Source organism: Peromyscus leucopus, chromosome 2 (genome assembly GCF_004664715.2).
Source record: "Peromyscus leucopus breed LL Stock chromosome 2, UCI_PerLeu_2.1, whole genome shotgun sequence".
NCBI lineage: Eukaryota > Metazoa > Chordata > Mammalia > Rodentia > Cricetidae > Peromyscus > Peromyscus leucopus.
Window position 1 is genome coordinate 110,189,652 of NC_051064.1, and position 111,710 is coordinate 110,301,361.

A 111,710-nucleotide genomic window follows, 5' to 3' on the forward strand; every position below is an offset into this window, starting at 1 on the left:
GAAGGGCAGCAGGCACTTGGTCAAGAAGAGTCTTGATTTCTGGGCCTGAGGTTAGATTCGAGCTACTGGAGGAAGGTGAGGAAGAGGAGGGCTAAATCCTACTCAGAGGGTGGAAGAACGGGGGAGGCAGACTAGCTGGGGTTGTAAAACGGGAAATAAATGTTCTTGGATATTCTCTGGGACTAGTAGCTCTGAGGTAATTTTTCCAGCATAAATAAGGAAGATAGCCATTAAAGACGTAAGGCCTCTCACAGGCAATGAAATGCCCAGACACTTAGGAACACACAAATATCAGCCCCTTCTTTAACTCTAGAACATTTCATGAAATTACCTCTTCAGTGGGGGAATGGAGGCCTGAGAGCTGAAATGGCTTGTGTGAGGTTGCTGTGAGCCAGTGAGTGGTCTTCTCAAAGGGCGTCACAGGAGCTGGGGAGAGGACTGCACAGAACACATGCTGCATGAGCTGGCGAACTTAACCTCACTGTGAGGAACAAGTAGACTGGATTACATCCAGTGTGCAAAATAAATAACTATGAGTCCATGCTGATGTAAATAGATAAACGGGGGAAAGGAACAGGTCTTCTTCAAAGGAGACTCAGACATAACGAGCAAATGCTGAGTGCTCCAGGAGGTGGGGCTGCACTGGCCTCCATCCTCCAGCTCGGGATGGCAGGATGACTTGCCTCTAAGTCAGAGAGGAGAACAGTCACCCAGGGGGACTCTCTTCAGTTCCCACCACCAGGGATGTTGTGTGATACTGTGTGTCCCTGACGGGCTGTGACAAAAGGGGACTTTATTGTGGTGGCATTCTTGCCCCCAAACAATTCCAACCCAGAGAGGAGCAAATCCTCATACAAATCCAAACTGTGGAGCAGTCTGCAAAGTGCCCAGCTAATTAATGCTGCTCGAGCCTGTGAGGGCTGTGGGAACAAGAAGAAATGGAAACCGCCCCAGAGCAAAGGAGGCTGTAGAGACACGAAGACTGAGTGCAGGGGACCCTGGTCCCAGTCCTGGGTTAGAGAAGAAACATCAGCAGCAAAGTGATGGCTTCCGTTAACTGTAATGTGCCAACAGCGGGCTTTTCGTCTTGACAAATGCCCACATGTAGGATGCTGACCCGGAGACGCTCTGTGGGTGAAGGTGCTTGCCACCGAGCCCAGGGCCCTGAGCCGATCCCTAGGTTCCACGTGGTGGAAGGAGAGGACTGAGTACTGAAAATTGCTCTCTGATCTAAACGCCCACACACTGTAATTTCATTCGTTCATTCATTCATTGTGCACATTGCTGTTTCGCTTGCATGTATGTCTTTGTGAGGGTGTTGGATCCCCTGTGACTGGAGTTACAGACAGTTGTGTGTGGTGGTATTGTGTTCCCCAAAGTATTGTGTACCTTAATAAACTTATCTGGGGTCAGAGAACAGAAAAGCCACTAGATAGGCAGTGATAGCACACGCCTTTAATCCTAGCATTCCAGAGGCAGAAATCCATCTGGGATCTCTGTGAGTTCAAGGCCACATTGGAAACAGCCAGGCATGGTGACTCATGCCTTTAATCCCAGGAAGCAAGCCTTTAATCCTAGGGAGTGATGGTAGAAAGCAGAAAGATATATAAGGCATGAGGACCAGAAACTAGAAGCATGTGTCTGGTTTAGCATTTGGTTGGTTAAGCATTTGGCTGGTTAAGCTTTCAGGCTTTGGAGCAACACAGTTCAGCTGGGATTCATTCTGGATGAGGACTCAGAGGCTTCCAGTCTGAGGAAACAGGACCAGCTGAGGAACTGGCAAGGTGAGATAGCTGTGGCTTGTTCTGTCTCTCTGACCTTCCAGTATTCACCCCAATAACTGGCCTCGGGTTTGATTTTATTAATAAGAACTTTTAAGATTCCTGCTACAGTTGTGAGCTGCCATGTGGGTTCGGGAATTGAACCCAGGTCCCCTGGAAGAACAGCTAGTTCTCTTAATCACTGAGCCATCTCTCCAGCTTATACGGCCCACTCAGCATGGCGGCTTGCAGGATAGTCTGCACCTGCTTCTACGCTCTTTTCTGTTCTAGACCCTATAGCAGCTGGTAGCTTTGTGTCAGCCGAACCTAGACAGGCCTACTGGCCTGGCGTTGCTTTCGTGATAGCAGGGTGACTGGTGGCTGAGTCGGCCGCTGAACCATCACAGAGCTCCCTGTTCTCTGCAGTGCATGCTTCTGATGCATTTGTGTTTCGCTCATCTGGCCCAGTTTGCTGACGTCTTCCATCGACTAGGTCAGCATGTTGTCTAGGTGGAACAGGTCATGAGAGGGCTGGGACAGGCAAATGTATCCTCTTAACTGCTGAGAGCGGATGTGAACCGATTCGGATCTTCCTTTCCAACAGAGAAGTGGAAACGGGCTCCATGGCTGCACACCCAGGACCCGAGAACACGGTGATGTGCACATCTGGCCCAGGTGCAGTCAGACAGAACCACTTCTCAGGGGGTTTGGCTATTGCCAGCTGGGTTGGGCAGGGGCTAGAGGTGTGGATTAAACAGTGGTGTGGCGACCTCCAGCCCTTAGGCCTCTAAGGATGGCACCCATCACTGCCATCCTGATCAATGGCCAGGCTGAGCATCTCCTAAAACTTTTGTTGGCTGGGTCACGTGAAATGGTTCAACAGGTAAAGGTGCTTGCTGCCAAGCCTGATGACCCGAGTTCAAGCCCCAGAGTGGGCAGAAGGAGAGAGCCAATTCCCCTGGGTTGTTCCCTGACTTCCACATGAGTGTCACGGCAAGCAACCTCCCACCTGATAAAATCAATATAAACATATTGCTGCGCAGTGGTGGTGCACGCCTTTAATCCCAGATCTCTGTGAGTTTGATGCCAGCCTGGTCTCTAGAGTGAATTCCAGGAAAGGCACAAAGCTACACAGAGAAACCCTGTCTCGAAAAACTAAACAAAACAAAAACAAAAACAAAAAAAACAAAACAAAACAAAACAAAAAAAAACCCCAAATTTTTTCAGTTGGCTATTTTATTGCTTTTTCTTTGAATTTCCATACACCATAGTCATTTGTCCTTGAAGGAAGTGGTCTGTTCAGGCCACTGAGATGGCTGAGAGGATGGTGAGGGCGCTTGTCTCCAAGCTTGATGACCTGTTCCATCACTGGTACCAACACAGCGGGAGAGAACTGACTCTTGCCAGTTGTCTCTGGTCTCCACACACAAACCACAGCACGCACCACCTACACCTCACCTACACCCACCCCACCTATACCTCATCTACACCCACCTACACCTCACCTACACCCACCTACACCTCACCTACACCTCACCTACACCCACCTACACCTCACCTACACCCATCCCACCTACACCTCATCTACACCCACACCACCTACACCCCACCTATACCTTATCTATACCCACCTACACCTCATCTACACCCACCTACACCCACCTACACCCCACCTACACCCACCTACACCCACCCCACCTATACCCACCTACACCCCACCTATACCTCATCTACACCTACACTCACCTACACCCCACCTACACCCACCCTACCTACACCCCATCTACACCCACCCCACCTACACCCACCCCACCTACACCCACCTACACCCCACCTACACCTACCTACACACCACCTGCACCCACCTACACCTCACCTACACCCACCTACACCTCACCTACATCCACCTACACCTCACCTACACCCACCTACATCCACCCCACCTACATCCACCTACACCTCACCTATCCCCATCTACAACCCAAAGCAGTGCGATTTAAACAACTTTTAAAAGGTCTGTTTATCATTTATCTTCTCCATCAGACCCTGAGTCTGAGGCTAGAGACTGTCGTATTTATCCCGTGACCTCTGCACCTGGCTCCTAAGAACTCAGCAGCTGTACACCAAATGAGTGACTTTGGATAGGATGGGAAAAAAAGCATCGCTTGGACATCATGGTCCTCTTGCATCTGAAGATCAACCTACCAACCCAGACAGCAACTACATGGTTTGGGGGAATTTAAAAGGAAACACCATGCCATCCAATCAAACTAGCTCTCCTCTGAAACCCAGGCTGCGTCCCCCGCCCCCGTGGAAGCTCCCCAGCCTCGTTCTCCTGGATGGACTGATGCTTTCTGATGGCCATAATGAGCAGTAACAGACTGAGCCCTCATCCCACGTGGCTGCAATAAACGCATCGGAAACACATTGCCCATCTCAGAGTGAAGTTTGGAGGCCCGAGGCAGCCACAGAAGAAAACCAAGGCTGACAGCTCCCAGTTTAAGAACCTGATAGTCTATAAATGGAAAAAGGCCAGCCGCCTGTCCCGTCACCACTGAACTCGGTAAATGAGTTATCCCGGCCTTCTGTTATTTTTCAAACCGGGAACTCCTAATGATATCCGTTTGGGCAACTCTAAACTTCATTTGTCCAAAAAAAAAAAAAAAAAAAAAAAAAAAAAATCTCCAATTTGCTGAATCTGAAGTTGTTGGTTTTTATTTCCTCTCTAGGCCTTAAATTGTTGAGCGTTTTTCAAAGTTTCTTTCTCTTTATCTATTTCCATCAGGGCCGTTTTATCTTGACTAGCTCCTTAAAACCTTCTCAAGTCGCCGGGCAGCGGTGGCGCAAACCTTTAATCCCAGCACTGGAGAGGCAGAGCCAGGCAAATCTCTGAGTTCGAGGCCAGCCTGAGTCTACAGAGCGAGCTCCAGGACAGGAACCCAAACTAAAAACTACACAGAGGACCCCAAGGGCATGTTTGTATGGTTTTCTGTGAACCCGATGAGCCGATGCTGCACGTGCCCTCGTCTCTGCCTGCACCGAAACCGGCCATACACTTCACGCCGCTCATGGGCTTTCACACCAGCCTGGCGGAGATGAACTCTTCTGGGACCCTTTCCTCCTCCGAGTAGCTAATCACTCCTTTGCCGCCTCCTCAGTATTTCAAATGTCTACGGTGAACACCCGATGTGCCACATTGTAACTATTTACCTATGTGTCCTCAGGGGACTAAGGACCCCTCAAGTGGAAATCACATTTGGTTCATAGCTGTGCCACACTCTAGTCCTTGGCATACAGAAGACACACATTTGTTTGTTGAATGAATGAATGAAAATAAGGAGACTTGGTCCCTCCTCAAAGGACCAGGACTTAAAACTTTGATTTGACCACTGGAAAAGGATCAATACACCTCTGGAGTGGATTCTAATGGTATGGTTCCTCTAGCAACTGAACACATGTATCAGACAGAGAACACCAGACTTATAGGTAACTCAGAGGGCCGGGAACTCCCCCGTCCATTCCCGGAGCAACCTTTTCAGTTGGTGCTTCTCAGCGCGCGGGTAAGCACCAGGCCAGAGCTGGTTGCAGCCTCCTCCCCTCCCACACATCCACAACAGCAGCTCCATTAGTGTCCGTGGACATTCTGCTCATGCCTCAAGGAGAAAACAGCCACCAATAACACAGCTGCTCCCCCAATCTCTGAGGCACATCTCTAGAATCATTTTCCTCTCTCCAGCCATCACCGCTGAAGCCTTTCAGGCAGAAAGCAATTGGTTCTCAACTTACTCTGGGCTCCTAAGTTAGCAGAACTCTTGGGTTGTTTACAAATGAGGCATCCACCTTCATACTCTCCTTCCCCACGTCTCCACCGGCCAGTTACCACCAACCTGACGGATCCAAATGCTCTAGCCCGGCCCTTGCCTCCTTCTCCCCAGCATGGCGTCTCCAGGTCAGCCAGATACCTGCCGCTTGCCCATCACCTCTACTTCCGGGGCTTTCCATACTCCGCTCTCTCTGCAGGGTTTGCACCTCAAACACCCAGTTAATGACTCTGTCCTGTGCAGCTATCTCTTCCTCCAGGAAGTATTCCCTGATTTGACTATAGACGCTGCTCCTGCATGCCCACAATTAGTCATTCAACTATACAACCAGCAGCATGGACTCCTAGCTTGCATCCGCCTCTGCTCCTGGTGCCGGAGACTCAGCAGGAAGGAAAACAGAAACAGTACTTGCAGGAACCGGAAGTGCTCTAAGTGGGGAGAAACAACAAATAAACAAATCGGCAGGTAAGGTTCAGTTAAAGAGCCTCCCAGCATTTAAGGGGCGGAGGCAGGAGGAGCTCAAGCTTGCCGCGTGTGGGGCTGCGTGGCAAGGCCGTCTCACAACAAACACACGAAATAACTACCAAGTGAGCACGAAGGAACCACGGCAGAGACGCTGCTTTGCGGCACTCGGGATCAAACCAACTCAGAGCCGTGTCCAAGCTGGGCAAGCACTCTTACCCCCCCTCCCCCCAGCTACGTCCTCGGACCTAGGCCAGGTTAAAGTATTACAAAATATTTGAAGGAAAGAGTCATTGTACCTATGGGCATCGGTGAAGGCATTTCTAAAGGAGAAATGGAGACTTGAGTCCACCCAGGGTAGGAACACTGAGGGTCAGAACCGGAGGTGCAAAGGCCCTGAGGCAGAGGCAGACTTGGTATGTGTGTAGACAGTGGGACTGAGCAGTGGGACTGGGTACGTGGTAAGTGCCTGTCTGTTGTTCTAGCCAGGGAAGCCTGAGAAAGGGATGTGGGAGCCGAGGCCAAAGAGTCATCCGGGAGCACGGCCCTGTAACACACGGAAGGGGGTTTGGATTTTACACCAAATAAAATGGAAGCCACTGGGTTTTGAGCACAGAAGGGAAATGATTTGCTTTACATCTTTAAAGGCCTGTTCCGGCTACTGGGGGATAACAGACTATAGGCAGACCATGAAGGACAGACATCCAAACATACATCTATTCCACAAATATTGACTGGCCAGACTGTGGACAAGTCTTATTCTAGGCACTGAAGACACCCACTAAAACAGGATCTCTAGCAGCAAGGAAGACTCAGTGTAGTGGGAGACAGAAGTCTAAGCTGAACCACAGAACGCATACCCAGTCTAGAACAGAGCACAAAATGGGGGCCAGGAAAGGAGCCAGGCAGAGTAGCATTCCAGAATGGCAAAGAGCCTGTGAGGACCTCAGTTGCTTCAAGAAACCTGGCAGGCTGAAGACTAGCAGCCTCCAGCCTGATGTGGGAGAGCAGAGGAGCTCAAGAATGGACCAGAGCCAGCCCCAGCAACAGCACCGAGATGCTTGGGGTTTATCCTGCAGGTGACAGCGATCCTGACGGGCTTCACTGGGGGACGGATGCTGGGATCCCCAGCTTTGATATATCCGTTTGTTTACAGCAGAGGCAGATTTGGAGAAGGTGGGACAGGAGGCAATATAGTCATCTGGGCAAAAAGAGGACAAGTCCTGAAGAGTAAGCCAAGGAGACAGAGGAGTCTAAATATATTCAGGAGGAAGTAAAAACCATCAGGACTGCAGGAAGGAGCTGTGGGGCCAGGCTGGTCCCCAGCTTTGTGGCTGGGATGGGTGGCTTGTCACAGTGCCAACTGAGAGAAGGCATGTTGTATCACAGATGTCCGTGGGGCATTGAGGAGGTATCTAAAACTTGGGGGACAGTTCAAGGCCAGACTGGTCTACATAGCAAGTGGCTGAAGGTATGATCTAGAAATGGCACCAGCAGCTAGGTGATGGTGGAAATGACCGGATGTAATCAAGTCACGTGCCGGCCGGCAGGTGTGGGTTCCGACTGATCCTGAGTAAGCTGCTGCACTTCTCTGAGGCTTGTTTTCTCGCCTTGAGTTGGCTATCTTCTTTTTGTAAAATGTTGCCAGAGCTCTGGTGGGCACATGGTATGTGCTCGGCTATTAACCAGCATGTGCGGAAGCTGAGCGAGGCGCCTCCACCGTGTGAGCCCAGGTCTCACCCGGAGCCAGTGCTGGGTGTCTACTGGACCCATGGCTTGGTGCTTAGTAAACGGCTATCACCGTGACTAAGTCTGGACCACCGAGAGAACAACCCTTAAGAGAACAGGCAAGAGAAGTAACAGGACTGGAGGACTAAGGCCCCGTCAATCATCTCAGACTGAGGAACACCGCAAGGCGGACGCCATCAGCCCTCGCCTTCCCCCCTCCCCCTTCCCTTGGAACATTTCCTCTCCCTTCCTCTGGTCCTCCCCTTTGTTCCCAGCTCCCCTTGGGTCTGGCTACCTCCCTCAGATTCTGCATATATGTGTGTATGTGTGTATTTTGAGACAGGATCTTCCTGTGTAGCCCTGGCTGAACTCACTGTCTAGACCAGGATGGACTGAACTCACAGAGATCCACCTGCCTCTGCTTCCAGAGTGCTGGAATAAAAGGTGGTCGCCACCACGCCTAGCTTGTCCCCCCATTAACTACCCTTTTCAACCCAGACGTTTCCTTTGCCTACCCTCTCTTCTTTTTTTGCTCCAAGCTCCTCTTTTCTCCTCTTCTGGTTTTGTTTTTTTTTTTTTTTTTTTGAGACAGTCTTGCTATGTAGGTCTGGCTGGCTTGGTACTCACCACATACCCCAAACTGGCCTCCCGAGGACTGGGATTACAGGCACCAGCCACCACACTCAGCTCTCTAGAACTCCTCCATGAGGAAACTATACTTGTTTTAGTACGTCTGTTTATTATCACTTTTTAAAGAGCAAGTACAATTTACATAATCACCCAAGCAGGCTTGTGTAGACATATTTCATTGAAAATCTTCACGCATGCATCTTTTCCTACTGCAGTAAGTCACTGCAAGAGAAATTTCATTATGCATCTTCAACAGAGCCTGTATTCAAATAAACCCCGAGGTGCATGAAGCTTCAGGCCAGCTCCTCATTAGAAGCCTCAGCATGGGGGCTCAGGAGCCCATCCCTAAGGTCTTCCAGGGAGAGCTGAAAGGCTCAGATAAGTGAGCGCTGGCAAGCAGGGCTGGTCTCAGGCTCCGGTGGGCTCACCCCTGGGGTTGAGCAAAGAGAACAGACAGGGGAGTTCTGAGAGGCCTCGGAGCTGTCTAAACTCAGGGGGATGGAACCGAGGGAGCAGCAGCGGTAATTGAGTTTCAGTTACCTGCAGGGTGGCGAAATAAAGTGGTAATTTCATCTGCCTGACATGGGGGAGTTTAGAGGTGTCCTTGGCAAGCTCACAGTGAAACCTGTCACCCTTCCATTGTGTTGGGTGATGGCAGCTGGATGGCGCTTCCCAGTGACAGCCCTGTGCATCCCGTCAGGCAGCGCCGGCGCAAGGCAGCTAATGAAGCCGCTCCCACCGGCCCGTCTCTCAGGGCTCCCCACATTCTGTCTGAAGGAACGGCACCATGGGAATATCCAGCTCAGCCGACACCCGCATCACCCAAACTCAAAAGAGTCTTTGAGTGGCGAAGCGTGGCCCGGCGCTGGGCCCGCCCTCGGGTCACTTTTTGTGGGTCTGTACAAACGTGCCGACCGGCAGCGCCCCGCTCTTCACCTGCTCCCGGATCTCGGCTCGGTGCTTTAATGTGAAGACCAGAGCTCGCACCGTCCTCCGGTACGGCCCGTTAATGAGCAGGGAGCAGAGATGAAACGTTTCCCGCTCAATATTTTCAACCAGTAGGTGATCCATCTGAAAAACAGCAAAATTATCAAATTAGGGCCTTGCGATGCATAAGGATTAAAAGCAAGAGAGGCTGGCGCACTCTGCTCTGGGGCCTCCATTAATCAACTGAAATTCAAGGACATCTACTTCCTGTCACAAGAGAAACAGGAAGAGCAAATTAATTCCACCCTGGCAATTAAGGAACAAGGCCATGTGCTTTGTGACAGGGACCTCATTCACAACCCCTGCCGGGTGGTAATATTTGCCATTATAACAGGAAACCGGCCTGAACTAAGCAACCGGCACCAGACCGTGCGCTTTACCGACCAGGAAGCCGGGTCCAAGGACAATAAATCAGAGTAACGGCGCATACTTCTTTGTTTTAAAAGTGCCTTTTAACTTTGTGTAACGTTTTAGAAATGCTGGTCTGGACCCTGAGACGCATCCAGCGCAGTTTATAAGTCACATTCACATTACATATTCATAACTGACTAGCACGTTTTACATCTGAGGAGGAGGTTCCAAGGTAAAGGGGGGGTCAAGGTCTCACAACTGAAGAGGCAGGGCTGGAAGCAGACCCGATTCCAGAGTTCATGCGCCTTCCCTTCCGGTCAGAGACACTCCCAGGTGGCTGAGTCTGGAAGCTGGAGAGAGTCCATAGCAGTGCTGGGGTGATCTGCCTCAGGTCTAAAAGCCAGCCTGAGGTCCCAGACCTAATCAAAAACAGGACCTGTGTCCACACGTGGATCCAGGACAGGCTGAGTGGCTGGTCGGGAACTTCCAGGCATACCCACTTTTTCAGGCCCACCTCCTAGTAGCAAGAACTGCTTTTCCCTAGGAATCACACTGCGGGCTGGTTTATGTGAACTTGACACAAGCTAGTCACCTGAGAAGAGGGAACTTCTATTGAGAAAAACGCCTCCATAAGATCAGGCTGCAGGCAAGCCTGTAGAGAATTTTCTCTTTCTTTCTTTCTTTCTTTCTTTCTTTCTTTCTTTCTTTCTTTCTTTCTTTCTTTCTTTCTTTCTTTCTTTCTTTCTCTCTCTCTCTCTCTCTCTCTCTCTCTCTCTCTCTCTCTCTCTCTCTCTCTTTTTGTGTATTTTATTATTTAATTTAATTTTACATATCAGCCACGGATTCCCTTGTTCTCCCCCCCTCCGCCCCCTCCCCTTCCCCCAGCCAATCCCCCATTCCTACCTCCTCCAGGGCAAAGACTCCCCCGAGGACTGAGATCAACCTGGTAGACTCAGTCCAGGCAGGTCCAGTCCCCTCCTCCCAGGCTGAGCCAAGTGTCCCTGCATAAGCCCCAGGTTTCAAACAGCCAACTCATGCACTGAGGACAGGACCTGGTCCCACTGCCTGGATGCCTTTTTTTTTTTTTTTTTTAGGTTTTCCAAAACAGGGTTTCTCTGTGTAGTCCTGGCTGGCCTCAAACTCAGAAATCCACCTGCTTCTGCCTCCTGAGTGCTGGGATTAAAGGCATACGCCGCCACACCTGACTGTAGGGCATTTTTTTGATTTTGTGATTAATGTGGGAGGGCTCCGTCCACTGTGGGTGGTGCCATCCCTGAGCTGGTGGTCCTGGGTTCTATAAGAAAGCAGGCTGAGCAAGCCACAAGGAGCAAGCCAGTAAGCAGCACCCCTCCATGGCCTCTGCATCAGCTCCGGCCTCCAGGTTCCTGCCCAGTTTAGGTTCCTGTCTTGGCGTCCCCCAGTGGACTGTGAGTCAGGATGCATAAGCCAAACAAAGCCTTTCCTCCCCAAGTTGCTTTGGGTCACGGTGTTTCATCACAGCAGCAGTGGCCTAACTGAGACACACTGCTAGGCTGGTATGTCAAGCTTAAGCACTCCTCACCCCACCCCCATATATGGAAAGAAAACCTTAGTGTAAAGGACTGAGAGTTGTTCGCTGCAACAATGTCCTCAGGGTCCCTTGGTCACTGTCATAATATATTACAGCTCCCTTGGTAATAAGTTCTTTAAAATAGGAATACTTTTCATTTAATCAATCATCTATCTATCTATCTATCTATCTATTTTTTTTTTTTTTTTTTGGTGTTGGGACCTCACACATAGGCTCTAGCACCGAGCTATGTTCACAGTCCACATTTTTATTTCTCACTTCCTCTTTCCTCTTCAGTCCCTCCCAGGCACTGAGTGTGGCCACTGTGCCTAGATTGGTTAGGGCTTCTACTGCTGTGATAAACACCACGACCAAAGCAACTTGAGGGGACGAAAGGGCTTATTTGGCTTACACTTCCCTAACACCGTTCATCATGGAAGGAATCAGGAACCTGGAGGCAGAAGCTGAGGCAGAGGCCATGGAGGAGGGCTGCTTACTGGTCGCTCGACCAGCTTTCTCATGTCACCCGGGACCACAAGCCGAGCGCTGGCACCACCTGTAGTGGACCAGACTCTCCCACATCAATTGCTAATTAAGAAAAATGGCCTACAGGCTTGTCCACAGGTCAATCTGATGGGGCCATTTGAGCCAGCACAGGTATGTTCTGTACCATGCACACACAAAGATCAAGCAGGGAATGGAGGTCGCGTCCTGAATCTCTGCACGTTGGAGGCTGAGGCAGGACTGTAAGGTAAGGAGGTTGTGTTGGGAAAACTGCAAACTCAAAGTCAGCTCGGGTGGCATAGAACCTACCTGTCTGAAAACAAAATCAACCAGCTAACTAACCAACCAGCCAACCAGCCAACCAAGCTCGGGTGGCATAGAACCTACCTGTCTAAAAACAAATCAACCAGCTAACTAACCAACTAGTCAACCAGCCAACCAAGCTCGGGTGGCATAGAACCTACCTGTCTAAAAACAAATCAACCAGCTAACCAGCCAACCAGCCAACCAGCCAACCAAACTCGGGTAACATAGAACCTACCTGTCTAAAAACAAATCAACCAGCTAACCAGCCAACCAGCCAACCAAGCTCGGGTAACATAGAACCTACTTGTCTAAAAACAAAATCAACCAGCCAACCAGCCAACCAAGCTCGGGTAACATAGAATCTATTTGTCTAAAAACAAAATCAACCAGCTAACCAACCAACCAACCAAACAAACAAACAAAACTCAATAAAAACATAAATACATAAGGTCAGGCCCATATGGTGGTGCACATCTTGGATCCCAGCACTTAGGAGGCAGAGGCAGGCAGATCTCTGTGAGTTTGAGGCTAGCCTGGTCTACATAACAAATTCTAAGCTAGCCAAGGCTACATAATGGCATCTTGTCTCAAAAATAAAATAAAAATAAATAAATAAATAAATAAATAAATAAATAAATAAATAAAAGGACACTATGGGGCTGGAAAGGTGGCTCAACAGTTAAGAACACTTGCTGCTCTTGGAGAGTACCTGGGTTTGGTTCCCAGCACCCACATGGCACCTGTAACCTTGGTTCCAGGGAATCCGATGTCCTCTTCTAGCCTCAGTAGGTACCCGAACTTACATGGCACATGTGCATGCACTCAGGCACTCACATATACAGATAAACTAACAAATCTTTAAAAAAGGAAAGAAAAAGTATACCAAAATGTAGAAAGGGTCATCTGACATTTGATAGAACGGCCTAACATGGGAAAGACAGGCAGGCCCAAACCAAAGAAAATGGAAACAGAAACTTCCTTAAGGATGCTGAGAAGGAGCAGAATACAGAGAGAGAGGAGGAGGAAGAGCCGAGAGCGGCCGCCTGTGCAGCCGGCCTACAGATGCTTGGGAAACTATGTCCCTGGCTTCGAGCCTCCCGGGCCAGGGCTGGAGGGTGTGCTCTGTGTGCCACAGTTCTTTGGAACTCAACTTCCTCAGGTTCTTCAGGGCTTCCTGGGCAAGCACTAAACCTGTTCTGAGGAAGCCCTGGGTCCAAACTGCTTAGCCAGGCTGTAATGGCAGTCACTTCCTAGCATGGGGGCCCACAGTATTTGCCAGAGAGGTTCTCACCTGAGATGAGGTGGGCTGCTCACCAAATTTACTTAGCCTAATGTGCAAGAAGCCTTTTTTCCCCTTAAAGAGGATAGTTACCAAAGGAAGAGGGTATCTTTGTGTTCACAAAACAAGTCACAGCCATTCCATGGGAATAAAGTTAGAGACACTAGAAAAAACCCTCCAGGAACCTTGACGGTCACACAGCTGAATACTCATACACATCATTCGGCAGCCACTGCTCAGGCCTGGTCTGGGGGCACAGCACATAAGACCTGACTCTTCCTCTCTGGAAACTCACAGCCTAGAAAGAGATGGCTTGTTGCCAGGTGGAATGGCACACACCTTTAATCTCAGCTCTTGGGAGGCAGAGGCAGGAGGATCTCTGAGTTCAAGGCCAGCCTGGTCTACAGAGTTCAAGGACAGCCAAGCCTACACAGAGAAACCCTGTCTCGAAAAACCAGAGAGAGGGAAAGGGGGAGAGAGGGAGAGAGAGAGAGAAAGGGGGAGAGAGGGAGAGGGAGAGAGAGGGAGAGAGAGAGAGGGCATGGGGCAACAAGAGCCGGGTACCGTGGTACATAGTCCAACACTTAGGAGGCTGAGGCAGGAGGCGCTCATGTTCAATTGTAGCCAGCGCTTCACGGAAAGATCATGTCAAAATATAAGCACACGACAAAACCAACCCCAGACCTGGGGCAGTGTGATGAGTGCTATGCCGGGGTGTGATGGAAAGCAGGGAGCAGCTAGTCATCTTGCTACACTCAGGCTAATCAGAGAAGAGGAATCAAGAAGAATGCTCATGCCATTTATAAAGCACATCATGCACTTCTCTGCACAGGTTTCCTGCACAAAACAAAGGATACTCCTGACTGACTCAGACCCCCTCCATGCTGACCCTATTCCAGTGGGTCCTGACTGGTGTGTTAGGTGAACGATTCAGTCTCTCTGGGACCTGATCTTGCTGTGAGGTGTATCTGCTGAATGGAACAGGAACAAGAGCCCCAAACACAACGAGGCAGTGACTGTGTGTGGCCATCAGATCTTGTCTCTGTATTGTTCACGGTCTTTGTGCTAGCTGGGGTTTCCTCAACTTGGCACAAGCTAGAGTCTAGGAAGAATAACCTCAGTTGAGGGAACACCTTCATCAAATTGGCCTACAGGCAAGTCTGGGGCATTTCTTGATTTTTGTTTTTGTTTTTTTGAGATAGGGTTTCTCTGTGTCGTTTTGGAGCCTGTCCTGGATCTCGCTCTGTAGACCGGGCTGGCCTCGAACTCACAGAGATCTGCCTGGCTCTGCCTCCTGAGTGCGGAATCCTGGCACATTTTCTTGATTAATGATTATGTGGGCAGGGCCACTCCTGGGCAGGTGGTCCTGGGTTGTGTAAGAAAGCAGGTAGAGCAAGCCAATAAGCAGGGTTCCTCCAAGGTCTCTGCTTCAGTTTCTGTCTTCGGGTTCCTGTCCTGCTTCCTTTGGTACTATGCCTGGGACATGTAAGCCAAATAAACCCTTGGCGAGTTGCTTTTCATCATGGTGTTTATCACAGCAACAGAAGGCAAACTCAGTCTCCTTCCCACTGGACTCCGTCCCTCCCTGCACCGCGCCCACTCCCAACTCCTACTGCCCGGTTCTCTTCCGGTTCCACACATCTGTCTCCCCACAACCTGTGCTTCTAACACCCCAACAACCCAATCACCGTCTGGGAGGCAGATGGCGCCGAGCACAGAGAGCCAAGGGGCAACACGGCCCGGTGTGGCGGTCACCAGGTAACCACCCCTCCTGTTTAACACTGGTGCTGTCGTCTTGGTATTCCTGAGTTCCTGTTCTCAGTGACAGAGAATCTGATTCGCTGCCCTTATCTAGTTGTGCCCATGGGTGGAGTGTGTGTTATTCAATTATTCAATCTCCAGAGCTGTTCAATTCTGGAGGAACTGGCTGTAGCTGGGGGAAGATATAAAACAGCCAAGCCATGCTCTAGAGGAACGGGCTTGGCACGACATGGCACCCTAATCAAGTGCCATGTCTGTAAACTCTTTGATTCAAGGTCCTGTTCCTGAGTTTACCCTCAGTGCAGAACCTCCCCATGCTACTGTAACTGTGGTTGGGGGCACCTCTGGGGCCGACCCCTCCACAGGATCCATTTCCTAATTTCCTGTGCCCAGCTCAGGTGTAGGCATTCAGGAAGTGCTCAACAGATACCTGTCGAGTGACCCTCCTTTCTCCCCACACATCCCTCCCCCGTCTCCTGCTCTTTTAATAGCATCATTACCATAACAGATAAAATATCAGTTCGAGTTCCATTTTGTGCTTTCTAGTTCATAAAATTCAACCTCTCTTACAACAGCGAGCTCACCTGCCATTTCTTCCATGAAACCTTCTCGAATTCCCAGTTGTGTGTGCATCCATCTGCTCCCAAGAATCACTATCTCTGTCTGTCTTACAGTTCTCTTAGTAACTCACATGCACTTAGCTAGGGGAGTGAGCTTTTTAGGTGAGGAGGCAACTGTTTAGCTTGTGTTCTCCCTGTCCCTAGCAGATCCCACAATGAACTGACTATTCACTGGAGAAAAACCATGCGAGGGTTTTCCTTAGCACAACTGGATTTGTACACAGTTTGCCACACTTCTTTTTGACCACTGGATACATTTATGAGAGAGCTGGTCAAAGCCAGGGGTACAGTCTGAATCCATGAATCCATTAAACAAAGAAGAAAAAAACCCCACCACCACCCTAACGGTCCGGTGTGAGAACATACCCCTGAGCTGGACCTCATTAGCAACATCTGACGACCAACTGGGCCACCAGCCAGTGTCCCAACTCTTAATGATACGGGCTCCCTTTAGAATCAGGTTCATTTTTTAATGATAATAGGGAAATGATCACAGGCCGTGAGGTAGGAAGGAGAGTGGATAATGAGGAGGGGAAGTGAGAGAGACTCGATGGGGGACACTCGTGAGGAAAGATCTAAGGGACAGAAGAAGAAAGACCTGGAAGGAAGGAAGGGAGGCAATGGGACCCGGGCTTCACCAACAGCCGTTTGATTCATCTGGTCCATTATTGCAGGAACAAGGAAGCAATCCACGAACACGGAAAGCAAATTCTGCAGCGTGATAAAGGGGAACCTTTAGTGGTGCGCATTTGTCACACGGGACTCTCACTGTTAAAGCACGAACTGAAACAGAAACTCGGGAGAGTCGGGATTTGCAAAAACACACCCTAGGATACATGAAAGTTTCAGTCGTCGGGCTGGGAACTTAGGTTGACCACAGCGTGATAAAGCACACTTGTGGAGTCCTGACGTCTGATTCGGATGCAACCAACGCTGGCTACTGTCACAGATCAGGATTAGGTGGGCCACGGATTCACCTCACTAAGGAAATGGCAGGTGCAAGGATTAACCTATGTAATGGGTAAAAGGATTTGTATTCATTTACAAGAATACCATCTGAGGCTGTTTATGCAAGGCAGACAGGGTGTTTGGTTTTCTCTTTTTGGGCAAGGAAGAGAGTAAGATACATACTTTACATTTTTAAAATTTGGGAACTCTTGGCTGGAGAGATGGCTCAGAGGTTAAGAGTACCAACTGCTCTTCCAGAGGTCCTGAGTTCAATTCCCAGCACCCACATGGTGGCTCACAACCATCTGTAATGAGATCTGGTGCCCTCTTCTGTATACATAATAAATAAATAAATCTTTAAAAAAAAAAAAAAAGGGAACTCTTTGGGAACAAAACCATTTGGCTATACTGAATCTGATATTTTTCCCAATTACACTGGAAAGCACTAACGAATGTATCACTTTTTCAACTTCGTTCTGTAACACTTGAGTGCTTACCACTTGATGTGCCATTTAAAGGATAATTAATGGATAAACTAAAAGGATAATTATTATGGAGTTTAATATAGCAGGCAAACTGCTCATTAATCCTTACAAGCATGGCTTCGTTATTATCATTTACTTAAAAAGATACCACAGGGAACTGGTATTTACCACCACATTAACTGCGTATTATAGACCACACTGTATGTTTCGGCAGTAATCCTGGTTTATTTCAAAAATAAGCTTTATTTAAAATAGTGAATCTGCTGGCTAATCGATACTCTGGAAAATTAGTTACAACTTCTACATTTGCTCTCTTCATTATTCATACGGAAGCTGCCTTTAGGAAAAGCTGAGCTATCTTACAGCACAGCGAGCCTCTGTACTACCAGACAGTAAGAGTCAGACGTGAGAATAAAGATGCATAGGACGGGAGATACAGGATGACACTAATTGAGATTGAGCAAGGTTCAAGAGACAACACAAATGTAAATAATTATGTCAATTTTCTGGAATGTTATTTAAATAATCAATAAAAATATCTTATGGGACATTTGGCAAATAATTTGCCCTAAATAAATCTTGGCTAACCATAGCTTGTCTGAAATTTCTTTCAAAAACTGTAATAATTCACCATAAAAGGAAATGCACCAAAATGTTAACAATATTACATCTAGGAGGCAGGTTCAACGGTGACTTTTTTCTATATCCTTATATCTATCTATCTATCTATCTATCTATCTATCTATTTACTTATAGCTATATATAAAATGTATACTTTTATATAAATAAAACATATTTTTCTATTTATCTATAGATATTTTTCCTGAATATATGTTCTGTATCTTTTTCATTTGAAATTTTAAGTTTGCATTTTAAAAACCCAAGTCTTTCTTTTAAAAGTGTAAATAACACAGCGCAAGTCCATTTGCTTTCTGGATAAATAACTGAGATAGAAAGGAAACTGAGGACAGGCCTAGCACTTAAGTCTCGCTCCTCAGTCTTCCTTTAAAGGTCTTTTGCTGCCATTTGCCTGCAGGAGGGGTGGTCGTGATGTGTGGACACACACAGCAAGGCACACACGCGAGGTCAGGAACAACTTCATGGAGTCAGTTCTCTCCTTCCCCTTTAAACACACGTCAGGGATCCAATTCAAGGTGCCAGGCCTGTGCTGCCTTTACCCAGGGAACCATCTTGCCAGCCCCAAACTTCTGTGTCTGTCAATTTAATCTTGAAGGATATTTCAGTACGGAGAAATTATAGTAGGAAAATATGGATGCTGTATATCTGTTTTCTCATAACATTAAGTTCTTTTCTATATTTCAAGACAGAGTTTTACTCTGTAGCCCAGGCTGGCCTTAAGCCTACAGATCTGCCTGCCTCTACCTCCCCAGTGCTGAGATTACAGGTGTGCTGGCTTTAACCATGCTTGGCTCATGATTAATATTATTATTAATGATCAAAGTTTTTTCCAGCATGGATACCTCAAACAACCACTATCAGCCGGGCTTCTGGCTGTGATGGAATACGCCCATCGAGTTGATTTTATGCCACGGATCTGAAAGTACAGGTCTTAACAAACAATGAGGGAGCAGAGTTTCCTCTTTATTGTCACTGATAATTTCCAACATTTCAAATTTTTTATTTCAGTGGAAGAGAAAGAATTGAAATTCGAAGAAACCAACATTTATTACATGACTTCTAACCAGCAGGCATCACAGACTACTCCTTCATCTCAGTGGTTCATTTAGCCTTCCCAAGAACGCAGGTGGTGGGATTCAGTTCTCCTTTCACAGGTGAGCACAAGCCTCAGCAACACTGAGAAATGTGCCTCAGGTACACAACAAGGACCCGAACTGGGGCCAGGTCTTGGCAGTTCCAAAGCTAACATACAACACTCTTCCCAAACGCTCATAGATGTAGAATCCTTGAAGAATAACCTATCAGTTTAATTTAATTTATTTAATATCTAAAAAATGTTTATGTATGTGTATGCATGTGTGTGCATGTGTGTGCCTGAGCAAAAAGGCCAGAAAAGGGAGTCAGATTCCCTGGAGCAGGTTATGGAGGCGGTTGTAAGCCACCCAGTGGGATGCTGGGAACCAAACCTGAGTCCTGTGCAAGGCATCAAGGGGTGCTCCTAACTGCTGACTGTCTCCATCCCCAAGAATAACTTTGCAGGACAGGCCTGCACAGAGATGGGGAGAGCTCATTGTGGGAACACAGGCTCATTTAACTAGGAACCCCCACAATCACACTCAAAACCTTACCTCTAATTCCAAGGCTTCTGAGAGTAATTTCTGGGCATTTTTTCGAAATGACTCAGTTTTTGGATCACTTCGGACTTCAATAGAAGGTCTATCCAAATGTTTTTCAAAGAAGGTTTTCCACTCGGTGCGAATGTCTTTGGCAAGACATGCCACCTCTGCATCTGAGTGCCTGCGCATCTTGTTCACAGTGTGACCTAGAACAGAGAATCAGAAGGAAATGCATTCTGTCTTCTGGAAAGCACTGAGGGGCACTCACATACTGGAGGATGCAAAGACTTCTGTGCAAGCATCCGTCTGTACGCATGAAATGCATGTATGCGGGTAAAATGAGACCCTCTCTGGGAAGAACTGAACTGGCCAATGTGACGAGTCATCAAGAAGATTCGGAAAGAACAAGGCCAAGTGCAGTAGAACACACTGTTAATCCCAGCACTCAGGAGGCAGAGACAGAGGCAGCAGAGCTTGATGAGTTCAAGGCCAGCATGGTCTCTAGAGTGAGTTTCAGGCCAGCCAAGGCTACTTAGTGAGACCCTGTCTCAAACAATAACAACAAAAGTAGAAGTTTCCAAACTCACAATGAAAAAGACTGAATTAAGATTTATCTTTTTTGGAACCTTACTATATTTTAAGTTAAAAAATTAACTGTATTTATTGAAAGAATATTCTTGAGTGGGTGTGGGTGTTGTGTGCACACGTGTATATTTGTGTAGGTGCTCAATTGCATGGAGGCTAGAAGTTGACATCAGGATGTCTTTCTCAATTGCTGCTCATCGTATCCATTTATTTATATTATGTGTATGAATGTTTTACCTGCATATGTGTATATGTGTACCATGTGTGTATCTGGTGCCTGTGAAGGTCAGGAGAAGGAGTCAGAACCTTTGGAACTGGAGTTACAGATGGCTGTGAGCAGCCATGGGGGTGCTGGGAACCAAACCGGGTTCCCTGCAAGAGCAAGTGTTCTTAGCCACTGAACCATCTCTCCACCTTCTGCTTTGGGTCTGTTACTAAACCTGAGGCTGACTGCTTTCCACTAGACTGACTGCCCAGTAAGCCCTGGGGTCCTGTCGGTGTCCTCCAGCGGCCATATCTGGGGGTTCAGGCGTAGGTCTTCATGCTTGCACAGCAAACACTTTACCCACAGCTGTCTCCCCAGACCCTAAAAGGACACTTCTTATTTAACTAATATGAAAAGATTGACAGGAAACATTCTGTGGGCCCTGATAAGTGACGCAGTCAGAAGACAATACCAGTGTATGAGCTATGCAGGGAAAAGCTAATGGGACTTCATGAGGGTGGGGGATGGACTGCCATCGTCGGTATCCTGACCCTATGAGAGACACCAGGCAGGCAGGGTCTCTTCGAGCCAATGGCACTGTTCACCAAGGTTGGCTTCAGATTCTGAGTCCTGATTACCAACTGGATGTGTGATCTAAATCCTGGCCAGAAACACATAAAGGGTATTTTGAAATAAACAAGAAATATGGATTTGCACTAGATATGAAATTATACTGGGGAGTTATTGTTAATTTGGTTAAGCAGGAAAACCGCATTAGGATTAGGTAGAAAATTACCTAGATGTTGTGGAGATGCTCACTGAAGTTTGGAGCTGTGGTGTCTGCTGAGTTCAGGAACCCTTAGCGTCATCTATCACAGTAACTAGAGTGGCTCTGTCTCACCTTTGTATGTCTTTTGTGAGACCAACACACTACCCACAGTGCCAAGTCTTCTTCTCTTGTATTTTTAATGTTTTGGCATTTATTTATTGATTGTGTTTAGTGTATCTATTAGTGTATCTAGTCAGTGTATCTATTCAGTGTATCTATTAGTTTATCTATTAGTGTATCTATTAGTGTATCTATTCAGTGTATCTATTCAGTGTATCCGTCTGTGTGGGGGTCTTGCATTTGTGTACCATGCTGCACACAGGTGGAGGTCAGAGAACAACCTATAGGAGTTGGTCCTCTCCCTCCACCACCTGGGTCCCTGAGACCAAACTCAGATGGTCAGTCAGGCTTGGTGAAAAGTACCTTTAATTGCTATGCCATCTCTCTACCCTGTATTTTCCCTTTTAAATAATTTATTTTCCTGCAACATAAATTTGATTATTTCACTCTGCTATTTAAACCCTTAAATCCTCCAGCCAAACTCTTCCAGGGGTCCCTTCACAACCTGCCACCTTCCCCTGCTTCCTAGCTTCATTTCCAGCTACCCCCTTCCTGTCACCCCACACCAGCTGCCTGTAGCTCCTAAAATGTTTGAATATTTTTTCTTGTCTCTTTACTTCTACATCCTTATAAGCATTCTGCCCACCTGAAATACTCTCCTCCCTCTTGAGCTGGCTTAGCTTTCAGCTTCGAAGACTCATCCAGTCCCACCTCCTCCAGGAAGTCTTCCTCAGCTACGACAGCTTTGCTGGTACCCTGCCCTGCCCCTTGTGCTCACCACCAGGATCAGCAGTGTACACTGTACCTATCTGGCAGTCACCTCTTGCTCACCAAGTGAGTTTCTTTTTTTTTTTCTTTTTTTTTTTTTTAACATTTATTTATTTATTTAGGATGTATACAGTGAGTGTTTGGCCTGCAGATCTCATTGTAGATGGCTGTGAGCCATCATGTGGTTGCTGGGAATTGAACTCAGGACCTCTGGAAGAACAGCCAGTGCTCTTAACCTCTGAGCCATCTCTCCAGCCCCAGAAGTGTTCTTTTTTTTTTTTTTTTTTTTTTTTGGTTTTTCGAGACAGGGTTTCTCTGTGTAGCTTTGCGCCTTTCCTGGAGCTCACTTGGTAGCCCAGGCTGGCCTCGAACTCACAGAGATCCGCCTGGCTCTGCCTCCCGAGTGCTGGGATTAAAGGCGTGCGCCACCAACGCCTGGCCCAAGTGAGTTTCTTGAGGAGTACATTCTTCTGTGGGTCTCACAGCGAGCACAGGCTGGCAGAGACCCACAGGAATAGCTGACTGAAGTACTTAACAGAACACCTGAATAAAGGGGACTACATCCCAGGACATGATGGAGACACCATCAGGTACACACAAAAACACCAGTAAAGAAGCTGACTTGTAAACTGAGGTAGCAGTACAAGCTTGTGATAGTAACACTCAGGATTGGTGGCAGGACACTGGATGTTAAGGCATCCTTGGTTACATCTCAAGTTTGAGACCAGCCTGTGCTACAGGAGCCCTTATCTAAAACAACAACAACAAACAACAATAAACAAATAAACATTAAAAAAACCCAAAACCAAAAAGAAGAGCCTATAGATTTAACAGGATCTCAATTTTAAAAAAATCTCAGTAGATAGTTCTTATTAGAAGACAACCAAATATTTCTAGACTTCACTTAGGAACTATGCTGCACAAGAATATAAACAGAGGGGTTAACCTGCTACAATAGCCTTCTAAGGTATCAGAACACATTATAAAGCAACATTACTTAAAATTACACAGACCAACACTAAAATGAATGGATGAATTTATGAAATAAAAAAGGCCCAGAAACATATATTTAAGAATCTAATATAAAGTTGGGTGCAGTGGCACATGCCTGTAGTACTAGCTACTCAGGAAGTTGAGGCAGGAGGATGATCACTTAAGCCTACTGAGTTTGAAGTCAGCTTAGGTAACACAGTCAGATTCCATCTGCAAGAGAGAGAGGGAAGGATGGACTTAACATGTAATAAAAGAGTTATCACTGAACAATGGGAAACAGAGATTTAAGTTAGGTAACAGTCAAACCACTTCCCCAATAATGCCAAATGTACAGCTCAACACAGCTTGAGTCACTGTTCTCCACACATTTGCCAAAGGTCACGTGTACAAGGTTCTGCACCAGGCACTAGTATTTCAGGGATCGAAATATACTACCCTCACTTAAAAGGTTCTGTGAGCAGAATCCTAGAGATGAAAATAAAGTCATGCTAGGAGATGATAACAGCAATGTAACAGTAAGTGTAACTTCCCACTCCAACCAGTTAGTTACAGAGTTCTTATCTGTCTTCCTGCCGACCAGGGACAAGAAAACAGACTCATCACCCACACAGGAGAAGAACATAGCACTCATTAGCCATGTCTGGAGGTGTTTTCCAGCTAACGAACGCTCAGGAAAGTGCTTTTGAAACACATCACTTAAAAGCGGAGCTCACTCCTGGACACTCTCCTTTCTAAAGGCAGAATCTCCGTGTCCTTGAGATTATTCACTCAGCAGACCTTTATGCTGCTGGTCAGTGTTGTGAATGCTGCAGACACAAAGGTGTGGCTGAGGGCGTGACTAAGTGGGAGTGCATGTGTTTAGAAGATTCGAGGCCATAGCTGTCATTTCTAGCACCAAATTGGGAAATATTTAAAAAGACGAAGAGAAAGAAGACATTGCAGGACTCAGGCACCTTCACTGAAGACACCGACAGAGCATCACTTGATGCCAGCCCTGAGACAGCTGAACAGGTGATGACAGTCCTCAGAGGTTGGCCTATACCCGCCCTGTCAAAGCGAACAGAAACATTCACCTTAGTGCTGTTTGAAGTCAGGAAAAGCCAGGAACAGCCTATGAGCTCATCATCACGGGTCCAACTTATTAAAAATCATAGTACATTCCAGCAGTAACTGGAATAAGTAAGCTGCGCATGCCCGTACACATCTGCAACCCAGCACTCAGGAGGCAGAGGCAGGCCTGGGCTACACAGTAAGACCCTGTCTCAAAAAAACCCACACTGCAAAAGCCCTAGACAAACACACACAAAAGTAAACAGGCAGGTAGCTCTACATGTAGGGCCATGCAGGATGATCAATTCTCAGTCATGTGGAAACAGCAGAAGAGAACGTTCGGTGGGAGCCAATATTTACTCTAAAAATTACATATGTAGATACATATAAACACCATATTTGTTTATACGCAGAGAAAAAAGTCTTAAAAATTTTACAAAAAAATTATTAACAGAGGTTTCTTCTGAGTGGCAGGCCTCTGTCTGTGCAGTTCGACTCACACACCACAAGGCTGCTGCACATAATGCCCCTAATAGCAGCAGTGTGTGTGGGGACGGGTCCTTCCCACCTCCTGGTCCTCACCGTATCCTCTGCTCTCCTAGAAAAAGTGCCCTCTCCAGCCATGAGAGAGAAAACGCAGTCCTGTGCCAAATCCAGGGGCCATCTCTGTCCTGGCACTGCACAGCCTCTCTGTGGCACCCGAGACTGAGGCCTTCATAGCCTCTCTGTGGCACCCGAGACTGAGGCCTTCATAGCCTCTCTGTGGCACCCGAGACTGAGGCCTTCTTCCTTCTGAACTATCTTCTCCAATCCTTCTTAGACACTCCTGTCTTGTACGGGGGACGTGCCCACTGCAGACTAACCTGTACTTACTTGAGGACCCCAGTCTGGGCACTGTCCCCGGCTTCTTTCTCTACCTGACTGTCCCAGGTAATCCACCTGCTCCTGTGTTCCAACCTCCACCTGAAGCAGACGTCTTACTGGACACCTCGTTCTAAAGTACTCCAGACTCAACATTTCTGCTCACACAATAGCAACACATGCTCCCCTGTCCTCTCACTCCAAGACACAGGTCCACTGCTTTTTAAAAAAAATTATTTATTTTTGTAATTTATTTATTTTTGTCTTATGTGCATTAGTATTTTACTATGGGTGTGGGGTCTCCTGAAACTGGAGTCACAGGCAGCTGTGAGCTGCCATGTGGGTGCTGGGAACTGAACCCAGACCCTCTGGAAGAGCAGTCAGTGCTCTTAGCCTCTGAACCATCTCTCTAGTCCACACAGGTGCACCGCTCTAACACTTCCCCCTCCTCCGTCCCCCCTCCACTCCTGTGGTCCGGACTCACATTCTCCTCACCACTCCTGGGTCTAATGAGACGGTTCAAATTAACATGGTTACAATTAGGGGAGAAAGCTGGTATTTAAGTATTCTAGGCAGGGCCAGCGATGTGACTTAGTGGTAGAGCATTTGCTCAGCATATGCAAGAACTAGGCAACTTCTGTCCTTTCCAATTCATCTTCTACCCTGAAGCCATAATACTGTTTTATGGTTACTTGATGGGGATAGGGTAGAGCTCAGTGGTAAAACACTTGCCTAATAAGAAGGAGAGAAAGACACAGAGAAAAAGGGGGAGAGGAAGGGGAAAAATTGAGGGAGAATATGAATCACAAAATGCACTCAAGTGAGCTTCTAAATACAGTACTAAAGCTCTGGCTAGCTGGGGACCACTCTGGCTGTACATCTCCTCTGTATCACTCTCCTCTCCCTCCATCCCCAGCTCTTCCACAGAAATTAAAATTGCATGTCTGCTCTGGGGTCACACTGTCTGGCCTTGTCACATTTCTGAGTCTTAGCTCACATGGTTCCTTCTGCCTGAAATATTTATTCTTTTTATTTATTATTATTGTGACTTCTATTATTATTTGGTAGTGCTAGATATCAAACTCAAGTCCTTACACTTGCTGGACAAACATTTTACCACAGACCCACACCCCCAGCTCTGCCTAGAATAATTGAAGACCTGCTTTCTCCTCTAACTTGTAAACATCTTAAGGGCAGAACCTATACCTTGCTCTACTAATATTCCAAGTCCTCAGCACAGGGCTATCACAAAAGAGTCAGCAAGTGTTTGCTGAACTGAATCAAACCATGGCCACTTCTGTTTGTTATGTTTGTTGTTGTTTGAGACAAGGTCTCTCTCTCTCTCTCTCTCCCTCTCCCTCCCTCTCTCTCTCTCTCCCTCTCTCCCCATCTCTCCCTCTCCCTCTCTTCCTCTCTGTAGCTCTGGCTATCTTGGAACTCACTATGTAGACCAGGCTGGTCTCGAACTCACACTCCACCTGCCCCTGCCTCCTGAGCGCTAGGATTAATGGTGTGTGCCACCATGCCTGGCTCAAACAATTATGTTTGGTTTCCTAATTAGTTTTGCACTACCACTTACACATGGATGCAGTTGATTGAGACAAGCACACAACTGTAAATAAAAGCTCTGCTGTAACAAAGTGAATGAGAAGATGAAGTTTTTGATTCTGTTCTTGCCCCTGCTCAGAATTTCTGCTGCCCATCATCCCAGGCTTAGTGTGGATTAGTCCACTTACTTAACAATAACTCAAACCTCTCTACTGTATCCTTTTATAAATGGTAAACTGAAGCTCAGTAGAATAATTTGTCAAGGTATCCCAGCTCGGAGATCCTGAGGCCAGGATTTGAACTGTGTGACTCTGGGACCACTCCCTGAACTTCCAACATCCTGGACGGCTCCATCATTAGGGCCCGACACAGTGTGCATCAAGGCTGTACTGAGATACTGCAAGGCACCTTCTTCGTATTCTCCAACAACAAGAAGACAGACCCTGAGAAATAACTAGAGGGCAGAAGCTTGGGAATCATGCCAAGGCAATGACAGCGTCACTGCCTCTAGCCTTCAGGGGCCAGTATATCCGTGAGTTCCCAAAAAGGCCACGTTCAGAGCGGCAGGGAGGAGCTGCGGGTATCACGGAAAACAACCTAGAAGTGCAGGGCTAAAGGGAGTTAGAGGGACGGCACAGCACTGCTGTGGGATGTCCTGTACGCTGGGAATATATGCTGCTATGATTGAGTGATAAATAAAATGCTGATTGGCCAGTAGCCAGGCAGGAAGGATAATGTAGGCGGGACAAGGAGAGAGGAGAATTCTGGGTGGAAGAAGGCAGAGGGAGGAGACGCTGTGAGCCGCCACGAGGAGAAGCATGATATAAGACACCAGTAAGCCACGAGCCACATGGCAACTTATAGACTAATAGAAATGGGTTAATTTAAGATTTAAGAACAGTTGGCAAGAAGCCTGCCACGGCCATACAGTTTGTAAGTAATATAAGTCTCTGTGTGTTTACTTGCGAGATGCGAGTGGGAGAGATTTGTCCTGACTGCCAGCAGGCCGGGACACAGGAAAACTTCAGCTACACAACACTGTCCACAAGAGGCAAGAATCTCATCTCAAGAGCAAGGTGGAGAAGGGAAGGAAGAGTGAGCCGGAGTGACTCCTTCCTAGAAAAACAGAGACAGAACCATACATTTTAAAACACAACAGGCATGTTAGGGTTACATTTCTGAGCTAGTTTCTTAGCACTGTACAAGTCTGTTGTGGGGAAGCCAAATGTTTCCCATGGCTCACACACTGGAGGTCAGGTCTCCAGCTGCTGGCACTTCTGGGAAATGGTGGCAACTTTGGGAGGTGGGGCTAATTGGAAGCTCACTGGTGACGCAACTCTGAAGGAGGTGTGTTCCTCCTTGTCTGCTTTCCCACATGAGGTGAGCAGCTCTGTTTCACCTCGATGCTCCACCATGATGCCCCGCTGCACCATGGATTGGGAACAACAGGGACAAGGGAACGTGGCTGAGACTGACCATGGTCAGCATCGGTCTTTCCTCCTTTGAATTGACATTCTTGGGTATTGTCATGGCAGTCGAGTATCTAACAGTATCTAACTTAACTCCTGCAAGCCCCAGAACAACCTAGTTGATGCTGCGACAGTTCCCTATCTTACAGGTAAAGAGCCCGAGGTACTGAGGGCTAAGTATTTTAGGAAGCCAGGTGGAAATCCGGGCTGGTCGTCAAGAGCATACATAAGCAGCCCAGCTTCTGCCCTAAGTCTCTCACCTCTGGTGATCAAACAGTCCTACCTTCTCTGATTTCAACGGAAAAAGAGAGAGAGGTTCCATGACCTTTCTCCAAGGTTACAAGTTGGTCAGTAGCTACATCAAGGAAGTTAATGATCTGCAAAAAGTCATTATTTGCTCTATGAAGTTTATGTTTTAAAGTAAGCAATGTCACTGCTGGTCTTATGACCTCGGTCAGGTCCCCTGGGTTTAAGGTTAAGGGTTTCTGCATCCTAACACATTGTTAAAACAAATTCCCCACAGGAAGCAGCTGTTCGGTCATTCAGAAAACATTACCAAATACTAGGGATATCCCAGGCCCAGGCTGGGCACTGGCCAGCATGCTGGGCAAGACACAGCTCTGCACTAAGAATCTCCAGGCAGGACTAACACACCAAACACACTGATGCATGATGCTATTACAGGCCCTAGGACATCACTGAAGTGGGTCCCCAAGGGTCCTAAAGAACGACTGAGTCAATTCAACTAACCAGGGCAAACCACAACAGGCAGCGCTTCCCCAGTCTCTAAAGTTACTCAAGGAGCGTAAGAAGAGAGCGAGAACGTGGAGGCCTGAAACAGTCTGCCTAAGTAAGGACGCTGGTCAACACGACGTCCCGAGAGATGCCCGCATTACCTCTGTGACTACATTACCTTACATGGCAAATGAGACTTCACAGGTGTGACTAAGGTTAAGGACCCTGAGATGAGATTAGCCTTGATTTTCCAAAGTGGGTCCCTTGAACTGGGACAAGGTGGGGGTGTGGGGAAGAGGCAGAAGGGTGGGTCAGAGAGATGGGCTGTGAGGAGAGCTCTACTTCACATTGCCAGTTTTGAAGATGGAGAAGAGCAGGTAGCTTTAAAAAGGAACTGAACTGCCCTTCCAGCCTTCAGAAGGAATGTGACCCTGTGACCCTGCCAGCATCTTCGCTTCAGCTTTGCCCGAGTTCAGGAGTCGGGAAGTGGCGGGACGCGTCAGTGTAAGAACCTCTTAGAACTGTGGCTCGTCACTTGGCTGTCTGACTTGGAGCAAGTTACTTTAAACTCACGAAGCTTCGATCTTCCCATTTTCAAAAATAGAAAATAATTACAATGACTGTGTAGGATTGTTACCTGGGTCAAATGGGTCATGGATGTGGCAGCACTTTATACATGTGAGTAGCGATGTATTGTAGCTGACCAAGCACAAGTTACAGCAGTGAGCCACCTCTGAGATCAGGTCAACATAACTGACCGAAACCTCCCCCTGGACTCTCGTGTGCAGAACTACAGTGAGTGGGGCCTGCCTGCTTGCCAGCCCTCACCATGGCCTGTCTTCTGTTTGCTCGATGCCCCGGCCCACTGGTCTGTAATAAAGGAATCCACTCACAGAGGCCCACTAACTGCAAGGTTCCTTTTCATCTGTGGCCCTCAGCTTCCCTGAGCACTCGAGAGTCTTGGGACCACTCATTTCCAATGTCTCCCGAGACACTTGTCCCTGGCCCACGTGCACTTACTGCGCGGCCTTTCTCCTGCCCTCTACATCCCCTTAGCCTCTCCACAGGCGCTGTGCTCCCTCTCTCCACAGGCGCTGTGCTCCCTCTCTCCACAGCCGCTGTGCTCCCTCTCTCCACAGCCGCTGTGCTCCCTCTCTTCCCATTTCTTACCATGCATTTTCTTCCAGGTTCAATCCTTGGCCTTTTTTGTATTCCTTTAACTCAGAGAATCATTCACTTTTGTGATTCTAAACAGACATTTCCTAAAAAAAAATTACTTCCAAATATGTATTTCTAGTCTAACAGTGTCACTTGAGATGGACATTTCCATTAAAAAGAGTTTATGTAAGAATTCAAAATGGGGTTGGCGAGATGGCTCAGAGGTTAAGAGCACTGGCTGCTCTTCCAGAGGTCCTGAGTTCAATTCTCAGCAACCACACGGTGGCTCTCAACCATCAATAATGAGATCTGGTGCCTTCTTCTGGCCTGAAGGGATATATGCAAGCAGAATAAATAAATAAATCTTTAAAATTAAAAAAAAAATTCAAAATGCAACTGGGTATGGTGGCGCACGCCTTTAATCCCAGCACTCAGGAGGCAGAGGCAGGCGGATCTGAGCTCAAGGCCAGCCTGGTCTACAAAGCAAGATCCAGGACAGGCAGGGCTGTTACACAGAGAAATCCTGTCTTGAAAAACCAAACCAACCAAACAAACAAAAAATTCAAAATGCTAGGGAAACTGACTAAATAGAAATACCAGCAGGAAACTCACACATGAGGCACAAAAGAAAACTCTATATTCTTATTTAAAAGACGTAAAGTTTCGGAAGCTGGCAGACCCCACAGAGAAAGGCCATGTGGCTAGTGACCAGGGCACAGTGCCGCGAGCTAACCAGGAAGAATGCTGGCTTCTCTGGTACCTTTCTGAGCTTAACTCACTCTGTGACCTTGGACAAGTCAAGTTAGCTCTGTAGGTTTCCTTGTTCACAAACTGAAGCAGCTAAGAAGATTTCATGCAAATCAGGAAAAAAAATATGGGCTGGCAAGATAGCTTAGTGGATAAAATGGGCACTTGCCACCAAGGCTGCCAACCTGAATTTGCTCCCCAGGACCCCTATAGTAGAAAGAGAACAGACTTCCAAAGCTGTCCTCTGCTCTACACACACACACACACACACACGCACGCACGCACGCACGCACGCACGCACGCACGCACGCACGCACGCACACACACACACACACACACTTTGGAATGTATGTACCCTCACAGATAAGCACACATAATTAATAAAGAAATACATATTTTAAAAGGAAAATGATACTATTACCAGTAAATGAATACAGGGCAGTCTAGATTAAGGATCAAGACAAGAGGTACACAGGGCAGTCTAGAGGAAGGCCTTGGGTAAGCTGGAGCCACGAGCACTGACTAAATGAGCTAGGGGTTGAGCTGCCCTTCCTAAAGAAGCATCCTTGCTTGTTGGGGAACGACAGAGTGAATCAAGAAACAGAGACGGAGGAAGAGCAGAGTCGTGGAGAACCCCGGTCCGATCCTGTCCTTTCCCACTCATGAACAAGAGTATTCTGCACTCATGAACAAGAGTATTCTGCACTCCTGTTCTGTAGAGCAAGGCTTGAGACACACTGTACACACTACAGCACGGGTCTGCTGGCATGGAGTTACTGCCCAGCAAACAGAAAATAAAGAAGTAACTAATTAAATAAGTAAATTACAAACCGAGATAAGAGCGTGCAGGGAAACCGTTGACAAATAGAGAAATAGCAGCCAGATCGGTGTCACTAATGCCAAGAGAAAGGAAAACAATCAATGGTTTCAAATCACAGCTCTGGGAAGATGAGAACTGAGACAAGAGCACTGGATCGGAGCAGAACAAAAATCACTGTGTCCTGAGAGGGAAGGGTGACTGTGAGAGGAGCCCGCCGCCGCCGCCGCCGCCGCCGCCGCCGCCGCCGGGAGAGCGAGAAGGGCGGAGAAGAGCACTGTGAGAGGAGCCCGCCGCCGCCGCCAGGAGAGCGAGAAGGGCGGAGAAGAGCACTGTGAGAGGAGCCCGCCGCCGCCGCCGCCGCCGCCGCCGCCGCCGCCGCCGCCGCCGCCGGGAGAGCGAGAAGGGCGGAGAAGAGCACTGTGAGAGGAGCCCGCCGCCGCCGCCAGGAGAGCGAGAAGGGCGGAGAAGAGCACTGTGAGAGGAGCCCGCCGCCGCCGCCGCCGCCGCCGCCGCCGCCGCCGGGAGAGCGAGAAGGGCGGAGAAGAGCACTGTGAGAGGAGCCCGCCGCCGCCGCCAGGAGAGCGAGAAGGGCGGAGAAGAGCACTGTGAGAGGAGCCCGCCGCCGCCGCCGCCGCCAGGAGAGCGAGAAGGGCGGAGAAGAGCACTGTGAGAGGAGCCCGCCGCCGCCGCCAGGAGAGCGAGAAGGGCGGAGAAGAGCACTGTGAGAGGAGCCCGCCGCCGCCGCCGCCGGGAGAGCAAGACAGGCGGAGAAGAGCACTGTGAGCAGGGATCACTTTGAAAGAAATTTGGGTCTAAAGGGAAAAGAGGAACAACGTGTCTGGGAAAGACGCAAAGACAGCCAACAGGAAGACTGGTGCCCGTGGGCAGGCCGCAGGGCCAGTAAGGAGGTAGCTCTGGCGACAGGAGAGGCGATGGGCTATCACACTGCCCCACTCCCACAGCTGGTCCGTGTGAAGTCCAGCTAAGGGCTCTCCGCTCCATTCTCTCAGTCCTTCATGCTTTCATCATGTCTCACCCCAGTGACCAGAGTCACGCTCTGTCCCCATGCCTCACGCCCGCACAGCTTGTATGTGTTTGCTCAGATGGCATTCTCCATGACACTCCTGTCTGCATCAACACACCATTGTCGGGGTCTTCGTACCTGCCCTGCTTTTCCATGACCTGCCATCATCTACCACCGCACAAATGATTTCTGTTTCTTCTCTGGGCTTTGCTTCCTTTTGCTATTAATTGTTATTTTGAGACAAGGTCTCTGTAGCCAGGAACTCACTATGTAGTCCAGGATAGCCTCACACCCATGGCAATCCTCCTGCCTTAGCCTCCTGAGCACTAGGATTATAGGTATGATCCACCATGCCCTGCTAGGGTAGAGCTCTTGGTCGGTGTCGATCACAGGCATCCATTACAGTGCCTGGCACATGGCAGGTGTTCTAGTTTCATTTCTTGATGTAATAAAACACTGTGGCAAAAGGAAGCTTAGGGAAGAAGGTCTGACATGGCTGACAGTCCCAGGTTAGCTCATTACTGCCAAGAAGTCAAGAAGGAACTCAAAGCCTCACAGCCACAGTCACGAGCGGAGAGCAGAAATGCCAGAACCCTTACGTGCACTCAGCTAGCTTTCTCCACTATCATATATCCTGGGCCGCAAGCCAGGGAGTAGAGCTTCCCTCCCACAGGAGGCTGGGTCTTCCTCTACCAATTATCAGTTAAGATAATCTCCCAAAGAACTGCCCGCAAGACAACCGGATCGAGATAACTGGATCCTCCTCAAGGCTCTCTTTCCGTGATTCTAGGCTGGGTTGATGGTTTACATGTAAGCAGCAGAGCAGGCCTTGTATGACTATTAGCTGAACAAATGCCTCCTGGCCACCTCTGCGGTCTCCCTTCCCCCAGTATCCCTCACCTTTACCTTTTTCCCTGTCTATCGGAAACTCCAGTCATACGTCCCGTAGCTTAAGAGCATCAAAAGCATCAAAGGGTTACAACAGTGTATTTTTTAAGCTAGCAGGTTTCTAATAAGATATTCTACTAAACGCTTTCATTAGCAACCCTGAGTTAAAAACAAAACCAACAAGCTTGATTGTTTGTCTGTCATATGGTGGTGCTGGGGACTGGCCCTAGGGCCTTGTGAAAACCAGACGGATGCTCTACCACCAAACTACATTTCCAGCCCAGTTTCTCATAATTACGTGAGAAATTATGCTGACAATCTCCAAAGGAGGAGACAGTAAGGCAGCATTTTCTAAGCTTACCTGAACCCAGCACCCTTTCTTCACGAGATACCTTACCGGACCAGAGTTCTGGAAACACACACTAGAAAACACAGCACTGGGGATCAAGTCCAGAGCCAGCAGGCTGTCCGGCTGTCCGGCTGTCCAGCTTCTTCCCAGGCAGGCCCATCTCGCGCGCTACTCTCCTCGTGTATCCACATCCTAATGTGTCTTTTCAGAACTTCAGCCTTTCCTTTCTTCCCTTCCTCATGCCTCTGCCTGCCACAAACAGGAGCTCATTCTGACCAACAAAGCCACATTTCTATGAAACCCTTCCCAGTTCACTGAGAGGAGCGAGCCACTGCACCTTCACAGACCCTGGTACATGCCCTGACTCTTGCATTTTCAAGTCAATCTCAACTGTATACTTACATGCTTCTTTTCTAAGCAAGAACTATGGGGATCATACAAACACAGACCAGGCATCATTCTCGGGCACTTAACGTAAGGTGCGGTATAGCAAGGTCCTTGATATGTGTCAGGTGAATGAATTATTTCAGACTGAGAATAAAATGCAGCTCCAATGATGCAAGGCTCTTGCTGATCTTCACATTGCTCATCAGTTTGAACACGGAGACCTCACCCTGTAAGCTTCTGCAATGCTAACTCCTCACTCTACTGGATCCTTCTCATCAGCGTTCAATGTTATGATTCTCTCCTGCCTTAAAACCCTGTACTTTCTCACCCACCCCCCAATCCCGTCACCTCTCTCTCACCAACTCCATTTCCGCACCCCCTCTTCGCTCCTCTAGCTCCTGCCCCAACCTTGACTCTGAGCCTGTCCTAAAGCTACTAATGACTTTATTTTATAAGCCAGTGCCATTTTTAGACTAAGCTTATTTGGTCCAGTGATAACCATGGGTACAGCTGACCATGCCTCCCTCTGAACCCCGACTCTTCCATTTAAATGACAACATTCTCTTCTGTCCCTCTGGCCAACTTTCTCAGTGTGGTCCTAAACATCCCTTAAATATTCCTGTGCTTCAGGATTTTGGACGTGGCTCTTTGCTTTCCTTACTGTCTCCCTGCAAAGGCTTATCTATTTTTGTCTCCTCAGTTCCTCGCTATATGCTGATGATAAATTATTCCCACTGAAATAGTTACAATCTTTCTTTAGTTTCAGCTTTATGCATCCAACATCTTGTTTTTTTTTTTTGTTTCGATTTGTTCTTTTGTTATTCAAGACTGGATTTCTCTGTGTAGCCCTGGCTGTCCTTGAACTCGCTCTGTAGACCAGGCTGGCCTCGGACTCAGAGATCCACCTGCCTCTGCCTCCTGACTGTTAGAATTAAAGGCTGCATCCAATATCTTTTTAGACATTTCCTCTGAGATGTTCTATGATTCTAGAGAAAATAGGAAACATGAACAAATGAAAACAGTTTTGAAATGAAGAACTCAGGAATGAGTCAAGAGTCAGCAGAAGAGAGAATCAGTAGTTTGGAAGACATATATCTGAAGAAATTATCTGGACTGCTGAGAGGGATAAGGGGACAAAGGATATGACAGATACAAATATGAAGAACAGGCATAACACAGTTTTACTTGTAGCATCTCAGGAAGGAACAGAGAAAGTAAAAACACATTTGAAAAGAGAATGGTTGTAACTGCTCAACAAATAAGCATGAACTTTTGGTCTGGGAAATATATGTGGGATAAATAAAAAGGAATACATGCTGTAGTAGCCAGCACACAGGACAGCCCTCACTGAGTCTCATCTGGGAACCACACCTTGTGTATTCAAAACATACCAAGGCTGGTCAAATGCAGCCACTGGCAGAAGACAATGAAAATGATAGTGTGTTACTTCTGAGATCAAGCTACAAAAGAAACTATGGAAACCAGGCATGACAGCTTATGCCTGTAATCCCATCACTTGAGAGCCTGAGGCAAGATAATCACAAATTGAGGCTAGTTTGGGTAAACAATGAGTTTCAGGCCAACCTGGTCTATATAATGAAACTCTGTTTCAAAAAACCAACCAAAGAAACAAACAGCAAATTGTGGCTTCTGAGTTGACGTTGTTTCGATTCCTGTCCTTTCTGGGATCGTTGGCTCTGGGGAAGGCAGCTGCTGTGAGGAGCAGCCATGAGGACAGTCTATGTGATGAGGAACTAAGGGCCTTCTAGAGCAGTCCTCTAACACGTGTGAACTTGGAAGCCCGTCCCACCAAAGACTGCAGCTCTAACCAACAGCCCAATGACAAGCTTTTCAAAGACAATGAATGCCAGGAGGAGTGGTATCACCTCTAATCACAGTATTTAGGTGATGGAGATAAGAGAATCAGCCAGCCAGGTTGTAAGAACCCCTATCAAACCAAACCAAAATAAACCAAAATAAACACACTGTGAGCCAGAACCACTCAGATAAGCTGGATCCTGGTTTGCTGACCCTCAGAGAAACTATGTGAAATAATACTTTCTTAAGCAGCTAAATTTTAGGACAATTTTATACAGTAATAGATAACTAATATATTGGGAAAAAAAAAAAAAACCCAGTTCTGAATTGCTTACAAAAAGCCTTCTCCATCTGGTCCAGACTGTCTCTCAGCCTCATTTCTTGCCATACTCTCTCTGGCATATTACATTTTAAATACACCTAACAACTCGACGCTTTTGGAATACGACCATGTTCTCTCTCCCACCTCCACGCTCTCTGCAGCTTCCATGATGCATCCTCTGCCTGACACATTCTTCAACACCTTCTCTCCTCCTTCCATACACTCGGCTAACTAACTTCTCCCCATCATCAGAGCGCTGTACTACACTGCAGACAAAACTCTTATTAAACTGCCCCTCTTTCCATCAGATCTAAAGCTCCAAAGAGGGGCACAGTTCCTGTCTCCTTTATACCCCACAGTTCCAAGCACACAGGAGATATTCTGCAGATATTTATTGCTTACACTCTACAAGGTAGAGCCAGGCAGGAAGGCTAAAAGTTGAAGCATAAACATTCTCAGGAAATGATCCAAGTAAGAATTTCACCTGATATAACTGTAAAGGAACCAAGAACTCCTGCATTCCATGCAATTTCAAGTTCAAGGAAGGCTTGAGTAAGGTCAGGATTCAAAAGCTGGATGATTCCAGTTCCTGGCAAGTCAAACCTCGTGGCAGTTCTATTATGGCTCTTGAGCTGTAATCTCTGGACATCCGACACACCCATTCTGGAAAGCACTCACAATTGTACTCAAAGGTCAGACAGAAATGGTTTTTAAAATGATCACCTGTCCTGCCTTTTAGGCCATTCTGAGCTTATTATGTTGAGATTTAAGATCTGATCATGAATGGTATCTGTGGCGTTTGTCTAAACAGGATCATATACATACATATGTGCATAAATAAACAGGTCATAAAATATTAAACACTAGTACCCTCTACTGGTGGAAAGGCCTCACAGGCTTACTGTGAGGAATGGTCTTACTGCCCTCTAGTGACCACAACCTATAAAGACAGCCAATCCTGCCGCAGATGGGAGACTCGCCTTGGCTATAATGATAGGGTTTTATGTTCTTTAAGCATCTCATTTCCTCAGATGCTGGTTTACATTACAGGGGTGCAACTCTAAGACTCTTGGGGGCTCCCTGGGGACTCTGCACAGCTCTCCCCAGCTGTTAGTGACAGTGTGACGCTGCTCTCTCCTGCTTCTCAGGAACCAGAGGTCAAGGGGAGGCAGAGAAGGCACCAGTGAGGGCGGCGGCAGCAGCAGCTGTGAAAGACTACCCTGGACTCTCTGGGGAGCAGGGAGCAGCTTGAGGAACACATGTTGTTCCTCCCTGCATATTACCCACAGTTGTGTGCTGTACTAAAACGGCAATTCCACGTGGTCGGCACTTACCTTTGAAACATCTCCAAAGCTATAATAAATGACACAGCAGCTAACGTCGCTGTCGCTGTGGTTTATAAACCAGGCTTTGCCAGTTATTGCCACTGATGACAGATGAAGCTGAGTTTCCCTCAAGATGGAACTGAGATGCCACCCACCTCCCGTATGAAGTCTTTCTGAGTCCCCGATTGGGGCAGCTGCTCTGTCTCTGGCCGGACAGACTCTCCAGATCGGAGAGTGGACAGTGTCCTGTCGCACGTGCTTATTTACAGCCGCAGCGGGCGCTGCTCCTGTTCGTCTGCCCATCACTGCTCCACCAAACCCTCAGCTCCTCGAGGGCACCAGCAAGTCGCAATCATTTCTGTACAATGGGCGTCGGGCACACTCAGAATGTTTCCCATATGTCACTGTCTCTTACCAGTCTATATGGTAAGTACAGAAATTGAACCCGGTCTTTAAAAACCTTATATAATAACTGAACAGAGTAACTTGGTTCATTCTGATCCAAGGTGGGGGGAGGGGTGGCCAGATGGCTCAGTGGGTAAAGGTGCTTGCCACCAAACCTTGCCACATGTTGGAGAGAGCGAACGAATGTCCACTAAGTTGTCCCCTGACCTCCATATGTGCACTGTGGCAAAGAGACACCCTCCCAACACACAATAAAATGAAAACAAAAAATTGAAAAGATTGAGGACTGTGTTCTGTCTATTTTCACTTCATTTTTTTTTTCTTGAATTTTTACTATATATTATAAAAGTATTAGTCTGAGGCTAGTAAGATGTTCTAAACCATGGTCCCCTCCAGGGACAGTGTGGAGAGTTCAGATGGGCCCAACAACTCACGAAGTACAGGAGGAAGGGGAGACACACTGGAAGCACTCTTCACAGGGCTCAGGACATACCTATCCTCGTCGACAGCAACACCTCCCTGGAGGGTATCTTCTTCTTTAATTCTTGTAAGGCTAAAACTAGGTTTTCTTTGGTTTGATCAGGAAGCTCCAACATAGTTTTCCATCTTTTTATGTCTTCTACAACCACAACTCTCTGTGAAAAAGAAAAGTCATTTGGAAAATGGAACATTTTCATTAGAAAGACATCTGCCTTCACCTGAGCTAATGGCTCTCCTATTGACATATGAATTATTGATTATGACCTGAACCAAAGCACAGTGTCTGACGGCCCCAAACGATGGGTAATTGCTTAAAAGCAGGTCCTGCTTACTGCAAATCAGGAGGAGAGTTGCATCTATTAGGAAAGTGCAACTTCGAATCTCACCAAGCCAGACACCACTGGGCACTTAGCAGGGAGAAGCAGGTACTAAGGAAGAGGGGAAGGAAAATGATGCTAAGGTGAATCAACCTCATAGCTCGCTTAAGTGTCTTAATTTATATGCACGGAACGGAGAAGTCATAAAACTGTGTTTACTTCAACAATAAAAATCACACAATCAGTTCCCTATTTCCCAGAGGAGAAAACCCAAATTTTCTTTCTGAAATTTTTTTTAAAAACTTCAAACACACAGAAAGGAAGAGGGAGCAACTCACTACTTTAAAAGGTTGTTATTTTGCCATTCCCCATAAAATCAAGCATTATAAATCCTTTTACACCCTTCACCAAACTCATTTCCCATCTTCCTTTCCCGAAGAAGCTAGCACCTTACGGCTCATCCTCAGGCTTCCATTAGGACTAAAATTTAGGAATATGGGGGGAAGGGGACAGGAAAGCTTTTGTACTGTCATGTGATTTTTCTCTAGTTTTGAAATCATTTAAATTAAGAACTTTTAGTTTTTAGTAAACAAAAGTGGCAGACAAAAAGTAGCTTTTATAATTGAAAATTAAATATCTTATCTTGGATCACTATTGCCATGAGCAGGTAGGCAGTTAGGGGTCAAGAAGGGCCTTAGGAGGCTTCAGAGTTCTGGTAGTGTTTACCTTGATGTGTTCACATCATGGAAGTTCCTCATGGTACTTAGCATGTGTGTACTTTTCTACCTGAAATTTCAATAGAACCATGACATACATACATACGTACGTACGTACGTACGTACGTGTGTGTGTGTGTGTGTGTGTGTGTGTGTGTGTGTGTCTTACATCCTTCCCTTGGAGGGAGAACATGGGGTCTGCTTCCAGCCTAGAAGCCAAGGGTGAAAGGAAGGAACATCCGTCTCCCTATTTCCCAGCTCCCAGCCTGCTTGCTTTGGTTTTGCCTTTTAGGTTCACAGCTAGGAGGAGAGCAAGAAGAGACGTGGCACTGGTCAGGTTTTGGTACTCTCTGCACTGGCAGGCATTTAAAGATGACTCTTCCCTGACAGGATGACTTCTGCAGTTCCTGGGAGAGCTCCCTACCGAGAAACCACCTGAAGCACCCACTGTACTGATAATGATTCTCACCGCTGTCACACACGGAGGGCTGAAGGAGGAGCTCTACAGGGAGGGGACGCGACAGAGTGACGGAACATGTGACATGAAGGAGAGGGGACTGTTTGGGGGGGCTGGGGACCAGTCGGGGGAAAGGCAGTGGGAAGTAAGAACACAGAATGAAACATGTATGAAAATGTCATAATAAGAGCTGCTAAGACGGCTCAGAGGACACAGGGACTGTCACACTGAAGACCTGAGTTCGGTCCCCAGAACCCTCAGGTTAGAACCGCAAGTTGTCCTCTGACCGCCACACACCCACAATAAATAAATGGAAGAAGAAGAAAAAGGTCATAATGAAACCCATTATTTTGTACACTTTCTAAATACAGCCTTTCTCTGTAGGTGCCCCAGAGTCCTTCTAAGGAGCCTGCGAACCCGGGCCAGCCAGCATTCTCTATGATCGCCCACATCCTTGCCCTAAAAAACTCCCAAAGGTAACAGCCTGGCAAGGTATCCTCTTCTCCCTGGGGCATCAGCCAGCAACTGTCTCTGGACTTTCTCAAGCACAGGTCGAGTTCTCCAAAGAAAACGGCCACATGCAGCTCTCACTTCACACAGACGGACACACTCTCCTCTCTTCCTCCAACTGGAACCTGCTTTATGGCCTGCGGTAGGTGGTGGGTTCAGGATTCTGACACTGGTCTTCATGTATTGCCTGCATAAGTTCCAGAGAGATGACTAGATTCTCACTTGAGAATGTCATTTATATCTACCCCTTGTTCTCAGCCCCCCAAGACTCAATCAAAACCAAGAGAAAGAGCTTTTCTATGTGCTGTTGTAGTATGAATAGTATGAAGGGTTAACTGGTTCAAAAAACAAACAGAGCCTGAGCCACACAGGAGCTTCTTCCTGCTGAAAGGTATAAACATCAAGTTTTCCTTATCCAGTGTATCTTCTTGAGGTATTTACATTAATACATACAGTTAGAGCTGACCCACGCTAGTGGTATTGAATAGTAATCCTATTATTCTAAACACACATCTGAGAGGGGGTTTCTTTCTGTATGTTTTCACTGTTACAGACACGGCTTCAATGAACTCCTGACTTTTTGTATGCTGTCTCCCACAGTTCACTCCCCACTGCTCTTCATCTTCACACTCTTAAGTAGTGAGTGCTGCTGTTTCGATCTCCTGTCCCTCTGTCCAGTGTAATGTAAGGATCTACTTTTCCAATACCCTATTAGTCCATCTGTATTTGTTACTCTCTAGAAATATTTTTCCTTTTTGTCTCCTTTTCAAAAAAAATATTTATTTATTTATTTATTTATTTATTTATTTATTTATTTATTATGTATACAGTTGTGGTGATATTTTGTTTGTGCTCTGACAAATAAAGCTTGCCTGGAGATCAGAGTGTGGAGCTAGCCACTAGATAACCATACAGGCCAGGCAGTGGTGCACACACCTTTAATCCCAGCACTTGGGATCTCATGCCTTTGATCTTAGTACTTGGGAGGCCATTAATCCCAGCACTAGGGAGGAGGAAACAGGAAGTGATATGGCTGGGCAGAGAGAGGAATATAAGGCAGGTGGAGACATGAGCTAGGCCCCTTTTTGGTCTGAGGATTCAGTTAGAGGTAAGAAGTCTCTCTAGTGACTGCTCCTTTACTTCTCTGATCTTTCAGCATTTACCCCAATATCTGGCTCCGGGTTTTTATTATTAAAACCAATTAGGATTTGTGCTACATACAGTGTTTTGTCTGTATGTATGCCTAAATGCCAGAAGAGGGCATCAGATCTCATTACAGACAGTTGTGAGCCACCATGTGGTTGCTGGGAATTGAACTCAGGACCTCTGGAAGAGTAGCCAGTGCTCTTAACCTCTGAGCCATTTCTCCAGCCCTTGTCTCCTTTTTTATCTTCTGTTAAACAGACTAAATTTGGCCAGGCGGTGGTGGTGCACGCCTTTAATTCCAGCACTCGGGAGGCAGAGGCAGGCGGATCTTTATGAGTTCGAGGCCAGCCTGGTCTACAGAGGGAGATCCAGGAAAGACGCAAAAGCTACACAGAGAAACCCTGTCTCAAAAAAAAAAAAAAAAAAAACCAGACTAAATTTGTTTTGTTTTGAGACAGGTTCTGCATACCCCAGTCTGGCGTCAAGTTCTCAATCGTCTTGTTTTAACTATGAATGCTAGGACTACTAGTATGCACCATCACTAACTTTCCTTTAACCTTGTTTTTCTTCATAGTTTAAGAGTAATTGTATTTCTTTCACTTAAATGCTGCTTTTTTTTTAAGATTTTTTTTTTCTTTTTTAAACTTTTTTTTAAAAGATTTATTTATTATGTGTACAGTATTCTGCCTGCATGTGTCCCTGCAGGCCAGAAGAGGGCACCAGATCTCATTACAGGTGGTTGTGAGCCACCATGTGGGTGCTGGAAATTGAACTCAGGACCTCTGGAAGAGCAGTCACTGCTCTTAACCTCTGAGCCAACTCTCCAGCCCAAATGCTGTCATTTTTTAGGACACACATTCAAAGAAATATTTGTGGCCGGGCCGTGGTGGCGCATGCCTTTGATCCCAGCACTCGGGAGGCAGAGTCAGGCGAATCTCTGTGAGTTTGAGGCCAGCCTGGTCTACAAAGTGAGTTCCAGGAAAGGCGCAAAACTACACAGAGAAACCCTGTCTCGAAAAACCAAAAAAAAAAAAAAAAAAGTTTGTGCCAATCTTCTTACAAGTCTCTTTCAAAAACTCCTATTGTTTTTTTTCATTTTCTTTTATTTCTGTGATGTATTCTAAATGATTTCCTCATTATCAAGCTTCCAGTTCACCACTTTTCTCTTTAGCTACATCTTGTCTACTTTTAACATGTTCAATGTTTCTGCTCAACAAACATGTATTTTTCATTGATCAAGTCGTTTCTTTGCTCATTCTTATTTTTATTCCTTTCATTTTTAAAATCTTTGTGAACATTCAAAACATGTTTAAGATTTCAGATTGTTCTCCTATTCCCATTTCTTGGGATAGAGAATTTATTATATCTACCTGTTCAGTCACTCCCCCTGTGGCTTATTTTCTCATGGGGTTTTGTTGTTGTCTGTCTTTTACTCTTTTTAGGGGGACCCGCCCCCCAGCTACCAAATAAATCACACATAGAGGCTTATTATTACTTATGAATGCCCAGACTTAGCTTGGCTTAGTTTGTAGTCAGCTTTCCTTATCTTAAATTATCCCATCTACTTTTTGCCTCTGGGCTCTTCCCATTCTCTTACTTCTGTAAATCTTACTCTTACTCCATAGCTTGCTGTGTAGCTGGGTGGCTGGCCCCTGGAGTCCTCCTCCTTCTCTGGCTCCTAGATCTTAGTTCTCTCCTCCCACTTTTCTCCTTCTATATATTCTCTCTGCCTGCCAGCCCCACCTGTCCTTTCTCCTGCCTTGCTATTGGCCAGTTCTTTATTAAACCACCAGGTGTTTCACACAGGTACAGTAACACAGCTTCACAGAGTTAAACAAATTCAATATAAACAAAAGTAACACACCTTAAAATATTCTATTACAGGTTTGTTTGAATTATGAATTCTTCTTTAAAGAGGATTGCTTTCCTTGGGAGTCTTGTGTATTCTAGGATGTAAAGGGTTTTTATCAGGAAACCCACATTGGCCTCTGCACACTTAGGGGTTTCCTGGTTTTACACTAGACTTCATGCTAACTTTCTAGTTTGTATGCATAGCCACAGGCATGTGGTTCTAATGTACTACAGTCAACTCTTTTTTCATATAAGACCCCAAGAAGATGGCAATCTTCACACTGTTTTCTTCAACTGGTAAGCAGAACTGTTCTAGCTTACTCTTCATAAACATGGTAGATTATTTTAGTACCAAATTCCACTGAGGGCGTGGGTGCCAGCTCCAGCTCCCAAAAGATGAGGCTCCGAGGCCTGTCCCCTACTGCCCTTAAGGTCTAGCCTCTAAGCAGTCCAGCTGCTTTCAATATCCCCAAACAATTCAGCTTCATCTTCTACTTATGCTCCAGGTTTCCATTCCCTGTCTCTTCCTGGTATCTTAGGATTTCCCTCCTTGTAGTCCTGGCTGGCCTGGAACCCACTATGGAGACTAGGCTAGCCTTGAACTCGCAGAAATCTGCCTAGCTCTGACTCCCCAGTGCTGGGACTAAAGGTGTGTGCCAACACTGCCTGGCTTAAGTTCAAATTCTTAAGCTTGATATAAAAGGTCTTCCATGACTTAAGATCTTTTCAGTGTCATTATATGCTCTAGATACTATCAGCAGCTGCCAAAACAGTATTTCACTCCCACTTCCAGGGATGGTCTTCCTTTGCCTGATAACCATTTCTCTTTAGAGACTCTCTTGAGTCTTCTACAAAGCCTCCCTTCTAAATGCACTCTTTAACAAGACTCTTTCCCACCAGACTAGAACTTGAGGGTCAAAACAATTTGTTCTTAATTTATCTCCCTATCCTCAATGTACAGGGGATGGCTGCAATGCCACAGGTTGACAAAAGTGACCACAGAAGACATCACTCATAAACAGTAATGTGTGCGCCATTCCACTGGCTGGGGCAAGAGACGATCCACTGGCTGGTCAATCCTACAAGGGAAAGGTTCATAAAGCATTCCGAAGTGCTAAACCTCACATATTCTGTATCTTTTAATAATAGTTAAAAAAAAAAAAGTGTTCTTGGAACTAATCACTTCCTAAAGGAGTAAGATGAGATTAACCAAATTAACCTTTACCATTTAAATGTGAACTACATGAGTTCTACCGAGTATCCCTTTTATTGAATGAGATAAGACTATGGCGAAATTACTTGTAATATGCTGATAACAGAAGTAAAATGGTCCTAAGATTTTTATACCTCCCAGCTTGGCATTCAGAAACTTTCATTTCTTTTTAGTTTTAGTGGGCAGACTATATGGACTCAGATTGCCTAGTTCAAATCCCAGCTCTGCCACTCAGTGCGACACTGGCCTTAGGCAAACCACTCCATCTCTCTATGCACTGGTTTCTTTCTTTTTTTTATGTGTATGGATTTTTGCCTACATGCATGTCTGTTCACCAAGTATATGCCTGGCACTCTCAGAGGCCAAAAGAGGGCATCAGATCTCCTGGGACTAGAGTTATAGATAGTTTTGAGCTGTCATGAATGTTGGGAATAAAATCCAGGTCCTCTGGAAGAACAGCCAGTAAGCCATGTCTCTGGATTCTTCATCTGTAAATGATAAAACCATACCTTTCATAGCTGTTACTAAGACTTAAGTTAATATCTGTAAAGCATTAGTATAATGTCTGAACTATAAAAACAGGCTCTCCCAGCACTCACAAGTGGAGGCAGGAGTACTAGGAGTTTGAGGCCAGCCTTTGCTGCTTGGTGAGTTTGAAGTTAGCATGGAATACATGTGACCCTGTCTCAGAGCAAAAACAAAAGTACCTGTTTGATGACTTTTTGTATCAAAACCAACCTGAGGGCAAAGAGAGCCCCACCAGGAGGAAAATGCTTTAAAGCAGAGTGATTTTGTGAGTCAGTGTTGGGAGCCATAAAAGAGATGCATATCCGAAAATGCCAGGAGAGATTCCAGGAAATGCCTGTCCAGGAGTCTGGAGAGATGGCTCAGCCATTAAAAGCACTGGTTTCTCTTCCAAAGAACCCAGGTTCAAGTCCCAGGACCTGGATTCAAGTCCCAGCAGCCACAAGGAAGTTCACAATTGTCGGGAACTCCAGTCCCAGGGGATCTGATGCCCTCTTCTGGCATCTTCAGGCACTGCATGCACATGGTGCCTAGACAGACATGCAGGGAGAACCATACATAAATAAAAATAAAGATGAAAAAAAAAAAAGTCAGAAAAATAAATAAATAAATAAATAAAAACAGGCTCAACAAATGCCATCATTATCATCACCACAATAACCTTATCTGGAGCTTTAGTCTTACTATACAAGCCTTTAAATGATTATTTTTACATTTTTATTCATGTGCATCTATAGGTTATAGTGCATATGTGTTGGTTGTAAGTTGGTTCTCTCCTTCCACCATTTAGGTGCTGGGCCATCAAACCCAGGTCCTTAGTTAGGCTTGGCAGCAAGTGCCTTTAGCCACTGAGTTATCCTGCTGATGCCTTTTTCTTTGATACAGGAGAAAAAACAAAACAAAAACAAACTATGGATCTTTACTACATGTCAGGCATAAAGCTCAGTCAGCCCTCTCACCAAGCATTTACCTGTGAGTTCTATGACAATTCTGCAGGTTGAGTTATCTTGATACTGATGAGGAAAACAAGGCTTCAACCTTCAGCAGATTCTTGCATTAAACCAGAATGCAAGTCAGCCACAGTGGCACATGCTGTTGTGGAATAACCTTTGTACACTGTGAGGATGTGTCACTCAGATTGGTTTAATAAAAAGCTGACTGGATAATACCTAGGCAGGATTTTCGGGGCAGAGAGAACGCTAGGAAGGGGAGAAGCCAACCAGATGTGGAATGAGTCAGACACACAAAACACAGATTAATAAAAATATGGGTTAATTTAAGTTATAAGAGCTAGTTAGAAACAAGCCTAAGCTACTGGCTGAGCTTTTATAATTAATAATAAGTCTCTGTGTTATGATTCAGAAGCTGGCTGTCAGGACAGAAAAATCCACCTACAAATGGCGTCCAACATGGGGACACATATTTCCACATAAGATCTGAGAAAGCAGCCGGGCAGCACGCCTTTAATCCCAGCACTCAGGAGGCACAGCCAGGCAGATCTCTGTGAGTTAAAGGCCAGTCTAATCTACAGAGAAAGGCACCGAAACTACACACAGAAACCTTGTCTCTACCCCCCCCCCCCAAAAAAAGGGTTCCAAACACAAAAATGGAGTCAAACACAGCTTCCTAGTTCTGCAGTCTCTCACGCAGGCCATGGTACAGAGACACATATCTCCTGGTCACTGTCTGGGGCAGTGTGCCATGAACTAGACTGCTCAGCAGTTTAAGATTTTGTTCATGCAGACAGTCCATGCAGACAGAAAGGGTTATAGATACACAGTAAAGCAGATTCAGATGGAATAAACCTCTAAACAGGTTATAGTGTGTTTAGTAATGTGCATTGGCTTAAGGAAAATAAAAGGATATAGAGTGGCTGGAGAGATGGCTCAGAGGTTAAGAGCACTGGCTGAACTTTTAGAGGACTCCGGTTCAATTCCCAGCACCCACTTGGCAGCTCACAACTGTCTTTGACTCCAGTTCCAGAGGATCTGACACCCTCACAAATGCACATAAAATAAAATTAAATAAATTATTAAAAAAAGATTTAGATAGTAATAAAATTAGTTTAAAATAATAAAATCTTTAAAGAGAGAGGTAAAGTAACTAAAAAAAGAAGAAGAAGAAACCACATAAAGATGGGAAATAGACAGAAGTCTGGATCCTGTATGGTGTTGTATTGACTTTAAATTTTTTGATTGTTGATGAGCAAACAATAGCTGCTGAGAGACAATGGATTATAAAAACTACTAAATTAAACCAACTTATACATTTTTAAAATGTCTTAACTTGGAAGTAAAAAAATGTTACACTGGGGAAGAGATTATGCTTTTGTTCCCACAGAAAATGAAAGGCTGTGGATTCATTTAAGGTTGATAGAGAGCAGATTTGATTGGGAAGACCCCCTGAAAATCCTGGCTACAGACATAAGGAAATAAACCTTAAAAAACTACAAGAAAAGTAACGTATATTTTACTTGCTTAAACATAAAACAAAAAAATCATCTTTAACTGACTTGTGCACATTGCACATTCCATACTTGGGTTAATGCAGATATATATGTTACCTTTGAAAGTTTATGTATTTTCAGAGCAAGGAGACCAGACAGCAAAGAAAACCAGTGGCCTAGATGATCCAGTCTCTCAAAATGCCTCTGTTGTAGTTTCCTCAGAGTTCTGCATCCAGAACAGCTTCAAGGCTGCTGGCTGAGATGCTCCAGCCTCACAGACTGCTCCAGCCAGAACTTTAGAGCCCGCATTATCCCATCACACTGAGACTGGACAACAGCGAGCTCTCCCAGGATTTGACCATTATCTTAATTTTTTCAGGGCCCCTTAAAGATGCCAGTGCCCTCAGACAACAGGAAGCAGTCTAGAAATACTATGCCCACATTCCCAAGAGATGGGGTGGGTGGTTTTTGGTCATTCGGTAGGTTATGGATGTTTGTCATTGTTTAAGGAGGTTGGTTACAAATTGTTATTGGTCATGGCCAGAAAAAAAAAAAAAAAAACTAAACAAAAGAGATTAGATTCAGGAATCTCTTTCTAAAGAGAAAAAGGCGATTATAATATAGAAATGATGAGATAAAAGTGTGGATTATTGGGTATACTTTTGAACAACCCTAGTTGAAAACATATTAGGTATGTTTTGCAAGATTAAACAGATATATTTTGGGAAGATAGATGGTGTTCAAACACTTCAAAGACGTACAGAATATGGCATTTAAAATGTTTTGCTAACACAGAGCTTTTCATGACAGTGAGACATGTCTGCTCCTGGCAGCACCAATCTACTTCATAAAAGAATGATGGGCATTGAAGAACCTTCATATGGAGTTTGCTTTCAATGTGGCAAGGCTAGCCATTTGGGCAAGAAAGTGCCCTTGCCTCAACTGCTGACAGTGTGCTGTCCAAACTGGACAAGCAGGACACAAAGGAAAAAGACCACCAAACTTTGCCAAAACAAAGCAAGACAGTCCTTCAATATTCCTGCCTCATAGAAAAGTCTGCTAGATATTCTAGACCTGTAGGTCAAAGATGGATGCCCCGACTTGCAGAAGAACCTTGGGTGAATGTCCAGGCAGCCAGATGTCTCTGTCATTTCTATAGTTTTGGAAGTGGCTTGCACTACACTTCCTGTTTAGTATTCCTCAGGTAGTATTATATCCTTCCGGGTCTTTAATGGAGTTGGAGACTAGGGAGGTATAGTTGCAGTTTTCCTTAGTTATGATAGAAGGTAAATTAGGTACAGAGCTTTGGACTCATCAAGATAGAATACATAATGGAGTATTTTACCCAAATATGCCAAATACAAATAGACTGGACTTTTTTTTTGTGTGTGTGTGTGTGTGTGTGTGTGTGTGTAAATGTAATTCTTACCTGATAATTGTTCTTATTATATACAGTTTTACTATGACAGAGTTAAAACCTTTCCTTGTATTTAGACAAAAAGCAGGAAATGTTGTGGAATAATATTTTTGTGCCAGGCAGTGGTGGTGCACGCCTGTAATCCCAGCACTCAGGAGGCAGAGGCAGGTGGATCTCTGAGTTCGAGGCCAGCCTGGTCTACAGAGCTAGTCCAGGATAGGCTCCAAAGCTACAGAGAAACCCTGTCTCAAAAAACCAAAAAAATATATATATATTTTTGTATACCATGAAGAAGTGTCACTTGGATTGGTTTAATAAAAAGCTAAATGGACAATAGTTAGGCAGGATTTTCGGGGCAGAGAGAATGCTGGGAAGAAGGGGAAAAGCCAGCCAGACATGGAATGAGTAGGACACTGTAGCAAGAGTGTTCCTGCCTTGCCCACAGTCAGGACAAATCTTTGTCACCCACCAGTCCCACAGCCGCTTAGACCCAACCAAGTAAACAGAGACTTATATTGCTTCAAACTGTATGGCCATGGCAGGCTTCTTACTATCTGTTCTTATAGCTTAAGTTAATCCATTTCCTTAAATCTCTACCTTGCCACGTGGCTGGTGGCTTACCGGCGTCTTCACATGCTGCTTGTCATGGTGGCAGCTGGCACTGTCTCTCCCCCTCAGCCTTCCGCTTCTCAGAATTCTCCTCTCTCCTTGTCCCACCTACTTCCTGCCTGGCCACCGGCCAATCAGTGTTTTATTTATTGACCAATCAGAGCAATTTGACATACAGACCATCCCAGAGCAGGACACACAAATGGGATAAAGGCAAAAGCCACATGGTAGATGTAAATTAATAAAAATATGAGTTAATTTAAGTTATAAGAGCTAGTTAGAAATAAGCCCAAGCTATCGGCCAAGCTTTTATAATTAATACTAAGTCTCTGTATTGTGATTTGGGAGCTGGCCGGCAGGTCAGAGAAAGATCAGCTACAACATGCCTCTAATCTCAACACATGGTGACCAGGCAGGAAGATCACAAGTCAGTTTGGGCTATACTGTGATGCTCATGACAAATAAAAACCAAAGCTAAAACATGATGCTGGTGTGTGGGGATAAGTGACTTGGTGGAGAATGGACCTAGCAAATTCTCTAAATCACACACAGTTTAAGACAGCATGATTTTATATTGTTATTATGCTCTCACTCCCTTACTGGGAGTTTCATCAGGGCTTATATTTTGATCTCAGATTTCTCTTATGCTCCCTGCAGTACCCGGCAGAGTGCTGGGCATAAAGTTGCTTTTTCCTATCAAACCCATATATATATATCATATATATATATATATATATATATATATATATATATATATATATATCAGAGCACTGTCTGCTCTTCTGGAGGACCCATGTTTAGTTTCCAGCACCCACAGGGCAGCTGACAATGGTCCATAACTCTAGACCCAAGATGATCTGATGCTCTCTTCTAGCTTCCACAGGTACTGGATGCAAATGGTGTATATATATACATAATATATATATATATATATATATATATATATATATATTTTATGTATATATATACATACATACATGCAGGCAAAACACCCATACACATTTTTAAAAATGAATAAAATTTTAAAGAGAGATAGAACTGAAAACAGGAGGATTAACTCTCTTGAAGGAGGCAAAAATATTTCAACATTCAATTTTAACAAATTTTTAATGACTCCTTAATATATACCGGATACTAATATATTCCAAGGGCACAGAGGTGTAATATTTCAGAGTCCCTATATTCATGTAACTGATGAGCTAAGTTTCACAAGGAAAGTAGTTCTTGATTGAGTAGATAAACAAGTAGAAATCAACTCTATAGGAACAAAGGAAGATTTTACAGGAAGAAGGACCAGCATCAAGTCAAAAGAAAGCACTAACAGCTTAAAGGAGACAGACACAAAAGAAAGAAGGAAACAAGGAAGAAAGGGACGGTGGCTGGACTGTCTTCACATAAATGGAGCCACAGCGTAAGTCATGCTGGAGCCAAAGAGGAAAGGTCTTGTGTCCTGCCAGAAGTTTTAGAGTTCTAGATGACTTGGTTGTTTAGGAAAATAAACCATATGTCAAGTCCTGGGCCAGCAGGAGAGACACAGAACCATTAGGACACAGGTTCAAGAAGCTCAGTGTATAGCAGGAAGGAGACATGCAAAGAAGCAATTTTGATAAAGCATAAACAAAAGCAGCAAGAGGAACTTACTTAGATACAGCTTGGTGGTAGCGTCCTTACTCTGCAATCAAGAGGCCTGGAGTTTGATCCCCAGCACTGACCCGACTCCCCAAATCATTCTGGTAGCCCCTCTTCACTGCTTTCTAATACAGGTCTGGTAAGCCTATGGGAGCACCCAGGAAAAGAATACAACTACGATCTAAATCCAGCACTCAGAACGCTGCCGTACCACCAGTTTCTAGTCCCAGATCCCTCCCACCTTTAGAAGTCTAGACTGGAGGTGCAGGTGTATCAGTTACATACAGAGAGCCTTGGGATGGATATGGTCACCCTGGATAAACATTCAAACCAAGGCAGAACTCTAGGGAGCACAAACTTGGGATACTCGTGTATAGGGAAACCAACTAGGAAAACTAAAAATAAATCAGAAATGCAGAAGAGGCACAAGATGACCAGAGACTCATTGCAAGTTGTTTTTAGTACAAACATAATTAATTTAGCATTTATATAATTATTACTTTAAAATTTTTTTTTGAGGCCGAGCGGTGGTGCACACCTTTAATCCCAGCACTCAGGAGGCAGAGCCAGGCGGATCTCTGTGAGTTCGAGGCCAGCTTGGGCTATAGAGTGAGTTTCAGGAAAGGCACAAAGCTACACAGAGAAACCCTGTCTCGAAGAATCAAAAAAAAAAAAAAAAAATGGGGAGTGTGGTGATGGAGACTGACTGGAGGGCTTCACACATGGCAGGCAAGCACTCTACCATGGAGCTATACCCCTAATACATTTCTTTTCTTTTCTTGAGAGTTTTGCTATGTGACGCTTTATGTTCTTGACCATCTTCCTGCATTAGCCTTCAACGTGCAAGGTCTACCAGCGCGCACCAGCACACCTAGCCTCACTGCTTGTTTGTAAACACTCCTTGCCTCTCCCTAACCAGTCGGAACCAAACTTAGTTCTCGGGAGCAAAGAGGACATTTAAGTCTCTGTGGTCCTAGGTGGGGCTGTGGAGCCCTGTACTACAATTCTGGACAATAAGACGCCAAAGCATCATTACATGCTCTTCACTAAGTTTTTCTGTGGAACATACAGAATCCTACTTGAAACTTTAATATTCCTGACAAAAGTCTTTGGGCTGGAGAGACGATGGTTCAGGGGTGGTGAGAGCACATACTTGAAAAGGACCCCACTCAGTTTCCAGCAACCACTTCCGGGAGCTCACAATTACTGTTACTCTAGCTCCAAAGAGATCCAAGGCCTCTGGTGAACATACCCACACATAGACACAGATACACATTATAAGAGTGAATCTTAGCCAGGTGTGATGGCACAGTGCAGGGGCGGCAGAGGCAGGTGGATCTCTGAGTTTGAGACTAGCCTGGTCTAAGCCCTGTCTTGAAAAACAAAACAAAGAAAAATCCTTTCAATCAAGGCCGGTGGTGGTGGTGATCCTAAAGCCAGACTAACTGAATTAATACAGAGTAGCAGAGGTGTGATAAAGTTTGTACAGGTTATGTGAGAAAGAGGTTAAAAATGTGCTTAGTAAGATATCTTCATGACGCAAGGCGGTGGTGGCGCACGCCTTTAATCCCAGCACTCGGGAGGCAGAGGCAGGCGGATCTTTGTGAGTTCGAGGCCAGCCTGGTCTACAGAGCGAGATCCAGGAAAAGCGCAAAGCTACACAGAGAAACCCTGTCTCGAAAAAGACCAGAAAAAAAGAAAAGAAAAAGATATTTTCATGATCTCTCACAATAGAACCCTTTGGCATTTTCTCATTATTATAGTCCTTTGCACATTTTCTGTGGTCCCAGATCCCTTCTCACCTTCAAAGATTCAATCGTGGCTTGCTTGTAAACCTTTCCTCCGAGCTGTTTCTTCTGCGGGCTATTCTGGGTCCTAGGCATTCGAATGACAAATTTATCCATTGTTGGGGGCTCCGACTACCTTCAGGTAATTGAGGTATATTCTGATCAAGAAACAGGGAGAAACTTCATTAAGACTGAGTATTCCCAGAAGTGACACGACTGGATTTTCTAGAATCACTCCTGAATGATGGGGACTGTCGGGTGGTATTTACAGGAAGTAAGATTTCCTCCCGAGAGAGGAACTCTCTTCTCAAAAACTGAAACCACACAAGTTTACTTCCTGGGTTAGGCTCCTAGCTTTCAGAAGAGCACGCTAATGAAGGGAAGAGGACTCTAATTAATGCCCAGGGTAGTGCAGGGACTTGAGTTGTGCCGGAGTTAGGGTTCTACAGGGCTCAGTGAAGCCCTCTTTACAACCGCTCCGCGGCAGCTCCAGTCCCAAGAGTTACTCTATGACCCACCGCAACCATCTCCAGACCTCGGCACAATTACAGCAGCAGCAGCAGCTCCAGGAACCACTGCTCGGCGATCAGAGGACCCCAACCAGGTCCGTGAGCAAGAACCCCATCCTTCCCTTACCCCCAGCACTCGGAGGCTTGGAAAGGGGTTATCAAATCACACCTCGACGTGAGACCCACCGGGAAAACCAGCCTGCCTACAGCTTGGCCTCTTGACCCCTGAGACCCCGAGTGCAGCCACGCTTCGGAATTATTTGTACCCTTCTTCCCGGGCCCAGTTCCTCGGTGGTGACTCACGAGAACTACACTTCCCAGAACGCACTGCGAGGCGCGCGGCGGCCGGGGCTGCCGCGAATTACAGGCCCCAGTTGGCCTGGCACGGAGGCGGAGGAGGAGGAGGCGTGCGCCTCTCCCAGCCACAGGCGAGTGGGTGGGCCGGGTCCTCAAGCCCGCCCAGGAGAGGTTCTCCGTCCCGGAGGCGGGCCGGGAGGCCGCAGCCTGGGCGGGCCTGGGCGGAGCCGAGGTGCTCGCCGAGTCGGAAGCTCTGGCCGGAGGGGCGGGGAAAGGGGCTGGCCCGGAAGGAGGCGAAGCCCTGGAAAGAAAACAGCAACAAGCCGAGCCGCTGTGACAGAGGGGGACAAGATGGCGGCGCCAAAGGGGAAGCTTTGGGTCCAGGCCCAGCTCGGGCTCCCGCCGCTGCTGCTGCTGACCATGGCGCTGGCCGGAGGCTCGGGGACTGCAGCGGCCGAAGCGTTTGACTCGGTCCTGGGGGACACGGCATCCTGTCACCGGGCCTGTCAGCTGACCTACCCCTTGCACACCTACCCCAAGGTAGGTAGGGCCCCCTCGATCCCGGGCTTCCCTCCTCCCTCACTGCCCATCTCTCGGCTTCCCACACCAGTGTCAGCTCGGGGACCCTGGTGGGGGATCCGCGCTCCAGCTCCTCCCCCGACCCCCTCGGTGTAGCTGCAGTTTTCCTCCCGGGTCCTGCCTGCACCCCGCTCCAGCAGTAATTGCCGGAAGTTTGTGCTGCAAGACTCGGTGATAGGCTAGGGGGAGCACAAAGCTGAGCAAAAGGCGAGCCCTTGGGAGCCTGCGAGGCCACCAGGGAGAGAGTGTATCACTTGCTGGGGGTAGAATGAAGATGAATGCGAGGTCCTGACCTACTAGCGGCGCGGGGGTGGGGAGGACGGCGCGAGTGCACGCGTGCACAAAATGTTGGCTTCCCGTGTTTACCGCGCGCCTTTCTGGGTCGGGAGCGCTTTGTGTCCCGGGAGTCGGACAGGCTGACAATTCTCTGCGGTCTCAAGTGTGAAGTCAGCCCCGGGAGTTGTGAGACGCACTTGGAAAGGGAGGATTTCCTGTCTGTGTTGAGTGACTGTGTGTGAGACGCTGCCTCGGGGGACTGGATGTCTTCGTGAGGCAGCAGTTCAAGTTCTGCCTTCAAAAGAAATATAAAGTAAAATGAACCTCGTCACTCGAGTGCAGAAAATAAGGAATCCATGGAATGGATCCAGAAATGCGGCTGTCCTGTGGAAGACTACCCCGTAGCTGGAGGAGGGACCGATTCCTACCCCTGGCCCCTCCCCGTAGCCGCTGGCTGGCCTTTAATTCTGCCTCCTTAAAGTTGTTTTTCAGCTTCTTATGAATTCTGTTTACTCAACATTCTAAATTGCTTGGTGACTCTCCCCACCCCTTTCCCGTATATAATTAGGGTATGTACCCCTCTCCCCTCCACGCTCTGAAAGCGCTTTCGTTGATGCTGGTGTTTTTTATTCTTGTTTTCTTTCCTCTTCTGTGTGCTATTTGCTTAACCATTGTGGCTAGCCCTCTTTGCTTCCTTTGGCTACAAAGTGGCCAGGATGACAGTTCCAGTGACTTGATGTCCGATATTGACGAGTGCTTTCGGGTTTTTGATATGAAAAATTGTAAATTCTGTACCTTCCCCCATTTTGTTTACCTTACAAACCTGAGGGTTATCAGTTACAAACAAAACAAAAAAGACCCCACAAAATTGTAGGAGATGGGATTAGCCTTAAATTTACTGTCAGAAATTAATAAACACTTGAGAGAAACTAAGAGTGGGGCATGGTAATGGACACCTGTAATTATAACCTGCAGGGGGCTGAGGTCAGAGGGTCATGAGTTCAAGGCCTGCCATGGGCCAACCTTGGGGAGTTGAGAAGGATTTTGACTTTCAGACTTCAGTCAGTAAACCTCACTTCATTAAAAAGGCTTCTACAAGAAAGTTCATCAATGCTGATTGGCCTAGAATTAGGTTGAAATTTATTCTATACTGTGTTGGTGTGTGGTTCCCTCTTTTAAGATTTTCCTAGGGAATTTGTAGTGTAAGTCAGAGTGCTGGGAACATAAATAATTTGACAAACATGTATGCCAAGAATCTCTGGATAATTCTTGGATGTGTTTGTTTTGAGGCAGGATTGTCCCATGTGGTCCAGATTGGTCTCAGTCTTCCTGCCTCAGGCTCCCTGGTGCTGCTGGGATTACAGATAGGCATCACCATATGCATACCAATGCCTTAGGTATTGTTATAGCATTCTGTAATTTCTAAGAGTTGATGTGATATCAATAAGTCATTTTCTCCTATTTATTAATGTTGGGGTTTTTTATTTTGTTTTGTTTGTTTTTATTTTGAGACAGGCTTTCTCTGTGTAACAGCCCTGGCTGTCCTGGAACTCGCTCTGTAGTCCAGGCTGGCCTTGAACCCAGAGATCCACCTGCCTCTGCCTCCTGAGCACTGGGATTAAAGGCGTGCGCCACCACACCCAGCTATTAACGCTGTTCTTAACCAGAACTTCAAATTATTAGTTCCTTGTCTGTCCTGGACTTAAATTTATTATTTATTATTTTTACTTTTTTTGAGACAGCTCTCCTGGAACTCATGATGGTCCTCCTGCCTTACCCTCAGAATTCTAAAATTAGATACATATTTTGGAGTGTTTGTTTGAGACAGCGCCAAGATGGCCTCCAACTAACCCCTGTTCTCTTGCCTTCATCTCTTAAGTGCCAAGGCTGAGATCATAGGCTTGTCCACTGCACCCACCTCAAAACGGGCTCTCTTACTGGGCATGGTGGTGGCACACCTTTAATCCCAGCACTTGGGAGGCAGAGAAAAGTGGATCTCTGAGTTCAAGGGTAGCCTGGTCTATAGAGTGAGTTCCAGGACCATCAAGGCTACCCAGAAACCCTGTCTCAAAAAAAAAAAAAAAAAAAAAAAGGGAAATAAAAAGTTAAGCACCTTGGCCAGAGTCCTCTAACTAAGAAGTAGTGGGGTAGAACTTGAGTCTTCAAGATGGCTACTGTATGCTGCTGCCATCTCATAATGAAGTTGCATTACGAATACTTCTGAGTTACTGTGCATTGCATACAGGGAAGAGGAGTGTGATATAAAAAAGGAAATGAGGGGGCTGGAGAGATGGCTCAGAGGTTAAGAGCACTGACTGCTCTTCCAGAGGTCCTGAGTTCAATTCCCAGCAACCACATGGTGGCTCACAACCATCCGTAGTGAGATCTGGTGCCCTCTTCTAGCCTGCAGTCTTATATGCTGTATACTAAATAAATAAATCTTTAAAAAAAAAAAAAAAAAAGGAAATGAATTCAAAATCTCAGATTGCCTCTATTGATCTGATACTGTAACTGGACGATAGAAATCTCATTTTAATGACTTTATAATTATTTATTGTAATGGCATACAGTTTGTAAGTAGATATTTTAAAATTAATATTTTGCCCTTTGTTCTCAAAGATTTAGTTGTATGATGTCTGAGTTCAAATGTAAGGAACATAAGACATGTTGATAACAAAACTAATTAGAGTCAGTGTGGTCAGTTTTTTACAGGGTAAAAATGATCCTGCTGATCATTTAATTTTTTAGAATTTCATTGTGTAAAGTGTAGGGAAACCATGTTTGCAGAGCCAGTGTGAAGACTGAAGCTATTCTGATTCTTTTAGAACAATGCCTAGCACAACCATAGGTAGCTATTTCTTCTCATACTGTGCAGTCAGGTTTGTGCACATTTGCATTTGTAGTACTGATTAAGAGGATACTTACAACCAAGCAGGTAGCTCATGCTGAAAAGCCAGCACTTGGGAGGCTGAAGTAGGAGGATTGCTGTGTGTTTTAGGTGAGCCTGGGCTTCCGAGCAAGACCAGTCACAAAGTAAGCCAAAAGCACGGGAGAATAGGTAGCTTGGCTTAGCTAAGTTAACTAAGGGTGAGAAAATGTGTATGAAAATTATCCGGGTAGCTTAATGACCTTTAATTACTTAGCTGATATTCATTATGATGGGAAGCATTCTTTCCTTGTGATCTATATTAAGAGATTCTATTTTCTATAACCTTGTCAGTCACTTGGGATACATAGAGCATGAAATATTTACCATATTTGGGTTATAGAGCATGAAATATTTACCATATTTGGGTTTGTATTCTGTAGAATATAAATATTTGAAATAAAGAAATGATTCTTGCTTTTTTAAAAGATTATTTTTATTTTATGTGTTTGAGTGTTAGCCTGCATGTCTGTTTGTACACTGTGTGAATGAGATTCTGGTACGCACCAGAAGAGGCTATGGATGCCTTGGATTCAGTTACAGACGTTGTGAGCTGCCATGTGGGTGCTGGGAGCTGAGCCTGGATCCTCCTCCCAGCTGAGCCATCTCCCCAGCCTACTCTTCATGGGTGTTGTGTAATACATTGTGTTAACATAGTGCCTGCCACATTGTGGTGTTATTATTAATGTTATATGATGTACCAGTGCAAGGTAATATGAATATATAATCCCCCTAGTGTGCAAGATTAATGTGAGAGTATCCTCATTCTCAACCTGGAGGACACTGGGAATCAGAGAGGTTACTAACTTGCCCAAGGTTGTACGGAGTAAGTGGTGAGGCCGAGCTTTCGGGCCGATTCCCCACCCACTAGACTCCAGCATGCCATATGGTTTTCTGATGTTGGATCTGGATGACTTTGGGGGTTGGTTTAACAAAAGAAAGACCGTCTGAGCGACGCATATTGTCACGTGAGAGCAATCTCAATACTCAAGAGCTGAGTGAGACAGGGGATTAAGAGTTCCAGGCAAGTTTGGGAATCAGAGCAAGCATATCAGGGAGTAAAATGTCATCTGGTATGGTTCATGGTAAGAGCTTTTTCTTCCTGCTTCCTGTGTGCAATATAAGGAAATATGTGGTGCTCTAAAAACAGAATTCTTTTTCTGTTTACAAAGCCTGTAAACTGTAAATGCTGATCATATATGAAGTGTAGTTTTTAACTTAGCAGTAAATGCAGTTAGAACCAGGGTCATAAAATGTGCCACCTCCAAAATTGTATATATAATAAAACTTACTTCATGTTAGGCTTGCAGCCATCTCTTCATATGGGTTGTTGCTGCTACATTAGCTTTCCTAATTCTGCTGGAATACAGACTGCTGTATTCCTCGGTTGCTAATTGGAATATGCATGTTTCCTCATTAGGTAGGTGCCTGCCAGTTTGTACACAGTGGTTCACTCAGAAAGTTGCAAGGGCTCCCTCATATACACTAGTTTGTTTAAAATACTTTATTCATCAAAGGAAAGAAAAGCTTGTTGATCTCGTTGTTTATAGTCTCATGATGCAGTTACTGTTTTCTAAACATAAAGGACCATCCTAAAAGGGGGGAAAAAGAACCATCTTTTTTTAATTTTTCACATAATTCTCAATGCTTATAATTGTTATTTTCTACCTTTAAAACATTATAAAAATTTAAAAATTATGATTAATGTTACTAATATTTATTAAGCACCTCATGTCTCATACTCTTTGGTAAGATTAGTAGTCTCCCAGAATTATATTTGGAGATAATACTGTTGTCCTATTTATTTCTTTCCTTCTTTCTTTCTTTCTTTCTCTCTCTCTCTCTCTTTTTCTTCCTTCCTTCCTTCCTTCCTTCCTTCCTTCCTTCCTTCCTTCCTTCCTTTCTTTCTTTCTTTCTTTCTTTCTTTCTTTCTGTTTTTCGAGACAGGGTTTCTCTGTGTAGCTTTGGTGCCTGTCCTGGGCTCTGTAGACCAGGCTGGCCTCGAACTCACAGAGATCTGACTGCCTCTGCCTCCCTAGTGCTGAGATTAAAGGCATGTGCCACCACTGCCCGGCCTGTTGTCCTATTTCATGATGAGAAATTTGAGATTTCAACAGGTAAAGTAATTTGCAGAGTTTTGGGTTTTTTTGTTTTTTGTTTTTTCTTCGAGACAGGGTTTCTCTGTGTAGCTTTGCGCCTTTCCTGGGACTCACTTGGTAGTCCATGCTGGCCTCGAACTCACAGAGATCCACCTGGCTCTGCCTCCCGAGTGCTGGGATTAAAGGCATGCGCCACCACCGCCTGGCTAATTTGCAGAGTTTTGTTTGTTTGTTTTACAAGAAAAATTTAATTCTGATCTAGCAGATTGCACTAATTGTTCCTGAATGTTACCCTATTGTTCTTGTTTGTATTCTCAGTTCAAGTAAACCAATTAAAAAATAAAGCCAGGCGTTGGTGGCGCACGCCATTAATTCCAGCACTAGGGAGGCAGAAGCAGGCGGATCTCTGTGAGTTCGAGGCCAGCCTGGTCTACAGAGTGAGTTCCAGGAAAGGCGCAAAGCTACACAGAGAAACCCTGTTTCAAAAAACTAATAGAGAGAGAGAGAGAGAGAGAGAGGGAGAGAAAGTCTTTGGGGCTGGAAGATGGCTCAGCTGTTAAGAGCACTTTACTACTCTTGCAAAAGACCCATCTTCTGTTCCCAGCAACTATGTGGCAGCTCACAAACTCCTGTTAATTCTGGTGCCAGCGTTCTGATAGCCTCTTCTGTCCTCCCCAGGCCCCTGCACACACATGGTATACCTATACTCACATGGGGGCTCTCTCTCTCTCTCTCTCTCTCTCTCTCTCTCGCTCTCTCTCGCTCTCTCTCGCTCTCTCTCGCTCTCTCTCGCTCTCTCTCGCTCTCTCTCGCTCTCTCTCGCTCTCTCTCGCTCTCTCTCGCTCTCTCTCTCTCGCTCTCTCTCGCTCTCTCTCGCTCTCTCTCGCTCTCTCGCTCTCTCTCGCTCTCTCTCGCTCTCTCTCGCTCTCTCTCGCTCTCGCGCTCTTGCTCTCTCTCGCTCTCTCGCTCTTGCTCTCTCTCGCTCTCTCGCTCTCACTCACACACACACACACACACACAAACACACACAAATTAAAAAAAACTTTTTTAAACATAAAAATTTTTCCATATGAATATTTGTGTGAATAGATACCTCACTTCATCTTTGTTCTGGCCTTTGTTTTGCCATTTGCTATATGAACCTGGTCCTGATAATTTTGCTAATGAGCTGGTGGTTATGCATTTGGATGTAGCTAAACATGCCAGTGACCCTTGGGTACTTGATAACTCCTTTCTACCTTGTTCATTGTTATTTTTATTTCTAATATTGTTACCTATAAGTTGTGGCCACAGAATATGCAAAAAGGGTGGTATTTTTAGCTGCTTGGCCTTTTTTTTTCCAGTATCACTTTAAAAATAAGGAGCTAAGGACTCACTTGTTAGAGTGCTTGCACAAGACACTGGGTTCTCAGTCTCTAGCATCACACACACCAGGTGTGATGGCACCTGAAATCCCAGCCTTAGGAAGGTAGAGACAGGAGGATCAAAAATACAAGATTAGGAGCTGGACAGATGGCTCAGCAGTTAAGAACACTGGCTGCTTTTCCAGAGGACCTGGGTTCAATTCCCAGCACCCACATGGCAGCTCACAACTGTCTGTAACTCTGGTTCCAGGGTAATCTGGTGTCCTCTTGTGGCCTTCCTGGATACTGCATGTAGGTGGTACAAGGACATAACTTGCAGGCAAAACATTCAGATACATAAAACAAAAATAAAATACCATTTTAAAAACAAAATACAAGGTCGTCGTTCATTGCATAGGGAGTTAGAAACTAGCCTAGTGTGTGTGAGAGACCCTGTCTATAACCAAATAATTCAAATTAGGAACTAAAACCATCTTTTCCCCCCTTTTAGTACAAAACTTTACTGTATAGTTTAAAATAAACACTAACTTTGCTTTCTTGACTTTTTTTTTTCCAGCTGAAAGAAAAATCTTATTTTTTGGTAATCGTCTTTGTTTTTGAACTTCCCAGGAAGAGGAGTTATATGCATGTCAGAGAGGTTGCAGGCTGTTTTCAATTTGCCAGTTTGTGGATGATGGAATTGATTTAAATCGGACCAAATTGGAATGTGAATCTGGTAAGATACTATGCTAATGACATCAGCTGTGCATAACGGTGGGGCTTTCTTTGAGTGGTGTTATGCTCTTTATGTATTTTTCCTAGAAAATGACAGACATCTATTTAAACTAGTCAGCCACCATACTGTAATTATAAAATTAGAGTTTTAATAGATGCTGCTAAAAATGTCATGGGCTTGAATCCATCTGTGTTGAGACAGTGTTTATTTTGTGCTATGGATAGGACTCCTTTGTTTAACTGAGCATTCTGTTTAGACAAATGCAGAGGTAATTATGTAACTCATAATTCACCACTACCTTTTCATGGTAGTATAATTCCCCTAAGCCTTTCAGTCAGGTAGTTGACGTAGCTCCAGGTTTTTACTGAACCAGGCCTTTGACTCTGAAGCGTTTAATAGAGTATTCTTGATCAGTTATGCCAGTAAAAATAGCCAGAGGCTTTGTCACCAGTAACCACTATCCTTACCTTCTGGTGAAAGAGATGTGTTTGATAAAAGACACCTATAGTCAGGACACAGTGAACGTTTAACTTTGTAAAGAACTATAACGGAATCCTGTCTGTTTTTTGTTTTGTTTTTTCTTTAGTGTGGTCAGTGTAGCAAGACACAGCTTTCCCCTGACATGGCTCTCACACAGTATTGTGTTACTGTGACCTTATTTTTATGGCTCAGTCTCCTCATTGGCCATCTTTGTATATTCATAATTGTCGCGCCAGCCAGCTCCCAAATAATGACATGGAGACTTGTTATTAATTATGAAAGCTCAGTCTATAGCTTAGGCTTGTTCCTAACTGGCTCTTATAATTTAAATTAATCCATTTATATTACCCCTCTTCCATCTTGCACCTCTTGTTTTCTCTCCCTGTCTCCTGGCGTCTCCTGTGTGCCTCAATTCCTTCTCTTCCTTTCTCTCCCTGGAAATCCCACCTATACCTCCTGCCTAGCTATTGGCTGTTCAGCTTTTTATTACACCAATCACAGCAATACACCTTCACACAGTGTACAGATATCCCACAATATGTTCATTTTATCTAGAACCCCTGAGAGTATTTTACAGGCACTTCTGTGAGTTGAGAAAAAAATAAAATTGCTGCAGTAGTGAAATTGTGTATCATTAGAAAGAAATGACCAATGAGCTAAAGGAAGTCTGTGTATCTGATAGAGCCCATTTTTCTTTTTCTTTTCTTTTCTTTTTTTTTTTCTTTCAGTGCTGAGGGTTGAACCCAGTACCTCGTGTATACCAGGCCAGTGTTACACGACTAAGCCATAGCCCCAGCTCTGTTTCAGCCTTTAGACTCCCTATTGTAGAACATCTTCTGGTTCCACTTTCTTAGAATTCATAGTCACAGACTGATGGCTGTCAAGGACTGGGGAGTCCAGCCCTCGACAGTCCCCTCCCAGGGTCCGGGAGGAATCTACAGTTAGCTGATAGTTAATCTTTGATGAAAAGAAATGAACCTATGTACACAAAGCTCCTTAGTCCATACACTTTATTCTTCTGTGTCAGTTTTTTCTTTACACAGCTTTTATTCTGCTCTCACGCCTAGCTCCTTTCTTACTTGATTTCTCCCTACATTAATTTGCTGTCCATCCCCTCTAAGTTCTATCTCAATTCTCTCATCTTAGTTCTGTCCCATCTAGGTTCTCATCCATCTAGTTCCTTCCCATCTTAGCTCCTCTCCCATCTCCTTCTTTCTCACCTTGTTCTTCCCCATCTGGCTCTTCCTCATCTTCCATCTCTTTCCTCTAGTACTTTCTTCTCACCCTTCAATCTAGTTCTTCCCCGTCTCAGTTTGTTCCTCTCAAGTTCTTACCTGTCTAGTTCTTCCATTCTCTTTTCTCTTCTCCATCTCCCTATTCTCTCTGTTCTAAGTCTCCCAGAAATCCAGTTATAAACCCAAGCAATAGCAATCCTTTGGCCTAGCAAGGTCACCAGGCTTGAATTCTACAGGGTCATAAAGGCAGGTAAGAATTTTCCTCAGGCAGTGACTACCAGGCTTTCTTTTACAACCCAAAATGGGAGAGGTAAAAGAGGAGGTCAACTGAGTGCTAATGACCGGTTAGTATATCAAAAAGGGGATCTATGTGCTCAGTCTACATTTTGAGAAGTGGTTAGGTAAGAAGTTAGGGATCTATTAGTAAGGTTGTATAAGAAAGGAGGGTCTCACCCTAAATTGCACAAGAAATAAAGCTATCCGCCTGACCTAGGAGACAGGTGTTGTTTTATATGACCTTGGATGCTTGATAGGCATTTTAGATAAATACACTGTTAGGAGTTCTTGGAAGCACACAAGAAAATCATCTTAGGAACCAGCTAATATATATACAAAAGCTAAAATATCACCAAGACTCCTTCAGCCATGGCTTGACCTTGGGGAAAGTCGTTGACTTCCGGGCAGTAGCTTCTGTGATGGTAGCTGGGTTCCATGACGTTTTCCTGCGGCCTGTGGCAGGTTGCTCTGTTTCCCTTGTCTGTTGATGTTTTTGTTTTCCAACTGACTATCCCAAATACTTAGGTGACTAACATGCCTTATACTGACACAAGTAACTAAGGTACCTTACTGTTCGTCTCTTCTTTTAGGTAGTGTTTCTTCCTTTTCAGACTTAGAGAAATCCAGCTGGGCCTAGCGGCACAGGTGTGTAATCCCAATTATTTGGGAGGCTGAGGCAGGAAGGTTCAAGAATTGTCTGGACTGCAGAATGTGTTCAGAGCCAATCTGGGCAACTTGGAAGACCTTGTCTCAAAATAAAAAATAAAAGAGAACTAGAGATGTAGCTCAGTGGTTGAATACTTTCTTAGTTCTCACAAGGCCTGGAAAAAAAGAAAGAAGCAGAGGCCTAGGAAAATCGCGAGTCAAGGGTTTAGCCCCTCAGCCCTGGTTGAGGGCTACAGCCAACAATTGACGGTGTTAAACTTCCCGTGGCAACTTCAGGACACGAGACTTCCCACTCCATATACTTAGCTGTGAGGATCCCTTATGTGAATGTCATCCTATAGTCAGAGCCCAGGTATGAAATTCATAGACTTGTACATGACATTGGACTTGGAGAGAGATAAAAGAGTTCCATTAAAGTATTTCCTACTAGTGCCAAATTTAGCAGCTCAAAGATATGAAATATTTGTCTTTGTGTCTTTACACCCTTGTAACATGCCAGATCCCTTTGCAGGCTTCGTCTTTACCACCCTTCTCCTCTTTCTAAGAATTTGCCTTTTTCTCTTTCAGCGTGCACAGAAGCATATTCCCAACCTGATGAGCAATATGCTTGCCATCTTGGCTGCCAGGATCAGTTGCCGTTTGCTGAACTGAGACAAGAACAAGTAAGAGAGACAATGCTGCCTTTCCAAGCTGCCTGTTACGTGCTTCGGCTTGTGTCACGTGACATGGTGGTTGCCAGCATGGTCTTATTTTACTGTTAGATTTTATACTTAGTTTTCATGCATCAAAATTATGTTTGCAGATGGAAAAGTTAATGGAATACTTCCTTTTTAAAAAATTATTTATTTATTTACTTTTTAGTTATGTGTTGGGGGATATGCACATGGGTGCAGGTGTTTAAGCCAGAGGCATTAGATCCCTGAAGCTCGAGTTACAGGTGCTTGTGAGCCATCTGACATGGGTGCTGGGAATCGAACTCAGGTCCTTTGGAAGAGTAGTGCATGCTCTTCACCACTGAGCCATCTCTCCAGCCCCCTGGAATACTTTCTTGAAATGCTTTTCTGTTAAAAATTACATTTGCATCCATAATCTCTTTTTTTTCCCCTCACAGTCCATGGCTAAGAGAAATTGATGTTTGAGTTCCTTTCTCCACCCACTTTGCCATAGCTTGAGTCAGACCGGATCAGTTGTTATCTGTATTGCTCCGTAAACTTCCCTTTTAACCCTTTTCAGTTCTTTATCCTGGCCTAGATATCTTTCTTTCTAAATGGAAATCCTATCATCCTTCTATCATATATCATTCAGCAGTTCCAAATACACATGGGGTTGAGTATAAACTGCCTATCATAATTTAGCTCCTGGGAACCTCTATAGTTATCACCTCTGAAAGTTCCTTACTCCTCATCAACTATATCCCAGGGAAGAGATCTTCATTTTTAGAAAAAAAATGTTTTTGTTTTTGTTTTTTTTTAGATTTATTTATTTATTATGTATACAGAAGAGGGCGCCAGATCTCATTACAGATGGTTGTGAGCCACCATGTGGTTGCTGGGAATTGAACTCAGGACCTCTGGAAGAGCAGTCAGTGCTCTTAACCTCTGAGCCATCTCTCCAGCCCGGAAAAAAAATGTTTTTAAGTAAGTTTTAGACAGTAATTTTTCAGTGTGTACAAGAAATATAGTCTGTTGGTAAGAGGCTCAAGAGACAGTGTGTACATTCATGAGAGTATGTCTCTGTTCTTTGGACTCGCCCTCTGTGAAAATGTTCCTCTGACTGCTGGGTTTGCTCCTCTGTGCAGCCAGGGTCACTCCTACTGAAGTACTTTATACATACACAAGGATATGTAAGTGATTTTTTAAAATATAAGCATGTAAAGAGCTCCATCCACTTCTTTCGCCATATGATATTCCATATGGATGTGTCATAATATCAATAACCCCTTGTTTTGGGGTTGACTTCCCTAGGCAAGATCTCATGTAGCCCAGGTTGGCTTTGAACTTGATATATAGCTGAGAGGGACTTGACTCCTGATACTTTCCCCTCGATTTTAGGAATACAGACTTGAGCTATCACACCCACCCAACCAAAGCAGCCCCTAGTTTGTGAACATGAAGGTTCTTTCTAATATTTTTCTTTTATAATTATATATTATATATTTTATAAATTTGTGAGCATATCTATAAAATAAGAGCATAAGACTAGAATTGTTAAAATTTATGAGGTTTTAATTTTGAGGAATAGAACAAAATTGATCTCCATGGAATTTGTACAATTTTTTTTTTTAATCTGGTGTGATACTTTGTGTTTCTGATCCTATCCCCCATGTGCCTTATAAATCTCTGACTCTGGGGAAGTGTGATTTCTTTGTGCAATCTTAGTTACCCTCACCCTGTTTGCAGTAGGCCCCCTTCCTTACATACACATGCTGCCCTGTGTTACTCATTTTCCTATATAAATTATTCTGATTAAACACAGGGGTACGTTGATGATTAAAATAGATACAGTATGTAAGCATGTACCTGCTGTATGTACAGGATGACATCGTTGTACCCTCAGCTTTCAGGGTGCTAAGCCTGGAGGATTACAAGTGTGAGGTTAGCCTAGGCTACATAGCAATATCCCATCTCAAAAAATAAAAATAGAAATACCTGGTCTCTGATCTCTTTAAATTTGTAACCTCAATAAATACTTATTGAGTAAATTTGTGATAGGCTTCATAGCTATTACATGGAAAACTGGATCCTGAATACAGAACTTCTTATTCTAAAAGCTGTTCTTTGCATTGTAATAGCTCTCGATGATATCTCTCCTGATGTAAGATGAGCCAAAGCTATCCCTAGAGTGCAGCAGTCTATCCCGAACTTGTGCTCTGGGGTCGATGTTGCTTAATAAGTTACGGAGTCAGAAGTGGAGGTAGATTGAGGTGATACCAGTTGGTGTTCAGATTCAGTCGTGACTGTTACACATATTAATGCCATAAAATATAACCTCAGAATTCACTGTAATCAAGTCTCATTTTCTTCATACATTTTTTTCCCCTTGATGTTCCTTAAGACATGATTTCTCCTATATGGGAACATTAAGGATAAGAATGATATGATTTGTCCTTCCCCATTCAAATCTGTCATTTGGTAGTCCTTATTTAATGAGATCTTGGGAGTCTCCATGTTCGGGGGCTTGACTCAAAGTCTGTTATCCTAATGGAGGTCATAGGTTGTGGTTAAAGGTGTCTGGTGAATTTAAGTAGCCTGGGATGTTCAGCTTTACCATAGTTAACTTGCATCAGCAACAGTGTTTAGTCGAATGCTGATGATTTTGATTGTTCATGTAATTATCTGTAACCTTTCCCATTAAGATTTGAATCATCTCCATTATGTTGTTCTCTTGCGTATACATATTATAAATAATGTATTTCTTATTACTTAAAAGTTTTTATTTGTTTGTTTGTTTAGCTCATGTCCCTGATGCCAAGAATGCATCTCCTTTTCCCTCTAACTCTGGTGAGGTCATTCTGGAGTGACATGATGGACTCTGCACAAAGCTTCATAACCTCTTCGTGGACTTTTTATCTTCAAGCTGATGATGGAAAAATAGTTATCTTCCAGGTGCCTTACAAATTGACCTAATATAACAATAGTCAGTGAATATGTCTTACATGAGTGTCTCGGCATAGAACCGTGTAACTGATCATTGATTTTTTTTTCCCCCAAGACAGGGTTTCTCTGTGTAGCTTTGCCTGTTCTGGATCTCGCTCTGTAGACCAGGCTGGCCTCGAACTCACAGAGATCCGCCTGGCTCTGCCTCTCGAGTGTTGGGATTAAAGGCATGCAGCATCACTGCTCAGCTTTAAATATTTTTGTGCAGTGCTGCTTAATTGGCCTTCATGGAAACATTGAGCAGTGGGACACAATGTAATTATCTTTCCTTCTGTACCTTGAAAGCCTGACCTCAAGCTCAGTGGTTCTTATTTGGTCTTCTCAGTTTTATAGTGACTAAATTGATTAAATGAAAAATCTAGATAGAAAGATAATCATATACTTTGAACATAAATATAAAACATAGACACTAGAAAAAGGCATTATGACATGATAACATAATACTTAGTTTATAATACTTCTAACCTCCTATAAGTTAACTTAGTACAGATGCATTTTGCCTTCTAGAAAGGTAATGTTTCTCTTGTCTAATAATTTACTGTGTGATAAGATGTTAATAAGTGCTGATCTAGAAAGCTATATTCAGTTGTCCTAGAGTACCTATGATGTATTGTTCCAGGATCCCAAGGATGGCAATATTTGGGGATGCTTAATTCCCTGATATAAAATAACATTGCAATTTGCATATAACGTACAAACTCCCTCCCCATGTAGTTATGGGTCATTTAACAATATAGTTTTCTTGAACTAAGATGGCTACAATATTGCTAGGTGATTATATTATTACAGTATTACTGTTGAATATCCAGTCAGTTAACTGAAAGTCATGCAGCACACGAATGCACCTTAATTCATCCAGGTTACTTATGATGCCTAACACTGTGTGAAATCTGCACAAATAACTTATGCTGCCTTGTAAGGAGAGGGGAGACATCGATGCATACTCAGTTCAGATTTTCCCCCATGACTGGTTTAATCATGACTATGAAATGCAGTGACATGACACACAGATATAGAGCTGACTGTGTTATCGAAATCTCTAACTAGTTCATGAAGTTGTATTATCCCCACTTATTGATGAGGAAGCTGAACATCCAGCCTTCCTTAAAATCATACTGTCAGTTACTAATAGTATTCAGCTCAAACTCGGGGCACTTTACCTTCTAGACCCATACACCATCTTATTTACTTTTAATTCAGTAAGTTCCTCATATTTATCAGTCAACAGATTGTTGTTGTAACACTATCTTCCTCTCAATAGTAAACCACAGCTTTTTTTAAATTTATTTATTTTTATTTTATGTGCATTGGTGTTTGACTTGCATGTGTGTCTGTGTGAGGGCGTCAGATTCCCTGGAGCTGGAATTACAGTTGGCAGCTGCCATGTGGTGCTGGGAATTGAATGCAGGTCCTCTATTAGAGCAACCTGTGTTCCCAACTGCTGAGCCATCTCTCCAGGCCCAAGCCACAGCTTTTAATTATTATTGCTAGTTGAGTGGTTTACTATATGGCTACTTTGCGATTTTTAACATTATTCTGAGTTTGGGTCCTCTGCGCTTAATTTGATGATAAGAAAACACAAGAATTTTGCTCTTTTAATTTATCCATAAGTTCTGTGTCCCAAAGCTACTAACATAAAAGCATAAGTTAGTACTCAAGAGTGGAGCCCTTTCTGATTCTTCAGAGGATGAGAGATTATCTCTTCCTGTCAAGTCTTTGTCAACTCGAGTGTAACTTGGTGGAGAAAGTCCCTTTCCAGAGGTGCAGAGATGTAACGTAGAAAGTTTGCTTGTAGTGTGTCAGCTGTAGAGTTAGAGAACAGAATGTTTCAGATGAGAGGAGGCAAGCTACTGAATTATTTCTGATCAATTGAAATTGGAATTCATTTTTACAAGGAAATAGTATTAAAGTATTGTGGTTAATGTGCTTTATTCCTTTTTTTAATGCCATACTTCTGTTACTGTTTTTTCTATTTAAATGTTGATAGTATAGATTGTATGTTATAGAACTTGTTACTAAAAATAGCTTCTGAGGTACAAATGACTTAATTGCTTTCATTATCATTTTAGTCTAAACCAGAAATTCAGTATGCACCGCAATTGGAGCAGGAGCCTACAAACTTGAGAGAATCATCTTTAAGCAAACTGTCCTGTAAGTTATATTTAAATAGATAAACTTTAGCTGTCAGATCTGTTGTAATTGCCCACTCTGACTTCTAGTGCACTGGATCTGGGAATCCAAGGGGGTTTGCATTTCTAACAAGTTCCACATCCTGGCGATGCTGCAAACCATGGGACTACCTGGAGAAGTACTGTTCTAAACACTGTTTCAAAGCATGCTTTGGGTATAAACTAACCAAGCAGTGGGTTTTTGTTTTAGTTTTTATTATCCAAAATGGGATGCTTCCCACTCATCTTGAATCAGTGCTTTTCAGTGCTGCTTCCTCCTGAAGAGCATCCTTGGTCAGCCCTGCTTTTCCGCCTTTAGGCTGACAGAGGACAGTGGAGCAGCCAACACACAAGATCACCGTCTGTGCATGGCTAAAGACCGTGGTGATCTTATAGCATCCTGGGCATTGCACATCCATAAAGTAGGAATTGGGGCTCTGCACCAGGCACTTTTTCTTGTGTTTCCTCTTTTCCTCTTCTGAAGAGGGATGAAGGAGATCCTTTTCGAGAGGCATGTTCTCATAGGGAGGTCGTCACCACCGGAAAGTTTTTTTTTCTAATAAACCAAAAAGTGACACTACCTTGAAAGTATGAGTTCACTATTCTCTTATTATTTCCATGCTAGATATGAATTTTAAATCATCAGAACACCAAACATCAGGCTAAAGTAGAGTGTACCTGATTTTATTGTTGAGTGAGAATGAGTAGATAATGCTAACATGGGCTGTTTCAGTTAGAATAAAATAATTTCTGTTACTCAAGTTCAGATGTAATTAAACAGAAAACATCAGTGTCAAAAACATTTGAGCCAAGCATGGTAATACACATCTTTAATCAAGCATTTAAAAGGCAGAGGCAGGCAGATGGCTGTGAGTCCAGGGCCACTCAGGGCTACAAAACAAACAACATTTGAAAATAAGGCAGGAAATTCATAATATGGTAGAGTACCCATTTGGTGTTTGAGATGTCAAAGAAATTTTAACATGTAGACTGTCAGATTACACTCACAAAAATTACCTATAGATTATACATATCTAGAAGAAGCCAGTGAGACCAGCATTTAGGATATACATTTCATATACCTGTGCCTTATTATTTCAGATCTGCAAATGAGAAATTCACAAGCACACAGGAACTACCTTGAAGATGAAGAAAGCGATGGTTTTTTAAGATGCCTATCTCTGTATGTATTTCTTCTTAATATATATACACAAAAGATAAACTCTGGTTTACGTCAGTCATCCTGTTTTTGTTCTTTTTAAATTTTTGAATTAGATTTAAAAATAAATATAACTGGGTGGTGGTGGTACATGCCTTTAATCCCAGCACTCAGGAGGCAGAGGCAGGCAGATCTCTGTAAGTTCACAAGAGAAACCCTGTCTCAAAAAAAACTAAATAAATGAAATGAAAATAAATATAAATTACATTTATCTATTATATGTATACAAAATAAAAATATTATAATTTTAAATTAGAAGTTTAATAGTTTAAAAAAAGAGAATTTTTTTATCAACTTCCTTTCCAAACTTGTACTTTTGAATAATTAGTCTAATTAGAAGCAAGTAATTGTACTATTTTTAAAATTGACACTTTCTGCCGGGCAGTGGTGACATACACCTTTAATCCCAGCACTCGGGAGGCAGAGGCAGGTGGATCTCTGCAAGTTCAATGCAAGCCTGGTTTACAGAGCGAGTTCTAGGACAGCCAGGGCACAGAGAAACCCTGTCTCCAAAAACAAGCAAACAATAACAACAAAAGTACGCCAGTGAAATGGGACCCACTTGATGGAAGGAGAGAATCTGTACCCACAAGGGGTCCTCTGACCCCACACACTAAGTTAAAACTAAATAAATTAAGCTCAACTCACCAGTATGTCTGAGTGATTTAGCATGGGATTTTTATCTGTGTGGACAGTTAAGCTGTTAGAAGAGAGAGATTAAGAAGAGCTAGGGGATATCAGCTGTGTGCCAGGGACTCCTGGGGGAACAGGAAAACGGAGGCAGGTGTGATGGCTACCTCATGCCCCCTCCAAGGAAGGACTGTCAGGCATTCTGATGGAGTGAAGGGTTTTATCAAAGTGTACGTGCTTCTCCTCATAGGAGTGACAATTGAGTCCCGCTTCTCTCCTTACCCCACAAAAAGAAAGGGAAGGAAGAAAAGAAAGACCATGCATTTTATTTTCTACTGTATTGTATGCCAGACGAAGCATTTTGATAAAGCTGCAAGCCATTCTGTTTCACTGTGCTTTGTTCTGGGGAGTCATTCTGGTCGAGCATGACACTACAGTAAAGTTTTAAAATTTAGATAGTGTGTGTGTTTACAGTTTGTGGGAATTGGTTCTCTCCTTCCACTGTGTGGGTTCCAGGGATTAAACTCAAGTCATCAGAGCTGGGCGGCGAGCATTCTTACCAGCTGAGCAATCTCACTGGCCCTAACCTAACAATTTCAAAGCAGTCTTTTGAATGTCTTACTTGAAAATAACTAACTTTTAACTAGAAGTTTATTCTCTAGAAGTTTCTGTATATAAACATGAATTATTACAATATATCCTGCATTTGAATAAAGAGTGTCAGAGAGTCCTGGATAGATAGGAAACAGGAGAGCTGTGAGCAGGAAATTAAGAGGCTGGATATAGGGCAGAGAAGTCATGGAGATGGTTGAACATCTACGGGATCTACTTTGCTTTGCTGAGGAAAAAGATACACTTGAAGATGAGGAGCCCCAGCCCACTGTCTCGACTAGTTGCTGTAGTCTAGACACCAGATGTGCCCTAACCCATAGCAGTGAGTTCTAGTGCTGGGATAGGGCTGGACCATGCGAAGGAGAGTAGATGCTCTTCAATTAACATTTCTTGCTGTACCTCTTTAAAGCTTAGCATCAAAGGGGAATTGCATGCTTTCTGAAAGTCTGCTTCATTTAAAGTACACTTAAAAATACTTTATTTATTTGGGTATGGGTGTGCATGCCACAGCACAGGTGTGGAGATCAGAGGACAGTTCTCTTTCCACCAGGTAGATTCCTGGGATCAAGCTCAGCTCAGTCTCCAACAGCCCAAGTTCCTCTTCGTTGGGAGACAAACAAAGCAAAAGTGGATGGATCAGTGGTGATCCGTAGGACAGGTCCTTTGGCCATGAATGAACACATGAGAATTAGGGATTGTCACAGGTTTTGAGAGTCTTAAATGCCCTCCTATCTTAAGATTTTTTAGTCTTAAGGAAAATATAATGGTCACAAAATTTTTTTTTTTGTTTTTGTTTTTTTCGAGACAGGGTTTCTCTGTGTAGCTTTGCGCCTTTCCTGGAACTCACTTTGTAGACCAGGCTGGCCTCGAACTCACAGAGATCTGCCTGCCTCTGCCTCCTGAGTGCTGGGATTAAAGGCGTGCGCCACCATCGCCAGGCCACAAAATGGTTTTTTTTTGTTTTTTTTTTTTTTTTGGTTTTCCAAGACAGGGTTTCTCTTGTGTAGCTTTGCGCCTTTCCTGGAACTCACTTGGTAGCCCAGGCTGGCCTCGAACTCACAGAGATCCGCCTGGCTCTGCCTCCCGAGTGCTGGGATTAAAGGCGTGCGCCACCACCGCCCGGCCACAAAATGTTTTATAATCCACTTAATCTGCATGTTTGATATGTTACAGAAAAACTGACCTCTGGAAGTTTGTTTTGAATTCTTTCATAAAACAAATGATCATTTCATAATTTACCTTACCTTTTAGAGGTATTTTCTTAAATGAATATTCATTGCAATACCTGTAAATTAAGAAAATTATGTTCAATTTATAGGATAATTGCTTGCTTTGTCTAACTTAGTAATTAGAGTGTATTCTTCAGGTTTGTGGCCCAAACTTGTAATCCTAGAAAATTACAAGTTGGGAAGGTGGGAGCCCCAGGTCAGCATCTCATGCTGAGCTTGAGGCCTGGGCTACAAAAAAACCTGTCTCAAAAGAAAATAAAAATGGCCGGGCGGAGGTCCACACACGCCTTTAATCCCAGCACTCGGGAGGCAGAGCCAGGTGAATCTCTGTGAGTTCAAGGCCAGCCTGGGCTACCAAGTGAGCTCCAGGAAAGGCGCAAAGCTATGGCAGAGAAACCCTGTCTCGAAAAAACCAAGGAAAAAAAAAAAGAAAATAAAAATGACCGGGCAGTGGTGGCACGCCTTTAATCCCAGCAATGGGGAGGCAGAAGCAGGCAGATCTCTGTGAGTTCAAGGCCAGCCTGGTCTACAGAGCAAGTTTCCAGACAGCCAGAGCTGTTACACAAAGAAATCCTGTCTTGAAAAACCAAAAAAAAAAAAAAAAGTAAATAAAAACAAAAATGCTCTTGACAGTAATTTAATGGGCTTTTTGATTTTTGGGTTTTTTTTTTTTTTTTTAGTTTTGCTTATGTTTTTTTTCAAAAATAGGGTCTTATTATATAGCCCTGACTATATTAGAACTCACCATATAGGCCAGGCTGTCCTGGAACTCAGAGATCTGCCTGGAGTGCTGGGATCAAAAGTGTGTACCACCATGCCCAGAAATATGAGGTAATTTTATATATGTAGTAAGAAGTCTGTATGTCTGATTTCATCATTAATTATAATTGTAAGAGTTATGTAGTAAGGCTACAGAAATGTTTGAAATAGAAGAAAGAACATCAAATCATCCTAATAAACTAGATGTAATATTTCCTTGCAATAAATATATTTTGTGCACAGAGTTTTGTATTCTGAGTATGTGAGGCATGTGACTAATTGTTGTTGTTGCTGTTGTTGTTGCAGTAACTCAGGGTGGATCTTAACCACGACTCTGGTCCTCTCGGTGATGGTGTTGCTCTGGATCTGCTGTGCAGCTGTTGCTACCGCTGTGGAGCAGTATGTTCCCCCTGAGGTAAATCTAATTTAACCCTTGGGCTGCTTGAAGACAGAGCTACATGAGTAACCATTTTAAGTGCCTTGTTTAACTAGAAAAACAAGACCCTGCTAATAGAAAGAGAGATTTTATGGTTTTGCTCAGGTGCGGCTGCACACATTTTGAAAACAAGTTTGCACCCCGGGCGTGGTGCCCCCACTCTGCGCCCGGCATGTCTTTTGATTGGCTTGAGCACAGTGCCCCGTGCCTCTGTGAGACTGGAGAGCTGCTGGCACGTCACTAAGCTGGGATGTGAGAGAAGACTGGCGGAGTCTTAAAATTAGGAATTCATTGCTGTGGTTTTGGGTTAGAAGCTACGAAACCAGTCTTTGATTCTGAGGTCTGTGTTCTGGTAGCTAATCTCAAAGAGATAGGACTTGCTTCCTTGGTAATTAAAATTGAACTGGCCCAAGAAATAATTGTTTAGATAAATAGTGTTTGTTTGGGAAAAAAGCTGTAATTTGCTGATTCAATTTAGTTTCCAAGAATAGCACGTTATTTATATAATTAAATGTTGGATGACGTCTGTTGACATCCAGTCCAACTGAAACCAGTGAGAGTTCTGTGCATCCGAAATGCCACAGGGAAAAAGGAATGGAGAGGATGAAAATGGAGTCTGTATTAAGTCTTTCTCACAATAGAGCATGTGAAGGTGCCTAGAACCTGGGACAGCATGCTAACTAGTCAACTTTGTTCTTTAAGATTCACAGAATATTTTCTTGTACGCCAAACCAATGTCCAGCAATATTCTATTGCAAAAATTTCCCCCTGGTTTGCTTTTTGAGACAAAATCCAAGGCTGGGATTACAAGCCAGCACTGCCATTCCTGACTTTTTTTTTTTTAATTTATGTGTGTGGGTGTTTTGCTAGTATATGTACATGCACACCCTGTGTGTGCAGTGCACACAGAGGCCAGAAAAAGAGTCTGGATTCCCTAGAACTGGAGTTACAGATGGTTGTGAGCCACTATGTGGGTGCTGGGAAACAAACGCTTTCCTCTGGAAGAGCAGCCAGTGCCCGTAACCACTGCACCATCTTTCCAGCCCCCATGCCTGAGTCACACAGTGGGCCTTATTTTATTTTATATATGAACAAGCAACTTTAGAAAGTCAAGGTGATGTTTCTGTGGTTACTTAGCTATGAAGGTATTGAGGCTGGAGTGAAGTTGTTGGTTTTGATGCAGGGTTTCATGTAGCCCAGGTTGGCCTTAAACTCACTCCATAGTCCAGGATGACCTGACCTTCTGATCCTCCTGCCTCCATTTCCTGAGTGCTGGCATTGTGAGCATATACCACCGGGTCCAGATTGGGCCTGGGCCCGCTAGACACGTGCTTGACCTGCTGTGCTGCATGCCCAGCCCTGAAAGGTTTCAGTGCTTTTTGTTTGGGGGGGTATTTTTGTTTGTTTGTTTGGTTGTTGGTTTGGTTTTTTGAGACAGGGTCTCACTATGTAGTTCAGGTTGTCCTGGAACCCACCACATAGACCAGGTTAGCCAGGAGTTCACCGAGATCCACCTGCCTCTGCCTTTTATCCTGACGCCTGCAGACAACTGTCATTAGCTCTTGCTGTCATCTGTCCCCTTCCCCGCCGGCTCTTCTCCCTCCAGCCCTTTCCCTTTCTCCCCAGTTAGTACTCTGCTTTCCGTACACGTTTGCATCCCACTATTTCCCACCACCTTTGAACACATTTCCTCCCCTCTCATGATCTCCTTTCTAGTTGTCTTTTTTTTTTGGTATTTGAGGTAGGCTCTTACTTGGTAGCCTGTGCTGGGCGAGTATTTACTGTGTGTGGTCCAGGCTGGCCTTGCTCTCATAAGCAAGTCTCCGAGTGCTGGGATTGCACCTGGTTTGGTAAGGTGAGTGAGAGGTGCAGATAGTAGTTGCACACAATGCAGTGGAAGGCAGGCACTGTGCTGGGATTGTCAAAAAAGCTTTTAAATCAGGGGGCGGGGTGTCTTGACCTGAACCTGGAAGAACAGGTAGTCAGATGTGGATTAGCAGAAGGAAGGTAGACAGTTTTACCCACGTGCAGAAAGAAGAAGCTCACTGCTGGGCGGTGGTGGGGCACGCCTTTAATCCCAGCACTCAGGAGGCAGAGGCAGGCAGATCTTTGTGAGTTCAAGGCCAGCCTGGGCTACAGAGCGAGTTCCAGTATAGCTAGGGCAGCACAGAGGAACCCTGTCTAGAAAAACTTTTTTAAAAAAAAGAATGAGCCCTTTCTTCTGGGCACTGCTCTGTGAGGTTCCCACATGTTGGCTCCTTCAGTCCTCACTGCAGCCTTGTGAGGCCTTGTCATCCCTGCTTTCCAGATAGGAAATCTGCCTCACATTTTGAAACTGTTTCACCCACCAGTAGAAGTACAAAGGATACTCAGCCTAACTCCAAAGCCATTGACCTCCCCCGCCCCTCCAGCCCCCCACTCCCGAGACAGGTTTTCTCTGTGTAATAGTCCTAGCTGTCCTAGAACTCACTCTGTAGCTGAGGCTGGCCTCAAACTCACAGAGATCCGCCTGCCTCTGCCTCCCGAGTGCTGGGATTAAAGGCGTGCACCACCACCGCCCCGACACCATTGATCTCTCTGTCTGGCCTGGAGTCCTAAGCCAGGCATCAGGAGCTGCTGTCCTCGGTGCCAGCCTTGACACGGGGAAAGCTGACATCTCTTGGACTGTGCTTCGTGCTTTGCCCCCATCCCTCACCTGATTGGGAAGTACTTGTTGAAGTGGTCTCACACAAGTCCTTCTTTCAGATAACTCTTTTAAAGATGTAGTGTGTGCCTGTGCGCGCTCGTGCTCGCGTGCTGTGTGAAGTTATGTGCACTATGTATGAGGAGCCCATAGAGGCCAGAAGAGGGCATTGGGTCCCCTGGAATTGGGAGTATAGTGGTCGTGAGTGGGTGTGTGACTCCTGGGAACTGAGCCCAGGTCCTCTGAGGTAGCATTCTCTTAACTGCTGAGTCATCTCTCCAGTCTCTCCGATGACTTGATCTTTCTCGTGACAGGATATCACTGCTGTGATAGGTTTTGTTTGGATTGTGTAATTCTGTGAGACAATTTCTCCATTTTTTTTCTAAGTTCTTTGCAGGAACACCTCGGTTTTCTGCTTTCATTCTTTTATTTTAGAATCTTTTTTAAAAATTTTACTTAGATGTATATGTGTGCCTACTTGTCTGTATGTGCGCCATGTACATGCAAGAACTAAAGCGACCAGAAGAGAGCATCAGATCTCCTGGTAGAGTTAAAGGCAGTTATGAGCTGCCCAATGTGGGTGCTGAAAACTGAACCCAAGTCCTCTGCAAGAGCTGCAATCTGTCTTAACCACTGAACCATCTCTCCAGACCCAATTTTATTGGTATCTCATTGAAAGTAACACTATGAGGAATTGTACGTATTTACGAAGGTCGATTCACTAGTGTTAGAATGCTTCATTTATAGTCTGTGCTCTCAGAGACATTAAAGCAGTGCATGTCATTTTCCTTGTATGGCAGCTGCAGTAGATATCTCCCTACTGGACAGACTTAAGGTCATAGGGGACTTGGTCGCTTGAGGCTTCCGTCAACACTCCAGCATGAAAGCTCTTGATGTGGCCATGTTAACTTCAATTAAGCCAAAGCAAGTTTACTTGGTACTCATTTGTTACACCTCTAAGGATTTAAGTTAGAATGTGTAGGAAAGCTTCCTTTGGCTATCTACAGGGGACCTGGTTTCATCCATAAAACATGCTCCATTCTTGCCAGGTGATGATGGTGCACACCTTTAATCCCAGCACTCGGGAGGCAGAGTCAGGTGGATCTGAGTTCCAGAACAGCTAGGACTACACAAAGAAATCCTGTTGAAAAACAAAACAAAACAGTCAAAAAACATTCTCCATTCTCAAAGATAGAGATAGAATTTTTCAAACCAAATATCCATAGATTAATTGTGCATATTGCTTTCATTTGTTTTGGGGTTTTTTGTGTGTGTTTTAAGACTGTATCTTACTGTCTGGCCCTGGTTGGCCTGAAACTTATAAGGAGCATCCTTCTTCTGCCTCGAAAGCACTGGCAGTGTGCACCACCATGCAGCCCTAGAGATGGAATTGTTATTTGGAAACTTAGTTGGAGAGACTCCTGAGCATCCAAATTAATGATGTGTGTTGATTTTTCTTTTGCAGAAGCTGAGTATCTATGGTGACTTGGAGTTTATGAATGAACAAAAGCTGAGCAGATACCCAGCTTCTTCTCTTGTGGTTGTTAGGTCTCAAATTGAAGATCCCGAGGAAGCAGGGCCTCTCCCCACCAAGGTGAATCTTGCTCATTCGGAAATCTAAGCTTTTTTAAAGAAAGTGTCGTCGACACGTAAACTTCCATTCCTCATAGAGCTTTTTAAAATGGTTTCATTGGATATAGGCCTTAAGAAATCACTATGAAATGCAAATAAAGTTACTCAACTCTGTGAAGACTTTATTTGCTGTGACTTTACCTGTATTTTTCTAGTCATTTAAGACACGGACATTGGGTTGTATTTTTATTTTACTAATATCTGTAGCTATTTTGTTAGTTGCATTGGTTTTTGGTTTTCTCCTGTCTTAGCCAAATTCTATGAGCTGATCATTGTCCTCCCCACCTCCTGCCATGACACTGCGATCATCTTACTTAATAAGCTGAATGCTACTTCTGCCTAGAAATGGCCTCCAAACGTGTACTCTGAAACATAGCAGAAAATGTTATTTAATGACACTACATTTTCCGTTGTACTGAATTGAATCATTAAAATTTATTTGAATAATTATGTATTGAAACTTGCGTATCAGACTTTCTTGTCCCTCCCTCTTACCCTTTTCCAACCCAGAGCATCCTGAGGTGCTGTGTATCTGCTGCTCGGTGACAGGTTGATGGCTGGTGTTGAAGCCAAAGTGACCTTCTCAGAGTGGCATTTGGTGTGATTTTTCAAGGGTGTGTGTGTGGGGGACATTTGCATGCCACAGCACGTGTGTGGGGGTCAGAGAACGGCGTTTAGGAGTCGGTTCTCTCCCTCATGGGGTGAAGCAGGGCCTCTCCTCGTATTTCTGCTGCTGCTGCAGGCCGGCTTGAGAGCTTCCAGCTTATTCAGCTTTGCTGGGAGTTCCAGGAAGTCACGTGACAAACTCAGGTTATCGGGCCTGCGCCGCTAGTGCTGTGCTCCCTCGGCAGTCTCTCCTGAGGTCCCATTTGATGAGGGCTTTGCACAGGTTAGAGTTGAAAGAATTTTTCCAAGGGAGTTGTTTGTCCTCTTTAAAAGAGCATGAAGATATTTTTAGAGAAAATGGCATTTTAACAGTATGAATTATCCTCTTGTGATATAGGGTTAAGTATAGATTTGATTGGTAGAATCTAACATTACCCTTCCTTTATCAACGGGGATAGAGATTTATTGTTGTTTTAGATACTTATTTTATGTATATAGGTGTTTTGCCTGTATATATGTGCACACTTGTGTGCCTGCGGCTCACAGAAGTGAGAAGAGAGTATCAGGCAGTTGTGACCTGCCATGTGGGTGCTGGGACCCTGGTCCTCTGAGAGAGCAGCCAATGCTCCTAACTGCTGAGCCATCTCTCCAGTCCCTAGTAATAGAGATTTAAAATATGGGCAACATTAGATACCATCATACAGCAAATCCTAGTGTGTTTCTGTGTCATCACCAGGAAGTGTTCGATTCTTGTGCTAACCAGTGTCCTTGAACTCAGAGCCTGTGGAGGCTGCAGTAGTGCTGTGTTTCCCTAGAGTGCCCCACACTCACCCTGGGGCTGGATTGTCAGCTTTCCTAAGTCAAAATACAGTTGACAGCTAAGCAGGTGAGACTTTGGTCACAGTAAATAGGATTTGTGTAGATGTAACCAACCGTCTTATTAAATAAGGAACACAGAACCAATGCAAAGAAGAAAGCCGAGAGATCAGAGCTAAGAGCCTTACCACCTGCTGCAGCTAGCCTCTTCAGCCAAGAGACCTCTCCGAAAGAGACCTACTTCCTGTGTGTTTGTCTTCATATAGTCTTTCTGTTCTGCCTTCTCATTGATTGTAAACCCAAACACATGACTGCCTCGTCACTGCCTGTCTGTATAGCCCTCCAGGTCTTCTATGGTATTAAGATTAAAGGCGTGTGTCTCCAATGCTGGCTGTATCCTTGACCACACAGAGATCTACCGAGCAACTTTATTTATTAACATACAATTAAAATCACATTTCAGTACAAATAAAATACCACCATAGATTTGTATTTTTAAGATAGTCTGTCTAGATTTGGAAGACAGAGAGAGGGCTGTGGGCCAGATCCCAACACATGAGCCTTGTGTGGGGGCATTTCATGTCTGAACCTGGATAAGCCTGCAGAACTGTGAGAGCACGTGGGAGGGTCACTAATTCTGGGAGGAAGTGGTGACCCAGTTTCAACCTGGAGGGGACGGAAAACTAGGAAAGATAGAGGGAACAGCGTTCCAGCTGGTGGGTGCGATATGCTTGGGGGAGGGGCTGCAGGTTGCTCATGCATAGCTATGAATAATAAAAGTAAGTCTTAAGCCGGGCGGTGGTGGCGCACGCCTTTAATCCCAGCACTTGGGAGGCAGAGGCAGGCGGATCTCTGTGAGTTCGAGGCCAGCCTGGTCTCCAAAGCGAGTTCCAGGAAAGGCGCAAAGCTACACAGAGAAACCCTGTCTCGAAAAACCAAAAAAAGAAAAAAAAAAAAAAAAAGAAATAAAAGTAAGTCTTCATCCAGAGCATAGTGGAGAGTTAATTGCAAAAGGCTTCAGCCACAGGGTCCCGATGTAGGATGGTTCACAGAGTGACTGAGACATCTGTGGAGTAGTCTGGGGATGGGAGCAAATGCAGAGGCAGCCATTGTTGGTTAGGACTGTAGAGCAAACCCAGGCCTGCTCACGTTAGGGTGGTGTTCTGCCACAGAGCTGCATCCCAGCCCTTGGTGTTCTGAGGCAGTCTCACTAGCTCAGTCTAGTCTTGACCCAGATCCTCCTGCCTCAGCCTCCAGGTGCGCACCCCATTCCATGTTTCTTTTGATTAAGTGACCTACATCCTCTTCTTTTTACTTTCATTGTTTAGCTTTGTTCCCCTTAACGTTGTTGGAAGCCTAGGACCCCACGCGCGTGCACGTTGTGGTCACAACCTAAGTCACTGGTTCTCAACCTGTGGGTCGAATATCAGATGCCCTGCACATCAGATATTTACGTTATGATTCATAACAGTAGCAAAGTTACAGTTATGAAGGAGCAATGAAATAATGTTATGGTGGGGGTCACCACAGGATGAGGAGCTGTGTTAAAGGTTGCACAGTCGGAAGGGTGAGAACCACTGCTCTAGGTGGTGCCAAACAAACAGAAGACTGAAGCCCAGATCCCAACCGTGGAGCTCTTTCCTCTTGGACTGGGTCGTCAAGCCACATCTCCAGTCTGCTTACCACTGGCTTCCTTCAGGCCCATGGCCACGCAGGCTGCCCTCAGCTGCTGAGTCCTCCCCCAGGCTCCAGTTGCTAAGTGTCTGTTGTCCTATTTGAGTATCATCAGCTCCAGTTACCTTTTTAATCTTTCCTTGACTGTTTGTTCTGCATTAGTGTGGGGTGGAGGTATGGCCCGAGATAAAGGCTGAGGTACTGGGAACTGTGGGCTTCTGTGGAAAGCTGACTCGTACAGTTAGTGTGGTTTTTGACATTGTGTAATCGTGACTTCTGGGGCACAGTTCCTCCCTTACTTGAAATCCTAACTCTCAAAGCCCTTTTCATGTGTTTCTCTGCTAAATGCCCTTCCTGCGCTGTTAGTGACCGACTTGTTTAGAACAGGGATCTTCTGTTGGGGAGTGCATATGTATGTATGCATGTGTGCACTCCCCCGTGTATCCATGTGTGGAGGAGGGCAGAGGTCACCATCAGTGTCCTCTGTTGCTGACCATCTTATTTTTTGAGACAAAGTCTCTCACTGAAATGGGAGCACAGCAATTTGGCTAAACCAGCTGACCAAGCCCCTGAAATCCCCCTCTTTGTCTCCCAGCACTGGAATTCCAGGCCTGTGGCACCACACCCTACTTTTTATGTAGGTGCTGGGGATCCAAACTCAGGGCCTCATGTACATTACCTACTGAGCCATCTGCCCAGTCCCCTAGAACAGGGATTCTCAACCTTTTTCTGTGCCATAGACCTTTTTGGAGATCTTTTGTTTGTTTGTTTGTTTTTGTTTTTTGTTTTTCTGAGACAGGGTTTCTCTGTGTAGCTTTGCGCCTTTCCTGGATCTCGCTCTGTAGCCCAGGTTGGCCTCGAACTCACAAAGATCCGCCTGGCTCTGCCTCCCAAGTGCTGGGATTAAAGGCATGCACCACCACCGCCCGGCTCTTTTTTGGAGATCTTATGAAGTCTATGGAAACCACTCTCAGAATTACGTTTTCAAATGCATAAAACTAAATAGGTAAGATTACAGAGAAACTTAAAATTAAATGCTTATCAAAATATTTTCAAAACTTTGATGTAGTAATGTATATACTTCCACTCACACAAAATAATATCAAAAGGTAGTTTTAACACTTGTGTGATCTCAAAGGATTGTTTAAAAGATGTTTAACACATCTTATCGATGTGGGCTCTACTGTTGATGAGGTCACAGGTCTGCTGTTCTCCAGTTAAAATCTAGTGAACAATGAGTTAACTTTTTCCCCAACAAGTTCACCTAACCCCTGGTTAAGGGGTTGTCTGAGTTTTCTTTGACATGTTAAGAGTGAGTTGTGTCTGTTTGCTTGCTCAGTTCAGGTTATTGGATCAACTTACTGCTTCTGTGTGCGCTTTCTGTACCTGGTGTTCGCAGGGTTAGCAGTAATTGAGGACGGGGGTAGAAAGGAGTCAGTGACCGATTGGAAAGGAAAGGCTGAAACCAAAGCTCATGGCGATGCTTCCTGAGGTGCACCGTGTCCCTCTTCCCAGAGCACCATGCCGCTTGAGTTCAGAATGTTCAGGTGTATGGACTTGAATTTGCAACATCTGAATTAAGCAAGCATCTAATTAGGTAATTCACGGGAGGGTTGACGGCCTTTATAGCAGTCATGCCTCTACTTACAAGATCGGTCTTCAGTATAGCACCCTCCCAGCTGAGCTGTCTGGTGGCCAAGGAATCCTAACATCCCTGGAAGGAAAGCAGATGGATGACGCCCTCCATCTTATACTTGACTGTGTGGTTTCGGGGTAGATGGACTCCTGCAGTCCCAGGGCCGTGAAAGACCTCCTGGGGGAGCAGTGAATGCTGAGGTAGGGATTGGGCCACTTTTCCCAGACAGCAAGATGCAGCTCTCTCCAGCCTGGCCTCTGTAATTGGGGTGCCTGTTTAGTGTAGAAGCTTCCAGTGCTAAGCCCCAGCTCTCAAGAATGTCTCTCTGTGACTGGGACCAGATCAAGACACTCAGAACCCACAGAGGGTGAACTTACTCCATCCTGCCCACAACTCTTGTTCTTACCCCATTCTTCCAGTTGACAGCTGAGGCTTGGAGCGATTGCAGCCTGCCTCTTAGATAGTAACTCGTTATTCAGAAGGAAAGCCAGGTGGGTCCGATACAAGCCAGGCGCCCATGTCCAGTGGGTCTCTCCTGGCTTCAGCAAGCTAAGATGTGGGCAGAAGCTAAGGAATGCAAGGAAAAGAAAGACCAGAGGGAGACATGCTAAAGGTTTCAGGGAGGGAGACTACCTGGCCCGGGCAGGAAGACAGGTTTTAAAAGGGAACCTGCAGAATCCCTCAAACAAGAGACCAAGGCATAGGGTAGCAGAGAGGTTTACAGCCCATGACAGGCTGTTCAGATCAGGCTTGGTGACTCATATCTGTTACTCCACGATAAGGGAGCTGAGGCAGGTGGATCACCATGAGTTCAAGGTGAGTCTCCCACCTCCAGAAAAAGAACCCTCTTCTGGCCTTTGCAGGCACCAGGCACACAGATGGTATACAAGCAAACATATATACAGACAAAACACTCATACACACACATAAATAAATAATTTTTTAAAAAGAAAGGACAAAGGGGCTGGAGTGATGGTTCATTGGTTAAGAGCACTTGCCGCTCTTGCAAAGGACATTCAGTTCCCAGCACCCATGTCAGGCGTCTCATGGCAACCTATAACTACAGGGGATCTCAGCTGTTTTCTGGCCTCTACACACATCTGGCACGCACGCACACACACACATCTGGCGCACACACACACACACACACATACACACACATACACACACACACACATACACACACACACACACACACACACACACACACACACACACACGGGAGGGAAGCAGGGGCATGGGATCCATAGCCAGTGCGGTAGCTGCCCTGTGGCCATAGGACCAGCAGATTCACAGAGGTTCTGATGGATCATCACCTTACAGAACTTCAAGATCGTCCATCTACTAACACTACACTGGCCCCTACCCTACCTCTACAGCAGCATGGATATCCATGTTAACCTCCTGACCTCCCCAGAGGCCAACAACAACAATGTGGAGGTCTTCAAGTATTTCTCCGATGACTGTGAACTGGGCCTAGGGTTCAGCCTTCATGGTTTCCCTGGCCGTGGATGAGCTGTTCCTTGGGACCGGATAACTGAGATAACCTGCTCGCCCCGGCCCTTTTGGACTCACCTGCTTGAGTTACATTCCAGGCTGGCAGCCAGCCCGTCCCAACAGCCTGCACCTCACCTGTGGGAAGAGGGCCTACCTGCCACAAGACTGCACTCCCCTGACTCTGGGCCCCGGCTGTGCCAGAGCCTGCCTTTTATAGCCTGAGTAATTGTGCCCTTGTCAAGTGAGGCTGTGGTTATGTGTGGTGGAGCCCCAGTAAATGTATGTTCCCACAAAACAGAGAGGCCCATAAGTCAATAGGAAAAAAATGCACTTATTGAAAAGTGAGTAGCCTGCACGAACAAGCTGTCCACCAGAGAAGAAAACCCTGGTGACAGTGCGTGTTTACAAGGCCCAAGAGTGGAGAGAAGGGCCAGGAGGCTCTGGTCTGTGGACTGAAGTGAGATGGGCCGTGGGTTGCAATCCTAGCTCTGCCCTTTCAGAGGAGAGCCTTGGGCAAGTAGCATAATGCTTCTAGACCTCAGTTTCCCCATCTGAAACGTGGATGGAGATGTGCTGGAGAAGACAGGATGGGTTAACTTACAGAAGGCGTGCCGCACAGCAGATGGCGGAAGTGAGTGTTGAGGAGCCGGTAACGTTGGAGCAGGGGGAGGATAGTAAATAAAACCGTCACCATGTCCCATGAACCAGATTGGCAGATGGTGGAAGGCCTGGGGACTACAAGGGCTGAGGAAAGGGTCTCATACACTGTTTGCCCAGTGCAGACTGGCGCAGCATCTTGAAGAGCAGCTTGACAGCGTCCAAGGTGTCACAGCTGCCTCCAGTGGCACTCTAGGGGCATGCGTACGTGCGTGTATACTGAAATGATGCGTAGGACCCCTGCTGCCCTTCCTTCGAGGGTTCCCGGTCACAGCAGAGCCCAGGAGAGACAGCCTGATATGGCCACACCTGCACTGAATGAAGAAGGAGTCCAAAGGAAGAAGCACTGAAAACATGAGCAGTGTTCCTATAAAGGAACACCAAAGCTGGTGTGAGCATGCCTGTCATCGAAGTCCTTGGGAGGCTGAGGCAGGAGGATACCCAGGAATTCGAAACCATCCTGGGCTATACTACACAAACAAGAGGAACAGCAATGAATGATTGAATGAATAGATGGATGAAGAATGAATGAATGGATGGATGAATGGATGGATGGATGGATGAATGAATGAAAAGGGACACTGAAGAATCAAGAGTCCGTGGAAGCCAGAGAGAGACGAAAGGGCATGTGTTGGTCCAGGAATGTACTCTACTCTCCACTTGGACATCCATGGCCAACAGTACTAATCAATCATAGACCCTGACCTCAACACCCTTTTGATGTTCCACATAGCCTCTACTAGTTGACCATAGTTGGCAGAGGAAAATAAATCTAGGTGGTATCTTTTGTTTATGTCCGTCCCTCCAGCCTTTTCCCTTTCATGGCTTATCAGCGTGGCTTCCAACTGCCATTGGCCTCTCTTTGCCTACCACAGGCCTGGGGAGCTAGGGATAGACAGTTGGCAACAGCCTCAGTCAGTGGCTGGCAGGATGGGCTATGTGCCCCAGTTCCCTCGGGTGAGTACCTTAGAGATGCATCGTCACCAGGGTCCCCACATGCCCCACAGAGTCCAGGTGCTGGCCCCTTTCACCTCACTCCCCTCTACACCAGCATGTCCGGGCTCCTTCCCGTGGAAACCCACTGTCCTCTGCTCTTGTCCGAAGGCCCAACTCTGAGGAACTACACTCAAGCACCCCTGCATCTTCATGGGTGTGAAAGCAAGGGACTTTCCCAAGAATTGGCAAGGCCCTGGTGAGAACCCATGCTTAGCTTCCCCAGCCTCCTGGCTCCCTGTGGTCTCTACCCTCCTGCTTTGGCATTGATTTCCCACTGCAAGAGAGATGGCCCACCTGATGGGAACTCCTGGGCACCCGGAGGTGGGTACCACCTTTTGGGTGGGCCTCAGAGCAGTCCCTTCTTCCAGGGCCTCAGTCTCCCTCTGTGGACTAGATTGCTAAGGAATCTGCCTCCTGCTGGGATGGAAGATGGTCTGGAAAGCAGCTGGCTCCCACCCAGTCATGAACATCCAAAAGGTTAAAAATGCATATCTCCATGTTTTTAGCAGTTCAAGAATCTGTTTACACTTTAGCTTTATTGAGAAGGGAATGCTCTTTCTCTTTTTTATTTATTAATGTGTGCGTGTGGTGTGTGTGTGTGTGTGTGTGTGTGTGTGTGTGTGTGTGTGTGTGTGTGTGGTGGGTGGGTGTGCAGCATGTGTGGAGGTCAGGACAACTTTGTGGGGTCAGTTCTCTCCTTGGACCCTCACATTCACTCTGGGACTTGAACTAAGGTCATCAGGAATGCATGGCAGGCACCTTTACCCGCCACGACATCCTGCTGGCCGTCAGAATGCATATTCTTCTGCTCTAGATCAACTACTTTTTTTTTGGTTTTTCGAGACAAGGTTTCTTTGTAGCTTTGGAGCCTGTCCTGGACTAGCTCTGTAGACCAGGCTGGCCTCGAACTCACAGAGATCTGCCTGCCTCTACCTCCTGAGTGCTGGGATTATAGGTGTGCACCACCACCGCCTGGCCTCTACTACTTATTGAACAGATCATCAGTGAGAAAAGGAACTCTGTCAAGATTCATGGCACTTCTGCCCATGGCTCCTGCCACTGGAGCCTCGCCAACCCACAGTCTGTTGATGCAGAGGTGAAAAATGTACGTAAGGCCCTCACTCATCTCTCCACTCCCAGTGTGACTTAAGGCACAAAGCGCTTTCTTTCAGAAACACCAGCTTGTCATCTGTGGAATGTGAAGATTCCAACCCCAAGGAGCCCCTCCAACCTAGGGAAAGGCTTGGTGGGGGAGGGTACCCTTTCCTTTGCTGGGGAGGCAGCCTGGGATGGGAGTGTCACAGGGGAGGGAACAGTCTTGGCAAAGCCTTTTTCTGTCCCTCCCTCCCCCAAGCTGCCCTTGGTGACAAGGCAGAGGACCTACACTGAGCTCTCTTTACTCTACCCCAGTTCCGGAACATGAGTGTTGGAGCCATGAACAAGATCTTCCCCCAGGTAAAAGCTGCCGGAGCCTGAACTGGTTCCTGACCTAGGGGGCCAGCCTCGGGGTGCGAAGGGCTCTAGGGGGTGCCCCGGGACCTCGGGTTACATTCATCTGCCCTGGGGATTCACTCCAAGTGGGAGCCAAGAGTGCTAATAGGCAGACAGAAGCTCAGGGACGTTAGGGCCCTGTCACTGGGAGGACCTGCCTGAGTCCGTGTGAAGGGCAAAGGAGTAGACCCTGGGTGGAAGCCACCCACCGCGCTGGTGAGGTGTGGAAGTGTGAAGCCCGCAGATGAGTCTGGGCTGTGAGGGACCAGCGGTTTGCCCAGTCTGCTTCTGGTCTCTTGGGCAGGGAGATTCCGAGAGCCACGCTGCTGCCGGAAAGCGAGCCCGCCCTGGAGGGGAAGGTAAGAAGGGAGGTGCAAGTCAGGCTGGGTGCTGTGGGTGTGTCTCCAGGAACTATCTGAAGCTGGGCACAGAAAGTCCAAGGCTACTACCACGGCCCCTCGGCCCCAATGTAGACAGTGGTGTCTGCTCCCAGCTTCCTGCCTAGCCAGACAGACAGCCTCTCTCCAGCTCCCAGCATTTTCTGATGGCTACATTGTGCCGTTTTTACCTGCCAGACCACCGCACTGAACCCGTGACACCAAGGACCTCTCAATCAACCTCTGGACCCCAGGCCTGATCTGGGCAGTTCTGTTGATCTTAAGATAGAGTGGGTTAGGGCCACACACTTGTACCTATTATATTTCCCCCCACTCCTGTGTGGCCGGGACCTTCATGAGGTAAGGAAGGTGTACCTACATACTGAATGTCTCCCTGGGCCCCATCTTGGCCCTCAGTTGAGCAAGGAGGAAAAGAATAGCTGTGGAGGATCTGCCTCGGATGCCTGGAAGTAGTAGACCTTGCTTTCAGGACAGCCCTGGGTGAGTTGGGTACTAGAGGCTAAGAGAAGTTAGGTGATCCGGTCAAGGTAACACAGCATTGTAAGGAGGGTGCTAAGCCTCAGGGCCTGCCTTGCTCCGTGCTGATGGCTATTTCCAAGTCGGAGATGTGGCTTTTCTTCCTTTGTCCCAGGTGGGCAGCAGCTAAGGAGTTTCTGGATTTAAAGTGGGCATCTCCACCTGGCTCTGCCTGGGAGTCTAGTCTTGCCTGTGACCCCACCTCGCACGCCATGTATACTGCACAAATATTTGAGGAGCAGCCACTTGGCTGTCCAGAAGTCTCTCCCGCCCAGGTTCAACACAGTCTCCCTGGTGACCCAAGTTTGCCCTGTGTTTGCTGACCGCAAAGGAGCCGCCAACTAGGGCTGTGGGATGATAGGTTTAGCTGTCCGTGTGCTTCCTGTCAGTGTACCGTCTCCTCTGCTGACCTACACCCCCATGCCTTCATCCTCGCTAGCCACCCCTCAGGCCTCTCCTCCCACACCCTCTGCCCAGAAAGCCTGCTCTTGGAGGTCTCTCTGCCCTGCCCCGACCTATGAATCAGCTGGTTTTCCTGAGGCCCCTGTATCACTCGAAGCTCGTCAGAGCCCTGTCCACACTTCCTCAGCCATCCTTTCCTTTGACTCTACAGGCTCAGGTCTTGCTGGCAGGTGACTGGAAACGTGAGTGGTGTGAATTAAATGACCCAAATCAGGAGCCTCCCCTTGTCTTCTGCGTCTTCGGTTTGCACACACACACACACACACACACACACACACACACACACACACACACTCACACAGTACCAGTGAGAGCTATGCCCCTGCCTTAGAGCCTGACCAGAGGCCACAGGGATGAATCAAACCTGCTGCTGCCCCTCTGTGACCTGGCACAGGGGACCAAGTCTCCACCCTGCTCCCTACAATGTCTGGTTCCCCAGCTGCAGCTGCCAACTCTCCGAGGCCAAGGAAAGCTATTTTCATGCCTTCCACAGAGCAAGGCGCCCAGGAGCTCCTTCATAAAGCTGCTTTGCTTCATTTTGCAAGCAAGTAAGCATTAGGGGGTCAAGCCAGGCATAGTGGTGCATGCCAGTAATCCCAGCACTTGGGAGGTGAAGGCAGGCGGATCTCTGTGAGTTTGAAGCCAGCCTGGTCTATAGAGTGAGTTCTAGGCCAGAGATACACAGTGAGACCCCGTCTTGAAAAACAAAACAACAACAACAACAATTAAGGGAGCCGAGCACAATTCTAGAGGATGGGGCCATCTGCCAGCTACTCCCATCACCACTCGTTCCACAGTGCCCCGGTGAGAGCTTGACACATGGTGGATGCACAGTAAATACTTAACTCCCAACAGCACCTGCTGTTTTAGAGTAAACATTCAACAAACCAACCCCCATCATGGCACCACTGAGGCACGGAAAAGTGAGGTTCTCACTGTGTGGCCAGCTAGGGGCTGATGGAACTGGACTCCGGGCAACATTCTGGAGGGCACTGGAACAGATTTTAGGTTGGAATGGAGGGAAAGGTCTGGGTTTGGGCATCAAACAGGTATCGTGCCTCAGCCCAGTCCAGGGTAACCGGGACCAGTCTGTCATCCAGAGAAATAAAGGACTTTTGTGAAAAATGGAGATGACAGCTGTGATGAACCTGTGGTCATTTCTTTCATGGTTCAGACTGGGTACACAGACGTCTACTGTCCTATTCCCCTGGTCATGGGGATAGACCAGGAAGGACAGACGGGGAGACAACCTCTGGGGGCAGAGGCTAGCCAGCAGTGGCGCTTGGTGATGGGGAGGACAGGCAGGACCAGAGAGTGTCATGGCAGGCTTCGGAGGGCTTCTTCTAGCCCTAAGGCTCCCTGACGGGGGGGGGGGGGGCGCCTGCAGGGCTGGGGGGGGGACCCTGGGGGGTCCCTGCACCTCTTCACTGTCTTCCCCTCCACAGGCTGCGGCCCCTGCTGCTGCTCCCGCCGTGGGGCCTGCCTCTCGGCCTTCCTGCTGCTACTGCTGGCCCTGCTTGCCGTCTTGCTTGTCGTGGCCACTGTCCTCGGACGTCCGCCCCGCATCCCAGGTCAGGGTGGCGAGAGGGAGGCATGGAGGCTCAGGGAGCTGGGAAACCGAGCCCAGCCCAGCTTCCCCCTCTAGTGTCTTGAGGTTCCTTAAGGTGCAAACACAGACACCTGTGCACGTATGGACACAAGTCGGGGAGAGGCCTTGCACACACCCTCGACATGCACCGTTTTAAATTTTTTCTTTTATTTTTTAAAATTTAGTTTTCTGTATATGAGTGTTTTGCATGCATCTATGTCTGTACACCATGTGTGCCTGGGGGCCAGGGAGGACGAAAGATGATGTCAGACCCCCTGGAACTGTAGTTAACAGATGGTTGGTTGTGAGCCTCCAGGTGGGTGCTGGAAATTGAATCCAGGACCTCTGGAAGAGCAACAAGTGCTCTTAAGCACCGAGCCATCTCTCCAGCCCCAACATGCACTACTGAGAGGTCCTGGTTTTGCTGTTACTTCCTCTAAGAAACTCTCTCTGACCCCTGAGCTGGGCTAGGAGCTTCCTCAGTCCCACAGTCAATGCGCTTCCTAGTCCCCTCATCTGACCACCCTGGGTGGTGGTCTCAACCACAGACCAGGTTGTGTTCAGAGCTTTCCTGTGGTCTGGCTGCAGTGGTGAACCACCCAATGCAGCCCCCACCCTTAGGGAGCAGTTGAGAGAGCCATCTGGGCTTGATCGAATAAATACCCAAGGGCAGGCCTAATGGGGGGTCAGGGGTCCGAACGAAGGCTCTTATCCAATCAGTGGTGGGAGTCAGGGTGGGAAGCATCTTGGGAGTGAAAGAGACCTGAGGTGGGAAGGGAAAGTGGAGATTAGTTGGAAGAGAGTGTCAGGAACAGCCCCCCAGGCATAGGGAACAGCCTGTGTGGAAGTCCTGGGGTGGGAAGCATACGGAGAAGGAAAGATGGAAAGAAGACAGTGGATGTGAGTGCGTGGGGTCAGGTGCCCCGGACCTTAAAAGCTGCACTTGGGAGGGTGGCCATGTTCCTGGAGCCGAGGGAAGGGACTGTCCCATCCTTCTTCCTCGCTTTCTGAGAGATGGCTCCATGGCCAGGCATTGCCACGGGAAGGGTGAAATCACAGCATTCCCCCTGCCAGAGCAGGAGGGGGAGCTGCAGCCATGGGCCTGTGTGTGCAAGCGTGTGTGCATGTGTGCATGTGTGTCAGCGCCTGTGTGCATGCAGATGCTTGACTGTGCATGTGTGTGCGAGTGTCTGTATGTGGGCAGGTGCCTGCCTGCCTGCCTGTGTGCATGTGTGTGTGAGTGTGAGTGTGCATGCAGATGTCTGCCTGCTTGTGTTCATGTGTGTGTGTGAATGTGCATATGTTATTGGGTTTTGTTTTGTTTTTGTTTTTCACACTCTTTACTCTTTGGAGGCCCACCTCCAACTACCAAATAAATACACAGAGACTTATTCTTACTTATGAATGCCTGGCATTAGCTTGGCTTGTTTCTAGCCAGATTTTCTTCAATTATCCAGTCTACCTTTTGCCTCTGGGCTTTTACCTTCCTCTGTTCTTTCTTTCCTTCTTACTCCATGGCTGGTTGTGTGGCTGGGTGAATGGCCCCTGGCGTCCTCTCTCCTTCTCTTCTCACTCCCCCTCTTCTTCCTTCTCCTATTTATTCTGTCTGCCAGCCCCACTTATCCCTCTCTCCTGCCTTGCTATTGGCTGTTCACCTTTTTATTAGACCAATCAGGTGTTTTAGACAGCCAAAGTAATACAGCTTCACAGAGTTAAACAAATGCAACATGAAAGAATGCAATACATCTTTGTATCATTAAAAAAATATTCCACAGCATAAACAAATGTAACACATCTTTAACTAATATTCCACAATACCCATATGTGTACAGGCGCCTGCCTGCCTATGTGCACATTAGTGTGCATGTCAGTCTATCTGTGTACATGTGTGTCAGTATATGTGCACATGTCTGTGTGTGCATCTGTTGTCTTCATGCATGTGCAGGAAGGTGTAGCTGTGTCCATGTGAATGTGTTCATTTTCCTGTCTGCATCTGCGACAGTGTGTGTCCCTAAGGGTGTCTCCTATGACTAGCTGAGGTAGCTCTGGGCATTGAGACATGACTCATACTGGCACAAATGCACTGACGGACCTGCTGCTTCCCCTCCCCCATCCACACGTGTACCCACAGGCACAGTCTGTGACTTCCATCTTCTTAGTTTCTCCTTTAAATCTTGGGGCTACCCCTAGGGGTGAGTGTCTTTCCTCCTCTGGGAGAGTTTAAGCATACTCCACTTCTCAGGAGTACTTGGAGGAACAATAAAAATATGGAAGACTCTTGAGGTATGCCCAGTTGGAAGGGATTGTGACATTCTGTCCCCAGATAGCACAAATATACAATTTGCAACAAGCTAAACTGGTTCCAGGAGATCCATCATTAAAGCCATGTGGATGATGGCACACTGACCTCAATGCTTCCTGTGTGAGCAAACCAGGGAGGCACTCTGCACACCCTGTGATCCACAGTGTCTAGAATGATCATGTTGTCCCCCACATTCCACACACCCCTGGGGCTCGGCTCTGACCTCTATTATGTAGACAAAGGACCTAGGCTTGAGGGGCAGGATCACCTGAACCTGCCATGATATGGAAACGGCAGAGTGGCAGCTTCAACTCCACAGATGCCACGGAGTTTAGGGTCTCCCCGCTGCCCCAGGCCCCCCAGGAGCTCAGAGGGACTCCCTGGGGGACCCTGTGCAGGGTCCACCTTGCCCATCTCAAGGCTGCCTGGATGAGCACCACCTCCACTCTAGGGCCTCTCTTGCCCCTACAGAGATCCGGTCCTGTGTGACAATGACCAACAGGACGGGCTTCTTATGCCATGACCGAAGGCAGTGCATCCCAGCCCACGGGGTGTGTGACGGCATCCGCACCTGTGCCCATGGTGAAGATGAGGAGGAGAGCTTGTGCCGTGAGTATCCCTCAGATCCGTGTCCCTGTTCCTTCACCCACAACCACCTTAACTCTCCCTGCAGCTCAGCTCTGTGGAACATTCTTAGGCACTGCCTCCACGCCCCCATGCCCACAGTGACATGATGCCCTAGCCAGGACCTTCCGCTGTACACTGAGGGAGCGCCACTCCTCAGCCTCTGTGGCCATCCTTCAAGGCAGAGTTCACAAACTGCCTCCTCCTGGAAGCCTTCCCTGACTCCTCCTGCTGGAGGCCAACAGTCCTTCTTTAGGCTCCTACAGACCCTTGCCTTCCTGTGTCTTGGCCCCAGTCACGCTGGCCTCACATCTGCCACCCCATTAGGCTACGAAGGCCTCTGTGGCAGTCTGTTCCAGTCTGCTTGATCCTGGAGTTCCAGTAGCTGGGACAAGGGTAGCCAGAATGACTTGCTGAATGAATGAATGAGCAAGTGAATGAATGGATCAGAAGGCCTGGAAACACCTGCATTTAGGAGAGAGGAGCCTGGCTGTGTAGAACTAACGTGAGAGCATGAATGAACTCCGGGAGACTTGCAGGAGGCGAGAGCTCTGAGCTGGGGCCGGGGGTTGGGAGTCTAAAGAATCATTCAGCCCAAATCCAAGAGTGGCGGTGCACACCGTAATCTCATCACTTGGAAGGTGGATGCAGGAGGATCAGGCGTTCAAGGTCATCCTTGGCTACACTGCGAGTTTCAGGCCAGCCTGGGCTACATGAGACCCTGGCTTAATAGCAACAAAAAGGTCAGCTGGCCCACCCTCCAGCTCCTATCCCAAGTGCTGCTCCAGCAAGTGCAACAGAGACACCACCCAGCCTCCGCTTAAATGCTTCTAGGACGGGGAGTTCACTACACAAGGCTGGCCTGGGTTTGTGTGAATTTGGGTCACCCTGTACACGACCACCTGACCTGGGAGCTACTTTGGAACTCTGGGGCCTAAGTGTAAGGAATCTGGGTTCTGCCTGCTATGTCCTGATGAGAGGAGGCTTCCTGACCGGAAAGAACTTGACCGTGGATGAAGGCGGTGAAGGAGGACTTCCGCAGAGACGGCACATGCAATGCTGAGGGTGGGGACACGCTAGAGGAGTGGGGACAGACACGAGACTGAGGGTGGGGACAGACACGAGACTGAGGGTGAGGACACGCAAGGGCTGGGTAGCGAGTGCAGATGCTCTTCCGGCCTCTCGCCACCCAACAAGAGGTACCCAGAGCAGGAACACTCCACTCCTTGACCTGACCTCCTCCCGGGAGACTTCCTGTGCCCTTTCCAGAGCGGATGGGGAGACCCCGAGTGCACTGACTGCCAGGTTGGACACAGTGATCGAGCCGCAGGTGGCTGAGGTACTGTGGTCCGAGGGGAACTTCGTCCTGCCCCATGTGTCCCTCTCTAGGAGATGTGCCCCAGAGCCTCCCCAGTTTCCTCCTGGCCCACTGTGGAGACCCAGCCTCCTGGATCTACTCGGACCAGAAATGTGATGGCACCAACAACTGTGGGGACTGCTCGGATGAACTGAGCCCAGGTAGGGTCTGGGCACGGGTGGGCGGGGTCTGGGCACAGTGGACGGGGCCTGGGCACGGATGGGTGGGGTCTGAGCACAGTGGGCGGGGTCTTGACACGGGTGGGCGGGTCTGGGCACGGGTGGGTGGGGTCTGGGCACGGATGGGTGGGGTCTGAGCACAGTGGGCGGGCTCTGGGCACGGGTGGGTGGGGTCTGGGCATAGTGGGCGGGCTCTGGGCACGGGTGGGTGGGGTCTGGGCATAGTGGGCGGGGTCTGGGCACGGGTGGGCGGGAACAGGCAGCTAGGCGTGATCAGGAAAAGATGCTGAGCAGAACGCTGAGTCTCCTGCATGCTTTCCCTGCATCCCGGGAAGGAGTTTTCCATTCCCACTTGAACACCTCTGGGTAGAGGTGCTGGGTATGAGAAGTTCTCCTGTGGAGGGGACTTGTCTCCAGGGTGCTGACTGGGCACCAGGGCACTGAGGGGGACTGAGCGAAGACACTGCCCTACCTTTCTGGGTCTGAGCCTTCTGTCCTGGGCACCTTCCAGCAACCCTGTGAGGAGGGCAGGACGGGACTCGAGACCCCAATTCATATGTGGGCAATCCCAAGCGTCAAGAAGGGAACAGACGTGGCAGGAAGGGAATGTGAAGTCCAGAGACCTGCTTTAGATCTCCTTAAACCCTCTCCCCAGCACTGGGGAGGTGCTCAGGGCTTGCTGCACAGCGTGGGGGCCCAAATTCCATCCCTAGGATCCACACGCTAGAAGGGGAGAAGTGACCACAGGCTCTCTGACTTCCACACGCCACGTGCACACCACGTCAGGTACGCATGCGCACACACAATAACTGAATGGAATTTAAAAATTTTAAGGTATGGTGCTGAAGATACAGCTCAGTTGGTAGAGTGTCTGCCTAGTGTGCATGAAGCCCTGGGCTGACGCCCAGCACCACAGAAGTGAGGCATGCTGGTACATTCCTATAGTCCCAATACTCAGAGCCAAGGCAGGAGGAGCAGAGGGCAAGGCCATCTTTAGCTACATAGCTGAACAGATAAAGGCCAGCTTGAGACTCCGTCTCAAGAGACAAAAGCTGAGGAACAATTGAGAAAGACACTGCAGACCTTAAGCCTCCATACAAACACACATATACATGAGCATGCATCCATCTATGTGTATACGTGTGTGTGCGCGCATACATGCACACACATTCTATCCCCAGTGTTAAATCAACAAACATGGTCTGAGCACTGTTGAGGGAGGCCTGTGCCAGATTCTGGAAGGGGATGCTCAGGAGCCAGACACATCTCCAGGGCTGCATCATGTGGGTGCCAAGAGGAAGTGCTGGGCCTGGAGGAATCCACGGACTTCTCAGAAAAGGCTTCTCCAGAACAGGCTGCTGAGAACAGGGGCCAACAGTCAGGGATGGTGGGTAAAGAGGAATGCTGGAGCCATGGGCACCGACCGGGCAGGGGACAGAAGGGTGAGGCACCCCAGGGCATCCAAGGGACAGCTATGGCGGGAGTCAGAATGAAGCAGGAAGCTGAACTGGGTAAAGCAGTTTCTACACACCCATTAATGTCTGAGCTCTGCCTAGTTCCTTTTACCCAGCAACTGAGCAGATGGAACCTGAGGCTTAGACAGGGTGAGCAGGTCACACAGCCTGAGTTATGGGGTTCAAGTCTCTCTGCTGCAGGGGAACCGGGAACAGAGTCACCCCGCAGTAGATAGCCTAAGGCTACAGGAGCTATGGCATGGTGTAGGGCTGGAGAGTGCCCTAGTGTGTGGAGAGCCCAGGACTTCTTCCTCCGCTCTTGTCTCCCCAGTGACTGTGTGCCCACCTTGTGGCCCCGGATGGTGGCCCTGCACTCCGACTGTCTTCAGGTACTGCAGCTGCATCCCGAGGGTCCTGTGCCGGGACCGCGTGCAGCACTGTGCTGACTGGTCAGATGAGTACATCTGTCCTGGACCCTGAGTGGACCTCCCTCCACAGCATGGAAGCGGGCACCGGGACCTTCCGCCAGAGCATCGAACCCTAGACCACAGAGGCAGTAAGGAACCTCTGACGTCATCCAGTGACAGCCTCCCACTCTCTCTAACTCTGAATTACCTTTCCTCTTTTCAAGGCTCTCAGCCTTTACCTGGGCACCTCCAGTGACAAGGAGCTCACGTCCATGTTAGATAGCTTCTAACGAAGATGAGGCGAGTCTGCCTCCATCTTTTTAGGCCTGCCTATGGGACCACACAGAGGAAATATGCTCCGTGGCTCCAGGGCAGGCCTGAAGGTCCCCATCTTGTCGATGTTTTTAGAGACAGATAAATGTGTGGCTCAAATGCCGAGCAGAGTTTAGCCCCCGTGGATAGAAAACAAAGTACACACATTTACCACCGTCCATCTGCTGCCCAAGGCAGAACTGCTGAGATCCCAGGCCGCTGGAGCACGTTGCTCAGCTCACCAGCAGCCCCCAGTTGACCACATGGGATGCAGGTGGTATCCTTCTAGCGCCCCAGGCTCCTAGTGGCTGGAGAGTGGGAGGCCCGGAGAGAGGATCAGTACCTTCAGCCTCGGCCCTGATTCACCTGACACTCTCCTGCAGGTTGGCATTTTGGTCCTGAAGCCAGAGTGAGCCATCTCCCTGAGTTCCTTCTAGCTTCTCGGCACCTAGGCAGGCAAGGGCAGATGTACTTTTAGACAGATGGGGAAACTGAGGCCCGGGGGATAACTTGCCCAGGATCAACGCTGGAACTGGGACTCAACTTCAGTCTCAAAGTCAGCCTGTGGAACCCTGACCTTAGGGCCTTCCCCACTCGTAAAGAATAGAGCCACACCTTGGCTGGGGGGAGGGGGGTGACTCTAAAGAGGTAGCTTGAGGGACCAAAAGTAACCTGTCCTAATCCTGAAAGAGAAACTTGGGATCTGGCTATGTGGAGGGCCCCTGTAGGAAGACACAGAGATAACCCACTAGAAATTACTAAAACTGGTTTTCTATGTTAGTGTCTTATAAGGTTTGACCTGAAAATGGCACCAAAGGAGCCAGTGAGCTCTGGCCCTTCATTAGTTCTTTCACTGATTCATGCATTCATTCAGCCATTTCTGAACCGAGCTGGGAGCTGGGTCCCCAGAGAAGAGGCCTGGGTCCCAGCACACGAGCAGTGTGAGGCCTTGTGGGGAACCCATGTCACCCCATGCAGGGATGAGTGAGGTAAGCAGGGATGCTAGGCCCCAGTGACCCTGCTTGAGGGATGTCCAGCCTCAGCTTGACCCTTCAGCTGGACTTCTCTGCAGAGGGCAGGCAGGGGTTGTCTTCAGGAGGAGGGAACCATGTGAGCCATGTGGCAGTTCTCCTCACCCATGGACCGTCCAACAGGCTGGAGTGGCCAAAGCATGGGCATATGTGAAAAACAAAGATGCTCACTTCATAATAAGAGTACCGGAGACAGCCGGGCGGTGGTGGCGCACGCCTTTAATCCCAGCACTCGGGAGGCAGAGCCAGGTGGATCTCTGTGAGTTTGAGGCCAGCCTGGGCTACCAAGTGAGTTCCAGGAAAGGCTCAAAGCTACACAGAGAAACCCTGTCTCGAAAAACAAAAAACAAAAACAAAAAACAAAAAAAAAGAGTACCAGAGACTCAGACGAGCAAAAGCAAATCAATTTATTTAACGATCTTGCAAGGCATCAGCCCGGACTGGCAGGCTCGCCTCGTGAGTGCAGTGAGCATTTATAACCCCTAGTGCGTTTGTGAATAATCAGGAGGGCACAGTCTCACAGACCATCGAGGTTTAATCTGACCCTCTCCTTCACATTTGTCTTTTTCTCAGCAAAAACTTTGCATGGGTTCATCTGTTTTATACCCTGTTTATTTTAAGGCTTATCAGATGTGTGCAGGCAAGCTTGGCTGTGAGTAATTTTCTGTTCTAAACTTCTAGTGTGGACAGGGGTGGGTAGCTTAGCAGAGTTTGGATAGGGGCATGTGGACTAGCAGGCATTAGCAGAGGACCAGCGTTTTCTGGTCAGTTTGCACTGGGCCTCAGTTGACTCAAGGCACCTTGGAAAAGGAATCATCAGATTTTTCTCACAAGGCGGGGGGTGGGGGGGGGGGGGTGGGGGGGTGGGGGGGCAGGCACAGTAGTGGGCAGAGGGTCCAGCCTGCAGACAGTGGGGTGACATTGGGGAGATTAAGCCAGGAACATGGACTGTTTTAACAGTATATAAAACCTGTCTCTGCTGGACGGTGGTGGCATTCACCTTCAATCCCAACACTCAGGAGGCAGAGACAGGTGAATCTCTGAGTTCGAGACCAGCCTGCTCCAGGACAGCCACAGCTACACAGAAAAACCCTGTCTTGAAGTGTTTCAAAATAAAATAATAAAACCTGTCTCTTGGTGCCTTAGGGGGTAGTGAGTAAAGTGTTTTCTGTGCATGACGGCCTGGGCTTGGATTTTCAGCGCTCACATGCAAGGCAGGGGCAGGGGTGGCATCTCTATCTCCAGTGCTCACGGCGTCCGTGTGCAGAGACAGGCAGGTCCCAGGGGCCGAGACAGGCAGGGCCCGGGGGGCCGAGACAGGCAGGGCCCGGGGGCCGGCTGGACGTCCATCGGCCTGATGAACCCCGGTTCAGTGGGAGACCCTTTCTCGGATAAGCTGGCATTACAGTGAGATGGGAAAAGGCGGGAAAAGGCGCCTGCTGCCAAGCCTGGTACCCGAGTTTGATTCCTAGGACCCACAAGAAGAGAACAAATGAACACAGAGAGACAAACAGGGGCTTGTCCTTCTGCCATGTGTGTCTACACAGCCACACAGAAATAAAATAAATGGAAATATAAATAAGGTGGAGAGGGGTTGAGCAAGACACTGTCAACGTCTGGCCTCCATATGTGCATGCCCGAACACACACATTCATGCACACATGTACCACACACAATAAATACAACGATTAATTAAAGCCTATCAGAAAGAGGCCTGGCAGCGTGTCTACCTCTGCGACATGGAGGACAAAGCAGATTGTGCAGCCTGCCATTTGTGGACCACTTCACGGTTGTGTGCCATCTCAGGGGATCTTCGAAGGCTGACTAATCAAAGTGGAGGCCTGAGCAGGGGCTTGGAGGGAACCTGGCCGGGTAGCAGGCAGGGAAAGGCGCCAGAGTGGGTACGGGCAGGAGCAGGGCACCGGCAGAGGAGCGCCTGGCCGCTGGAGGAGCACCGGCAGAGGAGCGCCTGGCCGCTGGAGGAGCAGGGCACCGGCAGAGGAGCGCCTGGCCGCTGGAGGAGCACCGGCAGAGGAGCACTTGGCCGCTGGAGGAGCGCGGTAATCTCAGTGTCTCAAGAGAGCAGAGCAGCCTTAGGGCCGGCTTTGCAGAGGGGTCTTGGCTTCAGGCCACAGTTTGTTTTCAGCAGGAAGAATACATTGGGTTTCCTCCTGTGAAGAGAACTTGGAAGAAGGCTGGGGACTAAGGAGCCAGCCCAGACTACTCTGCAGGCTCACTGAGAGGAGGGACATGTGTAAAGGTTCGTGTGAAGACTGGGATGCCTAGAGTGGACCTGTGGCTCTCATGAGCGTTAGCGGTGGGGCTGTGAGCATCTCACCCTGCCGCTGCATGCTCCTGTAAGCTCTCCCATCAGCCTCTCCCAGTATTCTCCCATCTCCACCCCCCACCCCCACTCCTGGACCTGGGATAGTTGCTCACACTTCCCAGAAGCACAGAGAGATGCAGCTGCCTGCCTAAAATCACACAGCTTTTAAGAGCCAGGAGTTCCAGGTGGACAGGCCCAAGTCCAGAGGCTACTGTCACCATCCTGAAGCCTTGCTCTCTCAGCCAGGTCGCCCCAGGTGGGAAGCTGGAGCCTGGCAGGTGCCACAGAAGCTGTGCAGGAGGTAGCTGGTGTTCGTTCCTTTCTTGTTTATTGGTCCTGCCCTTCGTAAAGGAGAAGGTGCCATAGCCACCACCCACACAATTCTCTATAAGGCATTCCAGGAAGATACAGGCCTGGGGCCTGGGCCAAGCTGATCCACCCCTGGCGCCAGGCCTCAAAACAGCCAGAAGGGACAGCTCAGCAGTCAGTGCCAATATTTGCCCTGACCCCGCCTCCCTGGTCCCAGCCTCAAGATCAAGGCTCTAAATACAACAGGTTCTTAGCTGTGTAAACACGGAGGGCTGAATGGCTGGAATTTAAAGTGGCTCCAGCTGGGCCCCAGGGCTTGGGTGGAAAATCTGCTCTGGGTTAAGCGCCCGCCATCTCTGTTTGCTGGGGGCTCTCCTTTCATCCTTATGCTCACAGAAACCACATTAGCTAGAGCCAGCAAGAAGCTCAGGCAGGCTTTTGACAAAAGAGGACGCTACCTCCCAGACAGGTCGGGGATTGGCCCAAAGCTGCGTTGCCCGGTGGCTGCCATGGGGTTCTGAGGGCCACACTAACTCCAGACACTCACTATGTATTCATGTCTGGCATGAGTCTTCACACCACACATACACACACACACACACACACACACACACACACACACACAGGCAGGGGTGGTGGTGGAGGGGGAGCAGGACAGGACATTCCGTCTCAAAAAATTGAACATACATAGGAAAAATAACTAACGATAAGTTATAGCTTCATTACTTTTGCGTTTGGAAACTAGCTTTCCTTCCTTCCTTCCTTCCTTCCTTCCTTCCTTCCTTCCTTCCTTCCTTCCTTCCTTCCTTCCTTCCTTCCTTCCTTCCTTTTTCCCTTCTCTCTCTCTCTCTCTCTCTCTCTCTCTCCACAACCTTGCCACATGGCTCTGTCTGGCCTTGAACCCTCTCTGACTCAGCCCTGTGGGATTACAGGCACATGCCACCAAGCCCCATGGTGCCACTGTTGAGTAGGACAGTACTTACTTGAATACAAGCCCTGCGATACCTCAGTGACGAATCTGAGGCTGGCAGACTGGCTGGCTCAGTGAGAGAAAGGTGCTTGTGGCCAAGCCTGAAGATCTGAGTTCAATCCCTAGGTCTCATGGTAGAAGGAGAGAACTGATTCAAGCTAAATGTCATCTGATCTCCACAGTTTGTGAGCGTGAGCCTGTACGTGTGCATGCAGTAGCATGTGTGTGTAGACACACACACACACACACACACACACACACACACACACACACATACACACACACAAAGCTAAGTAAAAAAGACACTAAAAGAATGATCAGGAGCTTATAATAAAAAATGTATTTGTAACAGTTAAAACAGAAACTATTTTATGAAGTGCTGTAAGAAGAATATGCAATATTACATAGAGTTATTGAATTTATTTCAAAGCATGAGAAATGTCCAGGTATGTGTGAAAAAAAAAGTATTATAACAAAACTTTTTAATTTTAGTTTAAACTTTTCTTTAATTTTCATGTACTAAAAACTTCTGCTGTAGGAGTCTCTCACTTCCTTGATTAGGTATATTCCTAGGTATCTTTTGGAAGCTATTGTAAGTGAGGTTGCGGGGAGTTCCCCTGTTTTTTTTTTTTTTTTTCCCCCCTTGGCAAATTTGATATTGGCATACAGAAAAGCTCCTGGCTTTGTGTCTTGCCTCTGCTGAAGTGTTATCGGATATGAGCGTTTTAGGGTGGGCTTTAGTCTTTTAGTACAGGACCGTGTCACCTGGAATAGGGCTGTTTTCACTTCTTCCTTCCCTGGTGGGTACCTTTTGGTTCTTTCTCTTGTCTTACTGATCCAGCTGAAGACTCTGAACTCTATGAAATAGGAGTGAGGAGAATGAGCCCTCTAGTTTTGCTTCTCAAGTTGTTCCACCATTGAGAACAATACCCAGCTTCCCTCATGCTGAGGCATACTCCTCCTTTTCCTTTATCCTGAAGGCACGGTGACACTTTGCTGATTCTGCATCAATTGAGACAATCTTGTGGCTTTCCTTTACGTTTCTTTATTTTGTATGTTTGAGTACATGTAAGTGACACATGTATGTACCAGAGCATATGTGTAGAGGTTAAAAAACAGCTTAAAGGAGTTGGCTGGAATCTAACTCAGGCCATCAAGGCTTAGCAGCAAGTGCCTTGATCCACTTAGCCATCTTGCTGGCCCTGATCATGTGGTTTCTGATCTTACCACTATTTATGTGCTGAATTGCATTGATGCTGATTGGTGTGTGTTGGACCAAACTTGTATCATCGGAATGAAACCAGCTGGTGTATAATATTTTTGTTTGTTTGTTTGTTTGTTTTTGAGACAAGGTTTCTCCATGTAGTTTTGGTGCCTGTTCTAGAGCTCGCTCTATAGACCAGGCTGGCCTCGAACTCAGAGATCCACCTGGCTCTGCCTCCTAAGTGCTGGGATTAAAGGCGTGTGCCAGCACCGCCCGGCGACTTCTTTCTGATTTTTATAAGTAAGCACTCTAGCTAGAAACTCTCCTGTGAGAACTGCTTTGGCTAAATCCCAAAGGTTTTGTTCTTTGGCTTTCACTGGATTCTAAGAACTTTTACATTTCTCCCTGATTTCTTCAATGATTTTCTTGTTATTTGACAGTTTATTTGTCCAGTTTTCATGATTTGTATAATTTCTATAGCTCTTCTCTGTTGTGTACTATTATTTTAACTAGGTAAAGATGTGTTACATTTGTTTACGCTGAGTGATATTACTTTAACTGTGTAAAGGTGTGTTACATTTATTTATGCTGCATTTGTTTAACAATGTAAGGATGTGTGTTTAATTATGTAAAGATGTGTTGCATTTGTTTCACCTTGCCTGCCCAAGACACCTGATAGGTCTGATAAAGCTGAACGGCCAATAGTTAGGGAGAAGAGGGATTGGGAGGCTGGCAGGCAGAGAGAATAAATAGGAGGAGAAATCTAGGCTCAAGAGAAGAAGAACGAGGGTCGACCCAGGGTCGGAAGCCAGGTGCCAGACATCGAGAAGCAGGGAAAGCAAGATAAACAGAAGTAAGAAAGGTAAAAAGCCCCGAGGCAAAGGGTAGATAAAGAGGAACAGGTTAATTTAAGTAAAAAGATCTAGCTAGAAATGAGCCTAAGCTAGATCTAGCATTCAAAACTAATAATAAGTCTCCATGTCATGATTTGGGAGCTGGTTTGTGACCCAAAAGAAAAAGTCTCGCACACTTCTCTATCAATTTCTGATTTTACTACTCTATACTCTTATAATATGCAAGAGATTGTCTCCATTCTTTCCATTAGGAAAGCTTGGTTGGCTTGGGATGTAGTCTATTTTAGAGCCAGTCACCAGGACTGCTGAGAATATGTATGCTGTATCCTTTGGATGTAATATTCTGTAGACATATATAAAGTACATTTGGGTGATGGGGTAGTTTGCCCCTGAGGTTCCTTTGATTTTAACTTGAATAAGCTCTCTAGAGATGAAAGCCTGGTATTGAAATCATCCTCTTCCAGCATTTTTGGAGGACACTTGTCATCCTCACCTCCTCCTCTTCCTCCTCTTCCTCTTCCTCCTCCTCCTCATCATCCAGTTTCTCAAAGAGGGTCCTGGGATCTACTCCATCCTCCTTTGCGCAGCTAGAAGGTAGGGATGGAGGGATTTTGCGCTCTGTTTTTAAAAACAGGCTCCCAATGTGAGCATGGGGGTTTGGGAACCACTAACCCAAAGCCTTTGCCTAGGATTTCCTTCTACAACACTTGCTAGACATGCCGCTTTGTTAGGATGCACTAACCTATTCTATGCTAAATTGAATGTGCATTATGTGGCATGGTTTCTTCTCTAAAAGGCTGTATATATCTTGGTGCAAGCCTTTAATCCCAGCACTTGAGGGACGAAGACAGGAAGATGTCTGAATTCTAGGTTAGCCTGGTCTACAGAGCAAGTTTCAGGACAGTCAGGGCTGTTACACAGAGAAACCTTGTTTCAAAATAATAATAATAATAATGAAATAAAAAGATGTATATAAATAGGCATACATAAGCCTGGCATGGTGCTGCACACCTTTAATTCCAGCACTGGAGAGGCAGAGGCAGACAGATGTCTGAGTTCGAGGCCAGCCTGGTCTACAAAGGGACTTCCAGGGCAGCCAAGGCTACATAGAGAAACCTTGTCTCAAAATAAATAAATAAGTAAAAAAATACACATATGTAGGTACACACACACACACACACACACACACACACACACACACACACACACACACTTTGTGCTGCTGGGGATCAAATGCCACAAAATAATTGTTTGGATCTTTTCATAAAACCCTTCAAGATGACCAGAGAAACCTGGTGTGAGGCTGCCGAGCTTGGAGGGAGCCTAAAGATCACCAAATGCCACCCTTAACTGGAGGATTGGCTTGCCCGCATACCAGCCCTGCCAAAGAGCCCCTCAGCCTTGGCACTTCCAAAGATGGGGAACTGGCTCCCTCCTGACAGCTGTGACTCGGGAAGCTGATTCTTCTTGGTTTTCACTGATTAGGTCTAGATCCAGAAAACCTATGTGCTCCCTCGCTCGGTTCCAGGAAAGCATCCCTCTGCAAACTGGGGACCATCTCCTTTGAGGCATTTCAAGCGGCATGGTCCCAAAGCCGTTGGCTGTTCCTTATGAGGTCAGTTTTTAGGCACCTAATCAAGCCTGGAAGCAGAGTTGGCCATGGTGACCTTCATTCATCTTGGCTTCCTCATGTTCCTGATGACAGTAGTCATGAGGCATGGCCACTACTGTTCTGAAAGGTGAGGACAAACGGACTGGAGCCCTGATGTCTGGAGACAGCTTTCTTCTGGGGCTCGTTCCTCAGAGCACACTAACATGTCTTGGTCTCTCTGACATTAAACAGCCCCCTATTATCTATCAGGCTTTCTTTGACAAACTTCTCAACTTCCAGTCACATTGTCTGGCTGTCACCCTTGCCCTGTCTGCCCAGAAGCCACAGCCAAGCACGCCTGCCACCTAGATCATTCTTTTCCGGTTTCCAGAATGGTGCCCTGTCCTGTTTCCTGTTTGACATTTCTTCTCACTCACTCCATCCTCTGCTTCCCTTTAGAGATTGCCGTCCTCTAGGGCACTGGCCTTAGTCATCTGCTTGCCTTAGTCATCTATTTGAGGGGTTCCTTTCCTCCTTTTGGGATGTGATGACCGTGGGTCCTCTCCCCAGATTGTGGAGAAAAACTCACCTCCAAACCCACAATGATGTACAACTCCAGGGTCTTAGCCTGAAAGCTGTTTTTCCTGCCTGATTTTACTCTCATCTCTGGCTTCTGCTCAATCTCTCTTCTAAGTCCCCTCAGCTCCATCCTATACCCCACCCCACCCCCCTCCGGCCATGCTGTCTTTACTCTGGCTCTTCTCAACTGAGCAGAGAGCCAGCCTGGTAGCAGGTGCTTCACCCACACACAGCGAGGGAGTGAGCAGGTTCTCTTCTGCATCCCTCTGCCTCGTCTCACATCAGCTCCAGAGGCGTCCTTCTGAAACACAGATCCCTGTTCACCCACTGAAGTCTTCAGGGCTCTGTGATTTCCAAGACCTTTCCTGAAAATGGTCCTGGTCGACCCCTCTGCCCACCCACAGCTCCCTTGAGCTTCTCATGTGGAAATGCTGTCACTAGTTTCCACACTCCATATAGTCCTGAAGGCCTGGCCCTCTCCTTTGTGACTTGCTAGCTCATATTCATCCTTCAAGCCCACTTGGGCATTGTTATCATTTGGGAAACATTCTCGCCTCACAGCTCTCGATTATCATTTCAACATCTTGCTGTGGACAACGGTTCCCAAAGCATGCAGACATCACAGCACTGGCTGTGGAGACTCACGTCTCTGTTTCTTACTTGAGGGCAGGAATTGTCTCTGCTCTGCCTACCTGGGCCCACTCTAGGTGCCCAGTAATTGTAAAGGGATGACCATACTGGTCAGGTTTCATCGGAGAAGTAGAACAGGGGGTGTCTCTGTGTGTATTTCTGTCTGTCTGTCTATATTCTCTGTCTACATATCTGAGAGACTTCTTTCAAGGAACTGGCCTGTGTAGATATGGAAGCTGGCAAGTCTGAAGTCTATTTTTTTTTTTTTTTTTTGGTTTTTCGAGACAGGGTTTCTCTGTGTAGCTTTGCGCCTCTCCTGGAACTCACTTGGTAGCCCAGGCTGGCCTCGAACTCACAGAGATCCACCTGGCTCTGCCTCCCAAGTGCTGGGATTAAAGGCGTGCGCCACCACCGCCTAGCGTCTATTCTTAATATATATTTATGTGCATTGGTGTTTTGCCCTGGGTGTCAGGGTCCCCTGAAACTGGAGTGACAGACAGGTATGAGCTGCCATGTGGTGCTGGGAATTGAATTCTCGTCCTCTGGAAGAGCAGCAGTCAGTGCTCTCAACCCCTGAGCCATCTCTCCAGCCCCAACTCTGAAGTCCTTAGGCCAGGCTAACTGGCTGCAAGCCTCCCTTCTTCAAGAGACTTCCTCAGTCTTTTCTTTCAAAGCTGGCAGCATGATATGCATATTTTGATGGGTAGTCTGTTTTACTCAACATTTACTAATTTCAGTGTTAAGCTCATATTTAAAAAAGGGCTGCTATTGGGACTGGAGAGATGGTTCAGCCATTAAGAGTGCTGGCTGTTCTTCCAGGGGTCCTGAGTTCAATTCCCAGCTCCCACATGTCCTCACAGCCATCTATAGAAGGTGGCCTTCTTTTGGCGTGCAGGTGTACATGCAGATAGAGCACTGTATACATAAAATCAATCAATCAATCAGTCTTTAAAAAGGGCTGATATTTAGGAATATATATGTATAACACATACAAATACATATAAAAATATATTAAAAATATGTAACAACAATTTTAAAAAGAGGGGCCATAAACTGGAAAGAGAACAAAAAGACACACATGGGAGAGTTTGGAGGAAAGAAAGAGAAGGGAAATGATGTAATTCTATTATAATCTCAAAAAAAATCAGGACTGGAGATGTAGCCTGCTTAATGTGTGAGGCCCTAAATTTGATCTTTAGTAACAAACAACATATTTTCACAGCAACATGTAGGCTGGTGTTTGTCCACACCTGGGCACCATATCTGAGTCATCTGAACATGAGATTGACAACCATAATGAAACTTAGCTTCTCCATCTATAAAATGAATAATTGTTATCATGTTCTAGGATTCTACAAGAACTCATAATTAGCAACTGTCTGGGTTACATTTGCATTTCCACTCACAATCTATCATTCAATTTCTACAATTCTGTCAAGGATGTTCATTGTTAACCACTTTTTACAGATGAGAAGACCAAGATAAAGATTTACTGAGCAGTAAGAAAGAAGAAAGATGGACTAAACTGGATTTTCTGGTTCTCAGTCTAGAACTGATCCATCTGGGCCTGAAGAATCATCTTTGAAACTTGGGAGAAAGCAATGGACAGAAGCAGGAGCTGACCCCAGAGGTCGGCTGCAGGAGCACACAGTAAGCCTGGTGTGACCAATGGCAGGATATTCTTCCTTCCTTCCTTCCTTCCTTCTTTCCTTCCTTCCTTCCTTCCTTCCTTCCTTCCTTCCTTCCTTCCTTCCTTCCTTCCTTCCTTCCTTCTGTCTGTCTCTGTCTCTCATCTGTTTTTTATTGTGTCTACGTGTGTGAATGTAGACATGTGTACATGTGGCGGTCAAAGAACAACTCTTAAGAATCAGTTCTATCCTGTCACTTTGTGGGATCCAGGGCTCAAACTCACACAAGCACCTCTGCCTAGTGAGCCATCTGGCCAGCCCATCCTAGGAACTGTTGGATGTCATTTCTCTTTTCCAGTAGAGAGAGTACAGCATGGCCAGGTCTCGACACCTGCTGGATTAAGAATGACTAACTTGAGGTCAATATAATTCAGACAGTAAGGGCGGCAGGCATGTCGGTTACGCTGGAAAATCCGGGCCGCGGCTCCCTACTTGCTTGGAGTCACATGGGCCAGAACGTTGCCAGGATGTTCTCATACAGCTCTCTCCTGGAGCTAGGCCGTCACGTTTCTGCCAGACTGTGACTGCCAAAGCCTTCAGGGGAAGGACCAGAAGCAACATAGCTTAGTATGGTTGTTTCGCTGCAACGTCCCAGAAAATACAGTCAGGTTTAACCGGAAAAGGGCAGCGGAGGACTTTTCAGATCAGAAAGCAATCTGCAAGCTGCCTCTGACAGGCCCGACAAGAAGCCAGGCTATTCCATGATTGAAAAAGGAGGTGCTAGGCGGTTAAAGTGAAGGCCTGCTGGTCCTTAAATGCCTCCTGGCTCTCCCATTCTCCTGTACTTCCTCTGGGTCTCAGGGTTTGGCGGCAGTGGGGGTGGGGTGACCCACCTGGTGTATTTTTAAAACGAGAAGGAATCACACCATACAACAGGCCCACGTGGGAGGTTTATTGAGGGGAGGGCAGAGACTAGTCCCTGGGGATGAGAGCGAAGCAAGAGAAAGAGAGAGAGAGAGAGACAGGTGTACAAGGCCCGCCTTTTATAAGGAAATGCAATGAATGCACAGAGGAGTTGCTCTTAGCGGCTGCAGCTGAGGTCTATCCTGTCAGGACCCTAAGGGCAGGCCAGCACAGATGCCCAAATGCTAACACCACCTCCTCCTTGCCAGGTTTCAGGCCATCTGGCCCCATCCTCCTCCTACTCCAGCCCCTCACTTCCACCACCTCCTGCTTTACTATTGATTCTGACCCTCTGCCTCCTTTTGATATGGACCCTTGGGATTACATTGGGTCTTCCTGTCCTTGTGGATAATCCGGGATAATCTCATCCAGGGTTGAATGTGTCTCAGTGGCAAAGCCCTTGCTTAGCATGCACAGGCCTTGGATTCTATCTCCAACAAATTCAAAAAGAATCCTTCCCGAATTCCCTTAGTCATATCAACGCAGTCTCTGGGCTGATGGGACACATCACAGGTTTTGTGGGAAGCTGCGGCTCAGCTTGCCACTAAGGGGGTAATACACATGCCAGTTTATGCTCTTCTGCTTTTGAGTATGTTTTAACACAATCATGGAAGGAAGGGCTGGAGGTGGCTGAGTGCTTAAGAGCATGTATTCTTCTAGAGGACCTGAGTTCAGTTGCCACACCCACATTAGGTGGTTCACAACCCCCTGTAACTCCTTCACCCTTTCCTGGCCTCTACAGGTATCGGGGACTAGGTCGGTCGAGCCCCTTGGTAGTTCCCTCCCAGGGTCCGGGAAGAATCTACAACCAGCTGATAACTTAATCTTTGATGAAAAGAATTAAATCTACACACATGAAACTCCTTAGTCCATACACTTTATTCTTCTGAGTCAGTTCTCTCTCTCCACAGCTTCTGTTCTGCTCTCATGCCTGGCTCCTTTCTTGCCTGAGTTCTCTCTACAGTCACCTGCTGCCCTCTAAGTTCTAACTTAATTCTCTCATCTTAGTTCTGCCCCATCTAGGTTCTCATCCATCTAGTTCCTTCCCATATCAGCTCCTCTCCCATCTCCTTCTTTCTTATCTTGTTCTTCCTCATCCTGTTCTTCCCCACATGGCTCTTCCTCATCTTCCATCTCGTTCCTCTAGTCCTCTCTTTTAGCCCTTCAATCTAGTTCCTACCATCTAGTCCGTTCCTCTCCAGTTCTTACCCAGCTAGTTCTTCCATTCTCTCTTTTCCTCTCTCCTCCTCTCCATCTCCTTATTCTCTTCGTTCCCCCCAAGTCTCCCAGAAATCCAGTTATAAACCCAAGC

The 111,710-nt window shown here is 46.5% G+C and overlaps 3 protein-coding genes and 1 pseudogene across 7 annotated transcripts; 2 read left to right on the top strand and 2 right to left on the bottom strand.

The window, feature by feature from the left end:
* Nucleotides 1-8,490: 8,490 nt before the first annotated feature.
* Tceanc2 (transcription elongation factor A N-terminal and central domain containing 2) lies at nt 8,491-53,811 on the bottom strand. Of its 3 annotated transcripts, none has more exons than XM_028888217.2 (5): nt 53,708-53,811; nt 52,911-53,053; nt 38,286-38,427; nt 19,459-19,652; nt 8,491-9,472 (listed from the first exon to the last, which is right to left on the bottom strand). In XM_028888217.2, the coding sequence occupies exons 2-5, from the start codon at nt 53,010-53,012 to the stop codon at nt 9,284-9,286; spliced, it is 627 nt and encodes a 208-aa protein (XP_028744050.1). In that variant the 5' UTR covers nt 53,013-53,053; nt 53,708-53,811; the 3' UTR covers nt 8,491-9,283. The 3 variants fall into 3 exon arrangements, with proteins under 3 accessions (XP_028744050.1, XP_028744042.1, XP_028744027.1); XM_028888209.2 differs by having other exon boundaries at nt 53,671-53,811; XM_028888194.2 differs by lacking the exon at nt 53,708-53,811 and adding an exon at nt 53,591-53,701.
* Nucleotides 53,812-53,948: 137 nt separating this feature from the next.
* Nucleotides 53,949-79,801, top strand: Tmem59 (transmembrane protein 59). Its single transcript, XM_028888179.2, has 8 exons — nt 53,949-54,241; nt 61,555-61,660; nt 64,885-64,979; nt 67,770-67,922; nt 70,043-70,124; nt 71,243-71,324; nt 74,897-75,005; nt 79,175-79,801. Exons 1-8 carry the CDS (start codon nt 54,053-54,055, stop codon nt 79,328-79,330), a joined length of 972 nt encoding a protein of 323 aa, XP_028744012.1. The 5' UTR covers nt 53,949-54,052; the 3' UTR covers nt 79,331-79,801.
* On the bottom strand, nt 70,404-70,811 carry LOC114706026 (annotated as a pseudogene).
* An 8,710-nt stretch (nt 79,802-88,511) lies between the features above and the next one.
* On the top strand, nt 88,512-99,610 carry Ldlrad1 (low density lipoprotein receptor class A domain containing 1). 3 transcript variants are annotated; one of them, XM_037202775.1, is made up of 6 exons: nt 88,512-88,678; nt 89,019-89,073; nt 91,536-91,661; nt 94,452-94,589; nt 95,994-96,122; nt 97,926-99,610. In XM_037202775.1, the coding sequence occupies exons 1-6, from the start codon at nt 88,643-88,645 to the stop codon at nt 98,072-98,074; spliced, it is 633 nt and encodes a 210-aa protein (XP_037058670.1). In that variant the 5' UTR covers nt 88,512-88,642; the 3' UTR covers nt 98,075-99,610. The 3 variants fall into 3 exon arrangements, with proteins under 3 accessions (XP_037058670.1, XP_037058671.1, XP_028746128.1); XM_028890295.2 differs by lacking the exon at nt 88,512-88,678 and having other exon boundaries at nt 88,687-89,073; XM_037202776.1 differs by lacking the exons at nt 91,536-91,661; nt 97,926-99,610 and having other exon boundaries at nt 94,483-94,589; nt 95,994-96,116.
* The last annotated feature ends 12,100 nt before the right edge of the window (nt 99,611-111,710 follow it).

Excerpts from the sequence above, each read along its gene's own strand:
- Tceanc2 (XM_028888217.2), bottom strand. The coding sequence starts at position 53,012 with ATGGATAAATTTGTCATTCGAATGCCTAGGACCCAGAATAGCCCGCAG. Across the intron at positions 38,428-52,910 it reads CCACGATTGAATCTTTGAAG|AGAGTTGTGGTTGTAGAAGA; the intron begins GTGAGAAGGGAT and ends TCTTTTTCACAG. Across the intron at positions 9,473-19,458 it reads CAGAAGCCTTGGAATTAGAG|ATGGATCACCTACTGGTTGA; the intron begins GTAAGGTTTTGA and ends GCTGTTTTTCAG.
- Tmem59 (XM_028888179.2), top strand. The coding sequence starts at position 54,053 with ATGGCGGCGCCAAAGGGGAAGCTTTGGGTCCAGGCCCAGCTCGGGCTC. Across the intron at positions 64,980-67,769 it reads CTGAACTGAGACAAGAACAA|CTCATGTCCCTGATGCCAAG; the intron begins GTAAGAGAGACA and ends TTGTTTGTTTAG. Across the intron at positions 75,006-79,174 it reads AGCAGTATGTTCCCCCTGAG|AAGCTGAGTATCTATGGTGA; the intron begins GTAAATCTAATT and ends TTTCTTTTGCAG.
- Ldlrad1 (XM_028890295.2), top strand. The coding sequence starts at position 88,959 with ATGAGTCTGGGCTGTGAGGGACCAGCGGTTTGCCCAGTCTGCTTCTGG. Across the intron at positions 91,662-94,451 it reads ACGTCCGCCCCGCATCCCAG|AGATCCGGTCCTGTGTGACA; the intron begins GTCAGGGTGGCG and ends TTGCCCCTACAG. Across the intron at positions 94,590-95,993 it reads TGAGGAGGAGAGCTTGTGCC|GAGATGTGCCCCAGAGCCTC; the intron begins GTGAGTATCCCT and ends GTCCCTCTCTAG.